The sequence below is a fragment of the Panulirus ornatus genome, chromosome 61, assembly GCF_036320965.1.
Source record: "Panulirus ornatus isolate Po-2019 chromosome 61, ASM3632096v1, whole genome shotgun sequence".
Classification (NCBI taxonomy): Eukaryota; Metazoa; Arthropoda; class Malacostraca; order Decapoda; family Palinuridae; genus Panulirus; species Panulirus ornatus.
In genome coordinates this window covers 6,726,064-6,870,242 of record NC_092284.1, presented here as the reverse complement: position 1 = coordinate 6,870,242, position 144,179 = coordinate 6,726,064, and the positions used below count along the sequence as shown (strand labels likewise).

The window sequence follows — 144,179 nt, the reverse complement described above, 5'->3', positions numbered from 1 at the left end:
ACAGTTCTTTGCTCGGGACATTATAGTCTCATAAAAGTGCACAATGACTGACTCTTGAATTAATGGAGTTTGGATAATTCCTTGCCTCGTCCACAAAACTCCTTTCCCAAGGTTTTCTGTACCTCCTTCCTCAACCTTTTATACTTTCCAATTGTTGCTGGGTAACCTATATCTTCGTCACTGAACATCTCGAAGTCCTTCTGTTTTTTTTAAGACATTTTAACGATTCGTTCTCACTCCTTTCTAACCATTCCGTCGAGAAGTAGGCCTCATTTCTAGCTTGTCGTAGAATTCAATCAAAATTCGCCACAAAGTCTTGGCTGCTCAACTCCATTTTCCCCAGTTAGCTTTACCATAGAAATTCTTGAGTTTTGATCTAGTTTCCACGATCCTCTTTGCCTCTTGTCTCTCCTCTGTTCTTTGAGAAATGACTTTGATTACAATATGGTCCAACTTCTTCCCAAGTGGTGTATCATACATACGACATTCCTAACATACATGGTAGTATGTGTGAAAGTATAGAGTGTAGTATACTCTTTCCTGTATAGACATTGAGAACTTGTGTCTTTCCGTAATTTTCTATTACCATGAGAATCTAAATGCCATTAGACTACCTCAGTGTGACTGAAATGTTCCATAGACCTGTACTGTAACGTGGATGTTTCACAACATCGTGTATCATTCCTGGTTTTATCTTGTTATGATTGTATATTTGTTCTGGGTCGTTGCTCGGTGGAATTTTCTTGTTATGGTTGTATATTTGCTCTGGGTTGTTGCAGTTCTTCGGTGGATAATGTCAACACTATCTACTTCTTTCGTACAGTTACTCAAACCATTATCTGTTGTCTTGAATGGGTCGTCAGTATTCTTCTGTTTCCACCTAACCATCTCATATTGGCAGCTCATTGCACCAGACATCAAACATGAGAGCCATAGTGAACAGTAAGATAGAAAAGATGTTTGAAGAGTGTCTGTGCCTTGAATATTATACCCAATATTATTTCCAAAAGAAGGAACAGAGATGGGGGCCAGGTGAGGATATTCCACAAAGGCCCAGTCCTCTGTTCTTAACGCTACCGTCGCTAACTGCGGGAAATGGCGAATAGTTTAAAAGAAAAAGAAGAACGTCCCAGTACCCAGAACTGTCTGCCATGTCTCTGTGGGGGCGAAAAGAACCCACCGTGTTCACCTGGGTGACAGAAGCGATTCTCTTAACAACCACATCTTCCAGACGTCCATAAAGCAGCCATGTCCTTCCTATCACGTTCAACAGAAGGTTTCTTCAGTTTTAAGACACCAACGTCGAACTCTCCGTGGATCCTAGCGCGTCTAATTCGCCCTGAACGAAGTCGTAGAATTTCTGAATCCACATCTCGACAGAAATGGTCGTGTTCCCTGACCCCCTGAATCGCTTTGTTTGGCGATTCCATTTGTAAACAGATGAGGAAAGATGGTAGCAATTGACCCATTGCCATAGGCAGTTTCTTACACCGTCTGTAACTCAGGATAGCTGTCAAAAAAGCGCCAAAAGACAATCACTTCATGTGAGTTCGAACTCATCTTCGACATCCCCTTAGGCTATGACGTAGCTACAAGAGCCTTCGTTCTTACCCTGTGTTCAAGCCAACATAGTCAAGTAAGACTTGAAGAAAGCTTTTCAATCATGTGATAAAAGGACGTCATAATCAAGTGATGTTTACCGGGTCTTCCCATCTCTTCCTTCGTCCACGTATACCGTAAGCGACCTCGACTTTGTGCTCTTCGGATAAGATGAGTTCCATTCGACCGAAGGCGTGCCACAGGGCGATCCCTTATCGTCCACATTATACCTTAAGCGACCTCGACTTTGCTCTTCGGCTGGGTTCTGTTTGGCTGAAGGCGTGCCACAAGGCGATCCCTTATCGTCCACATTATACCCTAAGCGACCTCAACTTTGCTCTTCAGCTAAGTTGAGTTCCATACGACCGAAGGCGTCGCGCAAGGCGATCCCTTATCACCCATCTAATTTAACCTCATCATCCAAACAATAGATTGTTGATTAAAGTTTAAACATTTGGTTTTTGGATGGTGGCGTCTTGGCTGGTTCCATTCGCTGCCCATGTCCACTCCCAGGCATCTCAAACACTTCACTTCACTTCCAGATTCTCTCCTTGTCAATTAATGAAGGAAGTTTGCGAATGTGTGTGTGTCTCACCCTTTGAAGTTTGCGAATCTATGTGGAGCCTGTGTGTCTCTCTTTGAAAAAAAAATCTCCAGCGATGGATCATTTCTTCTTCCACATCAGACATTGCCCACAGCCTTCCACCTCTGCTTTCAGGAGCTGTAGGCATCAGAAAAGGAAGATATAGGATTGTATTCTCGTTCACCCCTTTCAAGATTATGGTACATTGATGTATCTCCTCGTTGCTCGTCTAAGGATAAAGAGGCATTGATGATATTCTGGTCAATTACGTGGAAGATTTGGGAGGAATGGAAGACCTAATATACATCACGTATTGCCCCACGATTGCCTTAAATCCCTTCTCACTGTCTGTTTAAATCCCCACCGAGATTGATCCAAGTCCAAAGGGCGCCTCTCTCTCTCCACCCTTCGTCAGTTGTGAGTCTGGGAATACGACGGTAATCCAGATGTCCCTGATTGAAATGGCCCTTTCACCTCAGTCGAGACGTAGTCTTGAGCAGCCCCAGCAGTGCCTGAGCTCAGCCCCAGCAGTGCCTGGCTCTTAGCGGTGCCTGAGCTCAGCTCCAGCAGTGCCTGGTTCTTAGCAGCGAGAGCAGCAGTGCCTGAGCTCAGCCCCAGCGGTGCCTGGCTCTTAGCGGTGAGAGCAGCAGTGCCTGAGCTCAGCTCCAGCAGAGCCTGGGTCTTTGGAGCGAGAACAGCAGTGCCTGGGTCTTTGGAGCGAGAACAGCAGTGCCTGAGCTCAGCCCCAGCAGTGCCTGGGTCTTAACGGTGAGAGCAGCAGTGCCTGAGTAGCTCCAGCAGGAACACAGCGACGCTGGCGACCCAGGCGAAGACCATGATGTAGAAGACCCCCCGGAGGTGTTGGAGGGTGAGGACCATGTTGGTCCGCTGCGCCAACAACTCTTTTTGATGGAGCTTCCATTCCCACCCCAGCAGTGACTCAATCTCCACCTGTAGTGATAGACAGAGAGAAATGGGTAAGGAGAATTTTCCCCAGTGTGGTCGATCAAATAGACATATTATGTCAATCGAACCTTTGAAGAAGGTGTTTTTAGAATTAGAAATGGCCATATTAACTCGGGGACGTGTTTTGAAACCTGATAGATGGATGGTAAGACTACGATAGACATCACATGGAACTATGAAACCTGATAGATGGATGGTTAGACTACGATAGACATCACATGGAACCTTCGCAAATAGATGGTACATTACGATGGCCATATTAACTCGGGGACGTGTTAGAAACCTGATAGATGGATGGTAAGACTACGATAGGCATCACATGGAACCTACGTAGATAGATGGATGGTAAGACTACGATAGACATCACATGGAACCTACGTAGATAGATGGTGTACTCTATGATGGCCAGTGATTTCGATAATGCGACATTCATGTTTGTGAAACCTCAGACCTCACCGTGAACCAGTGTTGGATGAGACCCATCTCGCGCATCCAGCTGATGCCTTGGTCGATCTTGGACTTCCATGGTGTGTGTTTGGGGAAGATCCACGATATAGGGCTGTGCATAAATTCCTCCTTCACTATGTACCAGTCGAAGAGCTTTGGAAATGTGAGAGAGAGAGAGAGAGAAGAAAAGTGTTAGGTGTTAAAATCTTCGTAGGTAAACTGATGATTTGAGATCTGTGTCACGGTATCTTTCTCTCAAAAGTTGCACACAAGTGAATTATGTTTCGATTATGAGTTCAGCAGCAGATGGAGAGAGAGAGAGAGAGAGAGAGAGAGAGAGAGAGAGAGAGAGAGAGAGAGAGAGAGAGAGAGAGAGAGAGAGTCGTGTTTCGATCATGACTCCTGCAGAGAGAGAGAGAGAGAGAGAGAGAGAGAGAGAGAGAGAGAGAGAGAGAGAGAGAGAGAGGAACACATGACGTCACCTCACCTTGTAGTGAACCCGCAGTCTGACGTGGACGTAGTTCGAAGCGTCGACGTAGGCGTGGGTACCTGCCTTCAAGGCGTCCACGGCTTCCCCCTCCTGCTCGAACAGATCTAACTTCTGGCTCAGTTTCCTGTAGACCATGTCCTTCGACGCTCTCAACACGGGCGTGAATGAGTTGCCGTCATTCTTCACCGCCAGCCTTAACATAGACAAAAAGAGAAACTGTAGAAGCGGGTGACTTGAGTTTGGTCAAGTGTGTGAAAGAAGAAAGCTGAGAGTAAATGTGAATAAGAGCAAGGTTAAAAAAGAAAACTTAGAGTAAATGTGAATAAGAGCAAGGTTAAAGAAGAAAGCTGAGAGTAAATGTGAATAAGAGCAAGGTTATGAGGTTCAGTAGGGTTTGAGGGACAAGTCATTTGGGAGGTGAGTTTTGAATGGAGAAAAACTGGAGGAAGTGAAGTGTTTTAGATACATGGGAGTGGATTTCGCAGCGGATGCAACCATGGAGGCGGAAGTGAGTCACAGGGTGGGGGAGGGGGCGAAAGTTCTGGGAGCGTTGAAGAATGTGTGGAGGGCGAGAACGTTATCTTGGAAAGCAAATGGGTATGTTTGAAGGAATAGTGGTTCCAACAATGTTATATGGTTGCGAGGCGTGGGCTATGGATAGAGTTGTGCGCAGGAGGATGGATGTGCTGGAAATGAGATGTTTGAGGACAATGTGTGGTGTGAGGTGGTTTGATCGAGTAAGTAATGTAAGGGTAAGAGAGATGTGTGGTAATAAAAAGAGTGTGGTTGAGAGAGCAGAAGAGTGTGTATTGAAATGGTTTGGACACATGGAGAGAATGAGTGAGGAAAGATTTTTTACAGTAAATTTGATGGAAGGTACTATATTGTTTAGTAAGGGGAGAAATATTTGTAAATTTTCATTAGTTCCTTCCATCAAATTTACTGTAGAAAATGAAAATAATGGTGTTACCATTTTTAGATTGCATGATCCATAGGCAAGGAAACAAGTTTAAGTTTAGCATATACAGAAAACCCACCAATGTATGCTCATATATCCATTATTACTCATCTCAACATGACAGTTAAATTATCATTTCAATCTATGTTCCTTAGGGCATTACGTATTTGCAGTCCATTGCAGTATATTGAGTTTGAGAAGTTTTATTCTATTGGATCTAAGTTAAAGTACCCTAGATCTTTTATTGATAAATCCCTTAAGTTAGCAAAGAAATCATTTTATAGAGTTGAGCCCAAACCTCCCATTGACACCAAGAATCTTTTAGTTTTCCCATTTAGTGATATTTTCACTTTACTTCCTATGTTACTTAAATCCTTTAATGTAAGTGTTGCCTTCAGCAACAATAATACTATAAAGAATATCTTAATCAGGAATTCACCAGAAAATTCTCCTGGGTGCATCTATAAAGTGCCATGTAGAAATTGTGGTAAGTTTTATGTTGGTCAGACTGGTAAGGATCTTTCTGTTAGACTTAAGCAACATAAATATAGTATAAGAACGGGACAAGAATCAAATGCCTTGTTTAATCACGTTAAAAACTATGATCATTGTATTGACTGGAGTAACGCCATCTCAGTTATTAACTCTAACTCTATTACCAAGAGAAATATCATTGAATCTTCTATTATAAAATACACAAAGAATTATAATCTTAATATTAGTGATGGTCTATACAAATTGAATAACTTTATTGTTTTTAAAATTTGTAAAATGATACGTTTATGATACGCTCGTTGTCTGTCTTGGACAATCACATGTTTACCAAATGGCGTCCTAGCTACGTCTCTTCGTTGTATATCAACTGACTTATATCTCTCACTTGTGTCTCCCCTGATGATGTGATTATTACACGAAAGTGCACTTGGCAACTTATCGTGTTTCATTGTCCCCGTGGACTCTTAGGAATATACTTGATTACTCGCAAAATGTGATCCTTTCCAATATATATATATATATATATATATATATATATATATATATATATATATATATATATATATATATATATACATGCTTTCATGTGTAGAAGGCACGTGAAAGGGGCTGGAGCAGGAGGTTGGAAACCTTTTCCTTCACGCATTCCATTTTCTAAAGATTGGAACAGAGGGAAGAACCAAGCGAGGAGTTCTCATCCATTAGGTTGGCTCAGACTGGGGTATCTTAAAGTCTGTCGATGTAACCCAGGGGATAGGGAAAGGATAGATAGGTATTATGTTTCAGAAGAGTAGCCTGGATGTTCTGTTATCTGGGTCCTTCAAGGGATAGGAGGGAGAAATGGTTTGGGAATTATTTCAAGGGTAAAAAGTTAAGGTTTGGCGTAAGGGCGAGACTTCAGAAAGAAAGGTTTGCGCCTCTGTTGAAGCAGGATTTGCGTGAATATGATGAGAAAGAATGTGAGGCAGTGAGTCCCAAACTAATGTGGGCGAGAATGAAGTGAGTGGTTGTCACTGTTTATTTCCCCCTGGGAGCGAGAGGAGTGAGGAAGAGAGGCGATTATTTTGTGTGGAGTTGAGTGAGTGCTCCAGCTGTTGTGATACAAGGGAGATTGTAACTAGCGTGGAAGAGTGGGTCATATGGTAATTGAGAGTATAAGTGAGTAACAGTGAGGTACCTTGTGTTATGTATCAGCCATGTGGTGGAGGGTGTGTGGATGGTGGACACTGTACCTGTAGTCGCTATCAGCCAGCTGGTGGAGGGTGTGGATGCGTTGTGGGATGCCAGGGTTGGTGAAGATGGCTGTGAGGTTGCTGGTGTAGTAAATGCTGACGAGGAGGCAGTAGATATACCAGAGAGCTAGGAACGCCCTCTGCCACAGCGCCCTTGGGACAGATGGGACGCCCTGGCCAGACATGCCACGCTGTAGGTACAACCAGGTGGCTACCACACCGCCGCCCAGGAAGGGCTGGCCACCGATCCTCTCCTGTAGGAGGAGAAGGAGGAGGAGGAACCAATGGTAGTGAGTAAAAGAAGAGAATAGATAGGGACATTTGCGAAGAGGGCAAGTGGGGAAGTGGCAACAGGTGAAGAGAAGATGGAGTGAGTATTTGGAAGGACTGTTAGATGTGTTTAATGAGAAAGTGGAAGAATTAGCGTGTCTGGGTCGCTATGGTATGCGAAGTACAAGAATCATGGAGAGTGCTTTGATGAAGAGAGAAGAGGTGGTGAAAGTCTGGCGTAAGATGTAATGTGGCAAGGCGGCTGGAGCCAGTGGTAGTGAGTAAAAGAAGAGAATAGATAGGAACATCCGCGAAGAGGGCAAATAGGGAAGTGGTAACAGGTGAAGAGAAAATGGAGTGAGTATTTGGAAGGACTGTTAAATGTGTTTAATGAGAAAGTGGAAGAATTAGCGTGTCTGGGTCGCTATGGTATGCGAAGTACAAGAATCATGGAGAGTGCTTTGATGAAGAGAGAAGAGGTGGTGAAAGTCTTGCGTAAGATGGAATGTGGCAAGGCGGCTGGAGTGGATGGTAATGCAGTTAGATTTCTTTAGAAAGGTGGGGTGACTGTGTTGTTGTTTGGTTAGTGCGTGCATAGATCATGGTGAGGTGCCTGAGGTGGAATGGATGTCCATTGTATAATGGTAGGGAGGAAGTAAGTAGGGAACCATCTCCATCTATGAACAAGTTTCTTGCCCAATTACATACAACATACTCCTGTTGTCCTTTTCATACATTTCTCAAAAAAAAATTACTTCAACTTCAAAGGTTTTTTGAACAGGTCACCTCTCGCTCTTCTCTCTTCCAAGGCGGACACATTTGAAGTTTAGGATTCGAACCCATGTGGATCCGACCCCCGGGCCGGCTCGTGCGTGATTTATGGTCATAATTGTTGACAGTTGAGGTCACGTGTCATGATAGTTGAGAGTGGGGGTCCCACGTCATAGTTGACAGTGGGGGTCCCACGTCATAGTTGACAGTGGGGGTCCCACGTCATAGTTGTCAGTGGGGGTCCCACGTCATAGTTGTCAGTGGGGATCCCATGTCGTATTTTCGTTGCATTTATACAACTTCAATTGTATTTTTTACAGTCAACATTCACAGTATTATTAGTAAGTTTATTCACTCAATACTTCCATATCATTTTTACACTCAACATTCACAGTATTATTAGTAAGTTTATTCACTAATACTTCCATATCATTTTTACATTCAACATTCACAGTATTATTAGTAAGTTTATTCACTCAAATACTTCCATATCATAAAGGTATAAAGATATTTCTTTATTTCTATTTTTTTTTTGCCAAACAAGACTTTTATTATTAAGGCATCGAATTACACTTATCTTTTCATCTTTCATTTGTTCACCATCGTCTTCAAAACTAGTTTTGAAGAATGTATAATATCCCTTTATTCGTACTGTATGGATGGGTCGGGAGTTTCACTCATGGTGGTCTGTGTTTCGTGTGTGTGTGTGTGTGTGTGTGTGTGAGGACCTACCTGTAGCGTCAGGAGGCACAGGGCGACGAGGAAGGTGATGGCGACAGCGCCCCACACGAGAGGCGAGAAAGGGCGATGAATATTGAGCCACTTCACCACAGGCCCCTGGAGCATTAAGACGAACCCGAACCCGTCGTCCCAACATGGCGCAGACGCTTCGAAGTCCTTGAAACGATCGAGGTTGGTGAAGAAATTGTTGACGCTGAAGTCCTTCTTCTTCGTCTGTACCATGCCTAGGAGACCGGACCACGACCCGTCGCGGAGGACACCCCATTCTGTGTCCGGAGAAGCCATTGTCATGGCATACGTGAAGTTCAACTTGGAGGATAAACAGTTTATCATTTCCACTGTCACGCCGGAAGCCACCGTGCCTTCCGTGGTGGTGTTCCTTCGGTATATGAACGGATGGTCGTCCTGTCTGGTGGCCAGTTCGAATTTGTGGCCTTCGAAAGACGGGAAGCGATCGGGGAATAAGTTCTCCCATCTGGTATGGTAGTGTGGCTCCCATTTTCCTAGGAATGTCGGTTCTACCGTCGAGAACGGGTGGAGGGTATACACACCCATTGTACGAGGCTTCCCACCCATGTCATTAGGGAGTTCCATGATTAATGCCAGCTTTTGGACGCTGTGGAACACTTCGTGGTCGAGGATAGTGGCGTCGGAGTTCGATGACGGCAGGCTGAAGAGCAGGAGGTACCGGGGCTTCCAATCCCGCCAGAGCGACTGGAGGGACTTGGTTGGGTCGGTGAGAAAGAGGACAAGATGGAGCACGAAGGAGCCACCATGGATGAAGGCCGGAGCTGGCTGGTCTGGCCACCAACACGTCTGGTTCACACCAAGACTCAGGGTCACGTGAGGCGTCTCCTGCATCGCTTTCAGGGTCATAATCGCTTCCTGGACGTCTCTTGGGATGGTATCGTCCAAGTAAACGACCATCGTCCCGCCTCGTAACGATCCCGACAGCAAAGCTGACATAACAACCTCGAAACGACCCAATTGTCCATCGCTGTTCGAATCCTTTCCCCTTGTTCCTTCGTAGTCCATAGCACTTCTCGCCCGCAAACTTTGAAATTCGAGAGACGGTCTCTCTAGCGTAGCGAAGATGATCAAGACGCGAAGAATGTACAGCTTATTGTCCATCGTTAAACACACCTTGAGAACCCGAGTGTTGGACAACCTGCCCCAGGCAAGGTCTTGCGATGAATGACCTGCAAGTTGCAACTCTACTTACTGTATCGATTATCATGACAACTCACTAGCTCTATTGTTGCAATGTTTAGGGTTTCCTGTCTTCTCTATGTGTCTATAAATGTAAGGATATGTAAGGGGTTTATATAAGTGTGTTATGTATATCAGTTGGTTTACGAATGTATTTATATGTCTAGATGTATATGTGTTGTACGTATGTCTGTTTTTTGAGTGTCTGTGAACTCTCGCTGAATCGCGAATGAGGAAGACGTAGTTATGTCATAAAAAAATGGGAAAGATTATATTTTCATGCTTGCGTGTCTACATGAATATTATTCCCGGCAGTTCATATTACTCTTCAGCAGTCACCCACAACCCAGTTGCCTTGATGGCTCTCGTAATACATTCCATCTATAATGTAGAGCTTCGAGTGTACCTTCAGAGGTGTGAGGTAAACATTGATTGCCTTCGGGGAATGTTTAACAGCACTGGCCAAATACCTCCTATATCGTCTTCGAGGGTAGAATTTCTGCCATCTCCCACTGGTTAAGGGACGTACACTTAAATGAACTTTGATAGCTGTGGAAAAAGTGTGTGTGTGTGTGTGTGTGTGTGTGTGTGTGTGTGTGTGTGTGTATGTGTCGGTATTTTACAAAACATACACTATATCTGTGTTCGTACTTACGTACTCTTGTGAAATGTAACTGTATCGAGACCTGCGATTTGGTCTCAGGTCCATCGTGTGTGTGAACCCCTGTATACCACATCGTTCCATTTCACTCTATCCCTTGCGTGCCTCACACGCTCTTGCAAGTTTAGCCACCCCCCCCACCTCCCATCCAACGCTGAAAGGATCTGTAGTAGTTCAAGATTATCTTAATGAATTAACCATTGACTGGGTAACAGCCTGTGACCCTACCTGACCGAAATAATCAGTGATGACTCAAGGTCACTTTAATGACGTCGTCATTGACTGGGTCACGGACTGTGACCTCATTTGACCTCATGATACTCGGATGAAAGTGTGGGATACTAAACACGATCTCCCGAGCATTATTAGGTCAAGTGAGGTCACAGGCTGAGGTCACCCACTCCATGGCGACTTCATTAAGGTGATCCTGGTTCACTACCTATCTTTCACTTCATCATTCCACCTCCTTCTAGATTTTTTTTTTCCATTTTTCTTTGTTCCTCCACTTTCAGTGTGTCAACCTCTTCTCGCTCATCTTCTCCATATGTCCAAACCAATTCAGAACACCTTTTTTCAGCCCTCTCGTACGTACTCCACTCACTGCCTTACCTCTCTCTCTCTCTCTCTCTCTCTCTCTCTCTCTCTCTCTCTCTCTCTCTCTCTCTCTCTCTCTCTCTCTCCTACCTTATCATTACTCATTCAGTCAACCATCCTCACATGACACATTGCCCTCAAACATTTCATCTCCCATCACGTATCCACGATCGCACATCCAACATCTTCCCAACTTATTTTTTTTTCTTTTTCTAAATTTAAGGCACAACCAGGTAGCTCATCGAACCTCATCTTCAACTACAACTATTAAAGATAAGGAACAAGGCGATAAGGCGAATTCACCCTCTTATAGGGGAAACGGCGATTAGGGAATGATTAGGTTGCTGACAGACACAGAGAGGGGCTTGAAACAGGCACCAAGGGTTTACATTATTCGCAAAATGCAAAGACAAAGAACCCAGTGTTAGTTACTCTCATATGGGTCGAAACCCCGACACCTCTCATCCAAATACTCCATCAGCTTCTTCAAGGTTTTGAACTTAAGTGGTTGTGGTGGAAGACAGAGTCTCTAACACAGAGGTGTTGGTCCTTGTATGTGTTGCTGTTCACCACCTCAACACAACACACAGACTTAACACAGAGGTGTTGGTCTTTGTATGTGTTGCTGAGTACCACCTCAACACAACACAACACTTGGTCCTTCAGCGATGCGGGTTCACAATGTGTTGCTGGTCATTAACACAACACAAGACCGGGTCCTTCATTGTTGCAGGCCACAATGTGTTGCTGGTCACCAACACAGCACAAGACCGGGTCCTTCTGTGTTGCAGGCCACAATGTGTTGCTGGTCACCAACACAGCACAAGACCGGGTCCTTCTGTGTTGCAGGCCACAATGTGTTGCTGGTCACCAACACAACACAAGACCGGGTCCTTCAGTGTTGCAGCCCACAATGTTTTGCTGGTCACCAACACAACACAAGACCGGGTCCTTCAGTGTTGCAGGCCACAGTGTGTTGCTGACTGCTAGATTGATCAAAAAACGCGTTTGGCCTAACACGAGCCACTGCTGACTATAGACTCATACTCCATATGTGGAATCGTTGTGATAAATCAACATATGTCTTCCTTCTTTGATTCATTACAGATACAAATTTTATATCAACACTACTTCTCAGGTCTCCCGTTACGAGCGTGTGTCATCCAGTCCATCGTAGTCTTGAAGCAATCATTGATTATGTATCATGCTTCCAGGCAAATCTTGTTCGTGTATCATGGTACATGGATACATGCAAAAGTCAATGTGCGCTCTTTCACAGTGCTGGAAGTATGACAGAGAGAAGCTTTTCCACCCATAATATATATATATATATATATATATATATATATATATATATATATATATATATATATATATATATATATATATATATTGGAAAGGATCACAATTTTGCGCGTGATCAAGATATTCCTATGAGTCCACGGGGAAAATGAAACACGATGAGTTCCCAAGTGCACTTTCGTGTAATAATCACATCATCAGGGGAGACACAAGAGAGAAATATAAGTCAGTTGATATACATGGAAGAGAAGAAGCTAGGACGCCATTTGGTAAACATGTGATTGTCCAAGACAGACAACGAGCGTATCATAAACTTATTATGTGGACAAGAAGGTGAATTTTTACAAATTTTATCAACAATAAAGTTAACCAATTTGTATAGACCATCACAAATATTAAAATTATATTTCTTTGTGTATTTATTGATAGAAGGTTCAATGATATTTCTCGTGGTACTGGAGTTAATAACTGAGATGGCATTACTCCAGTCAGTACAATGATCATAGTTTTTAACGTGGTTAAACAAGGCATTTGATTCTTATCCCGTTCTTATACTATATCTATGTTGCTTAAGTCTAACAGAAAGATCCTTACCAGTCTGACCAACATAAAACGTATTACAGCTTTTACATGGCACTTTATAGATGCACCCAGGAGATTTTTCTGTTGAATTCCTGATTAAGATATTCTTTATAGTATTATTGTTGCTGAAGGCAACACTTACATTAAAGGATTTAAGTAACATGGGAAGTAAAGTATAATTATTATTAAAAGGGAGAACTAAAAGATTCTTGGTGTCAATGGAAGGTTTGGGATCAACTCTATAAAATGATATCTTTGGTGACTGACGTATGGTGTTCAGTGTAGACTGGGTAATAGGTGTATGGTGTTCAGTCTAGACTGGGTAATAGGTGTATGGTGTTCAGTCTAGACTGGGTAATAGATGTATGGTGTTCAGTGTAGACTGGGTAATAGGTGTATGGTGTTCAGTCTAGACTGGGTAATAGGTGTATGGTGTTCAGTGTAGACTGGGTAATAGGTGTATGGTGTTCAGTCTAGACTGGGTAATAGGTATATGGTGTTCAGTGTAGACTGGGTAATAGGTGTATGGTGTTCAGTCTAGACTGGGTAATAGATGTATGGTGTTCAGTGTAGACTGGGTAATAGGTATATGGTGTTCAGTCTAGACTGGGTAATAGATGTATGGTGTTCAGTGTAGACTGGGTAATAGGTGTATGGTGTTCAGTCTAGACTGGGTAATAGGTATATGGTGTTCAGTCTAGACTGGGTAATAGGTGTATGGTGTTCAGTGTAGACTGGGTAATAGGTGTATGGTGTTCAGTCTAGACTGGGTAATAGGTATATGGTGTTCAGTCTAGACTGGGTAATAGGTGTATGGTGTTCAGTGTAGACTGGGTAATAGATGTATGGTGTTCAGTGTAGACTGGTTAATAGATATTATTAGCTCCTTCATTGAGGAACTTACAAAAATGAACAGACGAATTAAGCCACGTGTACCTATTAAGGTAGCGCTAAACACATGTTTATTTTCGTTATGTACATAACAATAAAAGTTCTACAAAACAACTTCTGACGATATTTTATGTAAAATTAAATATTTTTAAGATACATAGAAATGTACGACACATTTTATTGACAGTATTTATTATTTTTGTAAATAAAGCAATGGTTTTTTATTGATAAAACTATGTATTTATATATTTATTTTGGTTTGTCGCTGTCTCCCGCGTTAGCGAGGTAGCGCAAGGAGACAGACGAAAGAATGGCCCAACCCACCCGCACATACACATGTATATACATACACGTCCACACACGCAAATATACATACATTATGACATACATAACATTATATACATACATAAAACTACAGCGGTTATTTATTTATAAGATTTGATACGGAAATTATTGACGACATGATTAGTAAACAAAATGTCACAAGGGCTTTTGTATGCCTAGTGTATGTCACAAGGGCCTCTGTGTATGCCTAGTGTATGTCACAAGGGCCTCTGTGTATGCCTAGTGTATGTCACAAGGGCCTCTGTGTATGCCTAGTGTATGTCACAAGGGCCTCTGTGTATGCCTAGTGTATGTCACAAGGGCCTCTGTGTATGCCTAGTGTATGTCACAAGGGCCTCTGTATATGCCTAGTGTATGTCACAAGGGCCTCTGTGTATACCTAGTGTATGTTACAGGGCGTCTGTATGCCTAGTGTATGTGTGTGTGTGTATGTTTATGTGTGTGTGTGTCTATGTGTGTATGTGTGTATATGTGTGTGTGTCTGTGTGTGTGTGTGTGTCTATGTGTGTATGTGTGTGTATATGTGTGTGTGTGTGTGTGTGTGTGTAATGTGATGAATTGCTTCAGTCCACGTGTATTCATATCATGTATACCTACACTTATACACTGGCTTAAGATTTTTCTATGATGTATAAATAGAATACAAAGATGTGTAATATACTCAAGGTAATTCAAATTTTCTATTCCTTGCGTAGAAAACGGAATATATTTTTGGGGCGTCTATGATAAAGTAAATTGTTATGTCCAAACCTAGACAGTTTGATGTATCTGTAAGTATATATCCATCTCCAAGTAAATAATTTGCTAAAGATGATAAGATAAGAAAGATGGGTCGTTTCATTTACGAATTAGACAGAAAATGGGAAACCTAAGTGATGCCCAAGCAGGCACTCACATGTTTTTAATTGAAGTTAAGAGTTTAGGTGGTTTATATATATACATTTTAATCTCACTGAGGAGAGCCACTGGTATGATGTGGGTATTCTTGAGATGAAGTGATTAATGGTTTATATATATACATATTCATCTCTCCGAGGAGAACCACTGGTATGATGTGGGTATACTTGAGATGAAGTGATTAATGTAGTGTAATGGCACACATAACAAAAGTTGTAATTGTGTTAATAATTGGTTAGTTTTTAGGTTATTTATGGATTATTGTGTTGTGTCTGGGGTCTGGCAGAATACCTGTTTATTGCCATGTTGTATAAACATACTGGGGACAAACATAAATATTCGAATTACAGATGTATAAAAAATTTTCTTTTGATATGTCTGGCTAAGAGGTGATTGTAAGGGTGAAGGCTTTAAGGATGGTAGAGGATGTATATAGATCAGAGATGTATATAGATGAGATGTTTGCATCGTAGAGTTTGTGTGGGAAATACTTGGAGAAGGATTTGCATGTAGCATTTATATGAAAGGTGTTTCGATTATGTGGTGTGTGTGTAGGGGGGGATATAAAAGCTGTGATGAATTATATGAAGAGTTTGTGCGAGTAAGTAGAGAGGAAGATGAGCTGAAGGGGGTGTCATAGGGTGGGTAAGGGGGTGGAGGTTCAGGCAGCACTTTGGAATGTGTTAGAGAGAGAGAGAGAGAGAGAGAGAGAGAGAGAGAGAGAGAGAGAGAGAGAGAGAGAGAGAGAGAGAGAGAGAGAGGTCACCATCTGTGAGGCGAGGTTTGGATTGTATGATGGTTTCGTAGTCCAAATGATGTATTGCTGTTGAGATGATGATACAAAAGAGGGTAAATGTGTAGGAAATGGTTGAGGGAGATGAGTAGGAATGCTGAAATGGTTTGGACATAAGGACAGAATGAGTGAGGGGAAGTTGATCAACCAATATGTATTAAGAGGTATAGAGGGGGCAAGAAGTGGAGGAGACTGAATGAAAATGGAAGAATGGAAGGAGAAAGGTCTCAGTGCATAGGGCCTGTATGTGGATGGAATGAATTGGAGCAATGTGCTATACAGGAGGCGACGTGAAGTGTCACTGGAGCCTTGTGTCTTTAGAACCTAATGGTTCTCCCCGTAACGGATCTTGCCTACATCAAGACAACCTTTATCGTGAAAATAGAAACTTAATTTGTGATGATTGTCCTCGTAATCTCCACTTAGGTTTTACAAATATTTTTCTTAAGTTTAATCAGAACTTGACTCTCCATCTTTCTACATTATGTCCATGAGATCCTAAATGGAATTGTCATGTGTAGTTTTCAAAACTCCTAAAAGTTTTCATGGGTAAATATGAATATGAATACATGTGTATATATGTATATGTCTGTATATGTATATATATGTATACATTGAGATGTATAGGTATGTATATTTGCGTGTGTGGACGTGTATGTATATACATGTGTATGGAGGTGGGTTGGGCCATTCTTTCGTCTGTTTCCGTGCGCTACCTCGCTAACGCGGGAGACAGCGACAAAGGAAATAAATAATAGAAATAAATAAATAAATATAAATATAAATATATATTTTTTTTAATTTATTAACATAATTTACGTTTCAAAAGGCATCTCCAAAGAAGTCTCCGTTTTCTACGATGGGGAAAAATTGAAGGATTTATTTTCTATTTGTATTTTCAAATGTTTATAGGGATCCAAATATGATAATAACATCTGAGAAATGTTTATGAGGATCCAAATATGATAATAAGATTTGAGAAATCTTTAATCAATACAAGAAAATAGACATACAGAATAAATATTAGTTTTCATATCAATGTGATGTTCCAATTATCTTAAAGACACATGTAACCTATCATTCACAAAATGTAACTGCTTTTATTATCATTTTATGATGAATATTCTCTTTTTTATCTTTATCTTTTATATGATAATCTAAAATTAAAACAGAAATTATAAATATTATATTTATATCTTTAAAGTTTAAAATATATTTACATAAAAACTTTTCACAAAATATTTCTTGCCATTTTAATGGTATAATCATTTATGAAATTTGGATGTGGTTGGCGCTACCTTATTAGGTACACAAGGCTTAATTCGTCTGTTCATTTTTGTCAGCTCCAAACTGGAGCTAAGATGGCTACCATTAATAACCTCAAATTTAGTGAACATTTGGCTTACGATTAATATTATTATAAAATAAAAGGACTCCAACTCATCTCACAACCTCACATGTGTGTGTGTGTGTGTGTGTGTGTGTGTGTGTGTGTGTGTGTGTGTGTGTGTGTGTGTGTGTGTTGTGTATGTGTGTGTGTGTGTGTGTGTGTTGTGTGTGTGTGTGGTGTGTGTGTGTGTGTGTGTGTGTGTGTGTGTGTGTGTAGTGTTCCCGGACTCCTACAGCCAGCAGCATCACAAACGAGATGTCATACACACACAATAATCCCATACCAATGTCGCCTCTCCAATGGAGCCCACCTTACCCAACTACTGGAAACCCATTATATGGATCGTGGCTTTACGTAGCTAACTGTTGTGTATGGATGTTTCAAAATTGAAATGCAGATTTATATTAGAATAATAAATTATGTCAAAATCTTTTAACTTTTATTGTAAAATAATAGAATTATAAAATAATCTTTAATCACGTATATTGTAAACTGATAGAATTATAAGATAATCTTTAAGAAGGTATATTGTAAAATAATAGAATTATAAAATAATCTTTAATAACGTATATTGTAAAATAATAGAATTATAAAATAATCTTTAATAAGGTATATTGTAAAATAATAGAATTATAAAATAATCTTTAATAACGTATATTGTAAAATAATAGAATTATAAAATAATCTTTAATAACGTATATTGTAAAATAATAGAATTATAAAATAATCTTTAATAAGGTATATTGTAAAATAATAGAATTATAAAATAATCTTTAATAACGTATATTGTAAAATAATAAATTGTAAAATAATCTTTAATAACGTATATTGTAAAATAGTACAATTATAAGATAATCTTTAATAACGTATATTGTAAAATAATAGAAGTATAAAATAATCTTTATTAAGGTATATTGTAAAATAATAGAATTATAAAATAATCTTTAATAACGTATATTGTAAAATAATAATTATAAAATAATCTTTAATAACGTATATTGTAAAATAATAGAATTATAAAATAATCTTTAATAACGTTTATTGTAAAATAATGGAATTATAAAATAGTCTTTAATAACGTATATTGTAAAATAATAGAATTATAAAATAATCTTTAATAACGTATATTGTAAAATAATAGAATTATAAAATAATCTTTAATAAGGTATATTGTAAAATAATAGAATTATAAAATAATCTTTGATAAGGTGTATTTTACAATAATAGAATTATAAAATAATCTTTAATAACGTATATTGTAAAATAATAGAATTATAAAATAATTTTTGATAACGTATATTGTAAAATAATAGAATTATGAAATAATCTTTAATAAGGTATATTGTAAAATAATAGAATTATAAAATAATCTTTAATAAGGTATATTGTAAAATAATAGAATTATAAAATAATCTTTAATAACGTATATTGTAAAATAATAGAATTATAAAATAATCTTTAATAACATTGTAAAATAATAGAATTATAAAATAATCTTTAATAACGTATATTGTAAAATAATAGAATTATAAAATAATCTTTAATAAGGTATATTGTAAATTAATAGAATTATAAAATAATCTTTAATAAGGTATATTGTAAAATAATAGAATTATAAAATAATCTTTAATAACGTATATTGTAAAATGATAGAATTATAAAATAATCTTTAATAACGTATATTGTAAAGTAATAGAATTATAAAATAATCTTTAATAAGGTATATTGTAAAATAATAGAATTATAAATAATCTTTAATAAGGTTTATTGTAAAATAATAGAATTATAAAATAAAATAATAGAATTATAAAATAATCTTTAATAACGTATATTGTAAAATAATAGAATTATGAAATAGTCTTTAATAACGTATATTGTAAAATAATAGAATTATATAATAATCTTTAATAACGTATATTGTAAAATAATAGTTATAAAATCTTTAATAAGGTATATTGTAAAATAATAGAATTATAAGATAATCTTTAATAACGCATATTGTAAAATAATAGAATTATAAAATAATCTTTAATAACGTTTATTGTAAAATAATAGAATTGTAAAATAATCTTTAATAAGGTTTATTGTAAAATAATAGAATTATAAAGTAATCTTTGATAACGTATATTGTAAAATAATAGAATTATAAAATAATCTTTAATAACGTATATTGTAAAATAATAGAATTATGAAAAATAGAATTATGTCAATCTTTAATAACGTATATTGTAAAATAATAGAATTATGAAATAATCTTTAATAACGTTTATTGTAAAATAATCGAATTATGAAATAATAGAATTATGTCAATCTTTAATAAAGTATATTGTAAAATAATAGAATTATAAAATAATCTTTAATAACGTTTATTGTAAAATAATAGAATTATAAAATAAAATAATAGAATTATAAAATAATCTTTAATAACGTTAATTGTAAAATAATAGAATTATAAAATAATCTTTAATAACGTATATTGTAAAATAATAGAATTATAAAATAATCTTTAATGACGTATATTGTAAAATAATAGAATTATAAAATAATCTTTAATAACGTTTATTGTAAAATAATAGAATTATAAAATAATCTTTAATGACGTATATTGTGAAATAATAGAATTATAAAATAATCTTTGATAACGTTTATTGTAAAATAATAGAATTATAAAATAATCTTTAATAAGGTATATTGTAAAATAATAGAATTATAAAATGATCTTTAATAACGTATATTGTTAAATAATAGAATTATTAGATAATCTTTAATAAGGTATATTGTAAAATAATAGAATTATAGAATAATCTTTAATAACGTATATTGTTAAATAATAGAATTATAAGATAATTTTTAATAAGGTATATTGTAAAATAATAAAATTATAGAATAAGCTTTAATAACGTATATTGTTAAATAATAGAATTATAAGATAATTTTTAATTATTGTAAAATAATAGAATTATAAAATAATCTTTAATAACGATTATTGTAAAATAATAGAATTATAAAATAATCTATAATAACGTATATTGTAAAATAATAGAATTATAAAATAATCTATGATAACGTATATTGTAAAATAATAGAATTATAAAATTATAGAATGGTCAAAATCTTTAACGTTTATTGTAAAATAATAGAAGTATGTTCAAATCTTTTAACGTTTATAATACAAAACGTTTGATGATGCTATAGATGATGTGTATATGCAAGTATATGTAAGGTAAATATAAATAAATCTCTATATGCCTATATGTACAAGCATAATAGACATAATCTCTACACATAAGTGTTTACAAATGAGTTAAAAACAATAATCTTAACACACACAAGTGTATGTTAATGCACAAATCACCACTGGAAAGAGAAAATAAAATCGGTGAGTAATTTTGTTTAATATACCCTCAGTTTCCATTTTCTATTTCCAGTGTTGATTGCTGTATATATATCTACACTGTGTAGTGAAGTTTACAATTAAATCACAAATGTAAATCATTTAAAATTATGATGAATTAATTTATAATCGACGATAAAATTTATTATTTATTTACATAGATATTTTCCATGTGTGCAAAATTCTTCACAGTGGACTTAAAAGAACATGAAGGGTGTGTGATTAATTAGTCTCATCCACATTAACACTTGTTATTTTTTTAGCACTATGCAAGTACAACACGTTAATGTGGGAGGTCAAATATATATCATATAAATTTTCCGAGAACCTTCTAGATTTGAAGGGGGGCCCACCTTACCCTGCTCCTGTATGGTGATCGAAGTGTTTTTGAAGGTATATAACTAAGACAGATACAGGACAAAGGGTTTTCATCTTTTCTAATTTCTAATACATTTGATTGCGATGCTGTCCTTATATAGCAAAGAATTTTGAAGATGCTATACTTTTCAGATGTCTGTCTTGCCTTTATGAAATGCCATATAATTTATATTATGTTGAGAACACTCGCATTCCATGTGTATAAATATACACTCAAACATCTTTGCATGTCATTCACTGGCTTTATGTATATATATATATTTTTTTTTTTCCAAACTATTCGCCATTTCCCGCGTTAGCGAGGTAGCGTTAAGAACAGAGAACTGGGCCTTTGAGGGAATATCCTCACCTGGCCCCCTTCTCTGTTCCTTCTTTTGGAAAATTAAAAAAAAAAAAATAATGAGAGGGGAGGATTTCCAGCCTCCCCCCTCCCCTTTTAGTCGCCTTTCTCTCTCTCTCTCTCTCTCTCTCTCTCTCTCTCTCTCTCTCTCTCTCTCTCTCTCTCTTTCTCTTTCTCTTTCCTTCTCGTTCTCTTTCCCTCTCTTTCTCTTTCCCTCTCTTTCTCTTCTCTCTCTTTTCTTTCTCTCTCTCTCTCTCTCTCTCTCTCTCTCTCTCTCTCTCTCTCTCTCTCTCTCTCTCTCTCTTTCTCTTTGTCTCTCTTCTCTTTCTCTTCCCTCTTTCTCTTTCCCCCCCCTCTCTCTCTCTCTCTCTCTCTCTCTCTCTCTCTCTCTCTCTCTTTCTCTTTCCCTCTTTCTCTTTCCCCCCCTCTCTCTCTCTCTCTCTCTCTCTCTCTCTCTCTCTCTCTCTCTCTCTCTCTCTCTCTCTCTCTCTCTGCTTCCCAACGACCCCCTTTTATGTGACTCCAGCACCTTAGAAACCTTTGTCATTACGCGGGAGCTGGGTAAGGCGGGCTCCCCTTAGAATTGATAACTGTTGTCCATTTGGATTGCTATGGTTGGAATAATCAATTGATTTGTGTCTAACTTTAAAATCCCCTTTTTGAAGAAGTCCTTTTTTGATGGAGTATACCGTATCATAAGTCTTATCTTATCATGTCTTTCCCAGTAACTTTGACCTGGTGTCCATTTTAGAATGTAGGTTTTTCACTTCTCCCAGAATTCGTAAATACTTTCTCTTGTCTTTTCTTTTTTTTCCCGTTTCATATTTCTGTCTGTGTTTCAATTAAGACCCCGACCTTGATGTGGACTTTTGTTCATGACTGAAGCCTCAAACGTAATTGAATAAGAAGGTGTTATGATGTGTTATGTGCATGGGTTATGATTTGTTGTATGTTATGATGTGTTATGTGCATGTGTTATGATGTGTTGTGATGTGTTCTCTGTATGTGTTATGATGTGTTATGTGCATGTGTTGTGTCCATGTATTATATGGTATGTGCATGTGTTTGTGTTATGATGTGTTATGTGCATGTGTTATGATGTGGTATGTGCATGTGTTATGATGTTATGTGCATGTGTTATGATGTGTTGTGTGCATGTGTTATGATGTGTTATGTGCATGTGTTATGATGTGGTATGTGCATGTGTTATGATGCTATGTGCATGTGTTATGATGTGTTATGTGCATGTGTTATGATGTATTATGTACATGTGTTATGATGTGGTATGTGCATATGTTATGATGTGTTATGTGCATGTGTTATGATGTGTTGTGTGCATGTATTATGTGTTGTGTGCATGTGTTATGATGTGTTATGTGCATGTGTTGTGCTGTGTTATGTGCATGTATTATGATGTTGTGTACATGTGTTATGATTTGTGTGCATGTGTTATGATGTGTTGTGTGTATGTGTTATGATTTGTGTGCATGTGTTATGATGTGTTATGTGCATGTGTTATGATGTGTTATGTTCATAAAGACACCGTGTGGGACGTGCCACCAAAAATATTCGATGTAGCCTATTTCTGCTGTTAGACATTGTACAAATTTGCATTCATTACAAAGGCATTTAACCTAAACATACTGAGGACAAATAATTTTGTAATGTTGAACATATATATTATAAGTTTTCGCTTCATTATCCTGTCTTATGATGTGTTTTATAATCTTAATTTCATCCAATAATCGAATTACGAGAATTGTAAGTATTGCTTGTGACTTAATGTATATATTGAAGCAGATTTATATGAGTAACATCTTATCATACACACTTATTAAATTGTAGATATGTAACCCACTTCAGACTTAGGAATATTATCAATACTTTTTCTTTCAAAACATTTTTCCTCCGTGAATCTCAAGAACAAAGCAAAGATGAATTGAATATTCGATGCGTTTTAATGAATTTTATTTTTGATAAGGAAATGTCGTCCCATTTTCCCCTTAGTTTACCAGAAACTGTTTTAAACGCGCGTGTATTTGAGCCATGTCTTCTAAAAGGCGTTGGAATAAGTGACAAAGAAAAGAGGAAATAAAGAATTGCAAGTCCTGGAACCGATTCGGCTTCCAGCACCGTACCTGGAAAGCGCCTGGAAACTGGAAAACTCATATACGCCTTTGCTAACTTGGGCATTTTGATTTTATTTATTTATTTATGAGAGGTTGTCCTCGAAATAAGCTCGCTAGATGATGAACGACACACACACACACACACACACACACACACACACACACACACACACACATATATATATATCTATATATATATATATATATATATATATATATATATATATATATATATATATATATATATATATATATATATATATATATATATATATATATATTCATATTCGCCATTTCCCGCATTAGCGAGGTAGCGTTAAGAACAGAGGACTGGGCCTTTTTTGGAATATCCCTCACCTGGCCCCCTCTGTTCCTTCTTTTGGAAAATGAAAAAAAAAAAAAATAATGAGAGGGGAGGATTTCCAGCCCCACCCCCGCTCCCTCCCCTTTTAGTCGCCTTCTACGACACGCAGGGAATACGTGGGAAGTATTCTTCCCCCCCCCCCAGGATAGGTGGGTTGTCCTGCATCAAACAAGATTCCTCCAGAAACCTACAAGAGATTGGGTATAGACCTCAACCCGCAACCTAAGAAACCACAGTAAACCAGGGACCTAGTTTACCAACACCATGTTCTGGGAAAACCACTTGAATGGATGGTCGTTACGCTGCGTCTAATGAGCTTAATTACATCACTTTGTCTAGTTACGTTATCTGTCTTTCAGCTCGCGAATCCATATGCAATATTAGCCACAATGATTAGGAAATATGTTAATTGGATGATTAATTTCTCGAATTACCGTTTACGTCTGAAAGAGGACAGCGAGACAGAGACGCTAAAAGTAATGCATCGTTCTCAGTGTTTGGATCAGACCATCGGGTTTGGTCCTTGAGTGTATGTGGTCTGTGTATCTCTGTAACGTAAGAGACAGGCTAACAGCATACCGCAAGGGGGAGTCCTTAACCCAACATTTATTAACGACCTCGTCCTAACTACACTTAACTTCCCTTTCCAATCGCGCACCAGCTATGTGCAGACGGGGTAACACTGATAGGAACAGATTATAACTAGAAAATCTACATATGTAGAAAACCTATCAATGTTTTTCCGTAGAAAAAACTTTTCAATGTTTTTCCATATATTTTACTCGCCTCAAGATGATAAGGGTTAAATTATCATCATTTCAATCTATGTTCCTTAGGGCATTACGTATTTGCAGTCCAGAGTTTTTTGATGATGAGTTTGAGAAGATATATTCTATTGGATCTAAGTTAAAGTACCCTAGATCTTTCATTGATAAATCCCTTAAGTTAGCAAAGAAATCATTTTATAGAGTTGAACCCAAACCTCCCATTGACACCAAGAATCTTTTAGTTCTCCCTTTTGATAATAATCTTACTTTACTTCCCCTGTTGCTTGAATCCTTTTATGTAAATATAGCCTTCAGCAGTAACATTACTATAAAAAATATCTTAACCAGGAACTCGCCAGAAAGTTCTGCGGTCTGTGTTTACAGAATACCCTGTACAAATTTTGATATGTGTTTGGCAGACTGGTAAGGATCTTTGTTTTAAACCAAAACAACATGAATATAGTATAAGAACAGGACAAGAATCAATTGCTTTGTTTAATCATGTTAAGAATTATGATTATTGTATTAACTGAGGTAATGGCAATTCAGTTATTAACTGTAATTCCTTTACTACGAGAAATATCATTGAATCTCCTATTATTAGATACAGAGAGAATTGTAACATTAGTGAGGGGCTTATACAAATTGGATAAACTTTATTTAGGCAAAGTTTGTAAGCAGGTACTTTTCTTGTCCACATAATGAAATATATGACACACATGTTCCCATACCCGAACGCACCAAGCCAAACATAACCATCTGGTGACACTTGTTTACCAGTGGCGTCACAGCTATTTCTCCTCCTTGTATATCAACTGACTAGTCTATATCTCAGTCTTGTATCTTCCTTGATGATGTGATGGATGCGTGAAAGTGCACTTGGGAACTTATCGCGTTCCATTTTCTCGTGGACTAATGCATATACTAGACCATGCGCACCGGTGTTACCTCTTGCAATTTATATATATATATATATATATATATATATATATATATATATATATATATATATATGTGTGTATATATATATATAGTATATATATGTGTATGTGTGTGTATGTGTGTGTGTGTGTCTGTGTGTGTGTGTGTATGTGTGTGTGTGTGTGTGTGTGTGTGTGTATGTGTATGTGTATGTGTGTGTTTGTGTGTGTGTGTGTGTGTGTGTGTATTATATGTGTGTGTGTGTGTGTGTGTGTGTAAATATTTGCATGTTCTGTTATCAGTAGATTTGAAAGATTAGAATCGAACTCAGAGTAAAATGCTTTTTTTACTATTACTCAGAAATATGTATGTTATGATTACATTTAACAATGCCTAAATAATTAAGGAAATACATAAAAGGATGTTTACTCTTTCAGAATTACATAGATACATCCTATTATTTGATATATGAGTACAAAAACATATACATATGTATCAAAATCTATTTTTGAGTAGACATAAGGCGTTATATATATATAACACAAATCACTAATTTTTGGATGCATTTCGCATTCGTCAAATCATAGTAAACATATATGTAAACATATATTCTAATTATGTCCCCTGTCAACATTACATTTATGTCTGAAGGGGGTTACTTGCAAAGTTTATTTTTATTATCATTCAATGTTTTATTATTATCATTATTATTATCATTATTATTATTATTATTATTATTATTATTATTATTATTATTATTATTATTATTATTGTTATTATTATTGTTATTGTTATATTAGGAGACACATACCTGCTATAAAACTAGGTGTGTGTGTATGTGTGTGTGTGTGTGTGTGTGTGTGTGTGTGCGTGCCATTATTGGCACAGGTCGTGTGTGTGTGTGTGTGTGTGTGTGTGTGTGTGTGTGTGCTCAGTGTGCCATTTCTGGCACAGGTCATGTGCGCGCGCGCCTGTGTGAGTGAGTGAGTGTGTGTGTGTGTGTGTGTGTGTGTGTGTGTGTGTGTGTGTGTGTGTGTGCTCAGTGTGCCATTTCTGGCACAGGTCATGTGCGCGCGCGCCTGTGTGAGTGAGTGAGTGTGTGTGTGTGTGTGTGTGTGTGTGTGTGTGTGTGCGCTCAGAGTGCCATTATTGGCACAGGTCGGGTGTATGTGTGTGTGTGTGTGTGTGTTCAGTGTGCCATTATTGGCACAGGTCGGGTGTTTGTGTATTACAATAGTGATGGAGCGTCTTTTAGTACATGTGTTTATTGTTTACATTGTCCCCATTTAGGGATACAAAAAATGATGTAATATATACAAACGACACTTTCAAATAAATCCCCAAAAATGTATATATATAAACACTTTACTTAAAAATGTATACTTTCCATTCTTTATGTTGTTTTTTCTTCAAATAGATATAAATCAATCTTACATATTTACATTTAGTATATACTATAACTTGATACCTTAAAATGTTGAAAATAAAATCTACATCAATGAAAAATATATGTACATTATCAAGTAACCACTTTTTAAGTACGATATATAAGTTTTCTTAAAGTACCATAGAAAACGTGAAACAGGACAGCCTAAAGAAAAATCAACAACGGTTTGTTTACAAATGTTTTCAAAGCAAAGTACACATTGTTTTTCAATTTTATAGTAACAGTTGTTTTCACTAATAACGAACACCATCAACAGTATGAAATCATCTAGTAATAATGTTGACAAGTTTAATTAGTATGAACAGGTCGTCAACAAAGTTATTTGGCCCTTAGTGTACCATTAGAAACTCTCTGATGTACCAATAATGGTTGTCATAATCAACCAGTCCCGTAGGAAATGTTGAAAATGATAGACAAGGTCGTTCGAAGGTTAATTGGTTTTTTAGGTTTTAGGTCTATCAATTGCCAGGGTCATTAAAGACGGAGTCTATGTATATATTTTTTCTACGTGTGTGTGTGTGTGTGTGTGTGTGTGTGTGTGTGTGTGTGTGTGTGTGTGTGGCTTTTCTCGTTGAAGATGTCAACTAATAAGTTCTTCATATTGTATGTGTAAACATAATTCATGCCTGTATTCAAACAGGATATATCTACATTAACATTTAAGATAATGTCACATTAATTATAAATGATATATTCTATTCATTATAGATTATATCTACATAAACATTAAGATGATGTTATATCAATTATAAATCATATATTCTATTCATTATAGATTATATCTTTATAAATAAACTTTTTATTCCCAAATCCTGATAAACCATAAGACATTTTACGTAATATTTGTATCCCACTTTTAATAAGTCCACTACGTACCACACCCGAGAATAGAATAATCATTGAGTATTTCTTTTACAAGACCATTGGGTCTCTGATTGGTCTGACACGGACCTTTGCCTGTTGGAGGCCCCTGGTTCCCTGGGGACGTATGCTGAAAAATTCTTAGATTTCTGCTTATTTTCATGCTTATCTGAGCAAGTGCTTAGTGCCACACAGAAAAGGACTAAGCATGATGCTTAGCAAAACTTAAGCATAAGATTTAAGAAGTATGAAATGCAGTTTGGGTCAAAATATTTGTCGTCTGCTAAGCAAATACTTAAGCGTAGGGCAGCTTTCAAAAACATGCTTAGCAAAACTCTTAAAGTTAAGTAAAGTTCTTTGGGGTTAAGCATACTTAAGCATTCTAAGAAGTTTTCTGCATACGGCCCCTGGTCCCTGTGCATGGTTGTCTGAGACGAAGACCACATCTTATGGAGATGGTGTTGGTTAGGTTAGGTTGGGTTAGGGTAAGATATAAACCTAACTTAAGCTAACCTAACCTAACCTAACCTTCCTAAGGAAAGCGGAGAGAGAGAGAGAGAGAGAGAGAGAGAGAGAGAGAGAGAGAGAGAGAGAGAGAGAGAGAGAGAGAGGATAGAATATTTTTTTAGGGGGGATCTCTTCAGTCTATTTCGATTTTTCTTATATCATTTCAGAGCGAAATTTTTTCATTTTGGAGCTGCCAAGTAAAGAGAATTTCCATTCTTCAATTATCTTAGAAAATGAGAATAAAGCGGGATATGTATAGTCAAGTATTACCATCTAATTTGAATTATATATATATATATATATATATATATATATATATATATATATATATATATATATATATATATATATATATATATATATATGGTTGCGAGGCGTGGGCTATGGATAGAGTTGTGCGCAGGAGGGTGGATGTGCTGGAAATGAGATGTTTGAGGACAATGTGTGGTGTGAGGTGGTTTGATCGAGTAAGTAACGTAAGGGTAAGAGAGATGTGTGGAAATAAAAAGAGCGTGGTTGAGAGAGCAGAAGAGAGTGTTTTGAAATGGTTTGGGCACATGGAGAGAATGAGTGAGGAAAGATTGACCAAGAGGATATATGTGTCGGAGGTGGAGGGAACGAGGAGAAGTGGGAGACCAAATTGGAGGTGGAAAGATGGAGTGAAAAAGATTTTGAGCGATCGGGGCCTGAACATGCACGAGGGTGAAAGGAGGGCAAGGAATAGAGTGAATTGGAACGAGGTGGAATACAGGGGTTGACGTGCTGTCAGTGGTGACAAAACGTGACTCAACTACTCAGGTCACTACGGTTGTGTCGGGTCAACCCTCTTGCTCACGTCATGCTGAAAAAAGTGATGACGTTGTCTAACCTAACCTAACCTAACCTAACCTAACCTAACCTAACCTAACCTAACCTAACCACGAAGACTATAGATGTGTGGCCCTTGTGACCATCCTCCCAAGATTGTGATGTTTTCTGTAATGAATTGAATAACATCCACCCAACATCAAATTCAAGATGGAATGGGAAAAAGAAGGCAAACTGCCCTTTCTAGATGTGTTGATAAATAGAACATTTGTCCTTTGATCCTTTGAAATCTACAGGAAGCCTACCAACTCTTGAGTTTTCTTCGCCGTTTCCTGTGTTAGCAGGGTAGCAACAGGAAAAGACAAAGGTCTCATCTGCTCACATCCTTTCTCTAGCTGCCATGTGCAGTGCGGCAAGACTACCGCCTTACTATCCCACATCCAGGCCCCACAGATCTTTCCATGGTTTTCATCGGATGCTGTCCATTAACAGCACGACAGCCCATGAACACCACATAGCTCTAAGTCACTCTATCTCACGCACGCCATTCACCCTCCTGCATGTTCTTTCTATAGACTTCGCTCCAGTTCGCTATCTCACGCACGCCATTCACCCTCCTGCATGTTCTGTCTATAGACATCGCTCCAGTTCGCTATCTCACGCACGCCATTCACCCTCCTGCATGTTCTGTCTATAGACTTCGCTCCAGTCCACTATCCCACTCACGCCATTCACCCTCCTGCATGTTCTGTCTATAGACTTCACTCCAATTCACTATCTCACGCACGCCATTTACCCTCCTGCATGTTTTGTCAATAGACATCGCTCCAGTTCACTATCCCACGCAAGCCATTCACCCTCTTGAATGTTCTGTCTATAGATTTTGGTGCCTCCCCTCCACTACCGGTACATATATCTTCTTTTGTTCTCCTCACTCTGTCCATATCATTTGAGCTCACCCTTGGCTTTCTCATCCAACCCTTTTGATCAGCACACTGAGGTCTATGTTCCTATGGAGCATTGCAGGATTTCACAGACAAATTAGCTTATTCTACCCATTAAGGTAAGCTAAAAAAAAAAAATGCTATATGAAAATATACTCTGTTATCAATGAATATAATAAGTTTATATAAAAAGACATGCAAAAAACAGCTGACATAAATGAGAATGCATATCATATTACTTTTTTTCATCTATTATACCAATACGCTTCAGTTACACTTAGACTACCCTGTGCCAGTAATTGCAATCTTGGGAACGATGTCATTGACAAATCCCGTGCCAAATGTAGGCTAGTATCCCTCGTGAATGTCGAAAGTATTATATTACTACCAAATATGAGAAATGACCCTATTGGTCGCCTCATCTAACAGTATCACTGTTTCAGCCAAGGCTTTTAAAACCCCAGATGCTCAGAACTCATCCCTATCGAGCACAATTGATGATCGTACAACCTTATGATGAATTCAATGAGCTTTATTGAAGCTCTAGTGATTGAACAGAAAGTACACACTGAGTACCTGTCATTTACGCTTCTATTAAAGTCTGTCCTCGAAATTATAATTCCACCAATGAACATGTGTTATTGATTTAAACCAGAAATGTTTATGTAAATTACAAATAAAGTCGCATTTTGTTAATGTTTTTTTTTAAACAATATGAAATTATTTTAGATTATAAAAATAATTGATAAGTGATAAAACTGATTAAGGAAATGATTGCTACTTTTTATTTATTTATTTATATTTTTTTGTAAGGGTCCAGGTGTTCGAAGACTGAAATGGAATATTCTCTTTTTTTTTTAAGTATTTTCCATCTCCCATACATTCAATATCTTAATATCACCTGAAAATTAACTCCTTCAGAAAATGTTTCACAGATTAGAGTATATTCTAGATAGGTTATATTAAATTAGATTCTGTTTAGTTTAGGACATACTAATATACCTCAGCTTGGAAAAACCTAAGTTGGTGGAGTGAATTTTCCACTGTTCTGTTAAATCGATTGACGTGTAAGATTTCTCATAATCATTTTAGAACGAGAAAGGGTAATTAAAGATGTATTAAATACCCAGATTTAATAAATCAAGCTTGTGTGGAAAGCTTCGTTAAAACCAAGCTTGACCTGAGTTGCTTAGTGTCAGCTTATTCTTGGTTGAATGATGATATATCAAAAATTAATACATGTGTTCAAGCTTTTTGAATTATAATTTAAAACTGATGTAGGTATGACAAAGTACGTTGTCATGTTCTATGACATTATTTTTTGTTTATATGAAACATTTTTTGTGAGAAAAGTCGAGAGATTTTTATGAAATATATATATTCAGTTTTCTAATATAAACTGGCGTACCTCGTGAGGTACACGAAGCTAATCCATCTCATTTTTGTAGGCTCCAGTGGAGCAAATTCTTATCCACAATATATATATATATATACATGAGGGGGCAAGGGGTTGTTATTCCATGTGTGGCGAGGTGGCGATGGGAATGAATAAAGGCAGACAGTATGAATTATGTACATGTGTACATATGTATATGTCTGTGTGTGTATATATGTATACGTTGAGACGTATAGGTATGTATATGTGCGTGTGTGGACGTGTATGTATATACATGTGTATGTGGGTGGGTTGGGCCATTCTTTCGTCTGTTTCCTTGCGCTACCTCGCTAACGTGGGAGACAGCGAGCAAGCAAAATAAATAAATAAATATATATATATATATATATATATATATATATATATATATATATATATATATATATATATATATATATATATATATATAAGAGAGAGAGAGAGAGAGAGAGAGAGAGAGAGAGAGAGAGAGAGAGAGAGAGAGAGAGAGAGAATAGAATAGAATACATCATATTCTAAGTTATGCGTCTTTCTTATGTTCTCTAATTTTCTCAGTATTATTCTACCATGAGGTGGCTGCTCAAACACTAGTTTGAAGTAGTCCATCATTTTATACATTCAAGCTTTCGGCTTCACAGAGGCATCATCACAAATCTACAAGAAGAGAGAAATAATGCGTAACAAACCTTGGATAATAAAAGTGAAACGCAAAAAAAGAAATATAAAAATACCCGGAAAAATAGAACATAGAACGTATAAGTAAGGAAAACACTAAACAAATTAAGAATATCAAGAGGAGTAGTACGATATAAACACAACATATGGAAATAGAAAACTAGAACATTTGCATTCGAGGAAATACACAGAAGAATAGTATTACACAAATTCCATCACTAAATACACCAAGAAGGACCAAGCGAGACTTGTCATTGTGAATACACTAAGAAGGACCAAGCGAGACTTGTCATTATCCTGATGTGAAGCTGAGGTCAGGTTGGGCTCGTCTGCTTCTCCCAAGACCTTCGTAAGACCTTCCTGACGCCCAGTAGTAGCGGACTCAGTAGCTTGTGGCTGGTTAGTGACACGTCCCATCCGTCTACGTCCTCACAGTCAGCGGAGTTACCACCGCAGAGAGAGGTCGTGTCTCCAGGTTTTACCCATCATACGTGCTCTCCAGCCCCAGCACCTCACCTCAGCCAACCCAGGCTGATAACGGACAGCAGGCTCGGCGACTGTACCTCTAGACCCAGGCAGGATCGGGAGCGCACACTCAGTCAGCTCTTTTAAGTTCACCACAGTGAGACAACGGGTCATGCTGGCCTAACTTGTGTCTAGACCCATTCCAGAGCCGACAGGAGTTAGATTGGACGCGTCTGAGAAGCAGAGGAAGATTGATATACACAGACCCTCCTACTGCATTAGGACCTCCCGTTCGAACCCCCTTCTGCTGCTGAGGGTCTCTGGCATTTCAACTCTGCTTCTGTGGCATTTGATTCAGATCTCTTTCTGTCTCTCTCTCGCTAATTTCTTTTCTCTTCCGCTGTCGTCTTGGAGCGTACTGGATCCTACGGTGGGAGTAGGGTCTGTGTTCGAAGCGCCTGGAGTGACGTGCACCTCACTTGAAGAGTGATCACGGTTGAAGGGTCGTTAGGAAGCACCCACGGTTGAAGGGTCGTTAGCAAGCACCCACGGTTGAAGGGTCGTTAGCAAGCACCCACGGTTGAAGGGTCGTTAGCAAGCACCCACGGTTGAAGGGTCGTTAGCAAGCACCCACGGTTGAAGGGTCGTTAGCAAGCACCCACGGTTGAAGGGTCGTTAGCAAGCACGCACGGTTGAAGGGTCGTTAGCAAGCACCCACGGTTGAAGGGTCGTTAGCAAGCACCCACGGTTGAAGGGTCGTTAGCAAGCACGCACGGTTGAAGGGTCGTTAGCAAGCACCCACGGTTGAAGGGTCGTTAGCAAGCACCCACGGTTGAAGGGTCGTTAGCAAGCACCCACGGTTGAAGGGTCGTTAGCAAGCACCCACGGTTGAGGGGTCGTTAGGAAATTAGGGTTGTTGGTGGAGGATCTTCCTAAATCCTTCATGTTAGGTTAGGTTAGGAACTCGAGCAGCCATGTCGCTCCCACCAACCTCCACCTGTGTTTCGTCAGACGCCGCTGTCTCCACCCGTGTGTGTGTGTATGTGTCTCCTCCGTCGCTGCTTCACTTGTCTTCTCCGTCGATACTACCCCTAGTTCCTCGGACGTTCTTCACGCCACAGTGACGAGGAGGGGACTTTGGACAAAGACTCGAGGGCTAAAACAGAAGTCACACAACGGGAAACGCAGCAAGACAAGAAGCTTCGAAGGCATTTCATGAATTCTGAAGTTTCTTTCTTCCGACAAAACAGATAATGGAACACCAAGATTAGTGGAGTGACGGGGAAAAATACCTAACTGTAACTTAGACTACAATATGTGATGGTTTGGGTTGTTGACCCAAAGTCAGTGATTGGCTGGTTAACGTGTGTGGCTCAGGGTAAACCAATAGTGTGGGACTTAGAGTAGTGGATGCTATGAAAGTGGATACAAATATTACGTAAAATGTTTTATGACTTTAAGGGATTTGTAAGTTTAAGTTTATTAACCAAGAATACAATTATCATGAATGTATTGTATCATTTATTATTTATATGCTATTTCTCTCCTGTTTATATAGATATGTGATGTTTGAAAATATGCTGGAAGTATATTTAGATATTGAATGTGAAAAGAACGTATGGATTGTGAAATCCTCAACGACACTTTTCTATTAATTTTTAACAGTTCCAACGGAACTAATTAATTTATCACGACTATTATTGTTACATTAAATATGATCTAAGGATGAACTAAGGGCCAATTAAATACCCTTGTCTACGAACTGTTCACTGTTATACTAGTCGACAAAGAGGAACATCTCTTCGTCGTTAAAATACCAAGTTTGAAATCATTTCACAATCAAGCCATAAAGAATGTAAAGTTGCTCAGACGTATTTGCAACCTGTATTGAATCATAGCGCTTCGATGTATCTGTGAACTTTTGGTCTGAACAGTGCCCCAGTATAGTCACTTACCGAAGAACAGCGAAGAACAGCACGCATATGGTCGTGTAGTGGGCCATACTCCATTATAGTGTATGTGTGTGTGTGTGTGTGTGTGTGTGTGTGTAAAGCTTTGCCAAAAAATTAAGCTTTGCACGGGTGTTTCTTAATGCCGGGTCTCTTTTGAGGTGAGTTTTTACTGGCACTGGTCGGGTCTGTGTGTGCTCAGTGTGCCATTAGTGGCACTGGTCGGGTCTGTGTGCTCAGTGTGCCATTAGTGGCATTGGTCGGGTCTGTGTGTGCTCAGTGTGCCATTACTGGCATTGGTCGGGTCTGTGTGTGCTCAGTGTGCCATTACTGGCACTGGCCGGGTCTGTGTGTGCTCAGTGTGTCATTACTGGCACTGGCCGGGTCTGTGTGTGCTCAGTGTGCCATTACTGGCACTGGTCGGGTCTGTGTGGGCTCAATGTGCCATTAGTACACTGGATTTCCAGCCAGGTGGGGGTCGAACCCAGCCAGGTGGGGGTCGAACCCAGCCACTTGGGGGTCGAACCCAGCCACTTGGGGGTCGGAGGTGACACGAGACAGCTAAAGCAGCTTCAAGCTTTAGCTGTAGCCAGGTGTATGATCCAGTGAGCCTGGAACAAGGCGAGGGCCAGTTACAGAGGCCTACAATGTGGGACCATGGGTGAATCCCCCCTTACCTCCCAGATGTGGGACCATGGGTGAATCCCCCCTTACCTCCCAGATGTGGGACCATGGGTGAATACCCCCTCACCTCCCAGATGTGGGACCATGGGTGAATACCCCCTCACCTCCCAGATGTGGGACCATGGATGAATACCCCCTCACCTCCCAGATGTGGGACCATGGGTGAATACCCCCTCACCTCCCAGATGTGGGACCATGGATGAACACCCCCTCACCTCCCAGATGTGGGACCATGGATGAACACCCCCTCACCTCCCAGATGTGGGACCATGGATGAACACCTCCTCACCTCCCAGATGTGGGACCATAGATAAACACCCCCTCACCTCCCAGATGTGGGACCATGGATGAACACCCCCTCACCTCCCAGATGTGGGACCATGGATGAACACCCCTCACCTCCCAGATGTGGGACCATGGATGAACACCCCCTCACCTCCCAGATGTGGGACCATGGATGAACACCCCTTCACCTCCCAGATGTGGGACCATGGATGAATACCCCCTCACCTCCTAGATGTGGGACCATGGGTGAATCCCCCCTTACCTCCCAGATGTGGGACCATGGGTGAATCCCCCCTTACCTCCCAGATGTGGGACCATGGGTGAATCCCCCCTTACCTCCCAGATGTGGGACCATGGGTGAATACCCCCTCACCTCCCAGATGTGGGACCATGGGTGAATACCCCCTCACCTCCCAGATGTGGGACCATGGATGAATACCCCCTCACCTCCTAGATGTGGGACCATGGGTGAACACCCCCTGACCTCCCAGATGAAACCAGTGCTCCCAACACCATTTCCATAAGACGTGGTCTGCGTCTCAGACGACCATGCATAGGGACCAGGGGCCGTATGCAGAAAACTTCTTAGAATGCTTAAGTATGCTTAACCCCAAAGAATTATACTTAACTTTAAGAATTTTGCTAAGCATGTTTTTGAAAGCTGCCCTACGCTTAAGTATTTGCTTAGCAGACGACAAATATTTTGACCCAAACTGCATTTCATACTTCTTAAATCTTATGCTTAAGTTTTGCTAAGCATCATGCTTAGTCCTTTTCTGTGTGGGACTTAAGTCACTTGCTCAGCTAAGCATGAGAATAAGCAGAAATCTAAGAATTTTTCTGCATACGTCCCCAGGGAACCAGGGGCCTCCAACAGGCAAAGGTCCGTGTCGGACCAATCAGAGACCCAATGGCCTTGTAAAAGAAATACTCAATGATTATTCTATTCTCGGGTGTGGTACGTAGTGGACTTTATAAAAGTGGGATACAAATATTACGTAAAATGTCTTATGGTTTATCAGGATTTGGGAATAAAAAATTTATTTGTAAAGATATAATCAATAATGAATAGAATATATGATTTATAATTGATATAACATCATCTTAATGTTTATGTAGATATAATCTATAATGAATAGAATATATCATTTATAATTAATGTAACATTATCTTCAATGTTTATGTGGATATATCCTATTTGAATACAGGCATGAATTATGTTTACACATACAATATGAAGAACTTATTAAGTTGACATCTTCAACGAGAAAAGCCACACACACACACACACACACACACACACACACGTAGAAAAAATATATACATAGACTCCGGCTTTAATGACCCTGGCAATTGATAGACCTAAAACCCAAAAAACCAATTAACCTTCGAACGACCTTGTCTATCATTTTCAACAGCTCCTACGGGATTGGTTGATTATCAACACCATTATTGGTACATCAGAGAGTTTCTAATGGTACACTAAGGGCCAAATAACTTTGTTGACGACCTGTTCATACTAATTAAACTTGTCAACATTATTACTAGATGATTTCATACTGTTCATGGTGTTCGTTATTAGTGAAAACAACTGTTACTATAAAGTATAAAAAGTGTAATTGAAAAACAATGTGTACTTTGCTTTGAAAACATTTGTAAACAAAACGTTGTTAATTTTTCTTTAGGCTGTCCTGTTTCACGTTTTCTATGGTACTTTAAGAAAACTTATATATCGTATTTAAAAAGTTGTTACATGATAATGTACATATATTTTTCATTGCTGTAGATTTTATTTTCAACATTTTAAGGTATTAAGTTATAGTATATACTAAATGTAAATATGTAAGATTGATTTATATCTATTTGAAGAAAAATAAACATAAAGAATGGAAATTATAAATTTTGCAGTAAAATGTTTATATATATATATATATACATGTTGGGGGATTTATTTGAAAGTGTCGTTTGTATATATTACATCATTTTTTGTATCCCTAAATGGGGACAATGTAAACAATAAACACATGTACTATAAGACGCTTCATCACTATTGTAATACACAAACACCCGACCTGTGCCAATAATGGCACACTGACACACACACACACACACACACACACACACACACACCTCGACCTGTGCCAGAAATGGCACAACCCAATAATGTGGTGTCAACCACATTGTCTTTTACAACGACAATTAGTTGTTATAACTTGTGTTGTGGGGTTGTTATAACTTGTGTTGTCGGGTTGTTATAACTTGTGTTGTGGGGTTGTTATAACTTGTGTTGTCGGGTTGTTATAACTTGTGTTGTGGGGTTGTTATAACTTGTGTTGTCGGGTTGTTATAACTTGTGTTGTGGGGTTGTTATAACTTGTGTTGTGGGGTTGTTATAACTTGTGTTGTCGGGTTGTTATAACTTGTGTTGTGGGGTTGTTATAACTTGTGTTGTCGGGTTGTTATAACTTGTGTTGTGGGGTTGTTATAACTTGTGTTGTCGGGTTGTTATAACTTGTGTTGTCGGGTTGTTATAACTTGTGTTGTCGGGTTGTTATAACTTGTGTTGTCGGGTTGTTATAACTTGTGTTGTGGGGTTGTTATAACTTGTGTTGTGGGCTCTTAGTTGTTCTAACTTGTGTTGTGGGCTCTTAAGATGTGTGTGTGTGTGTGTGTGTGTGTGTGATGAATCGCCTGGCTCCAGTGAGAGAGACTATGCTTGTCTACAAGTGTTGTTGGTTGTGCTGAGAAAATTATAACTGTTGTGCAGTGTTGTTGTGGTTGTTGTGCTGAGGGTAAAGTATAACTCCAAGTTGTGAAGCGTCAACTTTGGTATTTAAGGAAACAGTGAGGTGAATTGTTTGTGTATCTTGTATACCATAGTGAGAATCTATGATAATATCACCTAAACCCCATCTATTAGTTGGATGTTATAATAGACAGACAAACATTGAGGGAACTTTCACAAACATTTCTTTATTCTACTTTTTCTGTCCTTTTCTTTCTTAAAGCTTATCCCATCTTCTTTTGACAATCTTTAGTCATCAAACTCGTTTTCCTTATCTTGTATTATTGCCTTTATACTACACTTTTAAGTAATGTAAGTCCTTTCTTTTTGTTTCTGTTTATGGCCTACAGACACCAGGTTCCAATGTATACATAGAGTGACATTGTTAAAACCATTTTTGATATAATATTTTGGAAGTGTAAGCTCAAGTGCCTTAATCCACTAACGACTTCCAATAGTGTGATATGTATGTTTTCATTCATTACCACCTTAAAGGTTGTAGGTTCTTTTATAATATGATTGGCAGTAATTGGTTTTTGAACATGACCGTGTGTGATGAATACCTCATGAGTTGTAGGACTCAGATCAGTCTTTCATTGTCGTGTTAATATATGGTTTACTGGAACTTCGTTGTATAAATGACATACATTTTCATATGATGTATTGATTGAGGCAACTCTCATTGTCAAGAAGACTTTACTTAATAGTTTTTCAGTTACCGTAAGGTGTATGCAAGATAAATAGGAGATGTTTGTTTAATAATGTTGTCAACGGCCATACCACGTTGAAAACACCGCTTCTCGTCCGATCAGCGAAGTTAAGCAGCGTTGGGTCTGGTTAGTACTTGGATGGGTGACCGCCTGGGAACACCAGATGCTGTTGGCATTTTGATATATAATTACCCTTCTTTCCGATTTTCATATATTTCTATAGATATTGACAACTTCATTTTTGTATATGATATTTGACTTATTGATTTTTCTCTTTTAGTTTAAATATTTTGCCTAGCTGTGTTTTATTTCCTGTTTAAGGTTTTCTTCACTATTTTACGTTTACATTATATATGATATCAAATATCGTTATTTTGAATAATGATGACACAATTACTTTTCCATTTGATGCAAGACACATCTTAATCAGATATGGATGATTTTGAATCTATTTTCAATTACCTCTGTCTTAGAACTTCCTTGATCCATCTATCTCTTTTGATATGATTATTTTGTTTTCATTGGAATTTTGCAGTTTACTGTATCAGATGCCTTAGGGAAGTCAAGGAAAACTAAGTATTTTCCTTCCTTGCATCAGAGTTTCATAAATGACTTTGTTATGGACTAGCAATTGACTTTTAGTTTGTTTACTTAGTAGGAAACCATTTTGATGGTAATGGATATCTTTGTAATCAATCAAGTTCCCTAATGGTTAGTTTTATCCCTTGTTGATTTATAGCCAAACTTGTGTACTGATATCTTAAGTGTCATTTTATGAATATCCACAGTATAGTTTGGAAATAGTATTTGTAGCTTTAGTACAGCATTTTTTCCATATTAAGAGAATATTTCTTCATACAGTTGTCTCCATGTTTTTACTGAATATTCGTTTAGTTTGTGAGCATTTTATTAATGTAAGATCCACTGATAGTATCTTCGTACTTTAGATTGTCAAATCTCAGATAAGATATATTCTGTTTTAGTAATAGATTTTAATATACTTTTGAATTCTGGACGCTGCTTTGTACCACTTTATTATCTTTTATTCCCTCTTCTACTGCAACTCGTTTTCTTTTTCATTTTCAGCGTTTCTTTATTCTTGTTCTTTACTTTTACCTCTTAATGTTTCTATCTTGTTTTCACAATCGTTTTTAATCATACTCGTTTTCCATATCCTGTATTATTGCATTTATACTACATCTTTAAGTAATATAAATATTTCTTTTTCTATATTAATGGCCTGCAAAGACCTGGTTCCTATTTATACATAGAGTGACATTTTAAAACCATTTTTACATATTTTGGAAATGCCATAATCCACTAACGGTGTCATATGTATGTTTTCATTCATTGCCACCTTAAAGGTTGTAGGTTCTTTTATAATATGATTGGCAGTAATTGGTTTTTGAACATCACCGTGTGTGATGAATACCTCATGAGTTGTAGGACTCAGATCAGTCTTTCATTGTCGTGTTAATATATGGTTTACTGGAACTTGGTTGTATAAATGACATACATTTTCATATGATGTATTGATTGAGGCAACTCTCATTGTCAAGAAGACTTTACTTAATAGTTTTTCTGTTACTGTAAGGTGATTGCAAGATAAATAGGAGATGTTTCTTTAATAATGTTGTCAACGGCCATACCACGTTGAAAACACCGCTTCTCGTCCGATCAGCGAAGTTAAGCAGCGTTGGGTCTGGTTAGTACTTGGATGGGTGACCGCCTGGGAACACCAGATGCTGTTGGCATTTTGATATATAATTACCCTTCTTTCCGATTTTCATATATTTCTATAGATATTGAAAACTTCATTTTTGTATATGATATTTGACTTATTGATTTTTCTCTTTTAGTTTAAATATTTTGCCTAGCTGTGTTTTATTTCCTGTTTAAGGTTTTCTTCACTATTTTACGTTTACATTATATATGATATCAAATATCGTTATTTTGAATAATGATGACACAATTACTTTTCCATTTGATGCAAGACACATCTTAATCAGATATGGATGATTTTGAATCTGTTTTCAATTGGACTCTGTCTTAGAACTTCCTTGATCCATCTATCTCTTTTGATATGATTATTTTGTTTTCATTGGAATTTTGCAGTTTACTGTATCAGATGCCTTAGGGAAGTCAAGGAAATCTAAGTATTTTCCTTCCTTGCATCAGAGTTTCATAAATGACTTTGTTATGGACTAGCAATTTACTTTTAGTTTGTTTACTTAGTAGGAAACCATTTTGATGGTAATGGATATCTTTGTTATCAATCAAGTTCCCTAATGGTTAGTTTTATCCCTTGTTGATTTATAGCCAAGCTAGTGTACTGATATCTTGTGTAATTTTATGAATATCCACAGTATAGTTAGGACATAGTATTTGTAGTTTAAGTACAGCATTTTTACCATATTAAGAAAGTATTTCTTCATACAGTTGTCTTAATGTTTTTACTGAATATTCGTTTAGTTTGTTAGCATTTTATTAATGTAAGATCCACTGATAGTATCTTCGTACTTTAGATTGTCAAATCTCAGATAAGATATATTCTGTTTTATTAATAGATTATAAATATACTTTTCAATTCCGGACGCTGCTTTGTACCACTTTATCATCTTTTATTCCCTCTTCTACTGCAACTCGTTTTCTTTTTCATTTTCAGCGTTTCTTTATTCTTGTTCTTTACTTTTATCTCTTAATGTTTCTATCTTCTTTTCACAATCGTTTTTAATCAAACTCGTTTTCCATATCCTGTATTATTGCATTTATACTACATCTTTAAGTAATATAAATATTTCTTTTTCTATATTAATGGCCTACAAAGACCTGGTTCCGATTTATACATAGAGTGACATTGTTAAAACCATTTATACATATTTTGGAAATGCCATAATCCACTAACGGTGTCATATGTATGTTTTCATTCATTGCCACCTTAAAGGTTGTAGGTTCTTTTATAATATGATTGGCAGTAATTGGTTTTTGAACATCACCGTGTGTGATGAATACCTCATGAGTTGTAGGACTCAGATCAGTCTTTCATTGTCGTGTTAATATATGGTTTACTGGAACTTGGTTGTATAAATGACATACATTTTCATATGGTGTATTGATTGAGGCAACTCTCATTGTCAAGAAGACTTTACTTAATAGTTTTTTTTGTTACTGTAAGGTGATTGCAAGATAAATAGGAGATTTTTGTGCAATATTCTTGTCAACGGCCATACCACGTTGAAAACACCGCTTCTCGTCCGATCAGCGAAGTTAAGCAGCGTTGGGTCTGGTTAGTACTTGGATGGGTGACCGCCTGGGAACACCAGATGCTGTTGGCATTTTGATATATAATTACCCTTCTTTCCGATTTTCATATATTTCTATAGATATTGAAAACTTCATTTTTGTATATGATATTTGACTTATTGATTTTTCTCTTTTAGTTTAAATATTTTGCCTAGCTGTGTTTTATTTCCTGTTTAAGGTTTTCTTCACTATTTTACGTTTACATTATATATGATATCAAATATCGTTATTTTGAATAATGATGACACAATTACTTTTCCATTTGATGCAAGACACATCTTAATCAGATATGGATGATTTTGAATCTGTTTTCAATTAACTCTGCCTTAGAACTTCCTTGATCCATCTATCTCTTTTGATATAATTATTTTGCTTTCATTGGAATTTTGCAGTTTACTGTATCAGATGCCTTAGGGAAGTCAAGGAAAACTAAGTATTTTCCTTCCTTGCATCAGAGTTTCATAAATGTCTTTGTTATGGACTAGCAATTTACTTTTAGTTTGTTTACTTAGTAGGAAACCATTTTGATGGTAATGGATATCTTTGTTATCAATCAAGTTCCCTAATGGTTAGTTTTATCCCTTGTTGATTCATAGCCAACCTTGTGTACTGATATCTTAAGTGTCATTTTATGAATATCCACAATATAGTTTGGAAATAGTATTTGTAGCTTTAGTACAGCATTTTTACAATATTAAGAGAATATTTCTTCATATAGTTGTCTTAGTGTTTTTACTGAATATTCGTTTAGTCAGTAAGCATTCTGCTAATGTAAGATCCTCTGATACTATATTCCGACTTTAAATGGTCAAATCGCAGATGATATATACTCAGTCTTATTAATAAATGATAAACATCCTTTTTCATTCTGCATGTTGTTTTGTGTAACGTGGTTATCATTTATTCCCTCTTTTCTTATAAGTAATTCCCTTCATTGTTATTTCTTTATTCTACTTTTTCTGTCCTTTTCTTTCTTATTGCTTATCCCATCTTCTTTTAGCAATATTTAGACATCAAACTCGTTTACTTTATCTTGTATTTTTGCCATTATACTGCACTTTTAAGTAATGTAAGTCCTTTCTTTTTGTTTCTGTTTATGGCCTACAGACACCAGGTTCCAATTTATACATAGAGTGACATTGTTAAAACTATTTTTGATATATTTTGGAAGTGTAAGCTCAAGTGTCATAATCCACTAACGGCTTCCAATAGTGTGATATGTATGTTTTCATTCATTGCCACCTTAAAGGTTGTAGGTTCTTTTATAATATGATTGGCAGTAATTGGTTTTTGAACATCACCGTGTGTGATGAATACCTCATGAGTTGTAGGACTCAGATCAGTCTTTCATTGTCGTGTTAATATATGGTTTACTGGAACTGGGTTGTATAAATGACATACATTTTCATATGATGTATTGATTGAGGCAACTCTCATTGTCAAGAAGACTTTACTTAATAGTTTTTCCTGTTACTGTAAGGTGATTGCAAGATAAATAGGAGATGTTTGTTAAGTTATGTTGTCAACGGCCATACCACGTTGAAAACACCGCTTCTCGTCCGATCAGCGAAGTTAAGCAGCGTTGGGTCTGGTTAGTACTTGGATGGGTGACCGCCTGGGAACACCAGATGCTGTTGGCATTTTGATATATAATTACCCTTCTTTCCGATTTTCATATATTTCTATAGATATTGACAACTTCATTTTTGTATATGATATTTGACTTATTGATTTTTCTCTTTTAGTTTAAATATTTTGCCTAGCTGTGTTTTATTTCCTGTTTAAGGTTTTCTTCACTATTTTACGTTTACATTATATATGATATCAAATATCGTTATTTTGAATAATGATGACACAATTACTTTTCCATTTGATGCAAGACACATCTTAATCAGATATGGATGATTTTGAATCAGTTTTCAATTACCTCTGTCCTAGAACTTCCTTGATCCATCTATCTCTTTTGATATAATTATTTTGTTTTCATTGGAATTTTGCAGTTTACTGTATCAGATGCCTTAGGGAAGTCAAGGAAAACTAAGTATTTTCCTTCCTTGCATCAGAGTTTCATAAATGACTTTGTTATGGACTAGCAATTTACTTTTAGTTTGTTTACTTAGTAGGAAACAATTTTGATGGTAATGGATATCTTTCTTATCAATCAAGTTCCCTAATGGTTAGTGTTATCCCTTGTTGATTTATAGCCAACCTTGTGTACTGATATCTTAAGTGTCATTTTATGAATATCCACAGTATAGTTTGGAAATAGTATTTGTAGCTTTAGTACAGCATTTTTACCATATTAAGAGAATATTTCTTCATACAGTTGTCTTAATGTTTTTACTGAATATTCGTTTAGTCAGTAAGCATTCTGGTAATGTAAGATCCTCTGATACTATGTTCCTACTTTAAATGGTCAAATCGCAGATGATATAAACTCTTGTCTTATTAATCAATGATAAACATCCTTTTTCATTCTGTAAGCTGTTTTGTGTAACGTGGTTATCATTTATTCCCTCTTTTCTTACAAGTGATTCCCTTCATTGTCATTTCTTTATTCTACTTTTTCTGTCCTTTTCTTTCTTATTGCTTATCCCATCTTCTTTTGGCAATATTTAGACATCAAACTCGTTTACTTTATCTTGTATTTTTGCCTTGATACTGCACTTTTAAGTAATGTAAGTCCTTTCTTTTTGTTTCTGTTTATGGCCTACAGACACCAGGTTCCAATTTATACATAGAGTGACATTGTTAAAACCATTTTTGATATAATATTTTGGAAGTGTAAGCTCAAGTGCCTTAATCCACTAACGGCTTCCAATAATGTGATATGTATGTTTTCATTTATTTCCACCTTAAAGGTTCTAGGTTCTTTTATAATATGATTGGCAGTAATTGGTTTTTGAACATGACCGTGTGTGATGAATACCTCATGAGTTGTAGGACTCAGATCAGTCTTTCATTGTCGTGTTAATATATGGTTTACTGGAACTGGGTTGTATAAATGACATACATTTTCATATGATGTATTAATTGAGGCAACTCTCATTGCCATGAAGACTTTACTTAATAGTTTTTCTGTTACTGTAAGGTGATTGCAAGATAAATAGATGTTTGTTTTATAGTGTTGTCAACGGCCATACCACGTTGAAAACACCGCTTCTCGTCCGATCAGCGAAGTTAAGCAGCGTTGGGTCTGGTTAGTACTTGGATGGGTGACCGCCTGGGAACACCAGATGCTGTTGGCATTTTGATATATAATTACCCTTCTTTCCGATTTTCATATATTTCTATAGATATTGAAAAATTCACTTTTGTATATGATATTTGACTTATTGATTTTTCTCTTTTAGTTTAAATATTTTGCCTAGCTGTGTTTTATTTCCTGTTTAAGGTTTTCTTCACTATTTTACGTTTACATTTTATATGATATCAAATATCGTTATTTTGAATAATGATGACACAATTACTTTTCCATTTGATGCAAGACACATCTTAATCAGATATGGATGATTTTGAATCTGTTTTCAATTACGTCTGTCTTAGAACTTCCTTGATCCATCTATCTCTTTTGATATGATTATTTTGTTTTCATTGGAATTTTGCAGTTTACTGTATCAGATGCCTTAGGGAAGTCAAGGAACGCTAAATATTTTCCTTCCTTGCATCAGAGTTTCATAAATGACTTTGTTATGGACTAGTAATTGACTTTTAGTTTGTTTACTTAGTAGGAAACCATTTTGATGGTAATGGATATCTTTGTTATCAATCAAGTTCCCTAATGGTTAGTTTTATCCCTTGTTGATTTATAGCCAACCTTGTGTACTGATATCTTAAGTGTCATTTTATGAATATCCACAGTATAGTTAGGACATAGTATTTGTAGTTTTAGTACAGCATTTTTACCATATTAAAAAAGTATTTCTTCATACAGTTGTCTTAATTTTTTTACTGAATATTCGTTTAGTTTGTTTGCATTATATTAATGTAAGATCCACTGATAGTATCTTCGTACTTTAGATTGTCAAATCTCAGATAAGATATATTCTGTTTTGTTATTAGATTATAAATATACTTTTTAATTCTGGACGCTGCTTTGTACCACTTTATTATCTTTTATTCCCTCTTCTACTGCAACTCGTTTTCTTTTTCATTTTCAGCGTTTCTTTATTCTTGTTCTTTACTTTTACCTCTTAATGTTTCTATCTTCTTTTCACCATCGTTTTTAATCAAACTCGTTTTCCATATCCTGTATTATTGCATTTATACTACATCTTTAAGTAATATAAGTATTTCTTTTTCTATATTAATGGCCTACAAAGACCTGGTTCCTATTTATACATAGAGTGACATTGTTAAAACCATTTCTACATATTTTGGAAATGCCATAATCCACTAACGGTGTGATATGTATGTTTTCATTCATTGCCACCTTAAAGGTTGTAGGTTCTTTTATAATATGATTGGCAGTAATTGGTTTTTGAACATCGCCGTGTGTGATGAATACCTCATGAGTTGTAGGACTCAGATCAGTCTTTCATTGTCGTGTTAATATATGGTTTACTGGAACTTGGTTGTATAAATGACATACATTTTCATATGATGTATTGATTGAGGCAACTCTCATTGTCAAGAAGACTTTAGTTAATAGTTTTTCTGTTAGTGTAAGGTGATTGCAAGATAAATAGGAGATGTTTGTGTAATATTGTTGTTAACGGCCATACCACGTTGAAAACACCGCTTCTCGTCCGATCAGCGAAGTTAAGCAGCGTTGGGTCTGGTTAGTACTTGGATGGGTGACCGCCTGGGAACACCAGATGCTGTTGGCATTTTGGTATATAATTACCCTTCTTTCCGATTTTCATATATTTCTATAGATATTGAATAGTTCATTTTTGTATATGATATTTGACTTATTGATTTTTCTCTTTTAGTTTAAATATTTTGCCTAGCTGTGTTTTATTGCCTGTTTAAGGTTTTCTTCCCTATTTTACGTTTACATTATATATGATATCAAATATCGTTATTTTGAATAATGATGACACAATACTTTCCATTTGATGCAAGACACATCTTAATCAGATATGGATGATTTTGAATCTGTTTTCAATTAGCTCTGTCTTAGAACTTCCTTGATCCATCTATCTCTTTTGATATGATTATTTTGTTTTCATTGGAATTTTGCAGTTTACTGTATCAGATGCCTTAGGGAAGTCAAGGAAATCTAAGTATTTTCCTTCCTTGCATCAGATTTTCATAAATGACTTTGTTATGGACTAGCAATTTACTTTTAGTTTGTTTACTTAGTAGGAAACCATTTTGATGGTAATGGATATCTTTGTTATCAATCAAGTTCCCTAATGGTTAGTTTTATCCCTTGTTGATTTATAGCCAACCTTGTGTACTGATATCTTAAGTGTCATTTTATGAATATCCACAGTATAGTTTAGAAATAGTATTTGTAGTTTTAGTACAGCATTTTTACCATATTAAGAGAATATTTCTTCATACAGTTGTCTTAATGTTTTTACTGAATATTCGTTTAGTCAGTAAGCATTGTCTTAATGTAAGATCCACTGATAGTATCTTCGTACTTTAAATTGTCAAATGTCAGATGATATATACTTTGTTTTAATAGTAAATGATAAATATATTTATTCAATTATGCCCGCTTCTTTGTATCACTTTCTTATCATCTATTCCCTCTTCTCCTTCAAGTCATTCTCTTTTTTCATTTTCAGCGTTTCTTTATTATTTTTTCTTTGTACTTTTACCTTTTAATGTTTATATCTTCTTTTCACAATCTTTATTAATCAAACTCATTTTCCATATCCTGTGTTATTACATAAATGCTACATTTGTAAGTAATATAAGTATTTCTTTTTGTATATTAATGGCCTACAAAGACCTGGTTCCGATTTATACATAGAGTGACATTGTTAAAACCATTTTTATATATTTTGGAAATACCATAATCAAGTAACGGCTTCAAATGTTCTAATATGTTTATCCTCCTTTTTCTGTCCTTTTCTTTCTTATTGCTTATCCCATCTTCTTTTGACAATCTTAAGTCATCGAACTCGTTTTTCTGATCTTGTATTTTTGCCTTTATACTACACTTTTAAGTAATGTAAGTCCTTTCTTTTCGTTTCTGTTTATGGCCTACAGACACTAGGTTCCAATTTATACATAAGTGACATTGTTAAAACCATTTTTGATATAATATTTTGGAAGTGTAAGCTCAAGTGCCGTAATCCACTAACGGCTTCCAATAGTGTGATATGTATGTTTTGATTCATTGCCACCTTAAAGGTTGTAGGATCTTTTATAATATGATTGGCAGTAATTGGTTTTTGAACATGACCGTGTGTGATGAATACCTCATGAGTTGTAGGACTCAGATCAGTCTTTCATTGTCGTGTTAATATATGGTTTACTGGAACTTGGTTGTATAAATGACATACATTTTCATATGATGTATTGATTGAGGCAACTCTCATTGTCAAGAAGACTTTACTTAATAGTTTTTCTGTTACTGTAAGGTGATTGCAAGATAAATAGGAGATGTTTGTTTAATAATGTTGTCAACGGCCATACCACGTTGAAAACACCGCTTCTCGTCCGATCAGCGAAGTTAAGCAGCGTTGGGTCTGGTTAGTACTTGGATGGGTGACCGCCTGGGAACACCAGATGCTGTTGGCATTTTGATATATAATTACCCTTCTTTCCGATTTTCATATATTTCTATAGATATTGACAACTTCATTTTTGTATATGATATTTGACTTATTGATTTTTCTCTTGTAGTTTAAATATTTTGCCTAGCTGTGTTTTATTTCCTGTTTAAGGTTTTCTTCCCTATTTTACGTTTACATTATATATGATATCAAATATCGTTATTTTGAATAATGATGACAATTACTTTTCCATTTGATGCAAGACACATCTTAATCAGATATGGATGATTTTGAATCTGTTTTCAATTACCTCTGTCTTAGAACTTCCTTGATCCATCTATCTCTTTTGATATGATTATTTTGTTTTCATTGGAATTTTGCAGTTTACTGTATCAGATGCCTTAGGGAAGTCAAGGAACGCTAAATATTTTCCTTCCTTGCATCAGAGTTTCATAAATGACTTTGTTATGGACTAGCAATTGACTTTTAGTTTGTTTACTTAGTAGGAAACCATTTTGATGGTAATGGATATCTTTGTTATCAATCAAGTTCCCTAATGGTTAGTTTTATCCCTTGTTGATTTATAGCCAACCTTGTGTACTGATATCTTAAGTGTCATTTTATTAATATCCACAGTATAGTTTGGAAATAGTATTTGTAGCTTTAGTACAGCATTTTTACCATATTAAGAGAATATTTCTTCATACAGTTGTCTTAATGTTTTTACTGAATATTCGTTTAGTCAGTAAGCATTCTGGTAATGTAAGATCCTCTGATACTATGTTCCTACTTTAAATGGTCAAATCGCAGATGATATATACTCTGTCTTATTAATAAATGATAAACATCCTTTTTCATTCTGCACGCTGTTTTTGTGTAACGTGGTTATCATTTATTCCCTCTTTTCTTACAAGTAATTCCCTTCCTTTATTGTCATTTCTTTATTCTACTTTTTCTGTCCTTTTCTTTCTTATTGCTTATCCCATCTTCTTTTGGCAATATTTAGACATCAAACTCGTTTACTTTATCTTGTATTTTTGCCTTTATACTGCACTTTTAAGTAATGTAAGTCCTTTCTTTTTGTTTCTGTTTATGGCCTACAGACACCAGGTTCCAATTTAAACATAGAGTGACATTGTTAAAACCATTTTTGATATAATATTTTGGAAGTGTAAGCTCAAGTGCCTTAATCGACTAACGGCTTCCAATAGTATCATAAGTATGTTTTCATTCATTGCCACCCTAAAGGTTGTAGGTTCTTTTATAATATGATTGGCAGTAATTGGTTTTTGAACATGACCGTGTGTGATGAATACCTCATGAGTTGTAGGACTCAGATCAGTCTTTCATTGTCGTGTTAATATATGGTTTACTGGAACTTGGTTGTATAAATGACATACATTTTCATATGATGTATTGATTGAGGCAACTCTCATTGTCAAGAAGACTTTACTTAATAGTTTTTCTGTTACTGTAAGGTGATTGCAAGATAAATAGGAGATGTTTGTGCAATATTGTTGTCAACGGCCATACCACGTTGAAAACACCGCTTCTCGTCCGATCAGCGAAGTTAAGCAGCGTTGGGTCTGGTTAGTACTTGGATGGGTGACCGCCTGGGAACACCAGATGCTGTTGGCATTTTGATATATAATTACCCTTCTTTCCGATTTTCATATATTTCTATAGATATTGAAAACTTCATTTTTGTATATGATATTTGACTTATTGATTTTTCTCTTTTAGTTTAAATATTTTGCCTAGCTGTGTTTTATTTCCTGTTTAAGGTTTTCTTCACTATTTTACGTTTACATTATATATGATATCAAATATCGTTATTTTGAATAATGATGACACAAGTACTTTTCCATTTGATGCAAGACACATCTTAATCAGATATGGATGATTTTGAATCTGTTTTCAATTAGCTCTGCTCTTAGAACTTCCTTGATCCATCTATCTCTTTTGATATGATTATTTTGTTTTCATTGGAATTTTGCAGTTTACTGTATCAGATGCCTTAGGGAAGTCAAGGAAAACTAAGTATTTTCCTTCCTTGCATCAGAGTTTCATAAATGACTTTGTTATGGACTAGCAATTTACTTTTAGTTTGTTTACTTAGTAGGAAACCATTTTGATGGTAATGGATATCTTTGTTATCAATCAAGTTCCCTAATGGTTAGTTTTATCCCTTGTTGATTTATAGCCAACCTTGTGTACTGATATCTTAAGTGTCATTTTATGAATATCCACAGTATAGTTTGGAAATAGTATTTGTAGCTTTAGTACAGCATTTTTACCATATTAAGAGAATATTTCTTCATACAGTTGTCTTAATGTTTTTACTGAATATTCGTTTAGTCAGTAAGCATTCTGGTAATGTAAGATCCTCTGATACTATATTCCTACTTTAAATGGTCAAATGGTAGATACTATATACTTTGCTTTATTGATAAATGATAAATATCGTTTTCCATTCTGCACGTTACTTTGTATCAGTTGCTTACCATTTATACCCTGCTCTCTTGCAAGTGATTCCCGTGTGTAATTGTCAGCATTTCTTCATTTTGTTTTACTTTCTCTGTCCTTTTCATACTTATTGGTATTACTTCTTGTTTTGTCATTTTCTACTCACCAAATACTGTTTTCCATAACCTGTAATTTTCCCTCTATATTACTGTATTTTAGTAATGTAAGTCGTTCCATTTCGTTTTCATTCATAGCCTACAGACACCAGGTTCCAATTTATACATAGAGTGACATTGTTAAAACCATTTTTGATATAATATTTTGAAAGTGTAAGCTCAAGTGCCTTAATCCACTAACAGCTTCCAATAGTGTCATGTGTATGTTTTCATTCATTACCACCTTAAAGGTTCTAGGTTCTTTTATAATATGATTGGCAGTAATTGGTTTTTGAACATCACCGTGTGTGATGAATACCTCATGAGTTGTAGGACTCAGATCAGTCTTTCATTGTCGTGTTAATATATGGTTTACTGGAACTGGGTTGTATAAATGACATACATTTTCATATGATGTATTGATTGAGGCAACTCTCATTGTCAAGAAGACTTTACTTAATAGTTTTTCTGTTACTGTAAGGTGATTGCAAGATAAATAGGAGATGTTTGTGCAATATTGTTGCCAACGGCCACACCACGTTGAAAACACCGCTTCTCGTCCGATCAGCGAAGTTAAGCAGCGTTGGGTCTGGTTAGTACTTGGATGGGTGACCGCCTGGGAACACCAGATGCTGTTGGCATTTTGATATATAATTACCCTTCTTTTCCATTTTCATATATTTCTATAGATATTGACAACTTCATTTTTGTATATGATATTTGACTGATATTTGACTGATACTCACGTTTTCCACGTCCTGTGTTATTGCATGTATACTACATTTTTAAGTAATATAAGTCCTTTCATTTTCTATATTAATGGCCTACAAAGACCTGGTTCTGATTTATACATAGAGTGACATTGTTAAAACCATTTTTACATATTTTGGAAATGCCATAATCCACTAACGGTGTCATATGTATGTTTTCATTCATTGCCACCTTAAAGGTTGTAGGTTCTTTTATAATATGATTGGCAGTAATTGGTTTTTGAACATGACCGTGTGTGATGAATACCTCATGAGTTGTAGGTCTCAGATCAGTCTTTCATTGTCGTGTTAATATATGGTTTACTGGAACTTGGTTGTATAAATGACATACATTTTCATATGATGCATTAATTAGAGTACTTAATGGTTCCTGATGCAAGGCATATAGATAGAGATTTTCTTGGAAACAGGGAGACAACTTTCATTGTGAAAAGACTTTAATTTGAAAATTTTCTATTACTTTAGAGTGAATAGATAGGATGTGTTTGTGCTTAATGTTTGCCAACGGCCATAGCACGTTGAAAACACCGCTTATCATCATATATAATGTGAAGGCAAAATAGGGAAGAAAACTTTAAAGAAGAAATTAGTCTAAAATAGGCAACATGTTTAAACTCAAGTAAGAAAATTCATCAGTTAAATAATATATACAAAAATGAAGTTGTCAATATCTATAAAATATATGAAAATCGAAAAGAAGGGTAATTATATATCAAAATGCCAACAGCATCTGGTGTTCCCAGGCGGTCACCCATCCAAGTACTAACCAGACCCAACGCTGCTTAACTTCGCTGATCGGACGAGAAGCGGTGTTTTCAACGTGGTATGGCCGTTGACAACAATATTGCACAAACATCTCCTATTTATCTTGCAATCACCTTACAGTAACAGAAAAACTATTAAGTAAAGTCTTCTTGACAATGAGAGTTGCCTCAATCAATACATCATATGAAAATGTATGTCATTTATACAACCCAGTTCCAGTAAACCATATATTAACACGACAATGAAAGACTGATCTGAGTCCTACAACTCATGAGGTATTCATCACACACGGTCATGTTCAAAAACCAATTACTGCCAATCATATTATAAAAGAACCTACAACCTTTAAGGTGGCAATGAATGAAAACATACACATGACATTATTGGAAGCCGTTAGTGGATTATGGCATTTCCAAAATATGTAAAAATGGTTTTAACAATGTCAGTCTATGTATAAATCGGAACCAGGTCTTTGTAGGCCATTAATATAGAAAAAGAAATACTTATATTACTTACAAATGTAGCATTTATGTAATAACACAGGATATGGAAAATGAATTTGAATAAAAGCGATTCTCAAATGAAGATAGAAACATTAAGAGGCAAATGTACAGAACAAAAATAAAGAAACGCTGACAATGAAAAAGAAAACGAATTGCAGGAGAAGGTGGAATAAAAGATAAGAAAGTGATACAAAGCATTGTGCAGAATTGAAAAGTATATTTATAATTTATGAATAAAACAGAATATATATTATCTGAGATTTGACAATCTAAAGTACAAAGATACTATCAGTGGATCTTACATTAATAGAATGCTTACTGACTAAACGAATATTCAGTAAAAACATTAAGACAACTGTATGAAGAAATATTCTCTTAATATGGTAAAAATGCTGTACTAAAGCTACAAATACTATTTCCAAACTATATTGTGGATATTCATAAAATGACACTTAAGATATCAGTACACAAGGTTGGCTATAAATCAACAAGGGATAAAACTAACCATTAGGGAACTTGACAACGAAGATATCCATTACCATCAAAATGGTTTCCTACTAAGTAAACAAACTAAAAGGAAATTGGTATTTCATCAAACTCGTTTTCTATATCCTGTATATCCTGTGTTATTTGCATTTATACTACATTTATAAGTAACGTAAGATCTTTCTTTTCGTTTCTATTTATGGCCTACAGACCAGGTTCCAGTTTATACATAGAGTGACATTGTTAAAACCATTTTTGATATAATATTTTGGAAGTGTAAGCTCAAGTGCCTTAATCCACTAACGGCTTCCAATAGTGTCTTATGTATGTTTTCATTTATTTCCACCTTAAAGGTTGTAGGTTCTTTTATAATATGATTGGCAGTAATTGGTTTTTGAACATGACCGTGTGTGATGAATACCTCATGAGTTGTAGGACTCAGATCATTCTTTCATTGTCGTGTTAATATATGGTTTACTGGAACTTGGTTGTATAAATGACATACATTTTCATATGATGTATTAATTAGAATACTTAAGGGTTTCTGATACAAGGCATACAGATGAAGATATTCTTGAAAACAGGGAGGCAACTTTCATTGTGAAAAGACTTTAATTTGGAATTTTTCTATTACTTTTGGATGAGTCCATAATAGATAGGATGTGTTTGTGCTTAATGTTTGCCAACGGCCACACTACGTTGATAACACCGCTTATCATCATATAAAATGTGAATGCAAAATAGGGAAGAAGACTTTAAAGAAGAAATTAGTTTAAAATAGGCAGCATGTTTAAACTCAAGTAAGAAAATTCATCAGTTAAATAATATATACAAAAATGAAGTTGTCAATATCTATAACAATATATGAAAATCGAAAAGAAGGGTAATTATATATCAAAATGCCAACAGCATCTGGTGTTCCCAGGCGGTCACCCATCCAAGTACTAACCAGACCCAACGCTGCTTAACTTCGCTGATCGGACGAGAAGCGGTGTTTTCAACATGGTGTGGCCGTTGACAACAATATTGCATAAACATCTTCTATTTATCTTGCAATCACTTTACAGTAACAGAAAAACTATTAAGTAAAGTCTTCTTGACAATGAGAGTTGCCTCAATCAATACATCATATGAAAATGTATGTCATTTATACAACCCAGTTCCAGTAAACCATATATTAACACGACAATGAAAGACTGATCTGAGTCCTACAACTCATGAGGTATTCATCACACGTGGTCATGTTCAAAAACCAATTACTGCCAATCATATTATAAAAGAACCTACAACCTTTAAGGTGGCAATGAATGAAAACATACATATGACACTATTGGAAGCCGTTAGTGGATTATGGCATTTCCAAAATATGTAAAAATGGTTTTAACAATGTCACTCTATGTATAAATCGGAACCAGGTCTTTGTAGGCCATTAATACAGAAAAAGAAATACTTATATTACTTACAAATATAGCATTTATGTAATAACACAGGATATGGAAAATGAATTTGATTAAAAACGTTTCTCAAAAGAAGATAGAAACATTAAGAGGCAAAAGTACAGAACAAAAATAAAGAAACGCTGAAAATTTAAAAGAAAACGATTTGCAGGAGAAGAGGGAATAAAAGATAAGAAAGTGATACAAAGCATTGTGCAGAATTAAAAAGTATTTTAAGATTTATTACTAAAACAGAATATATCTTATCTGAGATTTGACAATCTAAAGTACAAAGATACTATCAGTGGATCTTACATAATAAAATGATTACAAATTAAACGAATATTCAGTAAAAACATTAAGACAACTGTATGAAGAAATATTCTCTTAATATGGTAAAAATGCTGTACTAAAGCTACAAATACTATTTCCAAACTATACTGTGGATATTCATAAAATGACACTTAAGATATCAGTACACAAGGTTGGCTATAAATCAACAAGGGATAAAACTAACCATTAGGGAACTTGATTGATAACAAAGATATCCATTACCATCAAAATGGTTTCCTACTAAGTAAACAAACTAAAAGTAAATTGCTAGTCCATAACAAATTCATTTATGAAACTCTGATGCAAGGAAGGAAAATACTTAGTTTTCCTTGACTTCCCTAAGGCATCTGATACAGTAAACTGCAAAATTCCAATGAAAACAAAATAATCATATCAAAAGAGATAGATGGATCAAGGAAGTTCTAAGACAGAGCTAATTGAAAACAGATTCAAAATCATCCATATCTGATTAAGATGTGTCTTGCATCAAATGGAAAAGTAATTGTGTCATCATTATTCAAAATAACGATATTTGATATCATATATAATGTAAACGTAAAATAGGGAAGGGAAACCTTAAACAAAAATAAAACTGAAAAAGGCAAAACCTTTAAACTAAAAGAGGAAAATTAATCAGTCAAATATCATATACAAAAATGAAGTTTTCAATATCTATAGAAATATATGAAAATCGGAAAGAAGGGTAATTATATATCAAAATGCCAACAGCATCTGGTGTTCCCAGGCGGTCACCCATCCAAGTACTAACCAGACCCAACGCTGCTTAACTTCGCTGATCGGACGAGAAGCGGTGTTTTCAACGTAGTGTGGCCGTTGACAACAATATTGTACAAACATCTCCTATTTATCTTGCAATCATCTTACAGTAACAGAAAAACTATTAAGTAAAGTCTTCTTGACAATGAGAGTTGCCTCAATCAATACATCATATGAAAATGTATGTCATTTATACAACCAAGTTCCAGTAAACCATATATTAACACGACAATGAAAGACTGATCTGAGTCCTACAACTCATGAGGTATTCATCACACACGGTCATGTTCAAAAACCAATTACTGCCAATCATATTATAAAAGAACCTACAACCTTTAACGTGGCAATGAATGAAAACATACATATGACACTATTGGAAGCCGTTAGTGGATTATGGCATTTCCAAAATATGTAGAAATGGTTTTAACAATGTCACTCTATGTATAAATCGGAACCAGGTCTTTGTAGGCCATTAATATAGAAAAAGAAATACTTGTATTACTTAAAAATGTAACATTTATGTAATAACACAGGATATGGAAAACGAATTTGATTAAAAACGATTGTGAAAAGAAGATAGAAACATTAAGAGGCAAAAGTACAGAACAAAAATAAAGAAACGCTTAAAATGGAAAAGAAAACGAGTTGCAGGAAAAAAGGGAATAAAACATAAGAAAGTGAAACAAAGCTGCTTGCAGAATTGAAAAGTATATTTATAATTTTCCAATAAAACCGAATATATATTATCTGAGATTTGACCATATAAAGTAGGAATATAGTATCAGTGGATCTTACATTAATAGAATGCTCACTCACTAAACGAATATTCAGTAAAAACATTAAGACAACTGTATGAAGAAATATTCTCTTAATATGGTAAAAATGCTGTACTAAAGCTACAAATACTATTTCCAAACTATACTGTGGATATTCATAAAATGACACTTAAGATATCAGTACACAAGGTTGGCTATAAATCAACAAGGGATAAAACTAACCATTACGGAACTTGATTGATAACAAAGATATCCATTACCATCAAAATGGTTTCCTACTAAGTAAACAAACTAAAAGTAAATTGCTAGTCCATAACAAAGTCATTTATGAAACTCTGATGCAAGGAAGGAAAATACTTAGTTTTCCTTGACTTCCCTAAGGCATCTGATACAGTAAACTGCAAAATTCCAATGAAAACAAAATAATCATATCAAAAGAGATAGATGGATCAAGGAAGTTCTAAGATAGAGCTAATTGAAAACAGATTCAAAATCATCCATATCTGATTAAGATGTGTCTTGCATCAAATGGAAAAGTACTTGTGTCATCATTATTCAAAATAACGATATTTGATATCATATATAATGTAAACGTAAAATAGTGAAGAAAACTTTAAACAGGAAATAAAACACAGCTAGGCAAAATATTTAAACTAAAAGAGAAAAATCAATGTCAAATATCATATACAAAAATGAAGTTTTCAATATCTATAGAAATATATGAAAATCGGAAAGAAGGGTAATTATATATCAAAATGCCAACAGCATCTGGTGTTCCCAGGCGGTCACCCATCCAAGTACTAACCAGACCCAACGCTGCTTAACTTCGCTGATCGGACGAGAAGCGGTGTTTTCAACGTGGTATGGCCGTTGGCAATAATATCGCACAAACATCTCCTATTTATCTTGCAATCACCTTACAGTAACAGAAAAACTATTAAGTAAAGTCTTCTTGACAATGAGAGTTGCCTCAATCAATACATCATATGAAAATGTATGTCATTTATACAACCCAGTTCCAGTAAACCATATATTAACACGACAATGAAAGACTGATCTGAGTCCTACAACTCATGAGGTATTCATCACACACGGTGATGTTCAAAAACCAATTACTGCCAATTATATTATAAAAGAACCTACAACCTTTAAGGTGGCAATGAATGAAAAGATACATATGACACTATTGGAAGCCGTTAGTGGATTAAGGCACTTGAGCTTACACTTCCAAAATATTATATCAAAAATGGTTTTAACAATGTCACTCTATGTATAAATTGGAACCTGGTGTCTGTAGGCCATAAACAGAAACGAAAAGAAAGCTCTTATGTTACTTATAAATGTAGTATAAATGCAATAACACAGGATATACAGGATATAGAAAACGAGTTTGATGAAATGCCAATTTACTTTTAGTTTGTTTACTTAGTATTAAACCATTTTGATGGTAATGGATGTCTTTCTTATCAATCAAGTTCGCTAATGGTTAGTTTTATCCCTTGTTGATTTATAGCCAACCTTGTGTACTGATATCTGAAGTGTCATTTTATGAATATCCACAGTATAGTTTGGAAATAGTATTTGTACCTTTAGTACAGCATTTTTACCATATTAAGAGAATATTTCTTCATACAGTTGTCTTAATGTTTTTACTGAATATTCGTTTAGTTAGTAAGGATTCTCCTAATTTAAGATCCTCTGATACTATGTTCCTACTTTAAATGGTCAAATCGCAGATGATATATATTCTGTCTTATTATTAAATGATAAACATCCTTTTTCTTTCTGCATGTTGTTTTGTATAACGTGGTTATTATTTATTCCTCTTTTCTTACAAGTAATTCTATTTCTTCATTGTCATTTCTTTATTCTACTTTTTCTGTCCATTTCTTTCTTAATGTGTATCCCATCTTCTTTTGACATTCTTTAGTCATCAAACTCGTTTTTCTTATCTTGTATTTTTGCCTTTATACTACACTTTTAAGTAATGTAAGTCCTTTCTTTTCGTTTATGTTTATGGCCTACAGACACCAGGTTCCAATTTATACATAGAGTGACATTGTTAAAACCATTTTTGATATAATATTTTGGAAGTGTAAACTCAAGTGCCTTAATCCACTAACGGCTTCCAATAGTGTGATATGTATGTTTTCATTCATTGCCACCTTAAAGGTTGTAGGTTCTTTTATAATATGATTGGCAGTAATTGGTTTTTGAACATGACCGTGTGTGATGAATACCTCATGAGTTGTAGGACTCAGATCAGTCTTTCATTGTCGTGTTAATATATGGTTTACTGGAACTTGGTTGTATAAATGACATACATTTTCATATGATGTATTGATTGAGGCAACTCTCATTGTCAAGAAGACTTTACTTAATAGTTTTTCTGTTACTGTAAGGTGATTGCAAGATAAATAGGAGATGTTTGTTTAATAATGTTGTCAACGGCCATACCACGTTGAAAACACCGCTTCTCGTCCGATCAGCGAAGTTAAGCAGCGTTGGGTCTGGTTAGTACTTGGATGGGTGACCGCCTGGGAACACCAGATGCTGTTGGCATTTTGATATATAATTACCCTTCTTTCCGATTTTCATATATTTCTATAGATATTGAAAACTTCATTTTTGTATATGATATTTGACTTATTGATTTTTCTCTTTTAGTTTAAATATTTTGCCTAGCTGTGTTTTATTTCCTGTTTAAGGTTTTCTTCACTATTTTACGTTTACATTATATATGATATCAAATATCGTTATTTTGAATAATGATGACACAATTACTTTTCCATTTGATGCAAGACACATCTTAATCAGATATGGATGATTTTGAATCTATTTTCAATTACCTCTGTCTTAGAACTTCCTTGATCCATCTATCTCTTTTGATATGATTATTTTGTTTTCATTGGAATTTTGCAGTTTACTGTATCAGATGCCTTAGGGAAGTCAAGGAAATCTAAATATTTTCCTTGCATCAGATTTTCGTAAATGACTTTGTTAAGGACTAGCAATGTACTTTTAGTTTGTTTACTTAGTAGGAAACCATTTTCATGGTAATGGATATCTTTGTTATCAATCAAGTTCCCTAATGGTTAGTTTTATCCCTTGTTGATTTATAGCCAACCTTGTGTACTGATATCTTAAGTGTCATTTTATGAATATCCACAGTATAGTTTGGAAATAGTATTTGTAGCTTTAGTACAGCATTTTTACCATATTAAGAGAATATTTCTTCATACAGTTGTCTTAATGTTTTTACTGAATATTCGTTTAGTCAGTAAGCATTCTGGTAATGTAAGATCCTCTGATACTATGTTCCTACTTTAAATGGTCAAATCGCAGATGATATAAACTCTTGTCTTATTAATCAATGATAAACATCCTTTTTCATTCTGTAAGCTGTTTTGTGTAACGTGGTTATCATTTATTCCCTCTTTTCTTACAAGTGATTCCCTTCATTGTCATTTCTTTATTCTACTTTTTCTGTCCTTTTCTTTCTTATTGCTTATCCCATCTTCTTTTGGCAATATTTAGACATCAAACTCGTTTACTTATTCTTGTATTGTTGCCTTTATACTGCACTTTTACGTAATGTAAGTCCTTTCTTTTTGTTTCTGTTTATGGCCTACAGACACCAGGTTCCAATTTATACATAGAGTGACATTGTTAAAACCATTTTTGATATAATATTTTGGAAGTGTAAACTCAAGTGTCATAATCCACTAACGGCTTCCAATAGTGTCATGTGTATGTTTTCATTTATTTCCACCTTAAAGGTTGTAGGTTCTTTTATAATATGATTGGCAGTAATTGGTTTTTGAACATGACCGTGTGTGATGAATACCTCATGAGTTGTAGGACTCAGATCAGTCTTTCATTGTCGTGTTAATATATGGTTTACTGGAACTTGGTTGTATAAATGACATACATTTTCATATGATGTATTGATTGAGGCAACTCTCATTGTCAAGAAGACTTTAGTTAATAGTTTTTCTGTTACTGTAAGGTGATTTCAAGATAAATAGGAGATGTTTGTGCAATATTGTTGTCAACGGCCACACCACGTTGAAAACACCGCTTCTCGTCCGATCAGCGAAGTTAAGCAGCGTTGGGTCTGGTTAGTACTTGGATGGGTGACCGCCTGGGAACACCAGATGCTGTTGGCATTTTGATATATAATTACCCTTCTTTCCTATTTTCATATATTTCTATAGTTATTGAAAACTTCATTTTTGTATATGATATTTGACTTATTGATTTTTCTCTTTTAGTTTAAATATTTTGCCTAGCTGTGTTTTATTTCCTGTTTAAGGTTTTCTTCACTATTTTACGTTTACATTATATATGATATCAAATATCGTTATTTTGAATAATGATGACACAATTACTTTTCCATTTGATGCAAGACACATCTTAATCAGATATGGATGATTTTGAATCTGTTTTCAATTAACTCTGCCTTAGAACTTCCTTGATCCATCTATCTCTTTTGATATGATTATTTTGTTTTCATTGGAATTTTGCAGTTTACTGTATCAGATGCCTTAGGGAAGTCAAGGAACGCTAAATATTTTCCTTCCTTGCATCAGAGTTTCATAAATGACTTTGTTATGGACTAGTAATTGACTTTTAGTTTGTTTACTTAGTAGGAAACCATTTTGATGGTAATGGATATCTTTGTTATCAATCAAGTTCCCTAATGGTTAGTTTTATCCCTTGTTGATTTATAGTCAACCTTGTGTACTGATATGTTAAGTGTCATTTTATGAATATTCACAGTATAGTTTGGAAATAGTATTTGTAGCTTTAGTACAGCATTTTTACCATATTAAGAGAATATTTCTTCATACAGTTGTCTTAATGTTTTTACTGAATATTCGTTTAGTCAGTAAGCATTCTGGTAATGTAAGTTCCTCTGATACTATATTCCTATTTTAAATGGTCAATTCGCAGATGATATATACTCTGTCTTATTAATAAACGATAAACATCCTTTTTCGTTCTGCATGTTGTTTTGTATAACTTGTTTATCATTTATTTCCTCTTTTCTTACAAGTAAATCCCTGTCTTCATTGTCATTTCTTTATTCTACTTTTTCTGTCCTTTTCTTTCTTTTGCTTATCCAGTCTTCTTTTGGCAATATTTAGACATCAAACTCGTTTTCCTTATCTTGTATTGTTGCCTTTATACTGCACTTTTACGTAATGTAAGTCCTTTCTTTTTGTTTCTGTTTATGGCCTACAGACACCAGGTTCCAATTTATACATAGAGTGACATTGTTAAAACCATATTTGATATAATATTTTGGAAGTGTAAACTCAGGTGCCTTAATCCACATACGGCTTCCAATAGTGTGATATGTATGTTTCCATTCATTGCCACCTTAAAGGTTGTAGTTTCTTTTATAATATGATTGGCAGTAATTGGTTTTGAACATGACCGTGTGTGATGAATACCTCATGAGTTGTAGGACTCAGATCATTCTTTCATTGTCGTGTTAATATATGGTTTACTGGAACTTGGTTGTATAAATGACATACATTTTCATATAATGTATTGATTGAGGCATACAGAATAAGATATTCTTGGAAACAGGGAGGCAACTTTCATTGTGAAAAGATTTTAATTTGGAATTTTTCTATTACTTTAGAGTGAGTCCACGATAAATAGGATGTGTTTGTGCTTAATGTTTGACAACGGCCACACTACGTTGATAACACCGCTTACCATCATATATAATGTGAAGGCAAAATAGGGAAGAAAACTTTAAAGAAGAAATTAGCCTAAAATATATAAGATCTTTAAAGTCAAGGAAGAAAATTCTTCTGTAAAATAATATATACAAAAATGAAGTTATCAATATCTATAACATTATATGAAAATCGGAAAGAAGGGTAATTATATATCAAAATGCCAACAGCATCTGGTGTTCCCAGGCGGTCACCCATCCAAGTACTAACCAGACCCAACGCTGCTTAACTTCGCTGATCGGACGAGAAGCGGTGTTTTCAACGTGGTATGGCCGTTGACAACAATATTGCACAAACATCTCCTATTTATCTTGCAATCAGCTTACAGTAACAGAAAAACTATTAAGTAAAGTCTTCTTGACAATGAGAGTTGCCTCAATCAATACATCATATGAAAATGTATGTCATTTATACAACCAAGTTCCAGTAAACCATATATTAACACGACAATGAAAGACTGATCTGAGTCCTACAACTCATGAGGTATTCATCACACACGGTCATGTTCAAAAACCAATTACTGCCAATCATATTATAAAAGAACCTACAACCTTTAAGGTGGCAATGAATGAAAACATACATATCACACTATTGGAAGCCGTTAGTGGATTAAGGCACTTGAGCTTACACTTCCAAAATATTATATCAAAAATGGTTTTAACAATGTCACTCTATGTATAAATTGGAACCTGGTGTCTGTAGGCCATAAACAGAAACGAAAAGAAAGCTCTTATGTTACTTATAAATGTAGTATAAATGCAATAACACAGGATATAGAAAACGAGAAAACGAGTTTGATGAAATGCCAATTTACTTTTAGTTTGTTTACTTAGTATTAAACCATTTTGATGGTAATGGATGTCTTTGTTATCAATCAAGTTCGCTAATGGTTAGTTTTATCCCTTTTTGATTTATAGCCAACCTTGTGTTCTGATATCTTAAGTGTCATTTTATGAATATCCACAGTATAGTTTGGAAATAGTATTTGTAGTTTTAGTACAGCATTTTTACCATATTAAGAGAATATTTCTTCATACAGTTGTCTTAATGTTTTTACTGAATATTCGTTTAGTTAGTAAGGATTCTCCTAATTTAAGATCCTCTGATACTATGTTCCCACTTTAAATGGTCAAATCGCAGATGATATATATTCTGTCTTATTATTAAATGATAAACATCCTTTTTCTTTCTGCATGTTGTTTTGTATAACGTGGTTATTATTTATTCATCTTTTTTTACAAGTAATTCTATTTCTTCATTGTCATTTCTTTATTCTACTTTTTCTGTCCATTTCTTTCTTAATGTGTATCCCATCTTCTTTTGACATTCTTTAGTCATCAAACTCGTTTTTCTTATCTTGTATTTTTGCCTTTATACTACACTTTTAAGTAATGTAAGTCCTTTCTTTTCGTTTCTGTTTATGGCCTACAGACACCAGGTTGCAATTTATACATAGAGTGACATTGTTAAAACCATTTTTGATATAATATTTTGGAAGTGTAAGCTCAAGTGTCTTAATCCACTAACGGCTTTCAATAGTGTGATATGTATGTTTTCATTCATTGCCACCTTAAAGGTTGTAGGTTCTTATATAATATGATTGGCAGTAATTGGTTTTTGAACATGACCGTGTGTGATGAATACCTCATGAGTTGTAGGACTCAGATCAGTCTTTCATTGTCGTGTTAATATATGGTTTACTGGAACTTGGTTCTATAAATGACATACATTTTCATATGATGTATTGATTGAGGCAACTCTCATTGCCATGAAGACTTTACTTAATAGTTTTTCTGTTACTGTAAGGTGATTGCAAGATAAATAGGAGATGTTTGTTTAATAATGTTGTCAACGGCCATACCACGTTGAAAACACCGCTTCTCGTCCGATCAGCGAAGTTAAGCAGCGTTGGGTCTGGTTAGTACTTGGATGGGTGACCGCCTGGGAACACCAGATGCTGTTGGCATTTTGATATATAATTACCCTTCTTTCCCATTTTCATATATTTCTATAGATATTGAAAACTTCATTTTTGTATATGATATTTGACTTATTGATTTTTCTCTTTTAGTTTAAATATTTTGCCTAGCTGTGTTTTATTTCCTGTTTAAGGTTTTCTTCACTATTTTACGTTTACATTATATATGATATCAAATATCGTTATTTTGAATAATGATGACACAAGTACTTTTCCATTTGATGCAAGACACATCTTAATCAGATATGGATGATTTTGAATCTGTTTTCAATTAACTCTGTCTTAGAACTTCCTTGATCCATCTATCTCTTTTGATATGATTATTTTGTTTTCATTGGAATTTTGCAGTTTACTGTATCAGATGCCTTAGGGAAGTCAAGGAAAACTAAGTATTTTCCTTCCTTGCATCAGAGTTTCATAAATGACTTTGTTATGGACTAGTAATTGACTTTTAGTTTGTTTACTTAGTAGGAAACCATTTTGATGGTAATGGATATCTTTGTTATCAATCAAGTTCCCTAATGGTTAGTTTTATCCCTTGTTGATTTATAGCCAACCTTGTGTACTGATATCTTAAGTGTCATTTTATGAATATCCACAGTATAGTTTGGAAATAGTATTTGTAGCTTTAATACAGCATTTTGACCATATTAAGAGAATATTTCTTCATACAGTTGTCTTAATGTTTTTACTGAATATTCGTTTAGTCAGTGTGCTTTCTCATAATATAAAATCCAGTCATGCTATGTCTGTAATTTGTGGTCAAATCGCAGATGATATATACTCTGTCTTATTCATAAATGATAAACATCCTTTTTCATTTTGTACACTGTTTTGTATAACTTGGTTATCATTTATTCCCTTTTTTCTTACAAGTAATTCCCTTTCTTTATTGTCATTTCTTTATTGTACTTTTTCTGTCCTTTTCTTTCTTAATGTTTATCCCATCTTCTTTTGACAATCTTTAGTCATCAAATTCGTTTTCCTTACCTTGGTGTTTTTGCCTTTATACTACACTTTTAAGTAATGTAAGTCCTTTCTTTTCGTTTCTGTTTATGGCCTACAGACACCAGGTTCCATTTTATACATAGAGTGACATTTCTAAAACCATTTTTGATATAATATTTTGGAAGTGCAAGCTCAAGTGCCTTAATCGACTAACGGCTTCCAATACTATCATAAGTATGTTTTCATTCATTGCCACCTTAAAGGTTGTAGGTTCTTTTATAATATGATTGGCAGTAATTGGTTTTGAACATCACCGTGTGTGATGAATACCTCATGAGTTGTAGGACTCAGATCAGTCTTTCATTGTCGTGTTAATATATGGTTTACTGGAACTTGGTTGTATAAATGACATACATTTTCATATAATGTATTGATTGAGGCATACAGAATAAGATATTCTTGGAAACAGGGAGGCAACTTTCATTGTGAAAAGATTTTAATTTGGAATTTTTCTATTACTTTAGAGTGAGTCCACGATAAATAGGATGTGTTTGTGCTTAATGTTTGACAACGGCCACACTACGTTGATAACACCGCTTATCATCATATATAATATGACAGGAAAATAGGGAAGAAAACTTTAAAGAAGAAATTAGACTGAAATAGACAACATCTTTAAACTCAAGGAAGAAAATTCATCAGTTAAATAATATATACAAAAATGAAGGTGACTATATCTATGACATATATATGAAAATCGAAAAGAAGGGTAATTATATATCAAAATGCCAACAGCATCTGGTGTTCCCAGGCGGTCACCCATCCAAGTACTAACCAGACCCAACGCTGCTTAACTTCGCTGATCGGACGAGAAGCGGTGTTTTCAACGTGGTATGGCCGTTGACAACAATATTGCACAAACATCTCCTATTTATCTTGCAATCAGCTTACACTAACAGAAAAACTATTAATTAAAGTCTTCTTGACAATGAGAGTTGCCTCAATCAATACATCATATGAAAATGTATGTCATTTATACAACCCAGATCCAGTAAACCATATATTAACACGACAATGAAAGACTGATCTGAGTCCTACAACTCATGAGGTATTCATCACACACGGTCATGTTCAAAAACCAATTACTGCCAATCATATTATAAAAGATCCTACAACCTTTAAGGTGGCAATGAATGAAAACATACATATCACACTATTGGAAGCCGTTAGTGGATTATGGCATTTCCAAAATATGTAGAAATGGTTTTAACAATGTCACTCTATGTATAAATCGGAACCAGGTCTTTGTAGGCCATTAATATAGAAAAAGAAATACTTATATTACTTAAAAATGTAACATTTATGTAATAACACAGGATATGGAAAACGAATTTGATTAAAAACGATTGTGAAAAGAAGATAGAAACATTAAGAGGCAAAAGTACAGAACAAAAATAAAGAAACGCTTAAAATGGAAAAGAAAACGAGTTGCAGGAAAAAAGGGAATAAAACATAAGAAAGTGAAACAAAGCAGCTTGCAGAATTGAAAAGTATATTTATAATTTTCCAATAAAACCGAATATATATTATCTGACATTTGACCATATAAAGTAGGAATATAGTATCAGTGGATCTTACATTAATAGAATGCTCACTCACTAAACGAATATTCAGTAAAAACATTAAGACAACTGTATGAAGAAATATTCTCTTAATATGGTAAAAATTCTGTACTAAAGCTACAAATACTATTTCCAAACTATACTGTGGATATTCATAAAATGACACTTAAGATATCAGTACACAAGGTTGGCTATGAATCAACAAGTGATAAAACTAACCATTAGGGAACTTGATTGATAACAAAGATATCCATTACCATCAAAATGGTTTCCTACTAAGTAAACAAACTAAAAGTAAATTGCTAGTCCTTAACAAAGTCATTTATGAAACTCTGATGCAAGGAAGGAAAATACTTAGTTTTCCTTGACTTCCCTAAGGCATCTGATACAGTAAACTGCAAAATTCCAATGAAAACAAAATAATCATATCAAAAGAGATAGATGGATCAAGGAAGTTCTAAGACAAGAGCTAATTGAAAATTGATTCAAAATCATCCATATCTGATTAAGATGTGTCTTGCATCAAATGGAAAAGTAATTGTGTCATCATTATTCAAAATAACGATATTTGATATCATATATAATGTAAACGTAAAATAGTGAAGAAAACCTTAAACAGGAAATAAAACACAGCTAGGCAAAAATATTTAAACTAAAAGAGAAAAATCAATAAGTCAAATATCATATACAAAAATGAAGTTTTCAATATCTATAGAAATATATGAAAATCGGAAAGAAGGGTAATTATATATCAAAATGCCAACAGCATCTGGTGTTCCCAGGCGGTCACCCATCCAAGTACTAACCAGACCCAACGCTGCTTAACTTCGCTGATCGGACGAGAAGCGGTGTTTTCAACGTGGTATGGCCGTTGACAGCAACATTGCACAAACATCTCCTATTTATCTTGCAATCAGCTTACAGTAACAGAAAAACTATTAAGTAAAGTCTTCTTGACAATGAGAGTTGCCTCAATCAATACATCATATGAAAATGTATGTCATTTATACAACCAAGTTCCAGTAAACCATATATTAACACGACAATGAAAGACTGATCTGAGTCCTACAACTCATGAGGTATTCATCACACACGGTGATCAAAAACCAATTACTGCCAATCATATTATAAAAGAACCTACAACCTTTAAGGTGGAAATAAATGAAAACATACATATCACACTATTGGAAGCCGTTAGTGGATTAAGGCACTTGAGCTTACACTTCCAAAATATTATATCAAAAATGGTTTTAACAATGTCACTCTATGTATAAATTGGAGCCTGGTGTCTGTAGACCATAAACAATAACGAAAAGAAAGGACTTACATTACTTAAACGTGTAGTATAAAGGCAAATAACAAAGGATATACAGTATATAGAAAACGAGTTTGATGAAATACCAATTTACTTTTAGTTTGTTTACTTAGTAGGAAACCGTTTTGATGGTAATGGATATCTTTGTTATCAATCAAGTTCCCTAATGGTTAGTTTTATCCCTTGTTGATTTATAGCCAACCTTGTGTACTGATATCTTAAGTGTCATTTTATGAATATCCACAGTATAGTTTGGAAATAGTATTTGTAGCTTTAGTACAGCATTTTTACCATATTAAGAGAATATTTCTTCATACAGTTGTCTTGATGTTTTTACTGAATATTCGTTTAGTCAGTAAGCATTCTGGTAATGTAAGATCCTCTGATACTATGTTCCTATTTTAAATGGTCAAATTACAGGTGATACATACTCTGTCTTATTTTTAAATGATAAACATCCTTTTTCATTCTGCACGCTGTTTTGTGTAACGTGGTTATCATTTATTCCCTCTTTTCTTACAAGTAATTCCCTTCATTGTCATTTCTTTATTCTACTTTTTCTGTCCTTTTCTTTCTTATTGCTTATCCCATCTTCTTTTGGCAATATTTAGACATCAAACTCGTTTACTTTATCTTGTATTTTTGCATTTATACTACACTTTTAAGTAATGTAAGTCCTTTCTTTTCGTTTCTGTTTATGGCCTACAGACACCAGGTTCCAATTTATACATAGAGTGACATTTCTAAAACCATTTTTGATATAATATTTTGGAAGTGTAAGCTCAAGTGCCTTAATCCACTAACGGCTTCCAATAGTGTCATGTGTATGTTTTCATTTATTTCCAACTTAAAGGTTGTAGGTTCTTTTATAATATGATTGGCAGTAATTGGTTTTTGAACATCACCGTGTGTGATGAATACCTCATGAGTTGTAGGACTCAGATCAGTCTTTCATTGCCGTGTTAATATATGGTTTACTGGAACTGGGTTGTATAAATGACATACATTTTCATATGATGTATTGATTGAGGCAACTCTCATTGTCAAGAAGACTTTACTTAATAGTTTTTCTGTTACTGTAAGGTGATTGCAAGATAAATAGGAGATGTTTGTTTAATAATGTTGTCAACGGCCATACCACGTTGAAAACACCGCTTCTCGTCCGATCAGCGAAGTTAAGCAGCGTTGGGTCTGGTTAGTACTTGGATGGGTGACCGCCTGGGAACACCAGATGCTGTTGGCATTTTGGTATATAATTACCCTTCTTTCCGATTTTCATATATTTTTATAGATATTGAAAAATTCACTTTTGTATATGATATTTGACTTATTGATTTTTCTCTTTTAGTTTAAATATTTTGCCTAGCTGTGTTTTATTTCCTGTTTAAGGTTTTCTTCCCTATTTTACGTTTACATTATATATGATATCAAATATCGTTATTTTGAATAATGATGACACAATTACTTTTCCATTTGATGCAAGACACATCTTAATCAGATATGGATGATTTTGTTTTCAATTAACTCTGCCATAGAACTTCCTTGATCCATCTATCTCTTTTGATATGATTATTTTGTTTTCATTGGAATTTTGCAGTTTACTGTATCAGATGCCTTAGGGAAGTCATGGAAAACTATGTATTTTCCTTCCTTGCATCAGAGTTTGATAAATGACTTTGTTATGGAATAGCAATTTACTTTTAGTTTGTTTACTTAGTAGGAAACCATTTTGATGGTAATGGATATCTTTGTTATCAATCAAGTTCCCTAATGGTTAGTTTTATCCCTTGTTGATTTATAGCCAACCTTGTGTACTGATATCTTAAGTGTCATTTTATGAATATCCACAGTATAGTTTGGAAATAGTATTTGTAGCTTTAGTACAGCATTTTTACCATATTAAGAGAATATTTCTTCATACAGTTGTCTTAATGTTTTTACTGAATATTTGTTTAGTCAGTAAGCATTCTGGTAATGTAAGATTCTCTGATACTATGTTCCTACTTTAAATGGTCAAATCGCAGATGATATATCCTCTGTCTTATTGATAAATGATAAACATCCTTTTTCATTCTGCACGCTGTTTTGTATAACTTGGTTATCATTTATTCCCTCTTTTCTTACAAGTAATTCTCTTTCTTCATTGTCATTTCTTTATTCTACTTTTTCTGTCCTTTTCTTTCTTATTGCTTATCCCATCTTCTTTTGGCAATATTTAGACATCAAAATCGTTTTTCTTATCTTGTATTTTTGCCTTTATACTACACTTTTGAGTAATGTAAGTCCTTTCTTTTCTTTTCTGTTTATGGTCTACAGACAGGCTCCAATTTATACATAGAGTGACATTGTTAAAACCATTTTTGATATAATATTTTGGAACTGTAAGCTCAAGTGTCATAATCCACTAACGGCTTCTAATAGTGTCATGAGTATGTTTTCATTTATTTCCACCTTAAAGGTTGTAGGTTCTTTTATAATATGATTGGCAGTAATTGGTTTTTGAACATGACCGTGTGTGATGAATACCTCATGAGTTGTAGGACTCAGATCAGTCTTTCATTGTCGTGTTAATATATGGTTTACTGGAACTTGGTTGTATAAATGACATACATTTTCATATGATGTATTGATTGAGGCAACTCTCATTGTCAAGAAGACTTTACTTAATAGTTTACTGTAACGTTATTGCAAGATGAATAGGAGATGTTTGTGCAATATTGTTGCCAACGGTCATACCACGTTGAAAACACCGCTTCTCGTCCGATCAGCGAAGTTAAGCAGCGTTTGGTCTGGTTAGTACTTGGATGGGTGACCGCCTGGGAACACCAGATGCTGTTGGCATTTTGATATATAATTACCCTTCTTTTCCATTTTCATATATTTTTGTAATATTGACAACTTCATTTTTGTATATATTATTTAACTGATGAATTTTCTTACTTGAGTTTAAACATGTTGCCTATTTTAAACTAATTTCTTCTTTAAAGTCTTCTTCCCTATTTTGCCTTCACATTTTATATGATGATAAGCGGTGTTATCAACGTAGTATGGCCGTTGGCAAACATTAAGCACAAACACATCCTATCTATTATGGACTCATCCAAAAGTAATAGAAAAATTCCAAATTAGTCTTTTCACAATGAAAGTTGCCTCCCTGTTTTCAAGAATATCTTCATCTGTATGCTTTGCATCAGAAACCCTGAAGTATTCTAATTGATACATCATATGATAATGTATGTCATTTATACAACCAAGTTCCAGTAAACCATATATTAACACGACAATGAAAGACTGATCTGAGTCCTACAACTCATGAGGTATTCATCACACACGGTCATGTTCAAAAACCAATTACTGCCAATCATATAAAAGAAACTACAACCTTTAAGGTGGCAATGAATGAAAGCATACATACTAGACCATTGGACCGTTAGTGGATTAAGGCATTTCCAAAATATATAAAAATGGCTTTAACAATGTCACTATGTATAAATAGGAACCAGGTCTTTGTAGGCCATTAATATACAAAAAGAAAGAACTTATATTACTTAAACATGTAGTATAAATGCAATAACACAGGATATGGAAAACGAGTTTGATTAATAAAGATTGTGAAAAGAATATAGAAACATTAAGAGGTAAAAGTACAGGAAAAAAGAATAAAGAAACGCTGAAAATAAAAAAAAAGAGAATGACTTGAAGGAGAAGAGGGAATAAATGATAAGGAAGTGATGCAAGTCAGCGTCCAGAAGTAGAAAATATATTTATAATTCATTAATGAAACAGAGTATATACTACCTGAGATTTAACAATTCAAAGTACGAAGATACTATCAGTGGATCTTACATTAATAGAATGCTCACTGACTAAACGAATATTCAGTAAAAACATTAAGACAACTGTATGAAGAAATATTCTCTTAATATGGTAAAAATGCTGTACTAAAACTACAAATACTATGTCTAAACTATACTGTGGATATTCATAAAATGACACTTCAGATATCAGTACACAAGGTTGGCTATAAATCAACAAGGGATAAAACTAACCATTAGGGAACTTGATTGATAACAAAGATATCCATTACCATCAAAATGGTTTCCTACAAAGTAAATAAACTGAAAGTAAATTGCTAGTCCATAACAAAGACATTTATGAAACTCTGATGCAAGGAAGGAAAATACTTAGTTTTCCTTGACTTCCCTAAGGCATCTGATACAGTAAACTGCAAAATTCCAATGAAAACAAAATAATCATATCAAAAGAGATAGATGGATCAAGGAAGTTCTAAGACAGAGCTAATTGAAAACAGATTCAAAATCATCCATATCTGATTAAGATGTGTCTTGCATCAAATGGAAAACTACTTGTGTCATCATTATTCAAAATAACGATATTTGATATCATATATAATGTAAACGTAAAATAGTGAAGAAAACCTTAAACAGGAAATAATACACAGCTAGGCAAAATATTTAAACTACAAGGGAAAAATCAATAGGTCAAATATCATATACAAAAATGAAGTTTTCAATATCTATAGAAATATATGAAAATCGGAAAGAAGGGTAATTATATATCAAAATGCCAACAGCATCTGGTGTTCCCAGGCGGTCACCCATCCAAGTACTAACCAGACCCAACGCTGCTTAACTTCGCTGATCGGACGAGAAGCGGTGTTTTCAACGTGGTATGACCGTTGACAACAATATTGCACAAACATCTCCTATTTATCTTGCAATCACCTTACACTAACAGAAAAACTATTAATTAAAGTCTTCTTGACAATGAGAGTTGCCTCAATTAATACATCATATGAAAATGTATGTCATTTATACAACCAAGTTCCAGTAAACCATATATTAACACGACAATGAAAGACTGATCTGAGTCCTACAACTCATGAGGTATTCATCACACACGGTCATGTTCAAAAACCAATTACTGCCAATCATATTATAAAAGAACCTACAACCTTTAAGGTGGCAATGAATGAAAACATACATATCACACTATTGGAAGCCGTTAGTGGATTAAGGCACTTGAGCTTACACTTCCAAAATATTATATCAAAAATGGTTTTAACAATGTCACTCTATGTATAAATTGCAACCTGGTGTCTGTAGACCATAAACAATAACGAAAAGAAAGGACTTACATTACTTAAACGTGTAGTATAAAGGCAATAACAAAGGATATACAGTATATAGAAAACGAGTTTGATGAAATACCAATTTACTTTTAGTTTGTTTACTTAGTATTAAACCATTTTGATGGTAATGGATATCTTTGTTATCAATCAAGTTCCCTAATGGTTAGTTTTATCCCTTGTTGATTTATAACCAACCTTGTGTACTGATATCTTAAGTGTCATTTTATGAATATCCACAGTATATTTAGGACATAGTATTTGTAGCTTTAGTACAGCATTTTTACCATATTAAGAGAATATTTCTTCATACAGTTGTCTTCATGTTTTTGCTGAATATTCGTTTAGTTTGTGAGCATTTTATTAATGTAAGATCCACTGATAGTATCTTCGTACTTTAGATTGTCAAATCTCAGATAAGATATATTCTGTTTTGTTATTAGATTATAAATATACTTTTCAATTCTAGACGCTGCTTTGTACCACTTTATTATATTTTATTCCCTCTTCTACTGCAACTCGTTTTCTTTTTCATTTTCAGCGTTTCTTTATTCTTGTTTTTTACTTTTACCTCTTAATGTTTCTATCTTCTTTTCACCATCGTTTTTAATCAAACTCGTTTTCCATATCCTGTATTATTGCATTTATACTACATCTTTAAGTAATATAAGTCCTTTCTTTTTGTATATTAATGGCCTACAAAGACCTGGTTCCTATTTATACATAGAGTGACATTGTTAAAACCATTTCTACATATTTTGGAAATGCCATAATCCACTAACGGTGTGATATGTATGTTTTCATTCATTGCCACCTTAAAGGTTGTAGGTTCTTTTATAATATGATTGGCAGTAATTGGTTTTTGAACATCACCGTGTGTGATGAATACCTCATGAGTTGTAGGACTCAGATCAGTCTTTCATTGTCGTGTTAATATATGGTTTACTGGAACTTGGTTGTATAAATGACATACATTTTCATATGATGTATTGATTGAGGCAACTCTCATTGTCAAGAAGACTTCACTTGAGAGTTTTTCTGTTACTGTAAGGTAACTGCAAGATAAATAGGAGATGTTTGTGCAATATTGTTGTCAACGGCCACACCACGTTGAAAACACCGCTTCTCGTCCGATCAGCGAAGTTAAGCAGCGTTGGGTCTGGTTAGTACTTGGATGGGTGACCGCCTGGGAACACCAGATGCTGTTGGCATTTTGATATATAATTACCCTTCTTTTCCATTTTCATATATTTTTGTAATATTGACAACTTCATTTTTGTATATATTATTTAACTGATGAATTTTCTTACTTGAGTTTAAACATGTTGCCTATTTTAAACTAATTTCTTCTTTAAAGTCTTCTTCCCTATTTTGCCTTCACATTTTATATGATGATAAGCGGTGTTATCAACGTAGTATGGCCGTTGGCAAACATTAAGCACAAACACATCCTATCTATTATGGACTCATCCAAAAGTAATAGAAAAATTCCAAATTAGTCTTTTCACAATGAAAGTTGCCTCCCTGTTTTCAAGAATATCTTCATCTGTATGCTTTGCATCAGAAACCCTGAAGTATTCTAATTAATACATCATATGATAATGTATGTCATTTATACAACCAAGTTCCAGTAAACCATATATTAACACGACAATGAAAGACTGATCTGAGTCCTACAACTCATGAGGTATTCATCACACACGGTCATGTTCAAAAACCAATTACTGCCAATCATATAAAAGAAACTACAACCTTTAAGGTGGCAATGAATGAAAGCTTACATACTAGACCATTGGACCGTTAGTGGATTAAGGCATTTCCAAAATATATAAAAATGGCTTTAACAATGTCACTATGTATAAATAGGAACCAGGTCTTTGTAGGCCATTAATATACAAAAAGAAAGAACTTATATTACTTAAACATGGAGTATAAATGCAATAACACAGGATATGGAAAACGAGTTTGATTAATAAAGATTGTGAAAAGAATATAGAAACATTAAGAGGTAAAAGTACAGGAAAAAAGAATAAAGAAACGCTGAAAATAAAAAAAAAGAGAATGACTTGAAGGAGAAGAGGGAATAAATGATAAGGAAGTGATGCAAGTCAGCGTCCAGAAGTAGAAAATATATTTATAATTCATTAATGAAACAGAGTATATACTACCTGAGATTTAACAATTCAAAGTACGAAGATACTATCAGTGGATCTTACATTAATAGAATGCTCACTGACTAAACGAATATTCAGTAAAAACATTAAGACAACTGTATGAAGAAATATTCTCTTAATATGGTAAAAATGCTGTACTAAAACTACAAATACTATGTCTAAACTATACTGTGGATATTCATAAAATGACACTTCAGATATCAGTACACAAGGTTGGCTATAAATCAACAAGGGATAAAACTAACCATTAGGGAACTTGATTGATAACAAAGATATCCATTACCATCAAAATGGTTTCCTACAAAGTAAATAAACTGAAAGTAAATTGCTAGTCCATAACAAAGACATTTATGAAACTCTGATGCAAGGAAGGAAAATACTTAGTTTTCCTTGACTTCCCTAAGGCATCTGATACAGTAAACTGCAAAATTCCAATGAAAACAAAATAATCATATCAAAAGAGATAGATGGATCAAGGAAGTTCTAAGACAGAGCTAATTGAAAACAGATTCAAAATCATCCATATCTGATTAAGATGTGTCTTGCATCAAATGGAAAACTACTTGTGTCATCATTATTCAAAATAACGATATTTGATATCATATATAATGTAAACGTAAAATAGTGAAGAAAACCTTAAACAGGAAATAATACACAGCTAGGCAAAATATTTAAACTACAAGGGAAAAATCAATAGGTCAAATATCATATACAAAAATGAAGTTTTCAATATCTATAGAAATATATGAAAATCGGAAAGAAGGGTAATTATATATCAAAATGCCAACAGCATCTGGTGTTCCCAGGCGGTCACCCATCCAAGTACTAACCAGACCCAACGCTGCTTAACTTCGCTGATCGGACGAGAAGCGGTGTTTTCAACGTGGTATGACCGTTGACAACAATATTGCACAAACATCTCCTATTTATCTTGCAAACACCTTACACTAACAGAAAAACTATTAATTAAAGTCTTCTTGACAATGAGAGTTGCCTCAATTAATACATCATATGAAAATGTATGTCATTTATACAACCAAGTTCCAGTAAACCATATATTAACACGACAATGAAAGACTGATCTGAGTCCTACAACTCATGAGGTATTCATCACACACGGTCATGTTCAAAAACCAATTACTCCCAATCATATTATAAAAGAACCTACAACCTTTAAGGTGGAAATAAATGAAAACATACATATCACACTATTGGAAGCCGTTAGTGGATTAAGGCACTTGAGCTTACACTTCCAAAATATTATATCAAAAATGGTTTTAACAATGTCACTCTATGTATAAATTGGAGCCTGGTGTCTGTAGACCATAAACAATAACGAAAAGAAAGGACTTACATTACTTAAACGTGTAGTATAAAGGCAATAACAAAGGATATACAGTATATAGAAAACGAGTTTGATGAAATACCAATTTACTTTTAGTTTGTTTACTTAGTAGGAAACCATTTTGATGGTAATGGATATCTTTGTTATCAATCAAGTTCCCTAATGGTTAGTTTTATCCTTTGTTGATTTATAGCCAACCTTGTGTACTGATATCTTAAGTGTCATTTTATGAATATCCACAATATAGTTTGGAAATAGTATGTGTAGCTTTAGTACAGCATTTTTACCATATTAAGAGAATATTTCTTCATACAGTTGTCTTAATGTTTTTACTGAATATTCGTTTAGTCAGTAAGCATTCTGTTAATGTAAAATCCACTGATCTATTTTATTAGTAAATGATAAATGTTGTTTTCCATTCTGTATTGTGACATTTTGATGGAACACAAGGACACCATAACGATACAATTCCCCATTTTCATTATTTTTTTTTATTTATATCATCAGACCTCTGTTTGCTTCGACATTGGCCTTTGAATGTTGGCTACCCGCTCCCTGGTTTCTGTCCCATGTTCCTTTGAGATGGGTACTGTTTTAGACTAGTCTGGGCGACATGTTTACCTTATTTCAGTCCCTAAAATGTTTATGTAAATGCCTGTAACTGAAATAATGCCATTATCATGTGTGTATGTTGCTAGCGTGCGTTCAATGTTTACTTCATGTCTCAATTTATGTTTAAAATAAATGTTTCAAGCAACTTTGGATGCATACTTAAATGTCTGCTTATACTTTCGTGTTAAAACATTTTCAGCTCGCTGGAGTTTGATTATATAGGAAGGTTTCTATGATTAATTAATGTTGCTTCATGAATTATAACTTCAGTAGTCAATATATTAATGCTGACTTATTATCATAATGTTCACCTCAGTGTTTCAGTAAATTTTTTTCTGATTCGTCTATGCCACTATGTTTTCGATCGTGTTTCATCGGCTTCTTAAAATTCCTAGAACGGTTTCCCATGCGTAGATAGACAGATGTAGATATATCAGAAATGCGTAGATAGATGTAGATATATCAGAAATGCGTAGATAGATGTAGATATATCAGAAATGCGTAGATAGACAGATGTAGATATATCAGAAATGCGTAGATAGATGTAGATATATCAGAAATGCGTAGATAGATGTAGATATATCAGAAATGCGTAGATAGATGTAGATATATCAGAATTTACATTTACATTCTTATCCAATTTAAAGGATGAAAATACAATTTATTATTATAAGTAGACATTACTTACAAAAACATATTTAAAACTTGCTTTCATATTACTGATTATTTTTTTACCTATAATAAAAATATAAAAAATAAAACATTTTTAGATTTTGTTAATATTGGGTAGTTTTATATTATTTTGGCTAGTAATTTACATAATCATATATTTTCTGAAAATTCTCATAGTCTTTGTCATACAAAGAATTTAACTAAATATTTACATCCGGTTATTTAATTCGTCTATTAAATTTTGAAGCTCAATTAGAGTGAATATTCTCTTATCATCTGCATTGTTAACTACATGCATGTATGAGTGATCACGTGAGAAATACATCGTGAGGGGTTCCACTTCTCGTTCAGAAAACGTTCGTGCTGGGGTTTTTTTTGGACGAAGCGAAAAATAGAAATTTGTGACTGTAGAGAAAATAGGAAATGATATAATAAGCTTGTGTGATGAAGACAAGATCAAGTATTGATTGTTGGATTTCACTTTGGAAATTGTAGTATATGATATAAGAGTTTCAAAGACCCAGTCGTAAAGGGTAATAATTAAGGGACTATAATATAACCCCTGCTTCCGCACCCTGTTTTCTTTTTCCCTTACGCCATTTTCTTTTTTTGTAGGTAGTCACCAATAGATGGCACCACTGAGACAAGGTGCTAATTAAGGTGTACCTAAAGGAGGTATTTTTCCGTGGTTGTTTTGCATGGCCAAGTCACAGGGAGTGCAAGTCTTAGGGTTTGAGAATGTAAACATTAAACCAAGACGAAGCTCGACACTGGCTCTTGTCACTGACATCCCGTTTTCAGGTGTGCCATAAGTGGCACAGGTCGTGTGTGTGTGTGTGTGTGTGTGTGTGTGTGTGTTTGTGTGTGTGTGTGTGTTCTCAGGTGTGCCATAATTGGCACAGGCCATAAGTGTGTGAGTGTGTCTTGTGTACTCTAGGTGGATGTGTGTACCTGTAGTTAAAACAGGTCTGGTGGATATGTACTTGAAGTTAGGCCTTTTAGGAGATAGAAAGGCTTTTTTGGTATATGTCTGGTGGATATGTACTTGAAGTTAGACATTTTATGATATAGGAAGCCATTTTTGATATCAGAGATATGTCTGGTGGATATATACTTAGACTTAGACCTATTATGAGATATAGGAAAGCATTGTTGATGTTTATGTAGCGCCCCGAGGGACGCGTTCTGAAAAATAACTCCAAAGGAGTCCACTTCACCGGACTGAATATAATTACGTCGGAAACTTGGTAAATACAACATTTGATTTTCGGTGATCAACATGACATAAATCTATGTTATTAAAATTATTACATATATTTAAATTAATAAAACAATTATGGAATGCAATGTTTTATATAAAATACATTTTATAGTATAAAAAAAATAAATGATTCAGTCGTTAATTAGAGAATAATTGATTTTTATGTTTTATAAAGCAACAGTTGCTTACAACCAACAAGTTTTCAACCATATTGAAATACCAACATGTCGCAGTAGTATAGGCTTGCATGATTTAATATATATCCTTAATACAGTTCCTTTTTAAAATGCTATTCATTAACTAACTAAACATCTGTGACAAGAACGAATAAGATATTGATTTAGTGGGAACCAAGATTGACATTTTCTACATGTGTTACGGGGAACTATTCTAATAAAAACATATTTTGTTTTCTTTTCTTATAGGAGATGTTGCTTGTAGCTTTTGATGTCTGGAGACGTGAGGAATGTTTACACGAGATGTCGAGGTGGATACACAAGCAGGTGAGAATTTATTTGTGTTTGTTGAAGGGAGGGGGGAAGGGGAGGGGGGAAGGGTAGTTGTAAAAGTTGTAAAATTAATTCAGGTTACACCAGGCTCTCAGGTGTCTCTCCTTCCCTCTCTCCTTTTCTCTCTCTCTCTCTCTCTCTCTCTCTCTCTCTCTCTCTCTCTCTCTCTCTCTCTCTCTCTCTCTCTCTCTCTCTCAATATAAATGGTTATGGAGGCGAATTTTCCAAGCTATAATGATGAGATTCCCTGATCTATGTACTCCAGGCAACATAATGCCAAGCAACATTTATCTACTGGCGGTGGATGGATCGAAAATCATATATATCTTTTTTTTTTTTCAGAAACTAAACACATCGGTTCTGACGGTGTTCCTGTAATGTAAATTGATCAAAACCACTCCCCCCCAAACTACCCACACCCCTCACCCACCTCAGAAACAAGGTACTTGTATCGTATTGACCTAATATATATATATATATATATATATATATATATATATATATATATATATATATATATATATAAACAACCATGGAGACATCACACACCCCTGCCGCAAACCAACATTCACTGAGAACCAATCACTTTCCTCTCTTCCTACACGTACACATGCCTTACATCCTCGATAAAAACTTTTCACTGCTTCTAACAACTTGCCTCCCACACCATATATTCTTAATACCTTCCACAGAGCATCTCTATCAACTCTATCATATGCCTTCTCCAGATCCATAAATGCTACATACAAATCCATTTGCTTTTCTAAGTATTTCTCTCATACATTCTTCAAAGCAAACACCTGATCCACACATCCTCTACCACTTCTGAAACCACACTGCTCTTCCCCAATCTGATGCTCTGTACATGCCTTCACCCTCTCAATCAATACCCTCCCATATAATTTACCAGGAATACTCAACAAACTTATACCTCTGTAATTTGAGCACTCACTCTTATCCCCTTTGCCTTTGTACAATGGCACTATGCACGCATTCCGCCAATCCTCAGGCACCTCACCATGAGTCATACATACATTAAATAACCTTACCAACCAGTCAACAATACAGTCACCCCCTTTTTTAATAAATTCCACTGCAATACCATCCAAACCTGTTGCCTTGCCGGCTTTCATCTTCCGCAAAGCTTTTACTACCTCTTCTCTGTTTACCAAATCATTTTCCCTAACCCTCTCACTTTGCACACCACCTCGACCAAAACACCCTATGTCTGCCACTCTATCATCAAACACATTCAACAAACCTTCAAAATACTCACTCCATCTCCCTCTCACATCACCACTACTATTTATCACCTCCCCATTTGCGCCCTTCACTGAATTTCCCATTTGCTCCCTTGTCTTACGCACTTTATTTACCTCCTTCCAGAACATCTTTAATTTGTTTATGGATGGGGTTGTTAGGGAGGTGAATGCAAGAGTTTTAGAAAGAGGGGCAAGTATGAAGTCTGTTGTGGATGAGAGAGCTTGGGAAGTGAGTCAGTTGTTGTTCGCTGATGATACAGCGCTGGTGGCTGATTCATGTGAGAAACTGCAGAAGCTGGTGACTGAGTTTGGTAAAGTGTGCGAAAGAAGAAAGTTAAGAGTAACTGTGAATAAGAGCAAGGTTATTAGGTACAGTAGAGTTGAGGGTCAAGTCAATTGGGAGGTAAGTTTGAATGGAGAAAAACTGGAGGAAGTAAAGTGTTTTAGATATCTGGGAGTGGATCTGGCAGCGGATGGAACCATGGAAGCGGAAGTGAATCATAGGGTGGGGGAGGGGGCGAAAATCCTGGGAGCCTTGAAGAATGTGTGGAAGTCGAGAACATTATCTCGGAAAGCAAAAATGGGTATGTTTGAAGGAATAGTGGTTCCAACAATGTTGTATGGTTGCGAGGCGTGGGCTATGGATAGACTTGTGCGCAGGAAGGTGGATGTGCTGGAAATGAGATGTTTGAGGACAATGTGTGGTGTGAGGTGGTTTGATCGAGTAAGTAACGTAAGGGTAAGAGAGATGTGTGGAAATAAAAAGAGCGTGGTTGAGAGAGCAGAAGAGGGTGTTTTGAAATGGTTTGGGCACATGGAGAGAATGAGTGAGGAAAGATTGACCAAGAGGATATATGTGTCGGAGGTGGAGGGAACGAGGAGAAGTGGGAGACCAAATTGGATGTGGAAAGATGGAGTGAAAAACCTCAGGACTCCTAGCTTTCTTCTTTCACACACTTTACCAAACTCAGTCACCAGCTTCTGCAGTTTCTCACACGAATCAGCCACCAGCGCTGTATCATCAGCGAACAACAACTGACTCACTTCCCAAGTTCTCTCATCCACAACAGACTGCATACTTGCCCCTCTTTCCAAAACTCTTGCATTCACCTCCCTAACAACCCCATCCATAAACAAATTAAACAACCATGGAGACATCACATTAAACAGACTAAGCGCCAGTGCAAATCAGATATCGAGTAAAATTCATTTTTTTCGTATTTTCAAGGAAAAAACTATAGGTTTTTATGCATTTTTTTTTTATTATTCATCATCTTAATTCATTCTCGCCAGTCCATATTGTGTGGTGCTTGCCCAATTTTGTGGTGTAAGTCCTCAGGTTTCACAGAAGTTCTTCACAACCACAACAGACACAGCAAAACAAACCATGCTAACAAGCGAATTATCAGAACAACCAATTACGAAGTTTATGTGGAGTGTAAACACAGAGGCGGTGGATGGCCCTCCACGAGGCCAGAGGCGGTGGATGGCCCTCCACGAGGCCAGAGGCGGTGGATGGCCTTTCACGAGGCCAGAGGCGGTGGATGGCCCTCCACGAGGCCAGAGGCGGTGGATGGCCCTCTGCTCCACGAGGCCAGAGGCGTTGGATGGCCCTCCACGAGGCCAGAGGCGGTGGATGACCCTCCACGAGGCCAGAGGCCGTGGATGGCCCTCCACGAGGCCAGAGGCGGTGGATGGCCTTCCACGAGGCCAGAGGCGGTGGATGGCCTTCCACGAGGCCAGAGGCGGTGGATGGCCCTCCACGAGGCCAGAGGCGGTGGATGGCCCTCCACGAGGCCAAAGGCCGTGGATGGCGAGGCCAGACAGGGACCTCTCCCTTCAGGGAAGAGCGTTGACCCTGGGCCGACACCCGCCTCTGTCTTTGGAGGTCAGTTTGACCCAAAACCTCTCGGCTTCAGGACACAGCTTCAACATCTTCGACGAAGAACAGAGGAAAGATCATGAGGGTCGTTGATTGGCCCAGACACTTAACAACACCGTCATGGGGTCGCTGATTGGCCCAAACGCTTAACAACACCGTCATGGGGTCGCTGATTGGCCCAAACACTTAACAACACCGTCATGGGGTCGCTGATTGGCCCAAACACTTAACAACACCGTCATGGGGTCGTTGATTGGCCCAAACACTTAACAAGACCGTCATGGGGTCGCTGATTGGCCCAAACACTTAACAACACCGTCAAACCATCAATTCGCTAGTAGAAGACTCCTGTCCTCCAACATTCATTGACCTGAGAGATGACCAGGTCATTAACATGGAGGTCAAAGCACTCGTGACCTCCATTGCTGGGAGCTCGCATGTGGACCAGGACCTGTAGATCGAGTGTGGGGCAGCCACCACGAGTAGTTAAGAGAGGCAAAAGCGAACGACTCTATTAAACATCTGTAGGTCAAACAACCCCTCATCCACGAGGGCCGAAGTCTAGGGCCGCCCTCCACTCACACTACCTGGACGAACGAGGTGGTTTAAATTCAACCTGGCAACTTCGACATCAGCAACTTCGATGTATCCGGCAAATGTGAATCAACAATGGATATTCAGATACTGATTTTGATACCATTGTGAACAAAATGCTTGAACAAAACAGAGAAATTCAATATGACAGCATTAAAGTTGACTACAGGACCACATTAACGACGACATATCGATAGGACGAGAAGGTCGTGTGAGATACTGTGGCCAGAAACTGCAAAGTGATTGATGAAGACAAGGATATCAGTGATGAAGACAAGGATATCAGTGATGAAGACAAGGATATCAGTGATGAAGACAAGGATATCAGTGATGAAGACAAGGATATCAGTGATGGAGACAAGGATATCAGTGATGAAGACAAGGATATCAGTGATGAAGACAAGGATATCAGTGATGAAGACAAGGATATCAGTGATGAAGACAAGGATATCAATGTGAAGACAAGGATATCAGTGATGGAGACAAGGATATCAGTGATGGAGACAAGGATATCAGTGATGAAGACAAGGATATCAGTGATGGAGACAAGGATATCAGTGATGAAGACAAGGATATCAGTGATGAAGACAAGGATATCAGTGATGAAGACAAGGATATCAGTGATGAAGACAAGGATATCAATGTGAAGACAAGGATATCAGTGATGGAGACAAGGATATCAGTGATGGAGACAAGGATATCAGTGATGAAGACAAGGATATCAGTGATGAAGACAAGGATATCAGTGATGAAGACAAGGATATCAGTGATGGAGACAAGGATATCAGTGATGAAGACAAGGATATCAGTGATGAAGACAAGGATATCAGTGATGAAGACAAGGATATCAGTGATGAAGACAAGGATATCAGTGATGAAGACAAGGATATCAGTGATGGAGACAAGGATATCAGTGATGGAGACAAGGATATCAGTGATGAAGACAAGGATATCAGTGATGAAGACAAGGATATCAGTGATGAAGACAAGGATATCAGTGATGAAGACAAGGATATCAGTGATGGAGACAAGGATATCAGTGATGGAGACAAGGATATCAGTGATGGAGACAAGGATATCAGTGATGAAGACAAGGATATCAGTGATGGAGACAAGGATATCAGTGATGAAGACAAGGATATCAGTGATGGAGACAAGGATATCAGTGATGAAGACAAGGATATCAGTGATGAAGACAAGGATATCAGTGATGAAGACAAGGATATCAGTGATGAAGACAAGGATATCAGTGATGAAGACAAGGATATCAGTGATGGAGACAAGGATATCAGTGATGGAGACAAGGATATCAGTGATGAAGACAAGGATATCAGTGATGAAGGCAAGGATATCAGTGATGAAGACAAGGATATCAATGTGAAGACAAGGATATCAGTGATGAAGACAAGGATATCAGTGATGAAGACAAGGATATCAGTGATGAAGACAAGGATATCAGTGATGAAGACAAGGATATCAGTGATGAAGACAAGGATATCAGTGATGAAGACAAGGATATCTAATAATAATATACCACAACATTCCCAAAACTAAATAGGTTATGAACAACAATATGGTGGGTCGCTCTGGAAGTTTGAATCGCACTTTTGTGGTATATGAGTACCGATGTAATATTAGGGACTTTCATCCCAACCATCTAAACTACATTGGACATACAACCTGCACCCTGAGCCACTTCTCACCCCACTTACAAGAAGGTGAAATCTAATAACATCATGAACAAAAGCATGGAACGAGGCTAACGAGGGAGATTATAGTGAACAACACCACAATCATGACTGGTTGTGGTGATTGGAGGAGACGACAGATATTAGAAGCCATTCACGTCAGAGAGAAAGCCTCTGTCATCAACATCCAGGCAAACATGACCACAGTCATACACCTCTTTGATGGCCGGCCAACAGGACGTAGACCTAATGCAGCTTTAGTATAGATGGAACACATCACTGACCCACCACAAGCTACCAAGTCCATCATTTTTGGACAGGAGGAACACGTCACTGACCAACTCGGTCTTGGGTTGCGAAGGTCAGAGAGAATCAGACGAGGCCAACCTGACCTCAGCTCCACATCAGGACGTAGACCTAATGCCCTTAAAGGCCGGATGAGACATGTCATTGACCAACCACAAACTACCAAGTCCACCATTTCTGGATAGGAGGAACGCGTCACTGACCAACCCGGTCTTGGATTACGAAGGTCAGAGAGAATCAGACGAGGCCAACCTGACCTCAGCTCCACATCAGGACAATGATGGTTTCGCTTGACCCAATTTAATGTATTTTGTGATGGCTTTTCTATATTCCTACCTCGTTTAATATTGTTCTATGTTTTTCCTCAGCTGTAAGGTTTTCTATACTTCTGTTTCCTTGTGTTGTATTTAGATTGTAGCTTATATACAACCCGTCTTGATATTGTCAATTTGTTTCGCTTTTACTATTTTTTCCTGATTTTGTGTGCCATATGCTGTGTTTATTTCCGATTTTATTTTTAATATTTTGTTTATGTTAATGATATCATATCCAAGTTTTGTTGACTTCTGATGATGCCTCTGTGGTAGTGAAAGCTTGAATGTAATAAATGGATAAATATGGACAACTGGTGTTTGAGCAGCCACTTAATGGTAGAATAATACTCAGAAAATCAGAAAGCATAAGAAAAATTTTTTAATAACTTAAAGATGCTGTGGTATTCAATTCTATGTGCGTGCATATACATGTGCGTATAGTCCATATGTGCGTATTGTGCATATACATGTGCGTATAGAGCATATACATGTGCGTATTGTGCATATACATGTGCGTATTGTGCATGTACATGTGCGTATTGTGCACATACATGTGCGTATTGCATTATCCAGTGTTGTCACATGTGCGTATTACATTATCCAGTGTTGTCACATGTGCGTATTACATTATCCAGTGTTGTCATATGTGCGTATTGCATTATCCAGTGTTGTCACATGTGCGTATTGCATTATCCAGTGTTGTCACATGTGCGTATTGCATTATCCAGTGTTGTCACATGTGCGTATTACATTATCCAGTGTTGTCACATGTGCGTATTACATTATCCAGTGTTGTCACATGTGCGTATTGCATTATCCAGTGTTGTCACATGTGCGTATTACATTATCCAGTGTTGTCACATGTGCGTATTGCATTAAAAAAATTGGTGTTAATTGCTTGTTGTTTCACATTGCAATTAATTTCCCAATTTAATTTGTATTTCTGTAAATTAAGCTTATCTGAGAAGCAAACATCTTCATGTAGTTTTTATTTAAAAATATAAACATTTCATCAATGGGTTCAAATAAATAAATAAATAAATAAATATAGAATAATCTTAAATTGCAATGTGATCAAAAGTTCGAATGTATATAGCTATGTTCCTTGGTTAACCCGAGGCCCAGAGGCCAAATGTATATAGAGAACATAGCATTATGTTCATCACCTCATCTGGTTTTCTATTCTCGTTATTTCTCTCGGTAGTTAAGATGCAAATTTTAACGACCTAATTAACCCTGGTAGTTGATGGGCCAAAATAGCCAGTTTAGATATAAACACTACGACTCATTTCACCCAATTATTAGAAGAAAATAGAGCAGTATTGATATTAAAATTAGCAAAAGCCTCGTTAACAACCCAATACAGTCATTAAGGTGTAGTCCCAGTGATTGGTCGTTGAGTACATGTTTGACTATATACATTTTGTTTGTTATGGAACCAGAAATCCTCAGTCGTCAAAGAAAACGAGAAGTGATGAGAGACTAATTTATATAGACTCTATATCCAGTAGGTTGTTTACGTAGAAACTATCATATAAATCAGTAAACTATTGCATACATGTAAACACTCAAAGGTTCAGAAGGGAGTTTTGTTTACGTAGAAACTATCATATAAATCAGTAAACTATTGCATACATGTAAACAACCAAACGTTCAGAAGGGAGTTTTGTTTACGTAGAAACTATCATATAAATCAGTAAACTATTGCATACATGTAAACAACCAAATGTTCAGAAGGGAGGAAGGATGATAATTGAACAATGTTACAATAAAGGAGTAGAGTAGAGGACGTGAACAACATAGGGGGGGTCGTTAAGAAAATCTCTGGGGGGGCCTTTGGCAGACTATTAGCTAAACTACCCTACACCCATTCGGCCAATAAGGGGTAGTTATTAGGGTGTTGTAATTGGCTAGTTTCGTTGGCCCCTTCAGGAAACAGGGAGAAGCATGTGTGATTGTGAGATTGCTCGTTATGTTGTTAAGATAAATGGCTAAAGTAAATATGAATATCTTTGTTGTTTTTGGTCTGGGTTGTTGTCAAGTGTTATAAGTTGTGAGAATAGGTCCACAACCATAGCAATGGTCTCTTGAGTATGGTTGGTTTTGAGGCGAGTCACAACACCACAACCAGTGGACAGTTGTGACTGGTTGTCCCATACCACACAACCAAGGGGTCAGCATAAGTGTCAAGAGACCACACAACCAAGGGGTCAGCATAAGTGTCAAGAGACCACACAACCAAGGGGTCAGCATAAGTGTTAAGAGACCACACAACCAAGGGGTCAGCATAAGTGTTAGAGACCACACAACCAAGGGGTCAGCATATGTGTTAGAGACCACACAACCAAGGGGTCAGCATAAGTGTCAAGAGACCACACAACCAAGGGGTCAGCATAAGTGTCAGAGACCACACAACCAAGGGGTCAGCATAAGTGTTAAGAGACCACACAACCAAGGGGTCAGCATAAGTGTCAGAGACCACACAACCAAGGGGTCAGCATAAGTGTTAGAGACCACACAACCAAGGGGTCAGCATAAGTGTCAGAGACCACACAACCAAGGGGTCAGCATAAGTGTCAGAGACCACACAACCAAGGGGTCAGCATAAGTGTCAAGAGACCACACAACCAAGGGGTCAGCATAAGTGTTAAGAGACCACACAACCAAGGGGTCAGCATAAGTGTCAGAGACCACACAACCAAGGGGTCAGCATAAGTGTTAGAGACCACACAACCAAGGGGTCAGCATAAGTGTCAAGAGACCACACAACCAAGGGGGTTAGCATAAGTGTCAAGAGACCACACAACCAAGGGGTTAGCATAAGTGTCAGAGACCACACAACCAAGGGGTCAGCATAAGTGTTAGAGACCACACAACCAAGGGGGTTAGCATAAGTGTCAAGAGACCACACAACCAAGGGGTCAGCATAAGTGTCAGAGACCACACAACCAAGGGGTCAGCATAAGTGTCAGAGACCACACAACCAAGGGGTCAGCATAAGTGTCAAGAGACCACACAACCAAGGGGTCAGCATAAGTGTCAGAAACCACACAACCAAGGGGTCAGCATAAGTGTTAGAGACCACACAACCAAGGGGTCAGCATAAGTGTTAAGAGACCACACAACCAAGGGGTCAGCATAAGTGTCAAGAGACCACACAACCAAGGGGTCAGCATAAGTGTCAGAGACCACACAACCAAGGGGTCAGCATAAGTGTTAAGAGACCACACAACCAAGGGGTCAGCATAAGTGTCAGAGACCACACAACCAAGGGGTCAGCATAAGTGTTAAGAGACCACACAACCAAGGGGTCAGCATATGTGTTAGAGACCACACAACCAAGGGGTCAGCATAAGTGTTAAGAGACCACACAACCAAGGGGTCAGCATAAGTGTCAGAGACCACACAACCAAGGGGTCAGCATAAGTGTCAGAGACCACACAACCAAGGGGTCAGCATAAGTGTTAGAGACCACACAACCAAGGGGTCAGCATAAGTGTCAAGAGACCACACAACCAAGGGGTCAGCATAAGTGTCCTGTCAGAGACCACACAACCAAGGGGTCAGCATAAGTGTCTAGAGACCACACAACCAAGGGGTCAGCATAAGTGTCAAGAGACCACACAACCAAGGGGTCAGCATAAGTGTCAAGAGACCACACAACCAAGGGGTCAGCATAAGTGTCAAAAGACCACACAACCAAGGGGTCAGCATAAGTGTCCGATCCCATAGACAAGGCTTTGGATCTTGGATTCCAATCGAGAACTTGCCCCAATGTCCTCCATATCGATCCTTCACATTGCTGTACTGAGATGGAGAGAAAGAGGCGCTCTCCACAGGTAAACATGGACAGCATTTGTCAAAATGTCTAAGAAACGTCTCGAACCTTGCATGAAACAGGTGTTGAATCACATTATTCAAGGGATAACATTGACAGAGACAGTCTTAGTGTCCTCTTCTTCCTCCATCACCACCATTGGTCCTTGTATCACCACTTTGGGATAAGATTTCCTTATATATATTGTCTATAGTAACTTTGAGAGCGTGGTATGTTTTCTTCAATGGCTATTGGATGCAAATACTATTCGAAGGGGTTAGATTAGAAGAAATGATTGCTCAGGAGTGTAATCCCTTGTGATAATGCCACAACATTTATCTTTATGTTTACTGAGACGTTCACAGATAACTGAGTCCAAATCCAATTTATCTTATTTACCCACTTTATCCTCCGTCTCCTAAGAGAGGGTAAACAGCTGGATGGTTTGCAAAGCAACTACTGCAACAAGGATATATAAACCTATGCAGACCCGACCTCAAGAGGCCCATGAACGTGTCAGTGTCAGCAATGTTGACAGGTTTTCATAAAAGGTTTTTTTCAGCCACGACAATTTATTATGAACTTCCTCCATCAGCTTCAAGGCTGCACTACACTTGGAAGAGGGAAAATGATCAAATTTCTTTGAGGGCGAGAAGTTTCTTCATGAAACTGGACTGTTTCTCGTTCTTTGACATGATATTGCCTGAGCAAAAGGTGAATTTCCACATACACTGTTAGTCTAAGAGGACATCAGTACTGAGATGTAGAGAAACGGGCGCTCCACAGGTAAACATGGACAGCATTTGTCAATGAAACTGGACTGTTTCTCGTTCTCTGACATGATATTGCCTGAGCAAAAGGTGAATTTCCACATACACTGTTAGTCTAAGAGGACATCAGTACTGAGATGTAGAGAAACACACGATCCACAGGTAAACATGGACAGCATTTGTCAATGAAACTGGACTGTTTCTCGTTCTCTGACATGATATGGCCTGAGCAAAAGGTGAATTTCCACTGCCAGTATAACCGCATACACTTAGTCTAAGAGGACATCAGTACGATTAAAGTTTCAGGAGTCTGGTCTTGGTGTAGAATACATGGGCAAGCTATCAGTGGTTCTCTCAAAGCCTTGTGGTCTAGTATCCAAACCAGCCACATTTAGAGACCACTGCATATGAAGTGTAAGTCTGTTGAGTGTACATTCTTGTTTTTCTAATATAATTCTGTGAATGTCTTGTTCTACATTGACATATCTGGTTCATAAGCCTTTATTATATATTCTTTTGAATATCCATGTAAGTTATACATTGATTTCATCAGTTATCATGATGCGACTGAAATTTACTGCTGAAAAAACTGTTCATTTAATTACACTAAAGGAAAACCATCTTTTTTTTTATATATATATATTTAGATTTGGGTCCTTAGGGCCACAACTTGTCCATAAATTGAAGAAACCCCTTAAGTATGCATATGACTTTTATACTTGTACAGTTGTTGCCCAACTTACGATGGAGTTACGTTCCGATAAACCCATCGTAAGTCGAAAATACATCTAGTACATGTAATACTGTACACATACCCTACCGAACATCATAGTTTAGCTTAGCCTACCTTAAGCCTTCTCAAAACACTTCCATTTCTCATCCACAATTATGCAGCCCTTCCTTAAAAAGCTTCGACACTTCCTGTATTAGCACTTGGTGCCTCATCGCTAAACCTTTACATGAGGAAAATTACGTCGCCTTTTGAAGTGTTGGAACCACCAGTTCGCACACACTTACGTACGATCATCGGCAAAGTGTTTTAACGTATTAAAAAGACATCTTGCCTTCGCTTGGATCATTAGTAGGCTAAGCGGTACGCCCTTCTGTATCTGGTCTTCCCATCCACGTGAATTAAGTCATTTTTCCATTTTATCCATCGATTGCGAAGGGCCTAACTGGATGCCAAAGTCGTAACTGAACGTGTGATGATGATCATTACTGCCTTCATGCCATGGATTTATCTTTCATTTCATGAATAATTTGCCTTGCTCTTCTCACCAGAGGCAGAGGGAGAGACAGTGGTGGGCGTTTTGTAAACATGACAGGATGCAGAAACACAAAACACGAGATCTAAAAGAAAAAAATTGAGGTCGCTTGAGTGATTACAAACTGCTGCTCGCTGCCCAGCATCACAGAGTATCGTACCGCATATAGCAAGCCAGGGAAAAGATCAAAATTCAAAGTACAGTTTCTACTGAATGCGTATCGCTATCGCACCATCGTAATGTCGAAATATCGTAAGTCGAACGATCGTAAGTAGGGGAGCACCTCTAGCATCTCTTAATATGTTAGTTCAATCCACAACAGGAAAGCTAATCACTAATTTCAAAGTTCACTTCTTAAGTCAGCTTGACAGTGGCTGACAGATAAACTTTAATATAAGTTGGCTATGGCATTAGAATACTTCTTCCATACCCTGTGGATACGAAGTAGAAATGAGGCCAAGCAGGCAAAATTCACTAAGTTAAAATACAAAAAAGAAGGACCTTCATTTTTCTGTATCTTCAACTAAACATAAAAGATATCTGTTAATAGCTAATAAGGTTCTATCTATCTCTAAAACTTGTCACATGCATTTTTACAACATGTATATGGCATTCTGTACACTCATCCTGCCTTGGGGAAATTCTTAAGTACTCATATGTAGGTATGTAACTGATGGGTCCAAAGTAATTCATGACAGACTCTGTACTACAGAGTGGGTTCTCCCTTCTATCCCAGCCTCACTACAGAGTGGGTGCTCCCTTCTATCCCAGCCTCACTACAGAATGGGCGCTCCCTTCTATCCCAGCCTCACTACAGAGTGGGTGCTCCCTTCTATCCCAGCCTCACTACAGAGTGGGTGCTCCCTTCTATCCCAGCCTCACTACAGAGTGGGTTCTCCCTTCTATCCCAGCCTCACTACAGAGTGGACGCTCCCTTCTAGCCCAGCCTCACCACAGAGTGGGCGCTCCCTTCTATCCCAGCCTCACTACAGAGTGGGTTCTCCCTTCTATCCCAGCCTCACTACAGAGTGGGTTCTCCCTTCTATCCCAGCCTCACTACAGAGTGGGCGCTCCCTTCTATCCCAGCCTCACTACAGAGTGGGTGCTATCTTCTATCCCAGCCTCACTACAAAGTGGGTGCTCCCTTCTATCCCAGCCTCACTACAGAGTGGGTGCTATCCTCTATCCCAGCCTCACTACAGAGTGGGCGCTCCCTTCTATCCCAGCCTCACTACAGAGTGGGTGCTATCCTCTATCCCAGCCTCACTACAGAGTGGGTGCTCCCTTCTATCCCAGCCTCACTACAGAGTGGGTTCTCCCTTCTATCCCAGCCTCACCACAGAGTGGGCGCTCCCTTCTATCCCAGCCTCACTACAGAGTGGGTTCTCCCTTCTATCCCAGCCTCACTACAGAGTGGGTTCTCCCTTCTATCCCAGCCTCACTACAGAGTGGGCGCTCCCTTCTATCCCAGCCTCACTACAGAGTGGGTGCTCCCTTCTATCCCAGCCTCACTACAGAGTGGGTGCTCCCTTCTATCCCAGCCTCACTACAGAGTGGGTGCTATCCTCTATCCCAGCCTCACTACAGAGTGGGTGCTATCTTCTATCCCAGCCTCACTACAAAGTGGGTGCTCCCTTCTATCCCAGCCTCACTACAGAGTGGGTGCTCCCTTCTATCCCAGCCTCACTACAGAGTGGGCGCTATCCTCTATCCCAGCCTCACTACAGAGTGGGTGCTATCTTCTATCCCAGCCTCACTACAGAGTGGGTGCTCCCTTCTATCCCAGCCTCACTACAGAGTGGGTGCTCCCTTCTATCCCAGCCTCACTACAGAGTGGGTGCTCCCTTCTATCCCAGCCTCACTACAGAGTGGGTGCTATCCTCTATCCCAGCCTCACTACAGAGTGGGTGCTCCCTTCTATTCCAGCCTCACTACAGAGTGGGTGCTCCCTTCTAGCTCAGCCTCACTACAGAGTGGGCGCTCCCTTCTATCCCAGCCTCACTACAGAGTGGGTGCTCCCTTCTAGCTCAGCCTCACTACAGAGTGGGTGCTCCCTTCTATCCCAGCCTCACTACAGAGTGGGTGCTCCCTTCTATCCCAGCCTCACTACAGAGTGGGCTCTCCCTTCTATCCCAGCCTCACTACAGAGTGGGCGCTCCCTTCTATCCCAGCCTCACTACAGAGTGGGCGCTCCCTTCTATCCCAGCCTCACTACAGAGTGGGTGCTCCCTTCTATCCCAGCCTCACTACAGAGTGGGTGCTCCCTTCTATCCCAGCCTCACTACAGAGTGGGCGCTCCCTTCTATCCCAGCCTCACTACAGAGTGGGTGCTCCCTTCTATCCCAGCCTCACTACAGAGTGGGCTCTCCCTTCTAGCCCTGCCTCACTACAGAGTGGGCGCTCCCTTCTATCCCAGCCTCACTACAGAGTGGGTGCTCCCTTCTATCCCAGCCTCACTACAGAGTGGGTGCTCCCTTCTATCCCAGCCTCACTACAGAGTGGGTGCTCCCTTCTATCCCAGCCTCACTACAGAGTGGGTGCTATCCTCTATCCCAGCCTCACTACAGAGTGGGTGCTCCCTTCTATTCCAGCCTCACTACAGAGTGGGTGCTCCCTTCTATCCCAGCCTCACTACAGAGTGGGTGCTCCCTTCTATCCCAGCCTCACTACAGAGTGGGTGCTCCCTTCTATCCCAGCCTCACTACAGAGTGGGTGCTCCCTTCTATCCCAGCCTCACTACAGAGTGGGTGCTCCCTTCTATCCCAGCCTCACTACAGAGTGGGTGCTATCCTCTATCCCAGCCTCACTACAGAGTGGGTGCTCCCTTCTATTCCAGCCTCACTACAGAGTGGGTGCTCCCTTCTATCCCAGCCTCACTACAGAGTGGGTGCTCCCTTCTATCCCAGCCTCACTACAGAGTGGGTGCTCCCTTCTATCCCAGCCTCACTACAGAGTGGGTGCTCCCTTCTATCCCAGCCTCACTACAGAGTGGGCTCTCCCTTCTAGCCCTGCCTCACTACAGAGTGGGCGCTCCCTTCTATCCCAGCCTCACTACAGAGTGGGTGCTCCCTTCTATCCCAGCCTCACTACAGAGTGGGTGCTCCCTTCTATCCCAGCCTCACTACAGAGTGGGTGCTCCCTTCTATCCCAGCCTCACTACAGAGTGGGTGCTATCCTCTATCCCAGCCTCACTACAGAGTGGGTGCTCCCTTCTATTCCAGCCTCACTACAGAGTGGGTGCTCCCTTCTATCCCAGCCTCACTACAGAGTGGGTGCTCCCTTCTAGCTCAGCCTCACTACAGAGTGGGCGCTCCCTTCTATCCCAGCCTCACTACAGAGTGGGTGCTCCCTTCTAGCTCAGCCTCACTACAGAGTGGGTGCTCCCTTCTATCCCAGCCTCACTACAGAGTGGGTGCTCCCTTCTATCCCAGCCTCACTACAGAGTGGGCTCTCCCTTCTATCCCAGCCTCACTACAGAGTGGGCGCTCCCTTCTATCCCAGCCTCACTACAGAGTGGGCGCTCCCTTCTATCCCAGCCTCACTACAGAGTGGGTGCTCCCTTCTATCCCAGCCTCACTACAGAGTGGGTGCTCCCTTCTATCCCAGCCTCACTACAGAGTGGGCGCTCCCTTCTATCCCAGCCTCACTACAGAGTGGGCGCTCCCTTCTATCCCAGCCTCACTACAGAGTGGGTGCTCCCTTCTATCCCAGCCTCACTACAGAGTGGGTGCTCCCTTCTATCCCAGCCTCACTACAGAGTGGGCGCTCCCTTCTATCCCAGCCTCACTACAGAGTGGGCTCTCCCTTCTATCCCAGCCTCACTACAGAGTGGGTGCTCCCTTCTATCCCAGCCTCACTACAGAGTGGGTGCTCCCTTCTATCCCAGCCTCACTACAGAGTGGGTGCTCCCTTCTATCCCAGCCTCACTACAGAGTGGGTGCTTCCTCTATCCCAGCCTCACTACAGAGTGGGTGCTCCCTTCTATCCCAGCCTCACTACAGAGTGGGTGCTCCCTTCTAGCTCCAGCCTCACTACAGAGTGGGCGCTCCCTTCTATCCCAGCCTCACTACAGAGTGGGTGCTCCCTTCTATCCCAGCCTCACTACAGAGTGGGCGCTCCCTTCTATCCCAGCCTCACTACAGAGTGGGTGCTCCCTTCTATCCCAGCCTCACTACAGAGTGGGTGCTCCCTTCTATCCAGCCTCACTACAGAGTGGGCGCTCCCTTCTATCCCAGCCTCACTACAGAGTGGGTGCTCCCTTCTATCCCAGCCTCACTACAGAGTGGGTGCTCCCTTCTATCCCAGCCTCACTACAGAGTGGGCGCTCCCTTCTATCCCAGCCTCACTACAGAGTGGGCTGCTCCCTTCTATCCCAGCCTCACTACAGAGTGGGTGCTCCCTTCTATCCCAGCCTCACTACAGAGTGGGTGCTCCCTTCTATCCCAGCCTCACTACAGAGTGGGTGCTCCCTATCCCAGCTCACTACAGATGGTGCTCCCTTCTATCCAGCTCACTACAGAGTGGGCGCTCCCTTCTATCCCAGCCTCACTACAGAGTGGGTGCTCCCTTCTATCCCAGCCTCACTACAGAGTGGGGCTCCCTTCTATCCCAGCCTCACTACAGAGTGGGTGCTCCCTTCTATCCCAGCCTCACTACAGAGTGGGTGCTCCCTTCTATCCCAGCCTCACTACAGAGTGGGCGCTCCCTTCTATCCCAGCCTCACTACAGAGTGGGTGCTCCCTTCTATCCCAGCCTCACTACAGAGTGGGTGCTCCCTTCTATCCCAGCCTCACTACAGAGTGGGCGCTCCCTTCTATCCCAGCCTCACTACAGAGTGGGCTCTCCCTTCTATCCCAGCCTCACTACAGAGTGGGTGCTCCCTTCTATCCCAGCCTCACTACAGAGTGGGCGCTCCCTTCTATCCCAGCCTCACTACAGAGTGGGCGCTCCCTTCTATCCCAGCCTCACTACAGAGTGGGTGCTCCCTTCTATCCCAGCCTCACTACAGAGTGGGTGCTCCCTTCTATCCCAGCCTCACTACAGAGTGGGCGCTCCCTTCTATCCCAGCCTCACTACAGAGTGGGTGCTCCCTTCTATCCCAGCCTCACTACAGAGTGGGTGCTCCCTTCTATCCCAGCCTCACTACAGAGTGGGTGCTCCCTTCTATCCCAGCCTCACTACAGAGTGGGTGCTCCCTTCTATCCCAGCCTCACTACAGAGTGGGTGCTCCCTTCTATCCCAGCCTCACTACAGAGTGGGTGCTATCCTCTATCCCAGCCTCACTACAGAGTGGGTGCTCCCTTCTATCCCAGCCTCACTACAGAGTGGGCGCTCCCTTCTATCCCAGCCTCACTACAGAGTGGGTGCTCCCTTCTATCCCAGCCTCACTACAGAGTGGGCGCTCCCTTCTATCCCAGCCTCACTACAGAGTGGGCTCTCCCTTCTATCCCAGCCTCACTACAGAGTGGGTGCTCCCTTCTATCCCAGCCTCACTACAGAGTGGGCGCTCCCTTCTATCCCAGCCTCACTACAGAGTGGGTTCTACCTTCTATCCCAGCCTCACTACAGAGTGGGTTCTACCTTCTATCCCAGCCTCACTACAGAGTGGGCGCTCCCTTCTATCCCAGCCTCACTACAGAGTGGGCTCTCCCTTCTATCCCAGCCTCACTACAGAGTGGGTGCTCCCTTCTATCCCAGCCTCACTACAGAGTGGGCGCTCCCTTCTATCCCAGCCTCACTACAGAGTGGGCGCTCCCTTCTATCCCAGCCTCACTACAGAGTGGGCTCTCCCTTCTATCCCAGCCTCACTACAAAGTGGGTGCTCCCTTCTATCCCAGCCTCACTACAGAGTGGGTGCTCCCTTCTATCCCAGCCTCACTACAAAGTGGGTGCTCCCTTCTATCCCAGCCTCACTACAGAGTGGGTGCTCCCTTCTATCCCAGCCTCACTACAGAGTGGGTGCTATCCTCTATCCCAGCCTCACTACAGAGTGGGTGCTCCCTTCTATCCCAGCCTCACTACAGAGTGGGTGCTATCCTCTATCCCAGCCTCACTACAGAGTGGGTGCTCCCTTCTATCCCAGCCTCACTACAGAGTGGGCGCTCCCTTCTATCCCAGCCTCACTACAGAGTGGGTGCTATCCTCTATCCCAGCCTCACTACAGAGTGGGTGCTCCCTTCTATCCCAGCCTCACTACAGAGTGGGCGCTCCCTTCTATCCCAGCCTCACTACAGAGTGGGTGCTCCCTTCTATCCCAGCCTCACTACAGAGTGGGTGCTATCCTCTATCCCAGCCTCACTACAGAGTGGGTGCTCCCTTCTATCCCAGCCTCACTACAGAGTGGGTGCTATCCTCTATCCCAGCCTCACTACAGAGTGGGCGCTCCCTTCTATCCCAGCCTCACTACAGAGTGGGTGCTATCCTCTATCCCAGCCTCACTACAGAGTGGGCGCTCCCTTCTATCCCAGCCTCACTACAGAGTGGGCGCTTCCTTCTATCCCAGCCTCACTACAGAGTGGGTGCTCCCTTCTATCCCAGCCTCACTACAGAGTGGGTGCTCCCTTCTATCCCAGCCTCACTACAGAGTGGGCGCTCCCTTCTATCCCAGCCTCACTACAGAGTGGGTTCTACCTTCTATCCCAGCCTCACTACAGAGTGGGTGCTCCCTTCTATCCCAGCCTCACTACAGAGTGGGTTCTACCTTCTATCCCAGCCTCACTACAGAGTGGGTGCTCCCTTCTATCCCAGCCTCACTACAGAGTGGGTGCTCCCTTCTATCCCAGCCTCACTACAGAGTGGGTGCTCCCTTCTATCCCAGCCTCACTACAGAGTGGGTTCTACCTTCTATCCCAGCCTCACTACAGAGTGGGCGCTCCCTTCTATCCCAGCCTCACTACAGAGTGGGCGCTTCCTTCTATTCCAGCCTCACTACAGAGTGGGTGCTCCCTTCTAGCCCAGCCTCACTACAGAGTGGGTGCTCCCTTCTAGCCCAGCCTCACTACAGAGTGGGCGCTCCCTTCTATCCCAGCCTCACTACAGAGTGGGTGCTCCCTTCTATCCCAGCCTCACTACAGAGTGGGTTCTCCCTTCTATCCCAGCCTCACTACAGAGTGGGCGCTCCCTTCTATCCCAGCCTCACTACAGAGTGGGCGCTCCCTTCTATCCCAGCCTCACTACGGAGTGGGTGCTATCCTCTATCCCAGCCTCACTACAGAGTGGGTGCTCCCTTCTAGCCCTGCCTCACTACAGAGTGGGCGCTATCCTCTATCCCAGCTTCAGTACAAAATATCCTGCTACATACAAGTAGTTATGTACTCTACGATCATTTCACTCCAAATTCCATAGGAAGGATCAGATTACATACAGCCTCTCAAATCACTTGTGTACATCCTCTATCTGTGCACAGCAAGTAGAACATGAACTTACACAACTGTATGAATGGTTATTACCTTTTTTGCTCTGCACACACACACACACACACACACACACACATATATATATTTTTTTTTTTTTTCAAACTATTCGCCATTTCCCGCGTTAGCGAGGTAGCGTTAAGAACAGAGGACTGGGCCTTTGAGGGAACATCCTAACATGGCCCCCTTCTCTGTTACTTCTTTTGGAAAAAAAAAAAAGAGAGGGGAGGATTTCCAGCCACCCGCTCCCTCCCCTTTTAGTCGCCTTCTACGACACGCAGGGAATACGTGGGAAGTATTCTTTCACCCCTAACCGCAGGGATAACATATATATATATATATATATATATATATATATATATATATATATATCTATCATAGAACATACATAACCCGGGACCCCTGTGAGATGAAGGGTATTCGAGTACTCAGTATTTCGAATAATTGTGTCCCATTATACAGTCCCATAGCCTAGCGTTAGAATGCCTGCCTCTAGCACAGGGGTCCCGGGTTCGATCCTGGCTGTTGGAGGTTTGTATATTCTATGAAGGTGCGCGTTCATATGCACTTTATTCGTATATATATATATATATTTGTCGAGCAAATCAAATCTCTCCACTCACACAAACTCTGTATGACTCATGTTTTTACTACATTCAGTCTCTTTGGCATCTTCATCTGAGATCCTCTACCTCTGTGTGTTATGCATCTACCTATTTTTCCTCCTGCTTCAACTTTCCTCCTTGTGTTTGTATCTTCAACTGTACTCGTATACATAACCAACTTATAATATCTCATGTTCTAAATGATCAAACCATCATGATAGACTTTCATCCATGTCTTTCCTAATAGCACATACTTTTCATATCTTCATTTTATGTCTATATCTCTCATGCCTGTACCAACGGGAATCCCTCAAAGGAGTGGACATGGCAACAGAGTCTCCATAACTGAAGAGCTCCAGTGCCACTTCTTAGCCTTTAGTGCCTCATCCTTGACACATTACTGGAAGAGAGAAATTCTAGTGTGCTGTTTGCAGAGACTCCTACCTAATATTCCTAATGACTACTTCTAACTCTTCTACCTAATGCTCCTACCTAAATGTTCCTAATGACTACTTCTATTTACTGCTCTTACCATTTTGCCAAAAGGCAGGGCTAACACACAGTGCTCACCGCAGGAAAACCTAGAGTTACAAAGAATGAGTTGCACGAGTTAAATGCTGTCAAGTGTTACATATGACAAGGAGAGATTGTATGTTTGTGGACAGATTGCCAGCAATCCACATGTTAGTGAGGCAGAAAGAAAAGACAGCTACTTAGGTTAGAGGAGTGCAACTTTACAACCACAAAAGTGCTGGCTTACTAAGCAGAGGTCACTAATCCTTCCGATACTTGGGTGGGTAGTACTGGTAATATACCTCCCTGGTCATTGCTTGCCTAACAACTACTACTCTTCTATGAATTTATCCTATAGGCCTAGCTAAAACTTTATATTGCTAAAGGTCTGCACAAATTATCTTGCATAAACATGACTGCACTGTTCCACTGACACGTAATACCTAGACCATGTTAAATGAAATATAACAGATATCTATCTATCTATATCTCCATTACCTGTTCCTGTCAGAAACTTCCTTAAGGGGATGGCCACAACAAAAATGTCCCCTTAACTGGTGAACTCCAGCACCACTTATTAATGCCTTACCCTTAACAGGCCACTAGCCTAATGGTTTCATAGGTTCCTACCTAACGTTCCGACCAAGTGTTTCTACCTTGTGTGTCTACCTGTTACGTAATTTTATCTAATATTCCTATCCAATGCTTTTACCAACCACTTCTACCTAATGCTTCTGTTTAATGTTCCTACCTACTACATCTACCCCATAGTCCTATCATTTTGTCTCAAGGCAGGGCTAGCATGTAGCACTCGCTGCAGGAAATCTAGTTACAAAGAATAAATTGTGCGACTTAAGTGCTGTCAAGTGTTATGTGTGATAAGGAGAGATTGTATGTTTATAGACAGAATGCCAGTAGTCCACCTGTGGGTGAGGCAAAAAGAAAATACACGTGCATCTTGACAGCCACTGAAGTACTGGCTCACTGTGCAGACATCATTAACCACCCTAATACCTGGGTGGGTTGTACTGGTAATGTATCCCCCTGGTCAGTGGCTCCCTACCAATTGCTACCTACCCATGTTGGTATTCTATGTGCAATTTTTGAAGCCGAGCCATCTCAATTACCCTATAATGATTGAAGACACAAGGAATCCACCGAGCTATCTCAATTACCCTATAATGATTGAAGACACAAGGAATCCATTATTCTTATGAATGAAAAATAAACAGAAATAATGCATTTATTTGTGTATGACACAGAATGCAGTTCTATGTCCATTGTCAATTAACATTTGTGTATAAGTACACTCACAGCTGTGATGTTGAAGGCAGAGAGAAGTAGTAGCAGTAGCACAGCCTGATGATGGGCTAAACAAAAATTTTGCAAGATCAACTTAAATATCATCCATGAGGATGGAACATGACACATTCCTGTGGGGTGACTTCACAACAAATTGTCTAGTGGTGGGTAAAATTTGTACAAAGTATCCATCCACTGGTTCATGAATTCTGAAAACAGAGGGAAAAACCATGATCCCTGCCTTTATCATCCCAATTATCCTGGTTATGGAACAGTAATGAAGAACATTACGACCACTGCTAAAACCCTGATCCCAACCATATCCTTGACAGTGTATGTCCCTGGGAGATGGGTCATGATATAATGTTTGATAGTTGCAGCAAATGCATAGACTGTTGAATGACTTAATTATTAGGAGGAACACTATGATATGTCTCAGTTGTTAAGTAAAATTAAGAATAAAGACATCAGAAAAGCAAGTAAATAAATGACTTAACGGGGTGATTGTAGTAGGATTAAATAAAGAGGAAAGAGGCCTACAAGGCAGCATTCCCACTAACCTTGTGCTTGTGAATATTATGTAAAAACTGCACCGAATTTTCTCTTTACATAATGTTGGGCTGATAGAAAACTTAAAAGTAACAGATAATTGTTAAAAAGCTATCTTAAGAAATAGTCCCCCCACTCATATGTGACAGCCACTGGATGTAATTGAACTTATTTGTAATGACAAAGGTATAATATTTGTTATTCACCACCAGCACTGCCTATGTATGATATTTATGTCTTCCATTTGTTTAGGTAGGAGCATTATGTAGATATATTATCTAGCTGTAGTCAGTAGGAACATTAGGCACAAGCATTAGGTTGGAGCAGTCACTCGGAACATTTGGTAGGAGTCTCTTCAAACACTGCACTAGACTTGCCATCTGCCAGTGGCCTGTTAAGGGTGAGGCACTAAAGGCTAAGAAGCGGCACTGGAGTTCACTTGTTATGGAAACTTTATTGCTGTGGCCACCAGCCCCTTGAGGGAGTTCCAGAATGGAAAAGGGGTCAGAGATAGTATAGATAGTATAGAAAAAGATAAACTCCCCTAAATATCCCTCCCAACACTTGCCAGTCAGTCTCCATTAGCCTGAATCAGTCTGAAAGGCAAAATATTTTTGAATATATTCACATTATTTACCACTAACACTGTGCCTGAGAATGAAATTGGAGCACATCCTGAAAACAAGCTTTATAAAAACAAAGAAATGTCATCTCCACCTTTTTTTGTCATACCAGGTGCTGTCAAACATGTCATTCAGGAGACCACGTTGATTAATCGTAAATGCAATATTAAAGGAGGATTAAATCTCCAAGCAGAACTGAAGAAAATAAAACTGGAGGATAACAACAAGTCATGAAGAACAATAAACTTGTATGGTAGTGGCATGCCAGGTTTTAACCCCTAAATGGCAGTCATGCACTGGAAAGTCCATTACCGTGTATGAAAAAAATAGATCAAAATTCCTTTAAGAAATGACAGATTTGCATTCAAAAATAAAAGAATAAAGGCAAAACTTATAATGTTAATTTTGTATTGACGTGTTCCACTGCTAAATGAGGAAAAAAGATGGGTATGGAAAACACATTTTGACAATTCCTGATGGGAAGCATGGAAATAATAAGTCTTTCTCTCAGTTCAGAAGATTTGATTATGTTCTTCCATGTCCTACACAGGCAAAGCTTTGGTGATATATAATATGACTTTATCTAGAAATTTAACACCATTCATGCTCTAAATCAGTGTGAGGGAGATTAGCCAGAACATTTAGGGACAATAATCAAAGATCTGATTCTTTTTTCATCTTGAACTTAATTTCAGACTCTCATTTTATACATAAAATACAATATTCATGGTGAAGAACTTGATAAAATTCAGAAATATTACATTCAATTAGTAATACAATGAGTGTGGGGAAAGCAAGTAGCTGGCACATGTGGGAAGGATACTGCAAGCATTTTTTGTCTTTGGCAATATTCTAGCTCTTTATCTACCATCTTGACTGAAGTCCTCAATTGCTCCAAGCTTACATGAAAATTAATTGCAGGTGTTGCATAATTTCTTCAACAAGCATGCACTCAAAGGGGATGCCTCCCTCCTCCTTGTATGATCCTGATAAAATCACTAATTCATTCATTTCTTCATATTTCTCATTTTTTTTTATAGTCCCTTATAAATAAACACATATCCTCCTAATAACTACAGTAGTATAATAGTCCTTGGAGGTTTCACTAACTTTTTGAAGGCTGGAGTTATGACTCCCTGGGGTTCAATTCTGGAGGTCATAACTTGAAATTATGGTGTCATGATTTTATGCCCTACAAAGAATGGCATGCACTGCCCTGTATTATAGAATGGTGCCTCAATCTGCCATTAATTATTACTATACGTGGCTTCTGACTATGACTTTTGGACTATCATTGGTAGAATAAGAAGATGAACTTAACTGTCTTCAAGGAGGTATGTCCTTAATCTAGAATTATATATGTTTCGGTGTTTCTTCCCCAGCTTCTCTGACATATTTTGTCTGCTGGAGAGATCAAAATTTGGGTACATTTTGCAAATTTTTGACCTCAAACATGCCAATAAGCCCACTACTGTGACCTCTGAATCTACATATTTTTTGCATGGTCAGCAAGTAGGCACACCCTTCAGGATGATGGCCATACACTTACAGTCACTGTAGGCATATTGGTAAGAACAGGAATTTTTCCTACACATTACGAGCAAAAGAGACACTTGTAGGTTTTTAATAGTATGATATGTCACCTGGATATCTAAAGGAAAGTGGGAAAATTGGCACATCAGTTGATGTCAGCCGCTGTGTCCCACGACAATATCAGCTGATGTTGGCTGCCAAGTAAGGCTGAAATACCTTGGTGTTATGCAAACTTGTAAGTGTCTATGACACACTTGGTTTAACCTTCTCTTAGGTTTTCTTTCCATATCCATTAATCACAGTTTTTAAGTAGTTTTGATAATGTATGTAACCATACAACTTTAAGGATATTCACATAATAATGAATGAAAAAAAACTCTGATAATGTTTGTTTTTAAATCTTTTCAGAATAATGTGGTGAAAAGCAGGGGACTAAGGCCTGAGTGTCAAGTGAGTTGCAAATGCATGTTTTACTGTTTATTTCACCTACTTTAGAAAACTTATCACTGATAATTGTTTTTATATATACATAATTTACCTTTTCTTGTTGTAATCAATGTCAATCATTGATTATTTCCTTTAATATGATATAAAAGTTTTTATAATCACAAATTCCACCAGACAATGATGTCAAGTCTGGCTGGTGCTGGCAACAGTACATCCCCTTATGGTAGAAACACCTTCTCCTGCCTCATGTTGATCAATTACGAATACTGGAGGAGTCAGAGTCCATAACATCAGATCATCTTCTGACTGATCCTCTTTATCTGGCAAAATGCCACTCAGTTTCCTTCCTAGAAAACTTATGAGAATGTGCTGTCATTGGGAGGGTTAGAGGTTGACTGATTGTGGAGAGAAATTATGTGTGCCAACTCAGCAACAACTCTGGTCCCGTGGGCAGCCTTGAAATAGAGGCACAAAGCTCACTGCATTTATTGAAATGTAGAGCAGTCACTCCTCTTGCATAGATTTACATCTGGAGGAGGTAAGGGGTTAATATTCCAGATATTGCCAAGATTCCTCAGAAATGGTTAAGGATGAAAGGTTTAAATGTAAAGAAACTTTCCTTGTAGTAATATCTTCTGATCATGGGCACAGATCTCCCAAAATCAACATGAGAATAACACATTCAAGTTTCGTGTGAATACTGTGTTATGTCTTTTGCTATTTTCCACCACGAGGAATGATGCATCTGTTCACTATGGAAAAGAAAAGCTTGCGATGACTAGATCATCTTTCTTGGCCCACTGTATCTCGAACTAAATTTAGTCATGCAGCATAAATAGCAAATTTTTGTCATAAATTAATAAGACTCCACATAAACTGCAAGTTCATCAGTTTCCGTTCTGTCCCATAATTACAGTACACAATTTTATCATTTAAAAGTAAATATTTTGCCATTGATTTTCTTCCACAAAAAAGAAAAATTATGCATCCACAATAAAGGTGCAATTTGGTGCATTTTTACAATCTGTTTACAGTGTAACTGTATAAATCATTTCTGGCACAAATATGTGAAAAAATAACAGAGTAAATACAAATCACAAATGTGAAAAGATGCAATAATGATCTAAAATTGTAGGTAATGTGTGGATACTATCATTCCATGGCAGTTATTTTTTAGGCTGAATACAATCATCTCATCAATTTACAGCACATTGGTGGTTATAGTCTAACCTGGAAGCGGCTGGATAAAAATCAATATCCTTTTATTAGCAAACATGCAAAAATAAAGCACTACTTGAAATCAAACTACAAGTTCATATATGGTGAAGTAAAGAAACAAATAAAACCTTGTATTAGCATATTTATGCATAAAAATGCTGTAAATCATACTCCTATAAATATATATTTAGGAATAACATTACCAAAAAGCTTTGTATCAGCTATATACAGCAAGATGATAAACATGATAGTAAATAGGTTACAACTAGTAATATATAATATTCACAATTTGTATATCCATGCTCAAAGCATCAAATGACAATAGGGTAATAATAAAAATATTTCATTAACATTCTTCACTCTTACATGGATATTAAATCAATAGCACACCTGTTAGAAAAACATCCACCAAAGCATGAAAGTTAGACATAATCCCACAACAGTGCCAATAATGAGACTGTCACGCCTTTTACGAATATTGATTTTTGTCATGAGCGTGTTAATTAGAGGGAATCTGTTAGAGAGATCATTCACTTTAGTTTGGATCATCTTGAAAGCTTCTCGCTGGCTCTTGAGATGATCTCTCGTTTCAACAGCAATGGTAATTTGTTCATCTATCATTCCTTCTGAGTTCGCCAAATGTTCACTCTCTTTGAGGTACAGATCTCGTCGTGAAAGGCCAGCTAGAGTCTTGCCATTGTTTCTGCCACTTCCAAGCAACTGCTCACGCTCTCTTCTTGATTTTATGGCATTGTTAGTACGCTGAAATTCATGTGTGTAATCCTGTTGGAAATGACATAGTAATTTTACTACAAAAACACACCATATTTACAGAGCTATTTCCTGAATTTAAAGCAACACAGGATATGCTAAATACTTACTATTACCCATACTACACTAACTGCACTATACTTACATTCTATACTCACACAAACTTGAAATATTCATTCACAATCTGATGGCAAAAATCTTCTTTGAGTGAAAGCATATGAAGCTGTGCTTGTTTCCAGTACAAGAAATAAAGATATACTGTATTGATATACAGAAATACAGCAGAGGGTACTACAGATTCACTGTCTATACTAACTGGAAACTAACCACCAAAAAACCAGAAATGCCACAAAAGTTGGAACTAAACCAGGAAGTCACAGCATCACCACTTCATTTGCTTGGTGTGCAAGACTAGTCTAAGACATTCCCACTTTCTGTGGTACAACAAACTGAAATGCCTACTGACATATTTATACCCAAGCCACTTTTGAATGTTATATGGTCTAGTGTGATTTTCCACTGAAGACTGCATGAATGCAGACCATGATGACCCAGTTGTTCACCAACTAACGGAAGGTGAAATCAAGGGAATAATATTAAATCCCAAGCAAGTCACCCATGAAAAATGAACAAAAAATATATAACCATGAAAGATGATTCAGTATGAGTTTTGGAACAATGAAATTTCATTACTGAACAAGTGAGATTATACAAATATACACGATTAAAAAACTAATGACAAAAAGTCCCATGTAAATGAAGCTAATAACATTACAGGATGTGATCTAACCTCTTCAGTCCTACACACATACATGATATACTTGGAACCAAAGTCATGCATCATATTAGGCATGTGCTGATGCTTCCTGCACTATTTCAAATCCCCAGAAGAAGCCATAGGTCATATGTAGATGCCGTATGTCACCTGGAGTAATAAAGCACCCTAAGAAATTTCACTGCTAGCAGTTACCCTAAAAACATGATGGTGGAAGAATCTGCATGGAGTGCATCTGGCAGCCGAAAACATAAACAATTGGCAACTTATGAAAAAAAAATTGCAATTTTGATGGAAAGTAGCGATATGCAGCCCCTGTGATGACATCTACATGGCAGAAAGAGGCTCATAACCAGGTTCACTAAATGTGAGAAAACTATCCAGTGAGAAAAGAATTATAAAATATATGAAAGGTTTTCCCTTTTTTGATGTTTTATGTCTTTTCACATTATGGTGAATTAATCCCTAGCAAAAATTCATTTTTCCTAATTTTTTCAATCTAACATTCCTTAATTTGGAGAATAGTTCTTCTCTGGGTGCCAAAAGTCTGCAACCTACTATTACCTATAGGAGAAGGAAATACACATGCACATTAAGGAGAAATATACAGTAAACTGACATGACTGTAGGGCTCTTAACTGATTTTGCATGGCTACCCTGTTATCAAACAAGTTATGGTATGTGCAAAACTAAGCAACTGACTGACTGACGTACGACTATAAGTAATTTACCTGAAGAATGTCACGGTGGCGTTGCAAGGTATGTATGGTGGCAACAGATGATCCGAGAGGGCAACTGTTCATTCTTTCATTAACTTCAGTAAGGGCATTTAACAACTGTTCCAATTCTACAGAGATGGTCTCATACCTGTAAACAGAAATGATATATTTGCTATAAATATTCTACTGTATTCCTGTTGAACATTTTCTCAGGTACAAAGCTCTGTAACCCCGGAAAACCAAGTCTTTGTTTAAGAAAAGATACCCTGTCCAAGAATATGTGCCTTAACATATCATTAGTCCAACTGAAAACAGTTACCTAATCCCAGTTATTGATTAATAAGTAGTAATATCCAAAGACAGAGCAATATTTCATGCTAAGGAAGACATCATATACAATTGGAGATGATTTTTCCATTCTTGCCCTTGATATCCTATTTCGTATTATCCTATAATAGCATAGATACCTGACTTTAGCCCATGGTATTCTACCTAGAAGCATTACCACTCCTTCCTAGAACAATTTCACATAAAAGTACTTTTAGTACAGAGAGACGTATCTCCCTCATGCGTTCATTGATCTAAACCCAGGTCAAGAGTTCTGTGAACGTCCAAAGCACAAAGTGGAAATGGTAGAAATATCAAAGATGAAGCAGATTGATATTTTAGCCAGACCCAACTAATCCAGCATTCCTCACTCAAATGTTTTAAATGAAACAACAACTCCATATGGCAGGTGGAATAGAGGACATTCTAGGCCTGGTTTCTGACAAATCGGCAATGTATGGAATGTCTTTTTTTTTTTACCAAACGTGTTTTTCCTAAAATGACCTCATTGGCATTGAGCATACAGAGCCTTACTGACAGGGCACATATGGATGAGTCTCAACAAAAGTGGTGGAAAATAATGCCAGAATAATTCTGATAAAGTTAAAAGGAAAACTTGAGGACAGTGATAATACAGAATAAGAATATTGGACAAGACAGAAAAAGAATCATTTTTAGAGATGAAGTGAACAGCAGAAAAGCAAGAAGAATAAAGATGGTCAGAGCACTGCAACTACCATGTGAGAAAATACTGGCAAGAACAAGAAAAATAACTCAAGCCAATCACAAACACTAAAAAAAGTCATACAACTTTTCCACCTAACCCTTCTAGTGAGATACAAGATTCTCCAGGAAACACATATGAACACACACACAAAATAGAAACCATGACAATATAATTCTAAAGATAGTACTACATGAACTGAATCCCACATTTTCAAAACATGGGTAAAAATAAAATGCATAAATGGCTACACTTTTTGCTAAAACTGTTTTATTGCCAATTTCATACTAAGGATGCTCCTTATTCCCTTCCAAAAGAGAGTACACAAGCAAGGTAAACTTTACAGAAAAAGTCTGTACCAGTTTGTCTACTATGGAGATTTGCATACCAATGTTGTATTCTATGGTAAACGTGGGAGTCATATGGTTTACTTAAGTTAAAATACCTCTGATTTCCCAGTCCTATGGATCAAGTACCTAACATACAACTTGGATGAACTACAGTAAAATCAAATCTTTCAATATATGTAAGAACAAGAGTAAAACTTACAACCTTGAGTATACAAGGTGATTGCTTCAGCCATTTAGATAATGACATAATTATGAAAATCTCCGCTAAACATCATCTAACATTCCTTAGTAATCTCTTGGTAATTTAAAAGACTACCATACAGATTGCTAAGTCAGAACCATATAGACTGGCATGTCAGAGACACAGATTGTTCATTTCTTGTCCTTCATTTATAACCTCCATCCAAACATCTAACACCCTAAAGAGCTGCATGGTCCTGAAAGTGACATATTCATAGGCCACCCAGGGTTGAGTGCACAGGTTCAAATACAGGCTGTGACAGTCAGTCATGGTCAACCCAGCTGTTCCTATCCTAGCTCAGGATAGGATATATATATTATATAGGGAGGTAAATGCAAGAGTTTTGGAGAGAGGGGTGAGTATGCAGTCTGTTGTGGATGAGAGGGCCTGGGAAGTGAGTCAGTTGTTGATCGCCGATGATACTTCTCTGGTGGCTGATTCGTGTGAGAAACTGCAGAGGTTGGTGATTGAGTTTGGAAAAGTGTGTGAAAGGAGAAAGTTGAGAGTAAATGTGAATAAGAGCCAGGTTATAAGGTTCAGTTGGGATGAGGGACAAGTTAATTGGAATGTAAGCTAGAATGGAGAAAAATTGGAGGAAGTGGAGTGTTTTAGATATCTGGGAGTGGACTTAGCAGCGGATGGAACCATGGAAGCAGAAGTGAGTTACAGGGTGAGAGAAGGGGCGAAGGTTCCAGGAGCGATGAAGAATGAAGAAAAGCGTTATCTTGGAGAGCAAAATGGGTATGTTTGAAGGAATAGTACTTCCAGGAATGTTATATGGTTGCAAGGCATGGGCCATAGATAGGGTTGTATGGAGGAGGGTGGATGTGTTGGTAATGAAATGTTTGAGGACAATATGTGGTGTGAGGTGGTTTGATTAAGTAATGTAACAGTAATAGAGATGTGTGGAAATAAAGAGTATGGTTGAGAGAGCAGAAGAGGGTGTGTTGAAATGGTTTCGTCACATGGAGAGAATGAGTGAGGAAAGATTGGCAAAAGAGGATATATGTGCTTCCCTTCATCCATTCCTGGTGTTACCCTGCCCCACAGGAAAGAGCATTGCTACCCCCAAGGTAGTGCCAGGAAAACAGACAAAAAAGGCCACAATCGTTCACACTCAGTCTCTAGCTGTCATGTGTAGTGCACCAAAACCACAGCTCCCTATCGAAATCCAGGCCCCACAGACCTTTCCATGGTTTAACCCAGACGTTTCACATGCCCTGGTTCACTCCATTGACAGAACATTGACCCTGGTATACCATGTCGCTCCAATTCACTCTGTTCCTTGCACACCTCTCATCCTCCTGTATGTTCAGGCCCTAATTACTCAAAATCTTTTTCACTCCATCCTTCCACCTCCGATTTGGTCTCCCGCTTCTCCTTGTTTCCTTCACCTCAGAAACATATATCCTCTTTGTCAGTCTTTCCTTACTCATTCTCTCCATATGAGATGGCTTAGATTAGGGCCTTTGTTGCCCAAGCTGTCTTGGCTATCATAAAAAAAGTTCATCTTCCACTGATGAAACCAAATTGTTTCTTACTTAAGTGATTACTTTCTTTCATGTTTCATTATACTCTCTCTCATTCTTCTTTCAAACATTTTACAAACTCTGCTGGTTTATTTAACTGATTGGTTTGTAAACTGATGGTACAGTTCTATACCCCTTCTTGTTCTGCACAGTACTTTTTCCTTCCATCAATTCACAATGCACAACCTTTCATCTGTGACACAGCAAAAAAAATGTCAAAAGTCTGACAAATTCTCGTGCCGTTTCTTGTAAGAACTTTGGGTGTAAACTGTCTCGGCCACATCATTTTAATATATCCAATGATCTGAATTTTGTCTTTATAGTATCTTTACTTAGTTCATCTTTTAATCATTTTATTAGAGCTTTTGGTTCATTTTATGTATACTGCCAAGTGGTTCTTGTGTAAACACAGTGCTAAAAAAATTTGCTAATACTATTGCTTTTACTGTGTCATTTGTAGTCATGATTAATTGAGGGCTGTTTGGTTCTATTATTAGGGTGTGAAACCCTTTCTTGACCTTATACAGAAATTAATGTACTTCCAAATCACCTTGAGGTTGTGTTTGGAATCAGTAGAAATAACATTCGTGTTTTCTTGTCAAATTCATATCTTTTGTGTTTGGGGTCATTCTTCCATGTCTTGTCAAATTTCTAACAACGTCTATGTTTGCAGTATTTGTCATAATAGCTTTTGTATCTGGTTTCCATATTTCTTTTCCATAGTTTGTGGATTTACTTGTATCAGAATAATCTTCTATCTGTTTAAAAGGCAGTTACCCTTCCTGTCTTAATTTTGTGAAATCAACTTGGTAAAAACTTATGTTTCAAATCCAAAACTATATTTCTAAACATTTTCCACTGGCTTCAATCATTATCTTCATCACCCATAAATCCCTGTTTATAATATACTTTATCAAATGTATTCTATATTTCATGATATGTCTCATTAACAGGAAGCTTATTATTGCAGGAACCTTCCAATTTAATACATTTCTGAGGATTAAAATGTATAATAGCATCGTGACCCTTACTCACCAGGCTAAATGTTTTGACGTCATAATCCATATTTTCCTCATTTGATGTCAATAGATCAATTTGACTTGGTTCTTTATGTAATCTACCTCTCGTCACCTCGTCAACATACTGATATTGAACACAGTCCCTTATTGTTTCAATATACTTGAACTCTTCACAGTTTACACTACCTCTACGTGTCTAGTTTGTCCAGTTTACGTCTTTACGATCAAAAGAACTTGCAACGTAACACTTACCTTCATTTTTCATCAATAGCACTGTTGCTTCGCTATACACAGCCAATTATCATTATATCATTAATATTTCGCACAATTCTAAGCCACACTGATTCCTGAAATTTGGTATTTGATTAAAAAGGCATTGCAACATGTGAGTTTTAAGTCTATACATTTTTATTTTTTTTTTTTTTGCTTTGTCGCTATCTCCCGTGTTTGCGAGGTAGCGCAAGGAAACAGGTATATAAAATTACTCCTCTATTTCGTTTTCTACATTACAGTTATGAATATTAGTCATCATCTACATTGCAATTATCTATATAGAGAATATCAATAGTTTTTACGCTTAAATCCTCACGTCAATAAATCTATTTACTACGTAGTCTACATTTGCATACATACTATTTAACATAGAGCAAAATTATTTACATTTGTAATAATTTGATTCTCATGGTTAATAAACTTAATCTAATCTGTTAAATATACCCCCCTAGTATGGGGCCCCCCAGTATGGGGGGGTCCTGACCTTACACGGCCATACCCCAGACACGTCATTATTTTCCTATATTGTGACTATATAAACTACATATCCAAAATCATCGGTTCTAACTTTAATAATAATGAGGAACCAAGGCCTGAGGACCAGCTGTATGTATACCTGGTGTATGTGGCTATGTCAAAGCATCCTGAGGACAAACTTACATTTGGTCTCCGGAGAGAAGAGCCACAGTCTCACTACTGCTGTTGTTGCTGCTGCTGCTGCTGGCCACAGCACTGGTGCCATAACTCGCTGCTATCTTACTGAAGGAGACTAACTTCACGTCTATCTCACTCTCTAACTGTCGAGCGCGTTTTCTCAAATCCTCGAAGGACATTTTCACGTCTTCAACTTCCTCTTTTGTTGACATTTGGTCCCACAGTTTGACCCTGGCTACACCACTTGCGAAAGAGAGATGGTTATTATCTTCCCTATTTATCCCTTCACAAACTACTAAGTTATCCTGGCTCGTAAAACCATATGTTTTTTTATTAACTAATAATTTATATGACTCAAAAGAATTTAGATTTGATATTACAAAATATTGGGATGCTCAGTATCGACTTTGTGATCTTGAATTAGTTCGTGAAATATTTACACGTTGCCATAAATAAATGGATAAATTCATTATAATTAGACAATTATCGCTTGTAATTAAATCAATAAACAAGAATATCATTATAAGGTCAGATATGGTGTGTTAATTCACCATATATGAGCGCTCAAGTTATCAAATAGAATGTAGGGGTTTTACTATCAAGTGTTGATCAAAACATTTTCCTTTTAAGTGATATTTAAGTGATTTTTTTTTCCCACGAGAGTCAACATTGCGTCCCTCGACGTCGTCCTGTGGAAAAAAAAAGTGTCAATTTGTTTACAAGAGATGTTTAAAGGGTCAGCATGACGTCATACCTGACACATTTTGACTTTCATGCCAGTTTCAAGATTCTCTCTCTCTCTCTCTCTCTCTCTCTCTCTCTCTCTCTCTCTCTCTCTCTCTCTCTCTCTCTCTCTCTCTCTCTCTCTCTCTCTCTCTATATATATATATATATATATATATATATATGTATATATATGTATGTATATATATAGTCAGGATCAGACGAAGAAGGGCCACATTCGTTCGCACTCAGTCCACTGACACAGCACGTCGACCCCGGTATACCACATCGTCCTAGTTCACTATATATCCCGTGCATGCCTTTCACCCTCCTGTATGTTCAGGCTCAATATCTTGTTCATTCCATCCTTCCGTCTCCAGTTTGGTCTTCGTTCTTCTTGTTCCCTCCACTTTTGACACATGTCCTTTTGATATCAGTTTTCTGCTTTAGCGAGACGGTATCACTGGGAATACAGAGCCATTATAGAACTTGTCATTCTAAAGCAGACTACAGTTCCATGCTACTGTACTTAGCGCAACCTAGGGTTGCAGGAGCCTTTAGAAAGGGCCTGGCTTACTTCAGACCACTTTCACACACACACACACACACACACACACATATATATATATATATATATATATATATATATATATATATATATATATATATATATATATATTGTTTATGTGTGTTATAGTAATATTGGATAGAGGAGTAGATAGATAGAGATATAGATAAGAGGAATGGAATTGTAAATTTAGTGAAAGATAACAGAAGTATACTTGAATACATCTTAGCAAGTCTGCTTAATCTACTCATATAGACTAGATCACTGAGTAGATAGATAGAGATGTAGATGAAAAGACAAATGGAATTGTAAATGAAGTTAAAGATAACAGAGGTATACTTGAATACATCTTAGCAAGTCTGCTTAATCTACTCATATAGACTAGATCACTGAGTAGATAGATAGAGATATAGATTAAAAGAGAATGGAATTTTAAATGAAAAAGATAACAGAGGTATACTTGAATACAACGTAGCAAGTCTACCTTATCTACTCGTATATAAAGATAAGAGGTATAGATCGAATACAACGTAGCGAATCTACTTAAATCTACTCATATAGAGTTGATCACGGAGTAGATAGATAGAGATATAGATAAAGAAAAATGAATTGTAAATGAAGTTAAAGTATACTTGAAGGTATACTTGAATATATATATAGTGAGTTGACTTAATCAACTCGTATATGGAGATAAGAGGTATAGATCAAATACAACGTACCGAATCTACTTAAATCTACTCATATAGACTTGATCACGGAGTAGATAGATATAGATATACATAAAAAGAGAATGGAGTTGTAAAGGAAAAAGATAGAGGTATACTTGAATACATTATCTACTCATATATAAAGAGAAGAGGTATAGATCAAATACAACGTAGCGAATCTACTTAAATCTACTCAATATAGACTTGATCACGGGGGAAAGATAGTGTAGATAGATAGATAGAGGAGTCAAAGTAGCGGCGATGTGTTGAACTGTGGATTATGTAATGGTGTGGAGGCAGTGTGCCTGGCGGATGAGAGCCAATCACAGCTCGCCAACTGTGTCTAGTGTGGCTGCCTCCGTGGCCTTCCTCCTCCTCCTCAGCTCATCCTCTGATATCATAGTGTTCCTGTCCCTCTCAAAAGCCTCTCATCGCCCTCTCTGCTTGTGAAAGGCAGCTGCTTCCGCCATGAAGGTGAGTATCGACCCCAGTGGAAGAGATGAGGGGGAATTATTCCATGGGAAGTGTTTTTCTTCGCTGGTTATTTCGTCATGTATATTTCTGGATGTTTTTATGAATTGATTAACTCATACCACGAGGCCCATTGCTCTCAGCATATCTACTCTATAAGAGATAGACATATAGGAGTTATATAGAGTTATTATATCCGTAGTATTATCATAGCTTTGGATACCTTAAGGTAATTATTTTGCCGACAAGTCTCCACCAGTACGTGTAAGGCCCATTTCCCCGAATAGTATTGATATATTTTCTTCCTTATGAGTTATGTTTGGTTAGGGTTGGTTAGTTGTTTGATGAGGTTGATTAGTGGGTATGTATCTTGACTATAATTGAGATTGACCATTTTGCACATCAGGACATATATATATATATATATATATATATATATATATATATATATATATATATATATATATGAATGAATAAGGGCAGATAGTATGAATTATGTATATGTATTTATGTCTGTGTGTGTGCGTATATATATGTGTACATTGAGATGTATGGGTATGTATATAATGTTATGTATGTAATAACGTATTTATATGTGCGTGTGTGGACGTGTATGTGTATACATGTATATGTGGATGGGTTCGGCCATTCTTTCGTCTGTTTCCTTGCGCTACCTCGCTAACGCGGGAGACAGCGACAAAGTATAATATATATATATATATATATATATATATTTATGGAGAAAAACTGGAGGAAGTAAAGTGTTTTAGATATCTGGGAGTGGATCTGGCAGCGGATGGAACCATGGAAGCGGAAGTGGATCATAGGGTGGGGGAGGGGGCGAAAATTCTGGGAGCCTTGAAGAATGTGTGGAAGTCGAGAACATTATCTCGGAAAGCAAAAATGGGTATGTTTGAAGGAATAGTGGTTCCAACAATGTTGTATGGTTGCGAGGCGTGGACTATGGATAGAGTTGTGCGCAGGAGGATGGATGTGCTGGAAATAGATGTTTGAGGACAATGTGTGGTGTGAGGTGGTTTGATCGAGTAAGTAACGTAAGGGTAAGAGAGATGTGTGGAAATAAAAAGAGCGTGGTTGAGAGAGCAGGAGAGGGTGTTTTGAAATGGTTTGGGCACATGGAGAGAATGAGTGAGGAAAGATTGACCAAGAGGATATATGTGTCGGAGGTGGAGGGAACGAGGAGAAGAGGGAGACCAAATTGGAGGTGGAAAGATGGAGTGAAAAAGATTTTGTGTGATCGGGGCCTGAACATGCAGGAGGGTGAAAGGAGGGCAAAGAATAGAGTGAATTGGAGCGATGTGGTATACAGGGGTTGACGTGCTGTCAGTGGATTGAATCAAGGCATGTGTATGGGGGTGGGTTGGGCCATTTCTTTCATCTGTTTCCTTGCGCTACCTCGCAAATGCGGGAGACAGCGACAAAGCAAAATAAATAATATAATATATATATATATATATATATATATATATATATATATATATATATATATATATATATATATATATATATATATATGAAGCCTGACATTTTAAATACTTCTTTATAGGAAGAAAATGAAGTCCAATGTGAAAGTATAGTTTTCGTATACATTGTCTTTAGCTTTTTATTTCAGAGACAGCAGTTGTGGAACATGATTTTGAGCTGTATATTAAACATTAGAAATGATATTGGTTGTGTTTATCAGGAATGATATGGAGTTGATAAATAACACATTTGTTTAAAGTCGTGTAATTTCCACAGCATTCGAGATTTATTCAAATGTTCTCTATAAATATTTTAGCTCTGTTTTGAGAGTAGATCTGATAAAAGCTTTGCCATGTTTTATTTGCTTTGAATATTTAGACATGATTACAGAAAGACCTGCAGCAAGCTGCTGCATCGCATGATTGCATGTACATCGTCAACTCAAAGGTGGGCCCTATTGATCCCTACTTCGTTCCCTACATGTCAAAGCTTTGGAATTCTCTACTTATTCTTGTCTTTCCCAGTAACTATGACCTGGCTCATTTCAAAAGATAGAGTTTTCACATCCTCAAGAATTCGTAAATACTTTCCCTTGTCTTTACTTTTCCCATTTCGTAATTCTCTTTTGTTTAAGGCCTGGACTTGATGTGGACTTTTGTCTGTTACTGGAGCCTTCAACAAAATGGCAATCTAAAAGAGAAGCTGTGAATTTTATATAAAACTAGGTGATATTCATAAGATATCACCAGAACCTTTAAAAAATTTTGTATAAGATAATAGCAGTCAGTATTTTTCTTGTGTGATATTCTTGTTTGAATATACCAGTAACCTGGATGAAAGTACACTACTGACACAGCACAGGATGCAAGCTATCTGCCTTCGATAAGATAACTCCAAAGATCTTTTTTTTTTTTTTTTTTTTTTTTTTTTTTTTTTTTGCCGCTGTCTCCCGCGTTTGCGAGGTAGCGCAAGGAAACAGACGAAAGAAATGGCCCAACCCACCCCCATACACATGCCTTGATTCAATCCACTGACAGCACGTCAACCCCGGTATACCACCTCGATCCAATTCAAAGATCTAAAATGGATAATACTAGAGTAGTCATCATAGTGTGATCCCTAACGAATGAATATAATGTTGGTACTTATCCATGATACTGGATGTTAGGGAAGGTTTCATAGACTCTGTTGTTTTGTAAGTTTATTGTGTACTTTAGCATTCATGAACACGGTTTTCATTGTTAGTGATATTGATCAAATTTTCTCCCACCCCACCCATAGTCCTGACTGCTTTGACCACTTTCCTGATATTCTGTTTCTGTTTTTCACCTCTGATCCTTCTTGCTGTAACTACACAATCTTGCCCATTATTGGCCCATGTGACCAGACTCAGAAATTTATCTATTTTATCATTACCTTACCCTCTCGCAGCCCTTTCTAAACCTAAATATTGGCCCCTCAACAAAGCTGACTGCAATAACATTAGAAAATTCTTCTGACTTTTTTTTTTTTTTTTTCAAATGATTGCCTCTTTGGTTCCCATTTCTCCTCAAACTCTACAGTGGATGATTCTAACATTCCTTCTCCCCCAGTGATGTTCTTCTAACTAATCCATAGCCTCTCCCCATAATTCTTTTTGGACTTTAAAAGCATTTCTCTCTCAGGACATAAGCAAGGCTTATGGTTCTGATGGCATCCATATCCATATGCTGAAAGTGTGCATCTGAAATTGCATCTGTGCTGGCTCGTCTGTTTCGCTTTGTTTTAAAACCAGAACTTCCTGGAAGCATGCATTGGCACTTTCCATCCCAAAGAAGGGTGATTGCTCTAATCCCTCAAACTATCATCTTGTTGCTTTGACGTATACCATGTCCAAAGTCTTTGAATCCCTTTTCAACCCCAATATCTTCAGACATCTTGAATCTCTTCTCTGACACCAGTATGGCTTCCATAATGCGAGATCCATGGGTGATATTTTTTGCTATATTACTAATGTCTGGTCATCATTGCTGAAAGATTTAAGGGAATCCTGTGTAGTTGTCCTTGACATATCCAAAGCTTTTGATGGCATGTGGCATAAGGGTCCCATCTCCAAGCTCCTTCTCTTGGCTTCTCTCCCTCACTTTGCTCTTTCATCTCTCTCTCTCTCTAGTTGTTGAAGGATCAGCCTATCTGTAGCTCTGCATTCTCACTTGACAGAATTAAGTCAAATCAGTCCAACTCATAAACTCGCCCAGGCTAACTACAGAATTTGACCCACTTGCCCAGCATCATAATGTTGGTTCACTTTCCCGCTTCTTAAGGTATTACTATAGTTTTTGGTTCACTTTCCTGCTTCTTAAGGTATTACTATAGTTTTTGCTCACGAGAGCCAGCCTGCTTGTGTGCTGCCACTACTAGCTAGACCTCGCAGTACTGGACACAATGCTGCGTTACATTATTACTGAGTGGCCATCGGCAACTGCAGGGTGGGTTGTTTTGATAACTGTCTTTCCCTACACCCTGAAGCTTTAGAGCTGTACCCTCTCGTCTTTTTTGTGGGGGGGTATTTTATTTTGTTGCTGCGTATTGAGAATATATGGAAGTATATGTCTATATCTATGTCTTTTATCTGTGAGTATAGGGGAGAAAGAATACTTCCATGTATTCCTAGCATGTTGTAGAAGGCGACTAAAAGGGGAGGGATTGGGGGGCAGGAAATCCTCCCCTCTCGTTTTTTTTTTTTTTTCATCGTTTTCCAAAAGAAGGAACAGAGAAGGGGGCCAGGTGAGGATATTCCCTCAAAGGCCCAGTCCTCTGTTCTTAACACTACCTCGCTAAAGCGGGAAAAGGCGAATAGTATGAAAAAGAAATATGTCTATATAGGACTGATGATTTAGAATACTTGCTTTTAAAAGATTGACATACACAGTGTATGTATGTGAGTAGGAGAGATGATCAACAAGCATTGTTACATTGCATATTAATTGATTAGTGTGTAAGAGAGACTTATGGATGGAATTTTACTGAGAGGGGCAGCTGGTGGGATGTCTAACCACTATCTTGAGGAGGCAAGGGTGAAGACATGTAGAGGTTTTTGGAAAAGAGGAAATATTGTCGGTGAGAAGAAAGTGATGACAGTGAGATTGGAAAAGAGACTTGTATGAAGAAATAACAGGAGGGATTGGGTGGAGAATGGCACAAGGTGAGAGTGAGTGATGCAAGGGGAGGATTGGAAGGTATTTAGGGAAGCAGCGCTATCCTGTGCAAGAGATGAAAGTGGCATGCAAAAGGAGGGATGTGGGTAGATTAGAGAGGGTTGTGGAATTTTTAATACCTTTTGACGATCTAGTAATGTTCCATGATATTGAAGGCTTTTTTTTTGTGTATGGGTATATGACCTGGTGTGTTTTTGCTATGCATCATGTTTTATGAAGAGTAAAGTAAGCATTTCCACTAGGAGAAAAACTTAGCCGTCCAAATAAGGCTGCTCACCCGTGGAACCGTAAAGTGAAATTGATGAACTTTGTGTAATCTTGGGTGATAAGATTGAGTAATGATATCACTAAACTTACCAAACACCAAAAAGCACGACTTTGTGTAATCTTGGGTGATAAGATTGAGCAATGATATCACTAAACTTACCAAACACCAAAAAGCACTTATGTAAAGTTGCACTTTTAGGTTTATACTGTCTCTGGTGTATGTAGAATTACCAAACCCATTTTGCCAACTGAAAGATAAATGACATTCAAGAAAATTGATATCTTATTTTCTACAGCATCTTTCCTTGTAGATGAATATGATGTGCACATTTTACTGTGTTATTCCAGTAAGGAATTTTGTATATCAGGATATGAACAAAGCTTTCATATGTCAGGTAGTGCTGTTAAGCAGATGTAGGTGCTGTTGGTATTTTGTAGTTTTTAAGCACTTCAGTAGAATGTATTGTAAAGAAAATCTGCTCTGATTGTTACATGTGTATTGGTGAATAGATAAAATCTGTTCTGGGTGATTTTTTTTCTTTTTCTTACTCCAGAAAACTGCAACTTCTGCTCTCATTTGGTTCATATCTGACTAGAATGTTAGGGATTTTATTCATTTGCTCTCCTCCTCTTCCTTTTCTTTTACTTTGTTTCCTTCAAAACATCTATGAATATTAGATTCTCATTACTGTTCAACCTTCATGTATTATGTCTTGCAATTTTTTTTTGCATTTTATAGTAAGTGTTATCACTCAGGTTTAGGAATAGGAACACCAGCCGCCCTGTCCACAGCCACTTTTGCCTGGAGGTCATGCTGCAAGTTCATTGGCACTTTTTGTCCTTTTTCAGCTTTAGTTTACTATATGAATATAGTATTTTATTGGTCCTATTTTTCTCCACAGATGAATTGGCACGTGGGGACTGTGTTGTTACTTGCATGCATATCTGCTTCTGCAGCTTTAAAACCGGGTGAATGTGAAGGTATGTATTGCTGTATATAGATGTTTTTATTGGTGTGTGACTGCCTTCTAACTTGTGCATAAGATATCCGAAATGTTACTGATTAATGGGCATTCCTCATTACCATCCTTCCACAAGACCCACATCATTCTGTATTTCCTCCTCTTTTGGTCACCTCTTAGAGCTTCTCTCACAGATTTGTTTGATACTTTCACTCATTGCTTGCCTCTACCTTAACATTTTTATCCTCTATATCTAGCCCATTGCGATCATTTAGAGATGAGCAATTCCAATCTGAAATGTATATTATTAGTCACAATCTCTCATATTTTAACCTTGTACCATGATTACTGTATTTAAACATTCATGCTTCAGTCATTCAAATTGGTTTCTGCTTCAGAAAAGTGTATACAAACATATTTTAATAGGTCAGATGTCACTTGTGTTTAGGCTTGAGTGTTTCACATTAAAGTGTGTAGTGTCTACTGTCAATGACTGTAATGCATTCATGGGCCTCTCAGTGTCCAGTGCATAGGTTTGAGTCTGGTTTTGGCAGTAGTCCACATGTAACTCTGCTGTTCATCTTCTCTTAGGAGTTGGTTAATAAAGTGAAGTAGCACCAGGAAAAATGAAAAAAGGCCACATCTGCTCACACTCATTCTCAAGCTGTTGTGTAATGCACTGAAACCACAGCTCCCTATCCACATCCAGGCCCCACAGACAGTTCCATGGTTTACCCCAGATGCTTCATATTCCTTGGTTCTGTCCATTGACAGCTCATCGACCCCTGTATAGCATATCTTTCCAATTCCCGCTATTTTGTGTGTGATTTTCAGCCTCCTGCATGTTCAGGCCCAATCGCTGAAAAAATTTTTTACTCCATCCTTTGACCTCCAATTTAGTCTCCCTCTTCACCGCTTTATAAATGTATATTTTTTCAGTATTATACTTTGTTGCCGTCTCCTGCGTCAGCGAGATAGAGCAAGGATACAGACGAAAGAATGGGCTATATATATATATATATATATTTATTTTATATTTCGCTACCTCGCAAACGCAGGAGACAGCGACAAAGGAAAATATATAATAAATAGATAAATATGTTTTATATTTATTTTATTTTGCTTTGTTGCTGTCTCCCTTGTTAGCGAGGTAACGCAAGGAAACAGACAAAAGAATGGCCCAACCCACCCACATACACATGTATATACATACACGTCCACACACGCAAATATACATACCTATACATCTCAATGTACACATATATATACACACACAGACATATACATATATACACATGTACATAATTCATACTGTCTGCCTTTATTTATTCCCATCGTCATCCCACCACACATGGAATAACCACCCCCTCCCCCCTCGTGTGCAGGGTAGTTCTAGGAAAAGACAACAAAGGCCCCATTCGTTCACACTCAGTCTCTAGCTGTCATGTAATAATGCACCGAAACCAAAGCTCCCTTTCCACATCCAGGCCCCACAGAACTTTCCATGGTTTACCCCAGACGCTTCACATGCCCAGGTTCAATCCATTGACAGCACGTCGACCCCGGTATACCACATTGTTCCAATTCGCTCTATTCCAGGCACGCCTTTCACCTTCCTGCATGTTCAGGCCCCAATCACTCAAAATCTTTTTCACTCCATCTTTCCACCTCCAATTTGGTCTCCCACATCTCCTCGTTCCCTCCACCTCTGACACATATATTCTCTTGGTCAATCTTTCCTCACTCATTCTCTCCATGTGACCAAACCATTTCAAAACACCCTCTTCTGCTCTCTCAACCACACTTTTTATTTCCACACATCTCTCTTACCCTTACATTACTTACTCGATCAAACCACCTCACACCACATATTGTCCTCAAACATCTCATTTCCAGCACATCCACCCTTCTCTGCACAACTCTATCCATAGCCCACGCCTCGCAACCATACAACATTGTTGGAACCACTATTCCTTCAAACATACCCATTTTTGCTTTCCGAGATAATGTTCTCGACTTCCACACATTCTTCAAGGCTCCCAGAATTTTCGCCCCCTCCCCCACCCTATGATTCACTTCCACTTCCATGGTTCCATCCGCTGCCAAATCCACTCCCAGATATCTAAAACACTTCACTTCCTCCAGTTTTTCTCCATTCAAACTTACCTCCCAATTGACTTGACCCTCAACCCTACTGTACCTAATTACCTTGTTCTTATTCACATTTACTCTCAACTTTCTTCTTTCACACACTTTACCAAACTCAGTCACCAGCTTCTGCAGTTTCCTCCATGAATCAGCCACCAGCGCTGTATCATCAGCGAACAAGAACTGACTCACTTCCCAAGCTCTCTCATCCACAACAGACTGTATACTTGCCCCTCTTTCCAAAACTTTTGCATTTACCTCCCTAACAACCCCATCCATAAACAAAATAAACAACCATGGAGACATGACACACCCTTGGCACAAACCTACATTCACTGAGAACCAGTCACTTTCCTCTCTTCCTACACGTACATATGCCTTACATCCTCGATAAAAACTTTTCAGTGCTTCTAACAACTTGCCTCCCACACCATATATTCTTAATACCTTCCACAGAGCATCTCTATCAACTCTATCATATGCCTTCTCCAGATCCATAAATGCTACATACAAATCCATTTGCTTTTCTAAGTATTTCTCACATACATTCTTCAAAGCAAACACCTGATCCACACATCCTCTACCACTTCTGAAACCACACAGCTCTTCCCCAAACTGATGCTTTGTACATGGCTTCATCCTCTCAATTAATACGCTCCCATATAATTTCCCAGGAATACTCAACAAACTTATACCTCTGCAATTTGAGCACTCACCTTTGTCCCCTTTGCCTTTGTATAATGGCACTATGCAAGCATTCCGCCAATCCTCAGGCACCTCACCATGAATCATACATACATTGAATAACCTTACCATCCAGTCAACAATAGTCATTTTTTCATACCATTTGCCATTTCCCGCCTTAGCGAGGTAGCATTAAGAACAGAGGACTGAGCCTTTGAGGGAATATCCTTACTTGGTTCCCTTCTCTGTTCCTCTTTTTTGGGAAATTAAAAAATGGAAGGGGAGGATTTCCAGCCTCTGGTTCCCTCCAGTTTTTCGCCTTCTACGACACGCAGGGAATATGTGGGAATTGTTCTTTCTCCCATATCCCCAGGGATATATATATATATATATATATATATATATATATATATATATATATATATATATATATATGTGAGAAACTGCAGAAGCTGGTGACGGAGTTTGGTAAAGTGTGTGGAAGAAGAAAGTTAAGAGTAAATGTGAATAAGAGCAAGGTTATTAGGTACAGTAGGGTTGAGGGTCAAGTCAATTGGGAGGTGAGTTTGAATGGAGAAAAACTGGAGGAAGTGAAGTGTTTTAGATATCTGGGAGTGGATCTGTCAGCGGATGGAACCATGGAAGCGGAAGTGGATCATAGGGTGGGGGAGGGGGCGAAAATTTTGGGAGCCTTGAAAAATGTGTGGAAGTCGAGAACATTATATGGAAAGCAAAAATGGGTATGTTTGAAGGAATAGTAGTTCCTACAGTGTTGTATGGTTGCGAGGCGTGGGCTATGGATAGAGTTGTGCGCAGGAGGATGGATGTGCTGGAAATGAGATGTTTGAGGACAATGTGTGGTGTGAGGTGGTTTGATCGAGTAAGTAACGTAAGGGTAAGAGAGATGTGTGGAAATAAAAAGAGCGTGGTTGAGAGAGCAGAAGAGGGTGTTTTGAAATGGTTTGGGCACATGGAGAGAATGAGTGAGGAAAGATTGACCAAGAGGATATATGTGTCGGAGGTGGAGGGAACGAGGAGAAGAGGGAGACCAAATTGGAGGTGGAAAGATGGAGTGAAAAGGATTTTGTGTGATCGGGGCCTGAACATGCAGGAGGGTGAAAGGAGGGCAAGGAATAGAGTGAATTGGAGCGATGTGGTATACCGGGGTTGACATGCTGTCAGTGGATTGAATCAAGGCATGTGAAGCGTCCGGGGTAAACCATGGAAAGCTGTGTAGGTATGTATATTTGCGTGTGTGGACGTGTGTATGTACATGTGTATGGGGGGGGTTGGGCCATTTCTTTTGTCTGTTTCCTTGCGCTACCTCGCAAACGCGGGAGACAGCGACAAAGTATAAAAAAAAAAAAAAAAATATATATATATATATATATATATATATATATATATATATATATATATATATATATATATATATATATATATAAAAGTATTTCGTACATATTCACCATTTCCCATTTTAGTGAGGTAGCAACAAGAACCGAGGACTGAGCCTTTGAGGGAAAATCCTCACTTGGCCCCTTCTCTGTTCCTTCTTTTGGAAAAGTAAAAAGTAAAGGGGAGGATTTCCAGCCACCCTCCCCTTTTAATCACCTTCTATGACTTGCAGGTAATACAAATAGCATTAAGATGTCCTTGAATAGGTCATTGCCCTTGTCATCTTGCTTAACATTACAAACATTAAAACACTAAAGAGGAGGATAGATAGATGTTAGTGTATATACTGTGTTGTCATGCAAGCAATATTTTCATGCATTTTGATGTGTTTGTTGGATAAGTGGAGGAGACTTGCATGATAAATAAACTTTTGTTTATGGTTCTGGCTGCTTGTAACTTTACTTGCCATTTTAAGGCTTACTGATTGATATCAGTATGGCTGAAAACCTAGATTGTATAGAAAGGAATTTAAAGGAAAGTCTTAAAAAGTCGTAGTATGTAAATTGTTTAACAAACAATTATTTCAAATTATTGAAGTTATTCTCTAAAGAATGTATGATGCAGTGCCATGTGTCTACCTATATAGTAAGTTTATTCTTTTGTGATTTTGAACATATTAAAATAGCACCTCTTTTTTTTCATCATACCGTTTCTTGGCTTTCATCTGAAATTGTCTTGATAGATCATTTCGTTGTTTATGTCTGCTTCTGTGAAAAATAGTTAATTTTTTCACTTTATTGGATATGAATCAATCTCCGTGTTCCAAATTTTTTCTTTTACTCTGCAGTTTGTGTTACTTTTATGACCAAGTTCAGCGAGACTTTATCATCTGATGAGAAGACAAAGCCCAATGTTATTGAAAAAAGATTCAAAGAAACCTGTGAAAAGGCGAAGGGTAAGTTATGCGGACTCTAAACTAGTTACTTATTGTGTAGTACTTTCAAATTGTAAGAATTAATTGTAGTTTGTGCAGAAAGCAATCCCTTGTTAACACATGCCATAGTACAGATAACATCCTATTTTGTGAATGTTTCATGCAACATTGAGTTGAATTTATAATAGGATTTAAGTTTTCATAGTAATTCAAGAATTGTCTTCTTGATAGGTAAAGACAATCGTTTCTGCTACTACATTGGAGGATTGGAAGAGTCAGCAACAGGTATCTTGGGAGAAATGTCTAAACCTTTGTCATGGGGGATGCCCATGGATAAGATCTGCGAAAAACTAAAGAAGAAGGATGCACAGATCTGCGACCTTAGATATGGTAAATATTTTTGAAATATGTACAGTACTGCTTTATTTCATGTATAATAATTGCATAACTAATTTCATTGTGGATTGCATGGATGGATAAGGTGCTAACAGAATTGTACAGTATTCACTCATACGTATCCAGAAACCCACATCATCTATGTTAAGTAAACCTAAACTTCATTTAATCCAAGATCATTCTTCAAACGTCTGAAATGTCTGAACTAATCATATGTTATGTATATCTGCAGTTGCCTATGCTTGTAGACTTTGCTTATGTGTGGAGGTGAAGTGTGATTAGTGGAAGGTGTGTTGTGGTCATTTAAGAATGGGTTTCGAATGAAGATGTTACATTGGAAGTGAAAGAGATGAGAGACACAAGTGAGCATTGGCTACAGGGTAGGTAAGTGAGTGATTAGAGAATGTACAAGAAAAAAGGAGCAGGAGGTCAGGAGGAATGTGCAAGGGCTGAAAATAGGCAAATGAGAGATAGGGTAAGAGAGTATCTGCAAACTCTTGGGAAAACAAGGTTTTAGAATAATGTGAGAACAAGTGTGGGTATTTATTAAGGGAAGAAATGGGGAAGTGGGAATAATCAGAGGTGAAGAGGACATGAGTGAGTATTTTGAAGGACAATTGAATGCGTTAGATGATATGGTGACAGATGTGTCATATGGAATGAGGAGGTATGTGGAGCAAAAACATCATGGGGAGTGGTTTGGTGAAAAGAGGATGTGAAAGCTTTATATAAAATGAAGTGTGACAGGGATTTTCAACAGTCCTGGCATTTGTTTATGTAGGTAAAGTGCCAGAGGTCTAGCAGAATGCATGTTAAAGTTAAGGGGGACGAAAGTGAATGATCAGATTTCAGATATATATCTGTTGATTATACTTTGTAAATTGTATGGAAGATTGGTGATTGAGAAGATGGTGCCATGCACAGAGCATTAGATTGGGGAATAGCAGTGTGGCTTCAGGAGGGGTAAAGGATGGGTGGACCAGGCATTTACTTTGAAGAATTTGAGTGAGGAAAATGCTTAAAAAAATTTTGTTATATGTAGATAGAGAAAGCATTTGTTAGGGTTTTTAGAGATACTTGTTTTTCTTTTTTGATACTCGGTTACACCAGGAACAGATGAAGAAAGGCCACATCTGCTCGCATCCATTCTCTATATATAATGTGTAATCCACCAAAACTGCAGCTCCCTATCCACAACCAGGCTCCATAGACGTTTTCATAGTTTACCCAGGGTGATTCACATACCCTGAATCAGTCCATTGACAGTACATTGACCCCAGTATACCACATAACAATTTACCCAATCCTGTGCACGCCTTTCACTCTCCTGCATGTTCAGACCCTGATAGCTCGAAATCATTTTTATGTAATCCTTCCATCTCCAATTTGGTCTCTCCATTCTCATTGTTCCTGCCACTTCTTGCACATATATTCTCTTTGTCAGCCTTTCCTCACTCATTCTCTTTATATTTTCAAAGCATTTCAGCACACCCTCTTTTACCTTTTCAATCACTTTCTTTTTAATACCATACATCTCTTATCCTTTCGTCACATACTTGATCAAACCACCTTACACCTTGTATTTTCCTCAAACGTTTCATTTCTAACACATCTACCCTCCTCTGCAAAACCCCATCTACAGCATTTGCATCCATATGATATTATTAAGACCACTTTCAAACATACCCATTTTTGCCTGTCCAAATAATGTTTCTTCTTCCTCACTTTTCTCCTCCCTCCCCCACCCTTTGACTCTCTTCCACTTTTATCTTTCCATTTACTGCCATGCCCTCTCTCAGGTATCTAAAATGCCTCACTTCCTCAGTTTTTTCCATTGAAGTTCACACCCCAGCTCACCTGTCCCTCATCCCTGATAAACCTATCTATTGTCGTTCATTCTCAACCTTCTTAAAACACTGTTCCAAACTGGGTCACCAACTAATGCAGTTTCTCATTCGAACTTGCCACCAATGCTGTATAAGCAGCAAACAAATAGTTACTTGCTTTCCTTTCCCTCTTATCCCCCATAGATCGCATACTTGCCCCTTTCTCCAAGACTCACATTTACCCCCCTTCGCCACCTTATCCATAAACAAATTGGACAACCATTGTGACATCACACATCCCTGCTATGGACCAACCTTCGTGTGAAACCATTTACTTTTCTATTTTCCTACTCATTCACAAGCCTTACTCCCTTGATAAAACCTTTTCACCGCTGCTAGCAGCTTTCCTTCTACACTTTGTATTCTTAAGACCTTCCACAGTATCAACCCTATCATGTGCTTTCTCCTGATCCATAATGCCACATACAAATCCATCTGTTTTTGTAAGTATATCTTGCACATTCTTTAAAGCAAACACCAGATCCACACATCCTCTATCACTTCTGTAACCACACTGCTCCTGTCCATTCTGATGTGTACATGCCTTCAACCTTTCAATCAATACCCTCCTGTACAACTTACCAGGTATACTCAACATACTTATACCTCTGTAGTTTGAACACTCACCTTTATCCCCCTTGCCTGTATAAAATGAGATTTAGAATAAACTCGCTATTTAGTGAAATTTGTTGGATATTTTGGATTTAAAAAGGTGTATGAAAGTGTTTTCTGATATCTGTGATTGGATTTTATTAAGGGGTCCTTAGACATAAATTGATGATTCATTCTAATGGTCCTACTCTACAGAGAAGCAGATTGACCTGAACAATGTGGACTTGAAAAAGCTGAAGGTGAGGGATCTTAAGAAGATACTCAATGACTGGGATGAATCTTGTGATGACTGCTTGGAGAAAGGAGACTACATTAAGAGGATCGAGTCGCTTAAACCAAAATATGTCCGAGGGGAACTGTAATGTGAAAGAATCTAGGATAACAAGAAGGTAGTGCTTATTATTTATTTTTTGAAGGGCATTGAGATTTGGTTAAAAACCAAATACTGTGTAAAGCCTGAAATGAAAAACATTTAAACTAGTTAGTGTGTGGCAGTGCATAACAAAATTGTGCTGGTGAAAGGATATGCAGCAAATTAGTTTCCTATTAAACTAATTTGTCATTGACTTTGCATGTTATGTAATGTTATTGGTGCAGTAACAAAATTGCAACAAGGACTGTGGAAACTTATATGTTCTTAAACTCTGTGGAATGTACTTGTGTATCGAGATTACCTGTCCCCTGAAGTTTGCATTGCATCAGTAGTTACATTAAGGAATTAATTTATTTGCAGTGATACTATTCACTGCATGACCCTCCCAGTGTAAGAATTTAACTAGTAAGGTATGAATTCTTTGCATCTGTTATCACTGTGGTTACGGAAATTCATCCTTTTTACATATGTGTTACCTCTCATGTCTGTAAGGTTATTGTAAACTTTTTTCATTGTAGCACAAACATTGATAACACCAAAAAAAAAGGATTGTGAATTTTATATTGTTAATAAACAATTTTGTAAAGATGAATTTTTCGACCTTTGTTTTACTCTTGTAATAATGGTGTGATGTCTGGGACCTGTTTGGTGACTTGGTGTGAAAGACGTTGCATAGTGAAAACAGTGATATTTACCTCCATTCCTTTAACATAAGGATGGATCAAATAAACTGAGGATTAAAGATCTTATCTATATATCCTAAGCTTATTTGATGTGACAAAATGAATGGAAATCAACTTTTAAGGATTGACATTGGTTAGGGAAGACTATTTTATGTGTACTGTAAAACTAAACATCTCTAAACAGTTAGTAGTAGTTTTTGTGGTATTACATTTGAAATGCCCCAACCTCAGAGCTCGCTCATTGATTTTGTTTTCCCCCTTTTTACACTCAGCTTTGTTACCTAGGTAGTAATCAATATGTAACAACATTACCAGTTCGAATTGGGTACATACAGCCTTTGAAATCCTCACTGAGCCCATGTCTCTGCTCTTTCTTTTGGAATATTAAATGGGAGGGGAGGATTTCCAAGCCCCCTTCCATTCCATAGCTTTACATCTTTACCAATTTATTTGCCAGGTGTTTGTGAGGCCATACTAACCTAAAAGACTAATCCTTGTACCTTTTGTAATTTCATACCATATTTCTCTTTAGTTGTCTTTCCTAATTGAAAAAGGTTAACCATACAACCTTGAGATACCCAAACATATTTCACACCACACAACCTAAATATATTTATATATTTATTGTACTTTGTTGCTGTTTCCCGCGTTACCGAGGTAGCGCAAGGAAAACAGACGAAAGAATGGCCCAACCCACCCACATACACATGTATTGACATACATGTCCACACTTGCACATATACATTTCAACATATATATATTTTTTTTTTTTTTTTCCCCCCCGCTGTCTCCCACGTTTGCGAGGTAGCGCAAGGAAACAGACGAAAGAAATGGCCCAACCCACCCCCATACACATGTATATACATACGTCCACACACGCAAATATACATACCTACACAGCTTTCCATAGTTTACCCCAGACACTTCACATGCCCTGATTCAATCCACTGACAGCACGTCAATCCCGGTATACCGCATCGATCCAATTCACTCTATTCCTTGCCCTCCTTTCACCCTCCTGCATGTTCAGGCCCCAATCACACAAAATCTTTTTCACTCCATCTTTCCACCTCCAATTTGGTCTCCCACTTCTCCTCGTTCCCTCCACCTCCGACACATATATCCTCTTGGTCAATCTTTCCTCACTCATTCTCTCCATGTGCCCAAACCATTTCAAAACACCCTCTTCTGCTCTCTCAACCACGCTCTTTTTATTTCCACACATCTCTCTTACCCTTACGTTACTTACTCGATCAAACCACCTCACACCACACATTGTCCTCAAACATCTCATTTCCAGCACATCCATCCTCCTGCGCACAGCTCTATCCATAGCCCACGCCTCGCAACCATACAACATTGTTGGAACCACTATTCCTTCAAACATACCCATTTTTGCTTTCCGAGATAATGTTCTTGACTTCCACACATTCTTCAAGGCTCCCAGGAGTTTCACCCCCTCCCCCACCCTATGATCCACTTCCGCTTCCATGGTTCCATCCGCTGCCAGATCCACTCCCAGATATCTAAAACACTTTACTTCCTCCAGTTTTTCTCCATTCAAACTTACCTCCCAATTGACTTGACCCTCAACCCTACTGTACCTAATTACCTTGCTCTTATTCACATTTACTCTTAACTTTCTTCTTTCACACACTTTACCAAACTCAGACATATATATATATATATATATTTATTTATTTATTTTGTCGCTGTCTCCTACGTTAGCGAGGTAGTGCAAGGAAACATACGAAAGAATGGCCCAACCCATCCGCATGCGCATGTATATACATACACGTTCACACACGCACATATACATACCTATACATTTCAACGTATACACATATATACGTACACAGACATGTGTTTATATTGATTTTTTATATTTATTTGCTTTGTCGCTGTCTCCCGCGTTAGCGAGGTAGCGCAAGGAAACGGACGTAAGAATGGCCCAACCCACCTACATACACGTTCACATGCAAATATACATACTTTTGCATCTCAATGTATACATATATATATACACACACAGACATATACATATATACACGTACATATTTCATACTGTCTGCCTTTATTTATTCCCATCGCCACCTCGCTACACATGGAATAACAACCCCCACCCCCTCATGTGTGCGAGGTAGCGCTAGGAAAAAGACAACAAAGGCCCTATTCGTTCACACTCAGTCTCTAGCTGTCATGTAATAATGCACCGAAACCACAGCTCCCTTTTCACATCCAGGCCCCACAGAACTTTCCATGGTTTACCCCAGACACTTCACATGCCCTGGTTCAGTCCATTGACAGCACGTCGACCCCGGTATACCACATCGTTCCAATTCACTCTATTCCTTGCACGCCTTTCACCCTCCTGCATGTTCAGGCCCCGATCACTCAAAATCTTTTTCACTCCATCTTTCCACCTCCAATTTGGTCTCCCACTTCTCCTCGTTCCCTCCACCTCTGACACATATATCCTCTTGGTCAATCTTTCCTCTCATCCTCTCCATGTGACCAAACCATTTCAAAACACCCTCTTCTGCTCTCTCAACCACACTCTTTTTATTTCCACACATCTCTCTTACCCTTACATTACTTACTCGATCAAACCACCTCACACCACATATTGTCCTCAAACATCTCATTTCCAGTACATCCACCCTCCTGCGCACAACTCTATGCATAGTCCATGCCTCGCAACCATACAACACTGTTGGAACCACTATTCCTTCAAAAATACCCATTTTTGCTTTCGGAGATAATGTTCTTGACTTCCAAACATTCTTCAAGGCTCCCAGAATTTTCGTCCCCTCCCCCACCCTATGATTCACTTCCGCTTCCATGGTTCCATCCGCTGCCAGATCCACTCCCAGATATCTAAAACACTTTACTTCCTCCAGTTATTCTCCATTCAAACTTACCTCCCAATTGACTTGACCCTCAATCCTACTGTACCTAATAACCTTGCTCTTGTTCACATTTACTCTTAACTTTCTTCTTTCACACACTTTACCAAACTCAGTCACCAGCTTCTGCAGTTTCTTACAGTAATCAGCCACCAGCTCTGTATCATCAGCAAACAACAACTGACTCACTTCCCAAGCTCTCTCATCCACAACAGACTGCGTACTTGCCCCTTTCCAAAACTCTTGCATTCACCTCCCTAACAACCCCATCCATAAACAAATTAAACAACCATGGAGACATCACACACCCCTGCCGCAAACCCACATTCACTGAAACCCAATCACTTTTCTCTCTTCCTACACATACACATACCTTACATCCTTGATAAAAACTTTTCACTGCTTCTAACAACTTGCCTCCCACACCATATATATATATACACATACATAACCCTCCATCTCTGACACATATATATCCTCTTTGTCAATCTTTCCTCACTCATTCTCTCCATGTGACCAAACCATTTCAAAACACTCTTCTGCTCTCTCAGCCACACTCCTTTTAGTACCACCCACCTCTCTTACCCTTTCATTACTAACTCGATCAAACCACCTCGCATATTTTCCTCAAACATCTCATTTCCAACACATCCGCCTTCCTCCACACAACTCTATCTATAGCCCACACCTTGCAACCGTATAACATTGGTGGAACCACTGTTCCTTCAAACATACCCATTTATGCTTTCTGAGATAATGTTCTCACCTTCCACACGTTTTTCAACGCTTCCAGAACCTTCACCCCCTCCCCCGCCCTGTGACTTACTTCTGCTACCATGGTTCCATCCACTGCAAAATCCACTCCTGGATATCTAAAACACTTCACTTCCTCCAATTTTTCTCCATTCAGACTTGCCTCCCAATTGACTTGCCCCTCAACCCTACTGTACCTAATAACCTTGCTCTTATTCACATTTACTCTCAGCTTTCTTCTTTCACACAATTTACCAGACTCAGTCACCAGCTTCTGCAGTTTCTCACCCGAATCAGCCACCAGCGCTGTATCAACAAACATCAACTGACTCGCTTCCCAAGCTCTCTCATCCACAGCAGACTGTATACTTGCCCCTCTCTCCAAAACTCTTGCATTCACCTCCCTAACAACCCCATCCATAAACAAAAAGCCATGGAGACATCACGCACCCCTACCGCAAACCGACGTTCACTGAGAACCACTCGCTTTCCTCTCTTCCTACTCATATACATGCCTTATATCCTCAATAAAAACTCTTCACTGCTTCTAACAACTTGCCTCCCACTCCATATATTCTTAATACCTTCCACAGAGCATCTTTGTCAACTCTATCATATGCCTTCTCCAAATCCATAAATGCTACATACAAATCCATTTGCTTTTCTAAGTATTTCTTAGTCTTTTTTTTTTTTTTTTTTTATACTTTGTCGCTGTCTCCCGCGTTTGCGAGGTAGCGCAAGGAAACAGACGAAAGAGATGGCCCAACCCCCCCCCCATACACATGTATATACATACATCCACACACGCAAATATACATACCTACACAGCTTTCCATGGTTTACCCCAGACGCTTCACATGCCTTGATTCAATCCACTGACAGCACGTCAACCCCGGTATACCACATCGCTCCAATTCACTCTATTCCTTGCCCTCCTTTCACCCTCCTGCATGTTCAGGCCCCGATCACACAAAATCTTTTTCACTCCATCTTTCCACCTCCAATTTGGTCTCCCTCTTCTCCTTGCTCCCTCCACCTCCGACACATATATCCTCTTGGTCAATCTTTCCTCACTCATCCTCTCCATGTGCCCAAACCACTTCAAAACCACCTCTTCTGCTCTCTCAACCACGCTCTTTTTATTTCCACACATCTCTCTTACCCTTACGTTACTCACTCGATCAAACCACCTCACACCACACATTGTCCTCAAACATCTCATTTCCAGCACATCCATCCTCCTGTGCACAACTCTGTCCATAGCCCAAGCCTCGCAACCATACAACATTGTTGGAACCATTATTCCTTCAAACATACCCATTTTTGCTTTCCGAGATAATGTTCTCGACTTCCACACATTCTTCAAGGCCCCCAGAATTTTCGCCCCCTCCCCCACCCTATGATCCACTTCCGCTTCCATGGTTCCATCCGCTGCCAGATCCACTCCCAGATATCTAAAACACTTCACTTCCTCCAGTTTTTCTCCATTCAAACTCACCTCCCAATTGACTTGACCCTCAACCCTACTGTACCTAATAACCTTGCTCTTATTCACATTTACTCTTAACTTTCTTCTTCCACACACTTTACCAAACTCAGTCACCAGCTTCTGCAGTTTCTCACATGAATCAGCCACCAGCGCTGTATCATCAGCGAACAACAACTGACTCACTTCCCAAGCTCTCTCATCCCCAACAGACTTCATACTTGCCCCTCTTTCCAAAACTCTTGCATTTACCTCCCTAACAACCCCATCCATAAACAAATTAAACAACCATGGAGACATCACACACCCCTGCCGCAAACCTACATTCACTGAGAACCAATCACTTTCCTCTCTTCCTACACGTACACATGCCTTACATCCTCGATAAAAACTTTTCACTGCTTCTATCAACTTGCCTCCCACACCATATATTCTTAATACCTTCCACAGAGCATCTCTATCAACTCTATCATATGCCTTCTCCAGATCCATAAATGCTACATACAAATCCATTTGCTTTTCTAAGTATTTCTCACATACATTCTTCAAAGCAAACACCTGATCCACACATCCTCTACCACTTCTGAAACCACACTGCTCTTCCCCAATCTGATGCTCTGTACATGCCTTCACCCTCTCAATCAATACCCTCCCATATAATTTACCAGGAATACTCAACAAACTTATACCTCTGTAATTTCAGCACTCACTCTTATCCCCTTTGCCTTTGTACAATGGCACTATGCACGCATTCCGCCAATCCTCAGGCACCTCACCATGAGTCATACATACATTAAATAACCTTACCAACCAGTCAACAATACAGTCACCCCCCTTTTTTAATAAATTCCACTGCAATACCATCCAAACCTGCTGCCTTGCCGGCTTTCATCTTCCGCAAAGCTTTCACTACCTCTTCTCTGTTTACCAAATCATTTTCCCTAACCCTCTCACTTTGCACACCACTTCGACCAAAACACCCTATATCTGCCACTCTTATCATCAAACACATTCAACAAACCTTCAAAATACTCACTCCATCTCCTTCTCACATCACCACTACTTGTTATCACCTCCCCATTTGCGCCCTTCACTGAAGTTCCCATTTGCTCCCTTGTCTTACGCACTTTATTTACCTCCTTCCAGAACATCTTTTTATTCTCCCTGAAATTTAATGATACTCTCTCACCCCAACTCTCATTTGCCCTTTTTTTCACCTCTTGCACCTTTCTCTTGACCTCCTGTCTCTTTCTTTTATACATCTCCCACTCAATTGCATTTTTTCCCTGCAAAAATCGTCCAAATGCCTCTCTCTTCTTAGTCTTATTAGCACATATTCTCACATATGCATTATTTGTTACGAAAGCTATTACCAGCATTAAATAGTCTTCCTTAGAGAGTTGGAACTTGACAGAGACTTTTGTTTGTCATCCTTTTATGTATGTAAATGCCATAGGATAGATTGAACTGTTGCAGTGTGGTGTATGTCAAGATATTCTGTTGGAAGAAACCAAGGCATGTAAATGAGCCATGGGAAACCACAGAAAGGTCTGCGGGGCTTGATTGTGGGTAGAGAGTTCTGGTTTCTGTGCATTACTCATGATGGCTAGAGAATGTATGTTAGTGAATGAGGCCTCCATTTTGTCAATTCTTGACACTACCTCGCTAATGCAGGAAGTGGCAGGGGAGTATAGAAAAAAATTTTGCATGTTTTTTGCGACTTTTCACTTGTACAAGTGCAAAAAAATATAATCTGTATACATTTTGAATGACAGAACACTGTATTAGGCTCTTGTGTATGCAGAAGTGACTACTAAAGATTCTCCTTCAAGGAGTGATAGGTATGTATGGGATCCCACATATAATTGAAGACAAACTATGTGGACTGTACATATCACATGGAACAGGTGTTTCAAGTGTACATACTTGAAACATTAAAATCATCACACGTTAGTGTAGCCAAGCTAAATTGTATTGTAATAAAGCTTCATATGTTGTGTATGTGCAGTGTAGGTGGGCTTTCAAATCCTGAGAAACCCTAGTCTACACTGCTTGTTACAAGCATAATGTAGTCCTTAATTAACAGAGAAGAAAGACTGTATATCACACAAGTTGGAGCAAGAAGGCTGTTTCGTTTATGGACAATTTTTCCGAAGGGTGAGAAGAGTGCATTGCTGGAAAGAAATGCAACAAAATGTACTGTGGATGGCAAGATGTTGAAACCCTGCTGAACAAGGACATGATAAACTGTGGAGTAATCTGTAGGGTATGGCTGTGAACAATATTTTAGTTATGGTACTTTGTACGAAGAGATGTGTGTAATGGCGGCAGTTATTCATCTGTTCCCGATACAACTTCATTAAGGCAATTAGATATAGAAAAAACTAGAAATATAATAGAAAGAAAGTTAGAATGGTATATGACTTCAGGGATAAAAGTGAATTAAATTGAAAAGCCAAAAAAAGTGGAACACTAACAACTGAAGAGTTGAGTGATGGTCATTATGGGCTGCCAAAGGAGGTGAGGTAGTGTGAAGAGGCTATGGAGAGAACACTGTAGCTTTGTGAAATGAAGAATTCAACCCGAGAGAATACCCAGCCTCGTGAGATGTATACTTGAACGATGCTCAAATTTATCAAATGTAACTTTTTCTGCCAGTTGACTTAATATACCAATAATTTCTTAATATACCAGAAATTTCTTGTTGCCAGGCAGGTGAAGGAAAAATAAAAATGCCCTTGGTATATGTACACTTGCCATTAAAGTTGCTTATATGTTAGAACGAACATTTACATGTCAGTTGATGAGGAATGTGAAGAAAAATAGCTTTCCCAGCTTTGACCTCTCATACTTTGACCTCTCCTTCCTCGCACCATTGCACCTGGGCCATTCGTTCCCTCCTTTCCTGTCACTCACTTCACACCCCATAGTTCCATTTGCTGTCATGTCCACCTTCTGGTATTTGAATTACTTTGTTCTCCCGGTTTTCACTCGTCCCTTACTAAACCTCATAGACTTGACTTTTAACTCCAAATTAAGACACCAGCTTCTGCAGTTTATCTAGAATTTGTCACTAGAACTGTGTCATCTGCAAACAACTGAATAAACCCCTATATCCTCTCACCACAGTGAACCGTAGACCCATCCTTGTCTTCAAGACTCTCGTATTTACCTCCCATGCCACCACATCCATAAACGTGGCATCACACAGTCCTCACGTAGACTCGTCTTTACCGGCAACCACGCACTCGCCTCCCTTCCTCCTCGGCTGGGAGTCCAGACCAAAGAGTCTTGAGTATAGGGTTTGATTTGCGAATCATCTTGCTCAGAACTCTGTTTCGGGTTCCCAACCTAGGACTTCTTATAGTTCGAAGAGAATTGCTAAATCATCAACAAGTTCAATTACAAATCTGTATGTCTGTGCCCTGTTGTTTCCCTCATAATAAGTAACTAATCAATTGTCAAAGATTCATTCACGTTTGTTAAAGAGGGAGTTAATTGAAGGCCTTCATTGTTAATAGATAACTGAGATGTTATACTTAGTAAAGACCAGCTTCTTCGTATGTGATAATGAAACGTTGAAGCAAATCTATTCCTTTGGGATCTCCACTCGAACCTACACTATTGAATGCTTTCCTCTTCCATTAATAAATGGCTAAAAGATTGTCCAAAGAATTTTAAACTTTTAGAATATATAATGGTATGTAGATGATACATTGCATGTTTGCATCATCTCAAGACCACACGTCAGTATTCTTAAATTATCTGAATTCTTAGAATATGAGAATCATGACTGACAGAGAAGCGAATCAAAATCTTCCATTTCTGGACATAGCAATCAGGCAAACGAGCTGGTTCGAAACTTTCATGTGAACAGATCTTACAATCACTGGCTTCACCTCGCTTCTTGCTATCTTTATAAGTAGTTCTCGTTGTACTTTGACTAATAAGGCTTTTAACATTTGTTCGAATCATCTTATTTGAATGAAGACCGAAAGTTTGTAAAGCTCTTCTAAAAACTGGTTCTCTCGACATTTGATGGAGACGCGTATAACCCGAACCTGTTCAGAAAGCATTCGTCTGAAGCAGTTTGGTTCAATCTCCAGTGTTGCATATACACACTGACCACCAACATAAGTTTCCACTGGCTGAATAAACTCACAAAGTTGATTTTAGCCACGAAATTACGAAATACCACTGTTAAGTGGTATTTAAGACCAAGGATAGTAATGATAGTTAAGTATGACTTAAAAGATGATGTATAGACCTGTGTGAGTCCCAAGGCCCCAGACATATGAACATTATCCTCGCTAGGCTTCGAACGACTGTCCATATCACCCAACCATCATTCGGTAATTAGGGATTACTCTTAGGGGGAACCACCTACGTAGTTCAGGGCTGTTAAGTTTGTCATTAGCGAGCGTGTGAGGAAGTCGGTCTTATCATAGAACCATTGTATACTTTGAGATAAACCTTACGAAGGCTTTACCAAGCTTTATTTACTTTTGCAGCTTTTAGATGTGGGAAGGTTTATTTACTTTTAAAACTGCCTTTTTGTTTCATAAGTCGAATGTTGGACTATTTCTTTATGTAAGTTTATGAATAACTTATTTTTTTTTCAGACATTATGATTTCCTACTTCTAGTTTACGGTCATTAGACTACTTTTGATGTAGTATAATTAAATTTTTTGTTCGAATTTTATTGTCTCTTGTATCAACTTATTAGTTTTATGTATATTGCTTGATTAGATTTATATATTGAGTTATTTAATGTTTTTTGCATTGTTTTTACCACTTAATTTATTTTTCTCTGACTGATATTCTGTTCTTTCTGTGTTCTTATGATGACAGAAATGTATATTGAAAAGTACAACAATTAAACAAAAGATGTTTATGTTACACACACACACACACACACACACACACACACACACACATATATATATATATATATATATATATATATATATATATATATATATATATATATATATATATATATATATATATTTATTTATTTATTTATTTATTTATATATATCCTAGTCTAAGCTAAGTCCTTCTTTATCGACCAGCCTCGAGAGGAGAAAGAGGAACAGCTGGATTGACTGTGGGCCGACTGGTGTGCCCAGGAATTGAACCCTGGCGGGCCCAGGCGTGGATACACACTGTAAGTTGACACATGTTTACAGATGTTATTACGGTTCTCGGGTTGTTATATGTTAGTACTGGGTTTGTTACTGGGTTGAGGTGTTGTAAGTAGAAGCTACATATGTTGTTATGGCGTGATGCAGGTAAGGTTGTTAAAGGTTTTGATTGAGTTGTGATAGTTACGGGGAGTTAATAGTGCATGTTTTGCGTCGAATTTTGTGTAGGTTGTGATTAGTGTGGCTGGTGTTTGGTAAGGGTTGTAGTTAGTGTGTGGTTGGTTATGTTATCTCATACTCAAGTCTCTAGCTGTCATGTAATAATGCACCGAAACCACAGCTCCCTTTCCACATCCAGGCCCCACACAACTTTCCATTTTTTACCCCAGACACTTCACATGCCCTGGTTCAGTCCATTGACAGCGCGTCGCCCCCGTTATACCACATCGTTCCAATCTGGGAGGGGTGGGTTTGATATGCTGTTAATGGACTGAACTAGGATATAGGAAGCTGTTAGGTATATAACTGACGATAGAAGAAAGATATATATTATGCCTACGGGTTTCTTGCATGACGCAGGAAGGTGAGGTCTGGGTAATTGTAAAATATTCCCCTCCTGTGATATCACTCGGCGGAAATAGGAACAGAAGCAGCAGCCAAGCGAAGAGAGAGGTGTCTCCCCTCGCTGGACCAAAGGTAGACCAATTCACTTTGCCTCCTCTTCCAAGATGGCAACCCATCCTTGAAGATGGAAAGGTGTGGGATAACAATTGCTATCCCTTCCTTCCAAGGACGAACGAGCTTGGCGTAACCCACATGACCTTTCCCCGTCGTGGGAGATGACCTCGTTAGTGGAGGGCAACGAGGTCAAGTAGACCTCGGCAGGTCAAACATATTGGGTTAGTTCAGTGACCTTGAACGAGCCTAACTATGTAACCCAGGCTATCACAACATGGAGGTCGGGGGAGACTGAGGCTTGGTTATTGTCATTGTTGTTGTTATTGTTGTTGTTATTGTTGTTGTGGCGGTTGTAGTGGTTGTATCGCTTATATACAGTTGTAGTTGTGGTGGAGGTCGGCCATGTTGGTGGGGTGGAGCGAGGCGGATGGAAGGCTATGTAAACAAGACCTTTCATGTCGTGTGTGTCAACCTGACTCGCGTTTTCCGTTTTCACCTTAGAAAATGGGAATTGGATTCTGTAATTACCAAGATTTGATTATAGTCACTTTTTCATCATCTATTTTCCCCTTCATCAGTAATAAATTAATACAGTAGTGCTCACGTTAATGTATGATTTATGCAATGTATTTGTATGAGAGCAGGGTTCGAATTTTTTTTGGGGGGGATGGTTAAGTATACATATGTATACTACATACAACAGCACAGGTGTCAGAGTATACATCATACAACAGTTATAATGTATAAATTGTATTCATGAATTAAGCCAACATATTCACGAAACTTATATAAACCATGAAAAGTTATGATACAATATAATATTATGAATTCAGTTAATTATAACTACAACTATAGTTATGGAGCCAGGAAATACTATAAGTTGATTATCAGTTATACAAAGTGTCTGTCATTTATCTGTTAACTTAAGGGGCTTCGTTTGTCCAATTTTACACACACAGAAAACGGTATGTGGTTGTGTGAGTGTGGAACGACTTGATTCAGTGTAGAGGTGTTGCTGAGAGGTAAACATGGAGGGTGTAGTGGGTGTAATTCATCGATTCTGTAAAGTGTTAAGTGGGCTTAAGGAAACTTAGAGGGTTACTGATGTGTCGAGGGAAGAAATTGGTGACAATAACAAGGAAGATGGGACTATCTCATATAGAAAATGGGAGTCAGAACTGTGTAGAAATTATTTCAAAGTGGGGGAGGGTGTGGGGTGTATGATGAATCGGTGGTCTTTCATCCCCAGTGTTTGTGAAGGCAGGAGGACGAACTGGGGAGAAAAACACCCCTTTTCCCCCCCTTCACCTTCCCATCACTCCATTGCTTAAGGTGTTGGGATCGAGCTAGTGTAGGACATGGTTGGTGTGACCCTGCGCCTCGTTTTCTGTGACTTTGTTTGTTTTGAA

General features: G+C 37.7%; 2 protein-coding genes and 24 non-coding genes across 26 annotated transcripts; 16 read left to right on the top strand and 10 right to left on the bottom strand.

Annotated features, from left to right (window-relative positions):
• The first annotated feature begins 39,098 nt into the window (after positions 1-39,098).
• Positions 39,099-39,217, top strand: LOC139767541 (5S ribosomal RNA). The gene has a single exon (XR_011717160.1). It is a non-coding gene; the product is annotated as a 5S ribosomal RNA (ribosomal RNA).
• Positions 39,218-40,677: 1,460 nt separating this feature from the next.
• Positions 40,678-40,796, top strand: LOC139767540 (5S ribosomal RNA). Its single transcript, XR_011717159.1, has one exon. It is a non-coding gene; the product is annotated as a 5S ribosomal RNA (ribosomal RNA).
• Positions 40,797-42,258: 1,462 nt separating this feature from the next.
• LOC139767539 (5S ribosomal RNA) lies at positions 42,259-42,377 on the top strand. The gene has a single exon (XR_011717158.1). It is a non-coding gene; the product is annotated as a 5S ribosomal RNA (ribosomal RNA).
• A 1,489-nt stretch (positions 42,378-43,866) lies between these two features.
• On the top strand, positions 43,867-43,985 carry LOC139767538 (5S ribosomal RNA). Its single transcript, XR_011717157.1, has one exon. It is a non-coding gene; the product is annotated as a 5S ribosomal RNA (ribosomal RNA).
• A 1,489-nt stretch (positions 43,986-45,474) lies between these two features.
• On the top strand, positions 45,475-45,593 carry LOC139767537 (5S ribosomal RNA). Its single transcript, XR_011717156.1, has one exon. It is a non-coding gene; the product is annotated as a 5S ribosomal RNA (ribosomal RNA).
• Positions 45,594-47,055: 1,462 nt separating this feature from the next.
• On the top strand, positions 47,056-47,174 carry LOC139767547 (5S ribosomal RNA). Its single transcript, XR_011717165.1, has one exon. It is a non-coding gene; the product is annotated as a 5S ribosomal RNA (ribosomal RNA).
• A 1,754-nt stretch (positions 47,175-48,928) lies between these two features.
• LOC139767536 (5S ribosomal RNA) lies at positions 48,929-49,047 on the top strand. The gene has a single exon (XR_011717155.1). It is a non-coding gene; the product is annotated as a 5S ribosomal RNA (ribosomal RNA).
• Positions 49,048-50,541: 1,494 nt separating this feature from the next.
• On the top strand, positions 50,542-50,660 carry LOC139767535 (5S ribosomal RNA). The gene has a single exon (XR_011717154.1). It is a non-coding gene; the product is annotated as a 5S ribosomal RNA (ribosomal RNA).
• Positions 50,661-52,165: 1,505 nt separating this feature from the next.
• Positions 52,166-52,284, top strand: LOC139767546 (5S ribosomal RNA). Its single transcript, XR_011717164.1, has one exon. It is a non-coding gene; the product is annotated as a 5S ribosomal RNA (ribosomal RNA).
• Positions 52,285-53,131: 847 nt separating this feature from the next.
• On the bottom strand, positions 53,132-53,250 carry LOC139767534 (5S ribosomal RNA). Its single transcript, XR_011717153.1, has one exon. It is a non-coding gene; the product is annotated as a 5S ribosomal RNA (ribosomal RNA).
• Positions 53,251-55,067: 1,817 nt separating this feature from the next.
• Positions 55,068-55,186, bottom strand: LOC139767550 (5S ribosomal RNA). The gene has a single exon (XR_011717168.1). It is a non-coding gene; the product is annotated as a 5S ribosomal RNA (ribosomal RNA).
• Positions 55,187-56,656: 1,470 nt separating this feature from the next.
• Positions 56,657-56,775, bottom strand: LOC139767552 (5S ribosomal RNA). The gene has a single exon (XR_011717170.1). It is a non-coding gene; the product is annotated as a 5S ribosomal RNA (ribosomal RNA).
• Positions 56,776-58,245: 1,470 nt separating this feature from the next.
• LOC139767531 (5S ribosomal RNA) lies at positions 58,246-58,364 on the bottom strand. The gene has a single exon (XR_011717150.1). It is a non-coding gene; the product is annotated as a 5S ribosomal RNA (ribosomal RNA).
• Positions 58,365-59,932: 1,568 nt separating this feature from the next.
• Positions 59,933-60,051, top strand: LOC139767533 (5S ribosomal RNA). Its single transcript, XR_011717152.1, has one exon. It is a non-coding gene; the product is annotated as a 5S ribosomal RNA (ribosomal RNA).
• Positions 60,052-61,539: 1,488 nt separating this feature from the next.
• On the top strand, positions 61,540-61,658 carry LOC139767549 (5S ribosomal RNA). Its single transcript, XR_011717167.1, has one exon. It is a non-coding gene; the product is annotated as a 5S ribosomal RNA (ribosomal RNA).
• Positions 61,659-63,403: 1,745 nt separating this feature from the next.
• LOC139767532 (5S ribosomal RNA) lies at positions 63,404-63,522 on the bottom strand. Its single transcript, XR_011717151.1, has one exon. It is a non-coding gene; the product is annotated as a 5S ribosomal RNA (ribosomal RNA).
• Positions 63,523-65,089: 1,567 nt separating this feature from the next.
• LOC139767556 (5S ribosomal RNA) lies at positions 65,090-65,208 on the top strand. The gene has a single exon (XR_011717174.1). It is a non-coding gene; the product is annotated as a 5S ribosomal RNA (ribosomal RNA).
• A 1,746-nt stretch (positions 65,209-66,954) lies between these two features.
• On the bottom strand, positions 66,955-67,073 carry LOC139767555 (5S ribosomal RNA). Its single transcript, XR_011717173.1, has one exon. It is a non-coding gene; the product is annotated as a 5S ribosomal RNA (ribosomal RNA).
• A 1,474-nt stretch (positions 67,074-68,547) lies between these two features.
• LOC139767553 (5S ribosomal RNA) lies at positions 68,548-68,666 on the bottom strand. The gene has a single exon (XR_011717171.1). It is a non-coding gene; the product is annotated as a 5S ribosomal RNA (ribosomal RNA).
• Positions 68,667-70,229: 1,563 nt separating this feature from the next.
• LOC139767542 (5S ribosomal RNA) lies at positions 70,230-70,348 on the top strand. Its single transcript, XR_011717161.1, has one exon. It is a non-coding gene; the product is annotated as a 5S ribosomal RNA (ribosomal RNA).
• A 1,479-nt stretch (positions 70,349-71,827) lies between these two features.
• Positions 71,828-71,946, top strand: LOC139767551 (5S ribosomal RNA). The gene has a single exon (XR_011717169.1). It is a non-coding gene; the product is annotated as a 5S ribosomal RNA (ribosomal RNA).
• A 1,744-nt stretch (positions 71,947-73,690) lies between these two features.
• On the bottom strand, positions 73,691-73,809 carry LOC139767544 (5S ribosomal RNA). Its single transcript, XR_011717163.1, has one exon. It is a non-coding gene; the product is annotated as a 5S ribosomal RNA (ribosomal RNA).
• Positions 73,810-75,346: 1,537 nt separating this feature from the next.
• Positions 75,347-75,465, top strand: LOC139767548 (5S ribosomal RNA). The gene has a single exon (XR_011717166.1). It is a non-coding gene; the product is annotated as a 5S ribosomal RNA (ribosomal RNA).
• A 1,744-nt stretch (positions 75,466-77,209) lies between these two features.
• Positions 77,210-77,328, bottom strand: LOC139767543 (5S ribosomal RNA). Its single transcript, XR_011717162.1, has one exon. It is a non-coding gene; the product is annotated as a 5S ribosomal RNA (ribosomal RNA).
• A 27,067-nt stretch (positions 77,329-104,395) lies between these two features.
• Gos28 (golgi SNAP receptor complex member Gos28) lies at positions 104,396-114,545 on the bottom strand. Its single transcript, XM_071696962.1, has 3 exons — positions 114,316-114,545; positions 109,205-109,340; positions 104,396-107,710 (listed from the first exon to the last, which is right to left on the bottom strand). The coding sequence occupies exons 1-3, from the start codon at positions 114,519-114,521 to the stop codon at positions 107,321-107,323; spliced, it is 732 nt and encodes a 243-aa protein (XP_071553063.1). The 5' UTR covers positions 114,522-114,545; the 3' UTR covers positions 104,396-107,320.
• Positions 114,546-116,605: 2,060 nt separating this feature from the next.
• Manf (mesencephalic astrocyte-derived neurotrophic factor) lies at positions 116,606-131,703 on the top strand. Its single transcript, XM_071696980.1, has 5 exons — positions 116,606-116,781; positions 122,630-122,708; positions 127,764-127,871; positions 128,082-128,240; positions 130,940-131,703. Exons 1-5 carry the CDS (start codon positions 116,776-116,778, stop codon positions 131,104-131,106), a joined length of 519 nt encoding a protein of 172 aa, XP_071553081.1. The 5' UTR covers positions 116,606-116,775; the 3' UTR covers positions 131,107-131,703.
• Positions 131,704-144,179: the final 12,476 nt, after the last annotated feature.

Excerpts from the sequence above, each read along its gene's own strand:
- Gos28 (XM_071696962.1), bottom strand. The coding sequence starts at position 114,521 with ATGTCAACAAAAGAGGAAGTTGAAGACGTGAAAATGTCCTTCGAGGAT. Across the intron at positions 109,341-114,315 it reads CTTCTCTCCGGAGACCAAAT|GTATGAGACCATCTCTGTAG; the intron begins GTAAGTTTGTCC and ends TTCTGTTTACAG. Across the intron at positions 107,711-109,204 it reads GCCACCGTGACATTCTTCAG|GATTACACACATGAATTTCA; the intron begins GTAAATTACTTA and ends CATTTCCAACAG.
- Manf (XM_071696980.1), top strand. Across the intron at positions 122,709-127,763 it reads AAAACCGGGTGAATGTGAAG|TTTGTGTTACTTTTATGACC; the intron begins GTATGTATTGCT and ends TTTACTCTGCAG. Across the intron at positions 127,872-128,081 it reads AACCTGTGAAAAGGCGAAGG|GTAAAGACAATCGTTTCTGC; the intron begins GTAAGTTATGCG and ends TCTTCTTGATAG.